Source organism: Tasmannia lanceolata, unplaced genomic scaffold (genome assembly GCF_043159265.1).
Source record: "Tasmannia lanceolata isolate RefF3 unplaced genomic scaffold, GAP_Taslan_0.1 ptg000015l, whole genome shotgun sequence".
Classification (NCBI taxonomy): Eukaryota; Viridiplantae; Streptophyta; class Magnoliopsida; order Canellales; family Winteraceae; genus Tasmannia; species Tasmannia lanceolata.
This window is the reverse complement of record NW_027518692.1, coordinates 28,776,731-28,918,673: the sequence shown is the minus strand read 5'-3', so window position 1 is coordinate 28,918,673 and position 141,943 is coordinate 28,776,731. Positions and strand designations below refer to the sequence as shown.

The 141,943-nt window shown below is 38.6% G+C and overlaps 5 protein-coding genes and 3 long non-coding RNA genes across 9 annotated transcripts in view; 4 read left to right on the top strand and 4 right to left on the bottom strand.

Moving 5' to 3' along the window:
- Nucleotides 1–6,757: 6,757 nt before the first annotated feature.
- LOC143846114 (eukaryotic initiation factor 4A-8-like) lies at nt 6,758–13,173 on the top strand. The gene is made up of 5 exons (XM_077354533.1): nt 6,758–6,907; nt 9,124–9,193; nt 9,316–9,422; nt 9,550–9,980; nt 12,379–13,173. The coding sequence occupies exons 2-5, from the start codon at nt 9,126–9,128 to the stop codon at nt 13,012–13,014; spliced, it is 1,242 nt and encodes a 413-aa protein (XP_077210648.1). The 5' UTR covers nt 6,758–6,907; nt 9,124–9,125; the 3' UTR covers nt 13,015–13,173.
- A 6,406-nt stretch (nt 13,174–19,579) lies between these two features.
- Nucleotides 19,580–20,253, top strand: LOC143845722 (uncharacterized). Its single transcript, XM_077354133.1, has one exon. The coding sequence runs from the start codon at nt 19,721–19,723 to the stop codon at nt 20,057–20,059; it is 339 nt and encodes a 112-aa protein (XP_077210248.1). The 5' UTR covers nt 19,580–19,720; the 3' UTR covers nt 20,060–20,253.
- A 6,999-nt stretch (nt 20,254–27,252) lies between these two features.
- TAG1 (membrane bound O-acyl transferase (MBOAT) family protein) lies at nt 27,253–69,475 on the bottom strand. 2 transcript variants are annotated; one of them, XR_013234652.1, is made up of 17 exons: nt 68,977–69,475; nt 60,683–60,763; nt 60,449–60,522; nt 60,230–60,305; nt 57,304–57,371; nt 54,690–54,813; nt 52,397–52,495; nt 47,548–47,649; nt 47,298–47,434; nt 44,466–44,547; nt 44,300–44,320; nt 39,638–39,700; nt 31,584–31,631; nt 30,730–30,792; nt 30,109–30,210; nt 27,824–27,877; nt 27,545–27,627 (listed from the first exon to the last, which is right to left on the bottom strand). XR_013234652.1 is itself a non-coding variant. In XM_077354532.1 (16 exons), exons 1-16 carry the CDS (start codon nt 69,364–69,366, stop codon nt 27,523–27,525), a joined length of 1,587 nt encoding a protein of 528 aa, XP_077210647.1. In that variant the 5' UTR covers nt 69,367–69,472; the 3' UTR covers nt 27,253–27,522. The 2 variants fall into 2 exon arrangements, 1 of the variants encoding a protein (XP_077210647.1); XM_077354532.1 differs by lacking the exon at nt 30,109–30,210 and having other exon boundaries at nt 27,253–27,627; nt 68,977–69,472.
- A 3,701-nt stretch (nt 69,476–73,176) lies between these two features.
- On the bottom strand, nt 73,177–81,183 carry LOC143846104 (eukaryotic initiation factor 4A-11). The gene is made up of 6 exons (XM_077354520.1): nt 81,030–81,183; nt 76,572–76,641; nt 76,313–76,419; nt 75,802–76,232; nt 73,977–74,411; nt 73,177–73,702 (listed from the first exon to the last, which is right to left on the bottom strand). Exons 2-6 carry the CDS (start codon nt 76,637–76,639, stop codon nt 73,502–73,504), a joined length of 1,242 nt encoding a protein of 413 aa, XP_077210635.1. The 5' UTR covers nt 76,640–76,641; nt 81,030–81,183; the 3' UTR covers nt 73,177–73,501.
- A 16,019-nt stretch (nt 81,184–97,202) lies between these two features.
- On the top strand, nt 97,203–98,532 carry LOC143847468 (uncharacterized). The gene is made up of 4 exons (XR_013235055.1): nt 97,203–97,261; nt 97,346–97,407; nt 97,892–97,980; nt 98,100–98,532. It is a non-coding gene; the product is annotated as an uncharacterized LOC143847468 (long non-coding RNA).
- A 9,674-nt stretch (nt 98,533–108,206) lies between these two features.
- Nucleotides 108,207–109,734, top strand: LOC143846876 (uncharacterized). Its single transcript, XR_013234875.1, has 2 exons — nt 108,207–108,992; nt 109,071–109,734. It is a non-coding gene; the product is annotated as an uncharacterized LOC143846876 (long non-coding RNA).
- Nucleotides 109,735–111,283: 1,549 nt separating this feature from the next.
- LOC143891917 (pathogen-associated molecular patterns-induced protein A70-like) lies at nt 111,284–111,892 on the bottom strand. Its single transcript, XM_077396411.1, has one exon. The coding sequence runs from the start codon at nt 111,890–111,892 to the stop codon at nt 111,284–111,286; it is 609 nt and encodes a 202-aa protein (XP_077252526.1).
- Nucleotides 111,893–141,240: 29,348 nt separating this feature from the next.
- The window catches only part of LOC143892255 (uncharacterized), an 828-nt gene continuing 125 nt past the window's right edge, over nt 141,241–141,943 (bottom strand). The window contains exon 2 of the long non-coding RNA XR_013255463.1: nt 141,241–141,584. This is a non-coding gene — a long non-coding RNA (uncharacterized LOC143892255). The remainder of the gene's footprint in view (nt 141,585–141,943) is intronic.

Below are 141,943 nucleotides of genomic sequence, written 5' to 3'. Positions count from 1 at the left end.
ACATCAGAGTATTATAATTTATTATAAGAGAACCCCATAATTATACAAGTTACCAAATTAGATAGAACAGCTCATTTGGTAAATGTTATTCCTGCACATAACACTGGTGGAGCTTGTGAAAGAACCCATCAAAGTAGGAGTAACTGATGCATTGTTGCATTCCCTCGAATTCCAAATTGTGATATTCGTCATAAAAAAAAAACAAATACATTTGCTTAGTGAAGAACTCGAACATGTAGATTGGGTTCTTTGATATGCGTAGATAGTAGCTTCTCAAACTTTCTTTTGGATGTAACAGGTCAACTTGTAGCATTGTAGCGAATACAGAAGGAGCTGATTCACCTGAGTCTTAAGAGATCAGTTTACCCAATATTACATCCATATATGCAGCAATTTAAATCCTGAGAAATGCTTCTCTTCTTCAAAATGATCCTTTAAGCATGGGGTAGAATTCTTAACAGAGCTCAGCTCAAGGAGTGTTTATTCCCATAAATGTCAGTCCCACCCTGTTGGTGTGGTTTAATGCTGCCAGTGTAGTTATTGGGTTTAGGGGAGGATATACATATACTATGGTTTTATCCGTTAGGATAAATCCTCCAGCTCGATGTACTTGTTACTTTCCATGAAGTTTAGAGAGTTGATATACAATGATTTGACCCACACAGGTACATCATTCCGCTGGTTCTAGGTTAATAGCTACTGTTTGCTTGTCACCCGCATCATATAGAGGTCGTGGTTACGACTTACGTGTGTCAGTCTACTTCTTGATGGTGAAACAGCTATTTCGGGAATACGAAGTACAGACAACCATTGAAACTAGTGATGCTGGTTCTCATGCTTATCATATGTATGAAGAGTGAAGACATTTCCACCTTGCACCAAATCCATTGCAAAAGTGGATGTCCAAGTCAGGTGATGGTTGATCAGTTCAGTTGGTTCAATTTTGCACACGTGCTGTGGAGTGTGGACATTTATCTATCTATACATTATATTATAAAAAGTTATATGGTTCTATCACAGTAAAGGAGGCTGTAGGCAGTTTAGTGCTTACTTTGTGATTGGTTAGAATCTCTAAACGAAGTGTTTGTGTTAGAACTGAAGGTTTGTTTGCATGATAGGAGAAATAACTGATCTTAAGTGTTTGAATGGGTGCTTCTCTTGCCTGGTCACCGTGAGAATTTTGAGGGTGTCATGTACTTAGCCTGCCCGTCAGCTGCTTGAAGTTTGTCCTCTATTTGCTTCCTTTAACACTAGTTCTTGACTTGAACACAGGAACTACTAATGTGCTAGTGGGCTGACAGAATAGGTGTTACTGAGTGTGTTTGTTTTATGGGCAACACCTATTGCCTTTCAATTGGGTTTTAAGAGGCAGTGATTGCCTTTGTAGGATTATATATGCTTTCTTGTAAGGTCAGCGATGTTTTCTTTCTTGGCCCTTAACATTTTTATTTAATATTTTGCTTCCAGATTCCCATTCTCGTGAAGATTCAATCTCTTACACTGGCTTTAGGCTCAATATTCTTTAGAGGAAGAAATTTCAAGCCAGATGTACCCTAATCAGAAGCCCTCATAAAATTCAAGTTGAATTATGTCTCCCCCCGAAAAAGGATTTCCTAAGAGAGACTTTAGAGCCTGTAGGTACACTTATAATTTTAGAAGAGCCTGACTAAATGCTCTAGCATTGAGGAAAATTTCAAGTTGAACAAGTGCACCTCTCAAATTGGGGTACAGCTGGGCTGATGTTTATATCTTATATTTCATGGAAAAACAACAATCTCTTCAAGAGGTAGTGTGCTCCCTCGTTAGTTGTATTTGTCTCCCTTGTGTGGTTTGACACGATTTACTGGCTTGTGTTATGGTCCCGAGGTTCTCTGCTTTTCTTTTCATGTTGCTACGTGCGTGACATGCTTATTTATAGGGCTTGTTGTTCTGAGAGAAGTTCTTGTGTTCTAGTTGCATTGTAAACGACAAATAGGAAATGTAGAAACCAAAAATGTAATAGGATAAGACCAATGCGATGGCCGCTTTCTTTAACGCATTCCTATTTTCACCGTGCAAAGAAATAATTGTTAGACAAATCTAACATAACTATTAAAAAGGAAATAATGGACAATTATCTAACAGTTTTTTTATTTTTTATTTTTTTAAAATCTAACATAACTATTAAAACGAAATAGTTGACAATTATCACGACTTATCAAAAGTAAAAAATAAAATATATTTAGTAATTCTTTTCAACAGCATATTGGGAATTTTTCTATACATAAAACTATAGTAATAATTTATTTTTGGAAGGTGAGCTTAACCCAATGAACGTTAGGATTCAGTGAACATTTGGATTAAAAAACCAGCTGTTCTTAACCCAGCCACTGACATCCCTGCTGAGGAGTACCATGTTGATAGTTTAGACGTCTCGAGTTCAAGGAAGTTTCCAGGGATATGGAGTGTTATGTGATTGAAGATTTGAATTGTTAGCCCTATTAACCATTGCTCGAGTCACCTGGATCATTTGAGCTTAACTAGGGGAGGTTGAAGATGCCGTCTAGCATTGAGTTGAGCTTCATTTATGGCACTCATACCCACCTATCATTTGGACCCGGTAGGTGAAATGAAACTACCACAAAATTTTGCTTTGGGTTTCCTTGTATGCAGGAGGGTTTTACCATTTTAATCTCAAATGAGGACCCCCCCTCTTTGTGTGTGCGTGCGCGTGCGTGCACGTGTGTTTCGGGGGGGTTGTATGAGCTATTTATAGGAGTAAACGTGTGTCTCATGCTTAAGCCAGCAGAATTCTGGTTGAAATATGCTGAGGAAGCTCTCTCCTATAAAGAGGGCGTTCGATATTTCCATGTGAGTGATGGTGTGTAGATGCTGATTATCTTATTTGTGGAGAATTTGTATTGACTTATGGAGCCTTGTTTTTCTTAGCTTTTGCTTTCGCAGAACATGTCGTAGAATTGCTCTATACGAACACCTTTATATTTGGTTTGTCACCATGGTGCATCACTTGAAGCTTTCATAACTACTTGTGTTTTTAGTTTTTACATAAAGTTGTATTGATTTTGGAGAATAAAACATTCTCCAGAAACCTAACATAGGATGTCATGAGTATTGCTTCTCGTGGTATCATGTCCCCTGTCCCACAAGGTAATGACAAAATGTTAATCTCACATGTCCCATGATAAGATGAAGATCTCTCTCTCTCTCTCTCTCTCTCTCTCTCTCTCGGGTGATACTCTATTTATTCTGCTTCGATTACTAAAAGTTGAGGCCCTCTATCATGATACATGATTTATAATTTCATATGGGACTTTTGCTGTACCGAGTATTTGTGACATGCTCCTTAATCTTTGAAGGTTATGTTTAGATTTAAATCATGATATTTGATCAACAAGGGAGAAACATAAGAAAGATCCTCTGTCCTTTTTGTTTACGTTGGCCACTAAAAATATTGGTTATATTCTTACTGAAGTACCGTACATTGGATTCTTGTTGGGTTTGCCTGCTTGTCTGGGCCCCTTGTATATCCCATCTTTACCATGTTGATGATAACATTTTCTTTACAAAATCATCCTTCATTTAAGCTGTTGTGCAGATGCCTTGTATTCTGGCATTATATGCGCAACGCACACGTAGGTCGAGCTACGAGGTTAGCTCCCTAGGAGTGCCGGGGGCAGCATGCCTAGGCCGGGGTTTCCGGGGTAGCGCTCTAGAAGGAAAATTTAATTTTCGAATTTCCGCTAAAGGGTATTTTGGTAAATTTCTTCGTGTAAGCGACATGTTAGGTTACGGTTTTTCTTTGTGTTTCTTGATTAAGAAGAAGAGAGTTTGTAAACCTAGATGGAAATAGAGAAAATCTTCTCCCGTGGACGTAGGCATTGCCGAACCACGTAAATCACTTTGTTTCTTGTGTGATTGTGTTCTTGCATCCTTTTTTGACGTTTTTGCTGCACATCGTGTTTGATCAATATGCGAGAAGGCATTTCTTGTTTTTCTACATAAGCTGCTAGGATAAACATCATTATATCCCCGATTGTGAAAACTACTAGCTGAAGAATCAATATATGTACCATTCAAAAAAGAAAAGAAAGGAAAAGAATCAAAATTTTCTGTATGTGGCATTAATCTTAAGGCTCTGTTCACTTGCCTTCTTGAGAAAGGAAAGGAGAAGAAAGTAAGCCAAATTTTCCTATGATTGGACATGATTTGACATTTTCTGCCGTTCACTTGTTCTCTCGGAAAAGGATAATTACACAGGTGGAAAATATAAATAATGACGTGGAAAATCAACTTTCTTGCACTTTCCCTCTAAATTTTCTCACCAAAAGGGTGAGAAAATCACTTTATTGAGAAAACCACTTTGCCTGCATACTTTCTTTTCCTTTCTCGGCTAAGTGAACAACGGAATTTTCTCACGAAAGAAATTTTCTCATAGTTTCTTTTCATTTCTTTTCCAGTTTTCCACGTTAGATTCTTTTCCTGCAGCTAGAAAACAAGTGAACAGAGCCTTAGAGAAAAGCGTTCCCGAGCAGCTGCGCGGGGAGCTTTCCTGCACTTAAGTGGCTTAAAAAGGCTCCCATTGGTTCGTATAGCGGGTCCACCTTTGCGGGTCCACAAAAAGTGACGAATGGGAGGCTTTATAAGCCACTAAAGCGCAGGGAGCTCCTTGCACTGAAGCGCATGAACACTTTCCTCTTAATCTTAATGCTTCTTTGACTGAGTCAATTGTTGATGTACTTAGATTTAGTTTGTCTTCTCCACCAATTAAATACCTTGGTCTTCCCCAAAAGGATGAGAACCTTACCCCACTTGATCGGGAACCCAATGGTTGAAAGGATTGAGTCTTGTCTTGAATCTTGCAAAGGGAAGTATCTTTGTTCCTGATAGGATTACCCTTCTCTTGGCCTACCTCTCCAATGTTCAGACTTACTGTTTTTCACTCTATAGGATTCCTCGCATCATCATGAACGGAATTGACAAGATCTTAAGAAAGTTTTTATTGAATGATGATACCATTTTAGGAGATCGTTTGTCGTCCTAAGTACGCAACCGGGCTCGAAATTAAGAATATTAGAAGCTCTGACAGATAGAATCCCCTCCTGTAACTGTTTCTGTGAGAATGGTTCACTGCTTGAGGATAAATTCACCCCCTCTTACGTTTTTCATTTCCCATATTAGAATCCAAAATAATCCTATGTTGGCTAAATGGTGGTGGAATAAAAAACAATGGAGGAGAGTTATCGCGTATGGTGATTTACATCAAGAGATCAGGTAAAGGTAAAGACAAAAGTGTTAGGACCTGGTGCTCTTCTAACGAGTTCATTGTCAAGTCATACTGCGATTAACTTGTACCGCCCATTGACCTCACATCTACCCAGAGTGTGGTGCATTCCTGCGCCTCCTAGGTTATGTGCTTTTGGTAAGTTGTCCTTGATAAAATTCAAACGGTGGATCACAAGTGAAACCACAAGATGCTCATCATGAATCATTGTGCATCGTGTGTGGAGGAGGAAGAGATGATGGACCACATGTTTCTCATTTGCAGGCTTGCGAGGTTGGTGTGGGCGGTGTTCAGGAGAGTTGGACTCTTCTCTGGGTCTTCTTGCTTTGGCTTCTAGATCTTTTCGTATGTTGGTCCCTTTGCTCAGTGGTGAAGTAAGGGGAAGATCTTATGGAATTTGGCTTTACTTGCCACTATTTGGGTTTTATGGAAGGAAAGAAATGCACGAATCTTCAAGGCTTGGTCAAAAGTTCACAGTTCATATTCACGAAGAAACGCCTTAACTATCTCTTGGGCTAAGGATAAAATTTGGTTTTGGAGAATTGTTTTCACAAAAAATAAGTTTACCAAACGTTTCAATATTTTCCATGCATCCAAACAGCCCCTTTACTAACAGCAGCATATTCTCTCTTACAATCACGCATGGGAAGCCAATTTTCCTTGGCAGCTTCTTCAAGATTGCAGCAACCATTAAGGGGCCGTTTGGATACGAATTTTAGAATCTAGGTTTTAGCTTGAAAACAGTGTACAAGAGGGTTCATGATCAAGCTATTGTGTACTGTCCTGACAACATTTCTTGGATTTTAAGTAAGAAATCCAGGTTTTTGAAATCTCTCGTGCATCCAGCGATTTCTAATACTTGGAAACATGGGATGATCTGCTGCTCTCTCGCTGACGGAAGAAGGGCAAGAAATAAGAAAACGACGGCGGCTAGTCCGCTTCTCTCTTGTCTCTCATCTAAAATTTTGAAGAAATCCTGGATTCTAAAATCTGCGTATCCAAACAGCCCCTGAGAGAAGGTTAAATAAAGGGAGTGGTGACATTATCAAAACAAGGGACTATGGACTTTATTTCTCTTTCGAGGTATGCCTCACTAGTGTAACAGGCATGCTCAATTGTTCATTGTGCAATAGTGAGTGTTACTTTGATCCAGACAGGGGCCTATCAAATGGACGACTCAGATCAATTAATATGGAACCTACTATGCGTCTCATTGTATTGAAATGACGCTCTTCTAATGCCATCATGGTTTTAAATTTCGATTTCGGCATCCATTTTGGCCTTGGCCGAAACCGGAATTCCGGCCGAAATCTGGTAATAATAAAGAATTATTATTTAATCATTAACCAAATTTCAGCTAAAATTACCAAAATTTCAGTAATTTCGGCCGAAATTTGGTAAAACCAGTATTTCGAATTTCAACTCAAATTAACAAAGTCAGACTCAGTAGTGCCAATATAAATACAAGGTAGTGTTGATATCAAATATACTAATTTTATAGTTGGCGTTTCTTTTGCTACCCTCTTCCTCAGAAAACTCCCCGGCTCAGATCCGAGGAGTTCGAACCCTAACCCTAACCCTAACCAAAATCTCTACAGCGGAATCCTCTTTCTCACGAAAGCACAGGTGATTATTGCATCCTTATTTATTTCGTATCGATTTCTGATAGTGTTTTTTTTTTCTGTTCTCCCTATTTAGACTCTGATTGTAGTGTTTTATCCCTACAGATCAGTTATCTTATTATTCATAATCATATGCCTTTTCAATCGCGTGTTTCTTTCACAATCTAGAATTTTTATTCTTCTTATCAGTTTCTGCTTTATAGTTTGTTTTTAGGGTTAGGTTAGTTGATATTTGTGTCAAATTTTTCATCTGGAAGAGGCTTGATTCAGTTCTCAGAATTCATAACCTTCAATGTCATCTTCAAAGACTTAGTTTTTTCGTGTTTATTCTCTATGATTTGGAGTCTGATTTTCCTGATTTGGTTCAGTAGCATATTAGATGTTTGTTTATTTTTCTATATGGTAGCATTCTTCTTTATTTTGATCTTTTATAGTTTTCATTGCTTTCTCATTGCTGCATGTTCAAATTATTTAGTACTCAATTCGGTTAGGCATTCAGAAGTTTTTAGTGATTTTTTTTTCCTGACTGGATCGATTTTTCTTTGTTTCATCTCCTGTTTTGCCATGGATTTCTCATACTTTATGGCAATTTGCTATTGCATGGAGCACTTTCTAATAAAAAAAATAAAATTCCTCTATGCATAAAACTAAGGGAAATATATGTATAAATCTATACTTTATAAATTATATCCCAGTTAGTCATTGAGAATCATGGTTTAGAAGTAAACTTGTTGACAAAAACTTCTAGTAAATTCTACTTGTGTTTACATATAATAGACACCAATTTTTTGGCTACTGATATAGGTTTGTGATAATGATAATATGAACTCACCTTGTTTTATATGTTTTAACCAGCTGTTGAGAGCTTTTTGGGAATTGTAATGACCTTTGACAGCTGGTTAAGACATATAAAACAAGGAGAGTTTGTCCCATTATCAAAACATGGCTGCACCTATATCAGTCCCTAGTTTTTTATGCCATTTTGTAGTTAAGCACTATGTATCTGGCCAGAACTTATTCTTTATGTTCCTACGAAAATTTAGTCGTTTCTAATATGAAAAGCACTAGGAATATAAAATTATGAGAATAAAATCATGATCTTAGATTCCTTAAAGGGCATTTCATTGACAGAAGTTTGTTGTAGTATTTAGGAATTTTTTCAAAATTTCAACTTTATGGACATTTTGTAATTATTGGGGACGAACTGGGATATGATTTGAAAATCAGGGACTTATAAGTAAAAGAATTTGTGGAAGAATGACGGACATATTTGTTTAGGTGGAGCATGAATGCTTGTTTGACTCTGTCTTCTTTTCTTTCGCTTAGGGTATGTTTGGTTGCCTAAACGCTCGCCACTCATTGGAATTTCAATTGCCAATGAATGCCGATTCCATGTTTGGTTGCCAATATTACATTGAAGTTCCATTTGACTCCCAAACATGTTGTAGACATAATTATTGCTTTTTTGCACACTTGACGCTCATGTGGCACTAAAGTCCCCTCTCCTCATCTTCCAACCAACTTCTACCAAAAAGTTAAGTTTTTGGTAGATGAATGGGGGAAAAGGTTTCTCTTTTCTATCTTTCTCTCTCTCTCTCTCTTCCTTTGCTCTCTCTTCACTCTCTTTTTTTTTTGGTAATGACACCCTACTTTTTTCACTACTCTTCGAGAGAACTGCCGTGCAATCAAACACTACTTACCACTATTCCACCATTCTTCTAGACAAATCAAATGCTTGTGTCCTCCCCTTTGACTTCTTATTCTACTACTATTCGAGCCACCCCCAAGCAACCAAACAGGCCCTTAATCTATTTGTTTCAAGGTTTACAGTTTAGGTCTACTGTACTGAACGAGTTAGAAACTCACTCAATTGACTTGGTTTTTAACTAGATATGTGACCGCCATTGAATGATAGCAGTATTTGGGTTGTTGGTTTGGAGGCATTGTGAGTTTATTTTCTAATGGAGATTAGGTGTTTGTAGAATACATGCATAGTTAAAGAAAATGCATTCTCTTGATTCAAACCCGAGTTGATGCCTCTGCATTCATGACTAATGTTAATTTATAAAAATTGAATGGAGCCTCACTCTTAACTTGCTTCACTAGTACTCTATAGAAACTTTCTGGTCTATATTGCTACAATGTTTATAGGCTATGGAGTTTAGTAAGAGTTTTTTGGCTGCTTGTCGTTGGTAATACATTTTCGTTTCTTGTTCATAGATATGGCAGACTTAACTCCAGAAGGTTCACAGTTTGATGCACGTCAGTATGATGAAAAAATGAATGAATTGTAAGATGTTCATTTATCTGCTTATTTTTTTACGCACCTTTTCATCTTCCTTTTTTTAAAGTATTAAACAGTTTGTGTTAGCTTGTTATGATTTTCTGAGGTATGGTATCTTGTGAAAACAGGCTTGCAGCTGAAGGAAATGATTTCTTTACAGAATCTAATGAGGTCTATGATAGTTTTGATTCAATGGGTTTACAAGAAAACCTTTTGAGAGGCATCTATGCATATGGTAAATCTCTCTATATATTTTGCTGTTTGGATGTTATTTTTCACATATGTTCTGATCACTTGTCATTTTTATATGCTAGGATATGATCCCGTGACTGATATTTGGCATTTTATTTATGTTTTTGAAGGATTTGAGAAGCCCTCTGCAATTCAGCAGAGAGGAATTGTTCCCTTCTGCAAGGGGGTTGATGTAATTCAGCAGGCACAGTCTGGTACAGGCAAAACAGCTACTTTCTGTTCTGGAATTCTTCAGCAGCTGGATTATGGCTTAGTGGAATGCCAAGCTTTGGTCCTTGCTCCTACTAGGGAACTTGCACAACAGATTGAAAAGGTCATGCGAGCCCTTGGTGACTATTTGGGCGTCAAAGTTCATGCGTGTGTTGGGGGAACTAGTGTTCGTGAGGATCAGCGCATCCTTTCTAGTGGGGTTCATGTTGTTGTTGGTACTCCTGGTCGTGTCTTTGACATGTTACGTAGGCAGTCCCTTCGTCCTGATTATATCAAGATGTTTGTTTTGGATGAGGCAGATGAAATGCTTTCAAGAGGCTTCAAGGACCAGGTTGATTCTTTTTACCTTTGGTTCTATGTTCATGTTTATTTGTCATTATGTTGCCAGGGTTTTGTGCTTGTACTCCTGTTCAAGTGTTACATTCCTGTCATTTGGTTGAGGCAAATCGGTGTTTTCTCTGATATATTCCTTGTGAATTTCTACACAACTGAAATTTTATTGCACCAGATGTCGATTTTATTAACAGTATGTTTGTCTCATATAAATGTTCTTGATTAATGGACTCGCTACGATTTTCTTGCCATTGCCAATATCACTTCATGTTTATTTCATTATTTGGTCACCCACCTATTATGAATGTCGTGAATGCATCCTTTTGTTATTTGTTTGCAAATTTCAATATCTCGAGTCTACATAGCCCTCCTAACTTGAGTTACCATGTAGTGTCTGGACATATTGTATCCGAAGGGCTTGTTGAAGTCTTTCTGAAGGAGTTTGTGAAAATCAGTAACAATCTATAAACAAACTATTTGTCTACATAGCCCTCATAGTTCGTGTTACCATGGGCACATTGTATTTGAAGTGCATATTGAATCCTTTCTGATGAAGTTTTTAAAATCATTTATTAAATTCATGAAAAGCCTACTAGTCTACTTTAATGACCATGTGCATTGATGTTTCCTGATACTATTGATGGACCTGCTGTTTTGGCATTTTTTTTTGAATGGTAAAATTGATTAAAAAAAGACCGAGATGGTCAGAGAATACAGATAAGAAATAAACAATACAACTCAAGAAAAAACACCCTCAAGGGGGAAGAAAATCAAATTTCTCCAAAGTCTCCAAATCAACGCCCCTCCTAGCTTGAGAATCCGCCTCTTCATTTGCCGACCTCCTAACATGATTGAACACAACATGAGAATCTCCGATAATATCTAGGATCTCGTTAAAAAAGTCCCGCAAACCTCCACGGAAACTTATGAGAACCCGATAACCATCAGATAACATTAATATCTGGGATAACATTAACATTAATAGAACCCTGCTGTTTTGGCATTACATATCTGTCATTTTATTTGTTTAATGTTGCTGAATTAGATATGAGTCCTGGAACCTTGTACAGTTGTACATACTAAGATCTATAAGTTTTAATTGTTTTTTCTATTTCAACGAGTTTGAAAAGTTTCCATGCAATATTGATTTGACTTTAAATTTCAGTGTATTTTTAGAATGTGATTGTTTTCCAACAGGGATGGAAATTCTTTGTAATTTGAGTAACAAAGGATTGTCCAGTTGGTAAACATTGCGTGTGTAATTATTAATTACTAGAGAAAGCAAAGAGCTATTGAAAAAAAAATTACGGAGTGTAGGTGTATCACTGTATTGAGTCTATTGACACCCAAACATAGGAAATAGTGATTGTTCTTTGGAAATGTAATTTATATGTTTGAAAGAGCATAAGTGTCCAGTATTTTTGTTGAAACTGAATCTTAAACGTGGCACATGGTCCTCATAATAAGCTTCTCGGATTTCTTGGTTGTTTCCAGGAGAAAAGCCAGTAAAGTTGATATTGTTAAGTGCCTAATGATTTTTGTCACTTTTAAGTTATTATGTGAAGATACAAACTTCAAATCAATTAGATTTCCTACAAAGTTTCTATTTGTTGTCTATATTGTTTGAGTTTGCTATCTATCTTGTCTCATAAGGTTTGTAGTGTGGTGTGCAGTGCTTCATTTCTCATTGCTGCATATTCTTCATTGTCAGACTCCTTTTTCTACAACATCTTGCATTTAATTGCTGTAGGCCATGGTGCTAAAGAAACAAAACAATACCTGCATTTTGTGCATCAACAAACCTCTGTATTACTATTCGCGTTTGATGTTATGCTGTTAGTCTGTGCCTCATTTAGTCCATTTCTTGTCACAATTCGGAGTTCGATACTTTCTTTAGCTTTCTTCCTCTCTGCTGACTTTGAACCATCAGCCTCGTACTGGAATATAGGTTACAACCAACAAAACCAAAGGCTTCTAAGGCGCTCACATTTTTCACACACGATCACCCCCCACCACACACACACACACACACACATTTATGTTGCAGTCTCCTATTATGTGAGTAGCTTTGGTACTCCGCTGTCTTTCTTTTAGTATTTTCTGTGGATATCCTTTATGATGTCTTTGGGCAATGTGAACCCACTCTTGTCTTCCTGTATAATTATAGACCTAGGCTTTTCTACATTTTCGGTTCTGATTTTTATGCATCAATTCATGTCAATATGTCGACTTTTGGAACTTATCCTCAATAAGCACTTAAGAAACATATTATTGAAAAAAAAAAACAGTTAATAAACAGATTCTCATTGTCTCTCATTAATTGCTTCATTTATATGAATCTCAGTAAGGATATCTTACAATCTTTTGTTTTTCTTTCTCCTGTTTTTGGGTTTCAGATCTATGATATTTTTCAGCTTCTCCCTGGGAAAGTTCAGGTGGGAGTTTTCTCTGCCACAATGCCTCCTGAGGCCCTTGAGATCACGAGGAAGTTCATGAACAAACCCGTGAGGATTTTGGTGAAGCGAGATGAGCTCACACTTGAGGGAATTAAGCAGTTCTACGTCAATGTCGAGAAGGAAGAGTGGAAGCTTGAGACCCTCTGTGACCTCTATGAGACATTGGCTATCACTCAGAGTGTCATCTTCATAAATACCAGACGCAAGGTTGACTGGCTGACCGACAAGATGCGGAGTCGGGATCACACAGTCTCAGCTACCCATGGAGATATGGATCAGAATACAAGGGACATAATCATGCGTGAGTTCCGGTCTGGGTCATCACGTGTGCTCATCACAACCGATCTCCTTGCTCGTGGTATTGATGTCCAGCAGGTTTCGCTGGTCATAAACTACGATCTCCCAACGCAGCCCGAGAACTATCTCCATCGTATTGGGCGTAGTGGAAGGTTTGGGAGGAAGGGTGTTGCTATCAATTTTGTAACGCGTGATGATGAGAGGATGTTGTTTGACATTCAGAAGTTCTATAATGTGGTGGTTGAGGAGCTTCCTTCGAATGTTGCGGATCTGCTTTGAATAATAGGTGGGAGGTAAGGTGTTTGTTTGTTAATTTGTAATATTATTGAAGTGGGTTTGTAAGTCTTAGTTTTATAAGTAGAGGTATCAAACCAATTAGTTTTGACTTTTGAGTGTGTGATATTGGAATAATCACTCTCACATTTGCTTGTTTTTGGATGGGCATCTGGGTCGATCCCACTATTGCAAATTTTGTAGGGGTTTCCATTTGGTTGCCGGAATTTTTTTGGTTCTTGGGATTTTTGTTCCTTCCTGGGAGATTGTGGGAAAAAAAACTCCCTGGAAGTATCCCGGTAAAATAAAAATCCCATGTTTGGTTGACCGGACTATGGTTGGAAAAAAAAAATGCTTGAACTGTTGGGAAGAAAAAAAATCTTCTGCAAGCTTATTTTTGGTTTCTAGGATTATTTTGGTTCCTGGGAGTATTTTTTTTTTTCCTTCCTGGGGTTTCGTGCGTGGTTATTTTGGTTCCTGGGATTATTTTGGGCCCACCAACCAAACGTGGGTTTCCTGCAGAAATTCCACAAAAGTCCCAAGAATAAAAAAAAATTCTGACAACCAAAGGGAGAGTCATCTTGGCATGATTTTAGTTTTGTTTTTCAGGTATATTTTGACTCGAATTTTATTTTAGTTTTTTTGAGTGCATTATGTGTCGCTTGGTAATGTATAAAACCGTGACCTCGGCCAGTGCTTCTGATAATTGTGGGCTGATGAAGGACCTGGTGTGTGAGAGATCTCAGCGTTGGATTGTTGGATCATCTTGGTAGATTAGGCAAGTGTGCTAGATGAGGTAAGTAGGATAGGTTAGGATTCGAATCTAGTTTAGTGTGATTTGATTCCATGTTTATCATCTCTGTGATTTGATTCTATGTTTTTCTTCATCTTTCCATGTTTATCTCTAAGTGCTCTATATAAGCACTGATTAGGGCTGTGAATGTAATTACGGAAGATTAATGGAAATCACATCCCTTTTCATAAGGGGTAGTAGCTCGTGTCCGTTCTCTTACAAAGATGAATCGAATTACATCAAAGGACCGGGCAAGTAAATTGGAGCTGGTCAAGAAGTGGGCCTTGTCTACTTGGAAAGTTTTACATGCCCAGATGGGTCCCACTCCTTGAGGAATAAATTAGGTTGGATATTATATGTGGAGTTTGGTCTCTCTCTCTCTCTCTCGTTGTTTGGTATAGGTAGAAGTCTTAGAGATAAGGGTTGTCGAGCGGCTGATCTTCCCTTTAAGAAGATCAATCACGTTGTGAACAGATTTAGATTCGCAACAATTGGTATCATATTGGATTATTGGGAGGAGACAATGAGAGAGATCAAAAGGCATGTAGCTTCTATGAATGCTAACTTCAACAAGATGACATTGTCGCTTGGCATGAAGTTAGATGAACCTTTCATGTTTGAAAAAACTAAGCACAAAGACTTGCGCAATGAAAAATAAAAGACGAAATAGAAAAATGAGAGAAAAGAAGAGAGAAAGAAAGCAGATAGAAAAAAAAAATAGAAAAGAAGGGCCTCGATGATTTTTAGCGATTCAATTCCAACAAGGTTGTCGCCAAAAAATTTGATTAAGTGGGATCTTCCACTCACTTTGATTAATTGGATCTTTCACTCACTTGTTTTCCCTCAATTTCTAGCGTAAACTTATTTCTACATTAAACTTCTATTAGAACATCACTAAAAATAAATTAAAATTCCCAATACTTCTCTAAATGTGGAATGAATGGCTTCTTTGAGCTTTGAAGCAAAGAAATCCTTATGCCCCCCCTCTCTTGACACCAATATGCTTTCCTTCCCTTTTCTAGACTGATGTCAGCTGGTTTTCTCATGGGTGGGGTATGTGGGACCACTAAGATTGCATCAGTCATTTTGCAAATTGATGGAGTGAAGTATAGACACTAGAAATCTGCAGTAAGGGGCGGAATATTGATCAATCTAATGGTATACAGAATAAGTGATTGATGGTTTGTTTGGGCAGAGTTCAAAAACAAAACAAAACAAAACAAAAAATGCCTGAGATCCACATAAAAGAAAAATTATCTATTGATCCTAGGGTCAGGATCATCCTAGTGAGAAAACATTTGCAAAACACATCATTATGATAAGGGATATTTACAATTCACAGCGGGTCCTACTAAATGAATATTTTGGATCATTAAGTGGTGTTCCCTCAACCAAATTTCTGTACAATTCTTCTTCAAGAAGAAAAATATTCTGAACTAAGATATTTGAAAGTGCAGATTATGATAAGGGAAATGATATATTCGCCCCCTTTTCTTTACCATTCCACCCCTCTAGAGTAGTGTATTTATGACTACTCTTTTTTACACTACAAGGGGTGGCCCAGGGAAGAAATGGGGGCTAATACATCATGGTCTTCATTACAGAGAATGTTCCTTTCCATCAGTCAAGATAAAAATTTCCTGAATTTGCCCACTTTGAATGCCTCTCTTTTGAAACCCTTTATCTTCACTTTAAACTTCCCAATTTTGCCCAACTTTGAACTTCAAGTGCCTCCCATTTCAAACCCTTTGATCCGTGATTTCATCTTTGACCACTGCCAAGCCCACTTAAAGTGGTTTTATTCTTTTGCTTTGTCGGTGGGCCCAGCTAACCCCATGATTCTAATGACATTCTTCACCATTTAGGTAGGCCATGTTTTGTTTCTAGCTTACTTGCTTATTTAATATTAGTGCAATAGGTTAAAACTGTGTTGATCTCTTTGTTGTCTTGTTTGCTTAATTGTTTTGCTTGCCATAAAAAAGAAAGAGGAATTAGAGTTTGGTCGCTTTTTAATAAGAGGCGAGCTAGTAATGGTGTTCGAATTAGAGGAGAAGGGTAGGGGTGGAAACTACCAGAACAGTGGATGATGACACTTGTTGTGTAGATGTCTTGTATCCTATCAGATTAATGTGCGCAGATTTGCTAGGGTTTATTTATGGGTCCGAAGAAAATTTTAATTTTCCAATTGCTTCTCTAAGAATATTTTGAGAATTCTTGATGCAGTGGTGTACCTATATAGGCTATTGATTTTTCCACTACCATGTTTTATTAAGGGCAGTGATAAATCGACTCCCAAATATCTTAAATCGACTCCCCGAGAGAGATACACACATGGGGAGTCGATTTAAGATATTTGGGAGTCGTTTTATCACTCCCCTTTATTAATTGTACAAACTCAGCTTGTCTTTTTTTCTTCGTAACTGCGTACACAGTACACGCTAAAGTTGAATATTTCCTTCATCATTCTTTGTTTTTTTTCATGAAAAATCTTTATCAAAAAACTTTCAATGGAAAATTTTAATTGGAGTTTTCCCCATGGTGGTTTTTTCACACCTCATGCTTTAACATGGATGGGGCCCACCGTTTTACACCGCATGGTTTTGATAAGGAGACACCCATCATTTTACACCCATGCATGGTATGAGTGAGGGCCACCATTTTACACCTCATGTTTTGATATCGTAGGGTGGCCCCCATTTTATTTGACATTTTTTGGGGTGGGCCACACCATTTTACACCTCACAGTTTGCACCTCACCATTTTACAAGCATGGCCAAGAATGGTAGTATGTATAGAAAAAGATAAAAAGAGAGTTTGTAACTCTAATAATCTAGATATATAGTCAAACTCTCTTCTCCTCCGGAGAACAAACCAAAACTCCATTGACGAATCCAAACAGATTGAGGTTACAACTACATAAGGAAGAGAGTAATTCTGACTTTTCTTCATACCTTCAAATTTCTATCCTACCATAGTTTCTACTCCAACCTGCCAACATACAAATTACAAAGACACTCCTTTCACACGCAAATGACAAAACCGACTCTTGATTCTATATGAAAACAAAAGAGAGACCCACACCTTTGTTTGGCCCATCCACTCTCAAAGGTCAAATAATCAATCAACCTTCAAATGAGAAAAACAAAATGATATCGACACTCCTTTCTTTTTAACACTAATACCCCACCCTTTATTTTATACCCTTTTTTTATTAGTTGTCAACTATTATTATAATTCATATACAGCTATCAACACTAGGGTGTCCATGGAGACAGTCAAATGAACCATCCGAATCACTTAAACGACAGGATCTAGACACACTAGTACGATCCATGGACATAATTCGGATCCCGATCATAGGATCCGAAAAAATCACCGGCTAACACAAGCACTTGGGGTAGTCCTATATCCGATTTTATTATATTATTTTAGGAAATTCAACTCTACTCAACCTAACTCAACAAAGCTTTTGTCCCAAACTAGTTGGGGTCGGCTAACTGAATCCTTTAGAAAAATTTCATGAAGAAGGTGAAAGGAATCTACCCGGCTCTAGTTGGGTTCTTCTAAGTGGATCATTTTCTTCCATTCTATCCTATCTAAGGTCACGTTCTCTGTTATGTTCCTAGCTATCAAGTCTTTCCTTACTGTTTCTACCCAAGTAGTTTTCGGTCTGCCTCTACCTCTTTTTACTCCATCAATTTGGCATGAGTCGCCTCTTTTTACCGGAGCATCCAAAGTATGGGTGTTCAATCGGTTTGGTGTCGGAAACTGAAACCGAACCGAATTTTACGAAAACCGAACCGAAACTGAACCGATTAAAAATTCGGTTATTCGGTTATAACCAAATAGTGATAGAAAAAGACAAAAAAAATCTATTTGGACGGTTTGATTGAAGGGCTATGATCAATCTATCAAAATGGGTTTTTAGGCACAACCTATTGAAGTTGTGATCAATCAAATGGACGGTTTGGATCATCCTACGGAGTGCTCATACACCATTTTTTGAAAAAATAATGTTTATTTTTGGTTAATTTCGGTTATTTGGTTAACCGATTTTTTTTCCCGAGATAACCGAAACTGAAACCGAATAACCGAATTAACCAAAAATAAAAACCGAACCGAATTAGCAAAAACCGAACCAAACCGACCGAATCAATTCGGTTCGGTTTGGTTATTTGGTTACAACCGAATAATAAACACCCATAATCCAAATGTCTATGTTGGATATGTCCAAACCAACTTAAGCGGTGCTCTCTCATCTTCTCCTCAATTGGTGCCACCCCCACCTTTTTACGAATGTCTTCATTTTTAATTCTATCTAACCTTGTGTGGCTGCACATCCATCTAAGTATTCGCATCTCTGCTAAACTCATCTTATGCACATGCTACTTCTTAGTGGCCCAACATTCTAAGCCGTATAGCATGGCTGGCCTCACACATGTCTATAAAACTTTCCCTTCAACTTGGTAGGGATTTTACGGTCGCACAAAACTCCTGAGGCAAGCTTCCATTTCAACCAACATGCTCATATTCTATGGTTAACATCCTCTTCAATCTCTCATTCCTTATATAGAATTGAACCAAGATAGCGAATGATATTCCTCTTAGGTGCCTCCTGTCCAGTCATATTTACTACATCCTCGTCATGCCTCCTTACATTATTAAAGTTGTACCCATATACTCTGTCTTAGTCCTACTCTGTCTAAAACATTTAGATTCCAAAGTAGTTCTCCATAACTCTAACTTAACATTTACTCCTGCTTTGGTTTCGTCGATTAATACTATGTCATTTGCAAATACCATACACCACGACACCTCATCCTGGATACCCTCTGGTATCCATAAGCTCATCCATAACTAGCGTAAAAATATAAGGTCTTAGAGCTGATCCTTGGTGCAATCCTATTGCAATTGGAAACTCACTAGATGTGCCATCCATGGTTCTGACACTAGTTACTGCTCTATCATACATATCCTTAATCACATCAACATATTTAGTATGCACTTTTTTCCTTCCAAGAACTCATGACATAGGACCCACCACATAACACTCATGTGAACTCTATCATACTCTTGCTCCAAATAAATGAAAACAATATGAAGGTCCTTTTTATGTTCTTTAAATCTCTCCATTAACTGCCTAATCAAGAAGATAGCTTCCATAGTCGATCGTCCGGGCATGAAGCCAAATTGATTCTCTGACGCATTAATCTATTTCTTAGTCTATGTTCAATTACCCTCTCCCAAAGCTTCATGGTGTGACTCATTAGCTTAATTCCCCAGTAATTGGTGTAACTCTGAATATCCATTTTATTCTTATAAATAGGTACTAATGTATTCTTCCTCCACTCGTCAGGCATCTTCTTAGTACTAATGTACTAATGACTTATTAGCTTAACTCCGCTTGTGTTTTTCATAGCCTGTCCCAAGCTAGGATAAAAGGAGGGTTGGCAGCTGGCCGTAAAATTTGCCACTCTTCTGTGAAATGATTTTACGAAATTATATTCTAATTTTTATAACATTAGGCATTATTTTAAGCGTATTCTCACTATAAGTAGCACCAAGTAAGATGTCCAATGGACGGTCGGATTTGAAATGGATCGTGACCATGACTTGCACATAGATCCGATCAGAAGTGGATCCATCAGCACCCATAATCAACACCCAATCAGAAAATTATTTAACAAGTGAGGAGTGCCATTAGCAAAATGAGAGTACGTGGTTTTGAATCATCTGACTTTATTCTCTCAGTCCCCACCAAACAGCATTTAACAAAGAGTACACATATCAGCGACCGAACAGTAACAGCTACAAAACTCCCAAAATTAAGATCCCCAAGAACCTATTGAGCTGTTTCCAATTGAGAAATACCCAAATCCAACACCCTTTCTCCTTCAGAATTTTTGTTTTTCTGGTTTCATGGAAGATTTCAGATCAAAGTCATATACTGATGGGAGGATGCAGATTGAGAGTTATGAAGGTATGCCCCCTTCTGGGTATGATCTCAGATGCTATAGTACTTCTTATGCTTCTTCCCAAAATACCTATATGCCCAAAGAGATAAAGATCAAGAAAGGGAAAACAAATGGTGGGTCTTCTTCCAAAAGTTGGAGCCTTAATGACCCTGAACTTCAGAGGAAAAAGAGGGTTGCAAGTTACAAGGTCTATGCTGTGGAGGGGAAGATGAAGGGCTCATTTAGGAAGAGTTTCAGATGGCTTAAGGATAGATACTCACAGATAGTCTATGGATGGTGGTGACTTTTGAGTATTTTTTCTTTATGCATTTATGGTCTTCTTTTTATCTTTATTTGGGTTTCTGTTTGTGTTTGTGATCCATGGAGCCAATCGATGAAAAAATTATGGATTTATGTATCTTCCATGATGTGATGATATGGCTGTTTTATTCCGGACTTATTTGCTTTGTAAATTTAATTACTGAAAGTTCTGCTTAATTTAGGTGTCTCTTTTTTATAGATGTCTTTCTTTCTTTCTTTCTTTCTTTCTAGCTTTTGGGTTTTGTATAGGCTTCATTTTCTCACAAGAAATCTAAGCTTCCTGGGGTTTCCTGATATTGGGTGGTTATTTTGTAGAAACTTTTCTCTTTAGGTTTGGCTATAGCAGCTGTTATGAGTCTGAGTTTTTATTTATTTATTTTTAATTAGGGATTGATTTGTTGGTATGGGCATGGATATCTTTAATTTGAGTATGTTAAGGATTTTCGATTTGAATTTGTTGGATTCAAGGTTGGTTCTTCCCATAGTTTCAAAACTCCTCCGTGTCATCGTGGATTCCCCAAGTTGACTCCCTCTTACCTTGGCCGCGTTCTTGTCCGAGCCTGTGTTTTGCCCTATTAAGTCAATCAAAACTCCTTTGACTCTCTCGAGTTAGGGTTGCATCAATTGAGTGCTCAGCCATGCCAACCAAGTACTTGACCGCGTTGTGCCGAGTTGATTTGGATTTTTTTTAGCCGCATTTTGACCCGTATCCACATTTTAAAACACGGGTTCTTCCTAGATTTTGTTTCCTGATACTGGGGTGGTTATTTTGTAGATGCATTTTCACTTTAGATTTGGCTATTGCTATTGCAGCTGTTTCGCATCTGTGTCTTTTAATTTGAGTTTGTTAAATTATTTCCGATTTGGATTTATCGGATTCAAGGTCAGTCCTTCCTAGATTTTGGATCCTGGGTGCCTTGTCTTCCCTGCGGCTGCTCACGTTGGTCAATTTGTATATCCTTTCCTTGGGTAATGGCAATTAAATTCTCAGGATGGGTTTTGGTGCTAGTTTTTTATTTTTTATCTCTGCTTCTAAAGACCTGTATTACCATTTCTTCTCACAACTTCGAACAAAGTTTCTTCTGGTGCGTTTACAAATACATTTGCTACTCTGATTCCTATGCTTGATATCACGCTCTGATGTTTGATGAATTCTGAGTTAACTTTAAGCCCATTGAAGCATTTTCTTTTCAAGGTGTGCTTTGTCCTTTTGCCATTTCAATGAAAAATTGCTGCAAGAGTAGTTTAAATAGATTGTGTCCTTCCAAGCTCGATGCTTGCTATATTGCCCGGATGTTTGATGAACGCCGAGTTGAGTTTAAGCCCGTAAAAGCATTCTTGTTGCAATTTAGTTCAAACATCATAGTGATTCTGCAAGACTAGTTTGGATAGTTATTCTGTCGTTTAAATCTTGAAACATGTAGTTACATGTATTGTTTTCCATTATTTTGTTCTTGTGCACAAGATGAGTGTAGCGACAATGCAAATGCTTAGATGGATGTGCGTCCACACAAGTTAGATAGAATTAAAAATGAAGACATCTGTGAAAAGGTGGGGGTGGCACCAATTGAGGAGAAGATGAGAGAGCACCGCTTAAGATGGTTTGGGCATATCCAACGTAGGCCTTTAGATGCTCCAGTAAGAAGAAGTGACTCGTGCCAAATTGATGGAGTAAAAAGAGGTAGGGGCAGACCCAAAAGAACTTGGGTAGAAACAATGAGGAAAGACTTGATGGCTAGGAACTTAACAGATAACATGACCTTGGATAGGAGAGAATGGAAGAAAATGATCCATGTAGACAAACAAAACTAGTGTCAGGATTAGACTTAGTCAATTTGAGCCGGGTAGATCCTTTCACCTTCTTCATGAAAATTTTCTAAAGGATTCATTAGCCGACCCCAACTAGTTTGGGACAAAGGCTTAGTTGAGCTGAGTTGAGTTGAGTTGTGTGTGCATGCAATAAAAGATAGATCCGTGTACCAACACACACACACACACACACACACACACACACACACACATATATATATATATATATATGTATGTATGTATGTATGCATCTATATATATGCTGACCTTTAAATGGAGAGAGAGAGAGAGAGAGAGAGAGAGAGAGAGAGAGAGAGAGAGAGAGAGAGAGATGTTGACCTTTAAATGAAGTAAGGATTCTTGCGCGACTATAACGTCTGTGGTGTAATGCGGTTGAATATGGATTTGTTGTATTTCATTGTCAAAAAAGGATTTAGGTCATCTGTGTGGATGCGTGGTTGTGATTCCTTTGTAGCCCAAGCATTTTTGGAATCTCAGAACCACATGTATCTTGAATCATTGATTGGCCAAACAACTTTTGGAGTTTCTCCATTTCCTTCACATCCTTTGTTATACTCCATACAGGATAGACGATATGATACACTAGAGCTATGGGTGACATCAGATAGAGCTTATCATGATGCCTGAATTATATATGCCTTGAAGCCTTCACCTTGATCTGTTCCATTCGGAGAAAATTTATTGGTTGTCTATGGCATCTTTTACAAGCGCTGTTGATATTTATGCCTATGAAGGGTTGCGCCCGCTCCAATGGATTTGTCTTATTTTATTGAACCTGGCAAGCACTCGGGTATGAAGATTGATTGGGTTTATCTGATGAGTTTTGAGCTTATTATATAGAGTTGGCCTTTGTACACTTTTCAAGGTTAAATGTGATCTTTAGCATTTCATTATGAACTGAAATTTAAGCAAAAAGCATTACAAGAAATCGTCATTTTGAGATATTTTATCTTGAATTGGTTCCATTAGTGTGATGAGTCAAATATGCCTTGTGGTTACTAACACAAGGATCTACTTGAGTTACACACGTCAGATAACTGCAATGTCGTTGATGCCATGGCCATGGATTGAGTCATGAATAGGGTAGGATGCCATTTGATGATTGATAAAGCTAGGTGTGCCTGTTCAAGTGGATGTAGAGTAGAGTGATATGGTAGTCTTACATGCATACCATATTACCATGTTCATTTCCATGATGGTACCTGACCTGTTGCATGTGGGGCGCTACTTGGATTAATTACCCTGTAATTAACATTCCAAGGTGAAGCTGTTGGTCCATAATCAATTTGGTCCTAGTTGCTTCTAGTTCTGTAGGAATTATTCTCATCAAGGATCCCGAACCTTTCTTTTCAAAAAATTGATGAATGGTTGATTAGGGAGGTTGAGACATACGCTGTTAAGCCAATGCAAACTTGACTCAAGGGTTGTGACAATCATTTTTCTGTAACTTACCATTGGGAAAGGTAAAGTAGAAGAGCAGGTGATTTCATGCTATATATACTGTTTAATGCTTGTTTTCATTTCCTATCCTTGCATCCATCAATGTCTGTGTATACCATTCATGTTCCAATGCAGTTTGCTTTCAGAAGGTAATGTTATTTTACAGATGTGGCTTCTCTTAGTCATCTCTGAGTTTGACTCAACATATCTAGAGGAACATTTTGTATTCTCTGATTTCTTGTGCATTCTCTTGGCTTAGTAGGGTGATTCATGTCTGTTTTTTTTATTCTTAAATGAACCATTCCTCTTACAATGGTGAAACTGGGTCAGTTTCTATGTGGTGGAAGATTTTTCTAAGAAAGCTTCTGGCTCCACTTGAATAGGGAACTGTAAAGATGGTCCCATAAATGTTCATGATCCTCGTTTCCAGTTGCATCCAAAGTTGAGAATTTGTTCTTTTCTTGGACCCCATGTCTGCAATGAACACGTTGAGTATCATTACCTTCTTCATTATCTTCAGGAGGGTTGATCGACACCCCGATTTTATTCATTTCTGTATCGCACTTTTAACATCCCTGATAAGCATGTAACATTCATTTGCTCTCTTTCTTCTAAATGCGCCTCTCCATTGTGAGGCCATGTTTGTTTTGGATTTTGAAAACAAATTGAGTACATTTTTTCTTTTTGGTAGAAGGTAAGCATATTTTTATTAGTTGTAACAAAAAATACAACAGTTGAGGGGACGAGAGGCGCCTCCTCATATATATATATATATATATATATATATATATATATATATATATATATATATATATATATATATTTTTTTTTTTTTTTTTGAAAGACGACAATTTTATTCCATAAATGCAGAGATTACAAAATGAGCAGCACCAGGGACAAGGTGTCCCTGTGATATACATTTGATACCTACATCAAAGATGACATTGATCTGTCCGATCTGCTCGCCCCCTCCTTCCCCAGGAGATCCGCCGTTGTATAATCATCCCCTGCGTGACGAAATCAGTCTGTGAAGTTAAGCCTGCACTGCTAACTCAGCGCTGGATTAATTTGATTACCCTGTTTCCTACTCATGTTACTCATTGATGACCTCCACAGGATTTTTTTTCACCTCCCATCTTCGCAAGCCGGTCAGCCATGTCGTTTGCCAAGTGTGTCACATGTGAGAAATCCGGGCTTAATGACGTGCAAAGCTCCCGAATTTCAGTGATTATTGCTTGCCCACATAAAGACGTTTGCCAAGTCCCCCTCGAATTTCAGAGATTACTACTTGCCCACATTAAGACGTTCACCGAGACCTCTCGATCATTAATGGTAATTTGTTTACCGAGACCCCCTCGATGATTAATGGTAATTTTGGATCTTTAGTCGCAGGCCCAAAGTAGGGCCCTCACCTCGGTCTCATTGGCATCACATACCCCCGAGTAGGGGAATTTACCACTCTCCTTCCCATATTACTGTTTTCTAGCTTCTCAAAATGTCTACTACAGAATACGTACCTTCAAGTCTTCAACAAGTGTTCAATTCTCCCTAGGAACATATCCAAAAGAAACATTTCAAAAATAACCCTCTTCGGTTCTATTAAGTGCAGATCCATTGGTCTGAAAACATGCCTCCCAACTTTCATTAAAAATCAGAAACAAAATCAGATACATTACCTTCATATGATTTGATAGAAGTAGACCCTAGGCATGCGCCACCATTAGGTAAATATATTGAGAGATTGTGAGTCCAAAATTGATTATTGGACTCAAATTTACGTTGAGGCCCTGTTTGTTTTCGATTTTGAAGACCGATTTGTGAGTCCAAAACTGATTATTGGGCTCAAAATTAAATGTAAACTTGTGTCCAATACTCAGTTTTGGACTCAGTCTGTTCTTAAAATCCAAAACAAACAGGGCCTTAATTTTTAGTCCGATAATCAGTTTTGGACTCTCAATTAGTTCCCACAATCCAAAACAAACAGGACCTTAACACTTTAGCATCTGATTATTCTGGAGACGAAATTAGCTACTCTTTTGATAATTAGCTTTTCTTAATTTCTCTAAAGACAGAACATCTGAATATTGAACTATGCTATCCATTTAGGTGGGTCCCTTCATGGATGAATTATTTGCACAACTGTCTAATTGCTGACTTGAGAACTCGCATGCCACCAATCGAACTGTTAGGATTGTCTGATGAAAGCAAATCGTTAATGGTCCCCACCTAATGTATGGTTCAGGTCAACCTTTGCATGAGGTAGGCAAGTTGGGTTCTCATTTTAAAAGCAGTCATCATATTTCTAACCATACTACTCGGGACACCATCATGTTGGACCCGACCGAAGATTTACGGAGTCCTTACACACGGGATGCGTATTCGGCACAGGACTAAGACTGTTACGATCATAAGTAATTTAAGGGCTTAGCCTAATGCATTATGGGGCTTTTGGCATATTGGTTAGTTACTTAACATTTGGTATTAGAGCTAACATTACATGTTTCAGTGTTGGAGAGTAACGGAAGGTGTGACTTGTAAAAAGGGTTACATAAAGCAATCAAGAGTGAGTATCACGGAAGGGGCAGCTCGTGAAAAAGGCTATTTTGAACAACTAAAGTGAGCTGCATAGAGTCAAGCTGCCGATGAGATCCTATATGGTTTGAGGGCTTAGCCTAATTTGTTCCATCAGTCCTCCAGGGCTTTTTGCTCATTGGTACCAATGTACCTAACAATGTGGTCACCTCTTGATGTTATAGAGGTCTCCTCAATTGAAAACACACTACTCTTTGGATCCAAGACTCGATTGTTCTTTAGTCTTTCTTTATATAAAAAAAGGCACTCCACCGTGCACGCAAAGGAGACAGAACTGACTAAAAAGGCACTCCACATGCACGCGAGAGAGGAGAGATGAGGTGGACCATTGGTTTTGAGTGAAACATGAGTATATGAGACTTATTAAAAGTAAGATTTTAGGCTTTTATTCAAAGATATGAGGTCCACCTCTCCACCCTCAAACTTAGGAAATCAACCTTAATCAACCCTCTCCTCAAAAAGTAGGAGACGGGCTTCGCTTGCTTATACTTAGCTTAGTAATTAGAGGAATGCCTCTTTAGGGGTTATGCAAAAAAAAGTCTTCTACTTTGTTTTATTTGCAAAAAGTTTTTCTTGACAGTTTTCATTGTATCTCTCTGTCTTCGCGGCTTTGGACAATACAATGGCCGATCTCTTATTTAATTAAGACTGGACCTGCAATGGGTGGGGCCCACCATGTTAGCATCTGGACGAATGGGCCCCCATCCGATGCATGGGTTTGAGTTGGGTCGGTGGGTCCCACCAGCATCAAATACGGGTACAAGTGTTAGAATCCAACACGGATAACACTTGTCAGATTCGACAAAGCTCAATGGATTCACAAAAATATTTTAATTAATTCTCAATTTATTTTCACATTCTAACATAGTAATAACAATATATTAAATTTTTTAATAAGTAGGTATAATATTTTATTTTCATTTAAGAAACTTAATTGATGGGTAATTGTAAAATTGCTGTAGTAATCATAAAAAAAATAGATAAAACAGATATACAGACGTGTGAAGTATTGGAATCCGAGACGTGTCCAACACGACTACTTACTTTGCCCATTTAGAAGAATCCATGTAACATGGTCGACATGAAATCATCTTGCTAATTTGCTCCAAGTCCTCTTTCGAAATGGCAAGCATCACTTACAACATGATGTAAATCAAACACATCCATAAGTTTGAAATCTGAGACGGTGCTGCAACCTATTTCCTTTCTAATATTCTAATAATACACATGTATAAGAGGCTGGACAATAAGTTCTTTCCGAATTGTCAAAATTTTCATTTCTTAGATGCATTCTATAAGTTCTTTTGAAGCATGTCAGAAAGGGTCAAGCTTTATGCTGCTTTCCATTAACTTTAGTGTTTTCTACAAAATTTCCCAACCAGGGGAACTGTCCAGAGCTTTTGATACAAAATTCACCAGCAAGGGTCTGGTTCAGTAATACATGGTGTATGCTAGAAAGCCGCCAAGGAAGCAGATTATGAACAAAATACCAATGCATAATCAAGACGATCAATACTAATCTACGCACCTTCAATTACCGAGCTTTCTCCGCCATGGAATCGGATATCCAATGAATTGGTTTGGTTACTCTGTTCTCACTTTCTGATTCATCAAGTCATGGTAGTAAAGGAGAAGACACATGGGCTGACCAAGAATGCTAAAAAAGAACCAGAAGATCATATTCCCCACCTGGAAATTATCAACAAAAGTTAATTTATTTTCCATACTAATGAAGCTGAGTGATGGCATTGCAATATTGAATGGGTAATAGACCGCAAAATGACTGTCATTTCGAAAATTATTTACGCAATACCCATTTTTGTATGCGAAATTGTGTTAGAGAATGATGAACATGGTTGGGGAATTCTTGGAGAGAAAGGCATACCATGGTGTTTCTGAACTTATTTTGCAGGTAATTCGTTAAGATGACCAATGGAACCTGATACAAATAAATAAAAAACACGATGAGATCAAGAAAAAAAAACTTGCAGAGTTCCTATCTGACAGAATAATTTTCAATGAATCACTGCGAAGACAAGTAGAAACTTCCTCTTTAGAATCGAATTACGCATTTTAATAGCCCCACCCCCACCACACAAAAAAATAATATCAACAGTCTCACCCTCTCCTCCTCAATTTTGTTACAGAAGTTCACTTAAAGCACCTTCTTCCAAATGCAATGAGTTGCCACTCAGCCAGCCTATTTTCCCATCTACTGGACTTTCAACCCATTAAATGTCTAACTAAGGCTAGTTAGATTTTACTGCCCATTGTCTAAAACTTTGAAGCACTATTTTGAGTCATGTGGAAGCACCATCTCTAGTAGACCTGGCAAACGGGTGCGCCGGGTCATACGGGCCGGGTAAAAAATGACCCGGAATTTTAGGGGTCACTCACAAAACCAGGGCACAAAACCACCGCTCTTCATTGATGATGATTTCCCAAAATTTTGCACCAATCTTGTGGTTCACCAAACACCACGGCACAAAACCGCCCCTCTTCACCGATGATGATTTGCCAAAATTTTGCACCAATCTGGTGGTTCCTGCACTATGGCCCTGGATGTGAGTTGAAATGGAGAGGAATCGGAGAAGAAAGACAAAACGAGGATGAGAAAACAAAAGAGATCTGAAGCAAATGGGAACAAGAGAGAAGAATTCGGAGAAGAAAATAAAACGAGGTGAGAGGCGACCTTGAAAACGTTGGGGCGGCGAAGACGCCGGCGAGGCCGTCGGGAAACGGCGACGGAGGGTCAGACGTTGGGAGAAACCCTAAGTTCCCAACAAAGGCATGTGAAAGAGAGAACTCAGAGAAGTCAAATAAAAAAATAACCCTAAGTTCCCAACTCACAAATAAAACAAAAAAATTATTCTCTTTTCAATTTTGTTCCTGCGGGCACCCGCGGGTCCACCGGACCGGCCCAGTTTTGACGGGCCGGGTGGACCCACGGGTCATTTTCAAACGGGTCACAAATGAGTGACCCGGACCCGTAAATTACGGGTGGGCCGAGTCAACCCGCAAGTCCGGGTCACATCTTGCTAGGTCTAATCTCTACACCCTTCTAATTGTTTGACAGCTGGTGTTGAGAAATCTAATTGTGACACTTGGAATGAAACCTTGCTTTATCCTTTACGAGATGCCATGATAAAAAAAAGTACCAATTGACAGAATCAGTTACAATTGAAAGTTCTTCCATTTCAATATTCCTTGTGTACTATTTAAATAGTTTTACCAACGATTTTGTCTTACATTTTCATGAACTAATATTTATAGTGTGATAAAATGAAGGACACCTAAAAAAATCTACAAGGGCCTCCGGTCAATCTCCACAAAGTGCATTTATTGTTCCTTTATCAAGCTAAGTAGATTTACTAGTAATCCTAGTAATGTTCATTGGAATGCTATAAATAGGATATTAAAGTATATTAAAGGCACTATAGACTATGGATTATCATATAGTGGGTATCCTGTAGTATTAGAAGGATACACAGATGCCAGTTGGTCTTTAATTTGTCTGGGCCATTTTCGGACTTTTTTGTGCCCTAATAAATGCACTTTGTGGAAATTGACCAATGGGGGCGCCCTTGTAGCTGGGTTTTGCAAGGGCACCCTTCAGTTTATTATTCCTCATATTTATATATGATCATATGGCTTTCAAGGTGTATTATCTTAGTAAGCAACAGATATGTTGATGCAATAGGATTGCCAAAGCTCTTGCATCTAATGAAAACACACTGTGGAGTGCAAAAAACATGGCATTCTCAAAAATGAATTTAGTTTGATGGTGTGTGCTGCACTTAGCTCTATAAATATAAGACCTAATCATTCGATGTTTTATTTATCTAAAAGTATGTCTCCAAGAGGTATTGCATTAGAAAGTGGTTAATAGGGCATAAGAAGAGCACATGTTGGTCCTACTGACAAGAGTCCATCACTCCATTCCCAAAATGAAAGATATGTCTATTAACCAGGCAGGGGAATACTATCATAATAATGTTGAGGCATTCGGATTTAGCATTGTGAAAAAAAAACTAACTTTTTTTTAAAGATTGTATTACTCGAATAGAACAACTAAATTAACTTTCTGTATGATGTAGCAAAATCAACTGTTGACAAAAGCTTATGGTATTAAATTTCCCCAAAATGACCAGAATGTTTCCATTTTCATACCATTCATAAAGAAAGTTTCCATTTCCATCTCCCCATCGAATCTACGTGATTTCCTTTTACGTCAATTTCCCCGAAATTTTGATCGAAATCAACAAAATTCGACTGAAATGGTTGGAATGACAAAAACAATGGAAAGATGTTATTATTTGTATTTCATTTCATTTCATTAATGCATAGAATGATATTTGGTAGGCAACATCATTGAACTGCACAACAAAATAACCATAAGTTATGCATGGGATGTCAGACGGCATGGGACCAATAATACCTTGTAACTCTATGTGGGAGTGACTTAGAGTGACAGAGTTGGGGTCCTTAGAGGGGAGATTGGTCATTGTACTTTCTTATACTTCTTCATTATACTTATTTTTTTACTTTACTGTTCTAGACATGCACGGCAACACATGTCATTAGGTGTTCGATATGATTAAGCCATTATGAAGGGTTTCTAAGCATGTATTTATGCTTATTCTAACATTTCCAAAAGTTGTCTTAAAATTTCATCATTTGCATATGTTTTTTTAAAGATTAAAAATTTCCACCAAAGCGGAAATGTTTCTGTTTCCGTGACGACTGAAACCGAAACCGAAACTGAAATTTAAAACCTTGCAAAAGCTTTACCTGAAGCAGTATTCCTAAGAAAGCCCAAAACTTGAAAATGTGGCAGGGGATACCAATGCATAGCTGCAGCAATAGAATTGAAAAACATTAGCCAATATAAAGATATCATCACACAGTTTGATGAATTCAGTGCACAGAATAATCAAGGATGTGATGTCGATAACTAGAAGGATAGAAATAACTAGTAACAATAAGGAAGTTAAAGCTTTAACAGTTCAGCATGATATGCTTTCTGCATTTAGATCTGCTACCAAACTAAATACGGCCGGTAGATGGAAGAAAACTTAATTGGATGAGAAAAGTGAAAAGCGTGTGGCATTCCAGTCATTTTCAAATGATGAAGGTTTGGTCTTGGATGCCAAATTGCCCAAGAGCGTAGTTAATAACCATTGGAGATATATAATTTACTATGCCCTGCTTTAGATGTCACATAAACAAGGAGTGAAGTTGATGGCCATTGGGGATCTAAGGTCGGTACCACTAGATAAATGGTTAGGTCCACGAAGTTGGGGCCAAGAGATAGGGAGAGAAAGAATTGGAGGGCTTAACGAGGGGGGGGGGGGGGGGGGGTTAAGAGAGAAGGACAAGTCTAATTATGGTTAAAGGAAGAATATTCTATTCAGTATTTATAGAAAGGAGTTGGCCAAAAGTCTAAGGGAATAACTTTTGAGAAGGAATCAAGGATAATACCCATAACTAGAGGGGTATAGATGAAATTTGCAATTACCTCTAACTATAAATTAGTTGTAGGCCTAGAGTCTCAAAATATGATAAAAACAGAGCAATTATTAAGTAGCAATATATGCCTTATATGCCAAAAATTCAAATAGGGGAAAAGTGAAATGCAAAAATACCTCATGGAATATAGCAGAAATGAAGAAGGCAATCACAATGGAAACTCCCTGTGAAGGAATTAAAACAAAAACATCACTGGAAAAATCAAACTTTCATGACAATTGTATAACTCACAACATAAAATCAATTAAAGATTTTGACCCAAGAGTAAAAGAAATTATACTAAATGAATGAGCTTCACAATGTTGATATATAGGGCTTACAGGGTTTATACATGTCTACAGATTTAAAATTTTATTTCCCCTCATTCTGACACTCTTGAAAATATTACATATCATTAATATATAAGAGAAAGCATGGCCAACGGACATGTTCAGTCCCTCTCCCCATGATTTCTCTCATCTCACTTTTCTTCTCTTCCATCTCTCTTCCCCTCCTTCATCCATCACTCCAGGGCTTTAATCAATATTTTCAACTTGGTATCGGAGCACTTTTCCTCCCTGTCAAGCCTCGATCCCACCCCACTAAGTTTGGTGTTTCTTTGGGTTTCTTCCCGTGGTTCAACGCCATTACGTAAGGTGTTGATCCATCAATGAAGGCATACAGTTTGTTGTGGAACCCCTCAGAAGGATCCCACAGATTGTTGGGCAACTCAAACTAATGCTATATATGATGTGTGGTAGTGTTACAATTGAAGGCAGATATTTAGGGTTTTGATTTAACCCGACCTAGTCACCCGATTTGGATAAAATGCTAAACCCTGGAACACTTCCCATGCGTAAAAAACCCTAGAGTTGTGCTCCCAAACCCCAATCCTAGAGGGGAGGGAGGCAATTTCTATTTTGGATTTTTTCCCGATTCTCGGCATGTTGAAAATCGATCATGCGGATTTGTCTTGTTGGCAAGCAATGATCCTTGGATTGCAGCCATTGCTGTTGTAGTTCTACACAAGTTATTAGTGCATGCGACTTGGGGTTTTATGGATTGTTTGGTGCGTAAACAGTCATGTTGGGTGTTTTCTAGGTTCTTGGTGTATACCGAGACCTTAAACTAGTATTGATGCTTGAAGTTATTGTTCATTTGTTGTTGGGGTTGTAAAAAAATATGTTGAACAGCAGTACAACCAGTCCTACTAATACCGACAGTTCCAAAATGATTGTGAATCAAGAAATTGCCATAGGCAGTATGCTGATGCTTATGGTTCCAGTCAAACTGAATAGACCGAACTATTTACAGTGGTCACAAGCAATAAAGATGTTTGCTGGAGGAAGTGGTAAACTTGGATATCTTACACGAAGAGCCACAGAGCCAGAAAAAGATGATCTGTCGCAAAAGACCTCTCAGTAGTGTCCTTCCACATCAGTTCTATGGAGCCGGAAATTAGTAGTGGATTCATGTTTCTACATATGGCAAAAGATATTTGGGATACGACTACTCAAACGTATTCTCAAGTGCAAAAATTTACGAGGATATATCAATTAAGAATGGACATTTCATATCTTCGACATGGAAGTTCCTATCGAGTTACTCTACCACTCTCAAGAGCATGAAGGAAGAGTTGGATTTTTACTACCCTTTTGAGCAAGCATATAATCCAGATGTAGTTGCTTACTGAAGAGGGAAGACGTGTTAAGTGGAACCATATTATTAAATTTCTGGCTTGCCTTAATCTTGAGAATGAGCCGATTGTGTTCAACTTTTCAGTCATGGTAACTTACTAAACCTCCAACAAGTATATGCATGTGTTCTGAGTGAAGAGAGCCCTTAGGATAATGCACTGTACTACAACTCCCCTCAAGTTGAGAAGTCAACTCTCGCCTTTACCATCAGCTTCTAAAGAGGTGATAAATGTGGTGAGAAGAAATCTTCCAGGGACTGGGATAAATGGAAATGTAACTACTTTGGTAAGACAATGCATGATAGGGTACACTGTTAGGATCTTATTGATTGGCCAACACACTTATATGCAAAAGAGACCTTCTACTGCTCACATCGTTTCCAATACAGAGTCCAAGGTTTGAAATTTTCGTTTAGGTGGAGAGTTCGGTGTAAATCTTATAAAAAATTTCGGCCAAAATTAAAAAATTACAGTTTCGGTTTTAAATTTCGGACCAGGCCGAAATCTGAAATTTTGGTATTTCGGCCTAAATTTAAAACCATGACAAAGTCTACACTTCCTGGCTGACTGTCCGTTCTCACCGGGGCACCTTCCACTATTTCTTCTATTCATGAGGTTCTGAATGCATACATCTTCAAGTGTCTAGTTGGAGAGCACATCTACCTTTGCTTATGCCCTGTGCATCACCTTCCAATCTTCCACTTCCCTGTCATGGATCATTGATTCTGGTTCCTCAGACCACATGACAGGTATGTCTTCTATGTTTCTCTCCTATTCTATTTGTTCGGGAAGTGATAAAGTCAAGGTCGCTGTTGGATCCCTCTCCTCTATCGCTGGGAAAGGGGAGGTTCATATCTCTTCCAGTTTTTGTTTTTTTTTTTTTTTTTGAGAAAAGGTGACATTGTATTAATGAAGCCAAAAAAAGTCAGACAATCTCTTCCGGTTTATTGTTATCATAAGTATTACATGTTCCAAGACTTACAACTAATCTGCTATATGTTAGTTCTATTATAAAATCTTTGAAATACAATGTCACATTTTTTCTTCTTAGTTTGTATTTCAGGACATATGGGATTGGCACCAATTGAGGAGAAGATTTGAGAGCACCGCTTAAGATGGTTTGGGCATATCCAACGTAGGCCTTTGGATGCTCCAGTGAGAAGAAGTGACTCGTGCCAAGTTAATGGAGTAAAAAGAGGTAGGGGCAGACCGAAAACAACTTGGGTAGAAACAGTGAGGAAAGACTTGATGGCTAGGAACATAACAGAGAACATTACCTTGGATAGGAGAGAATGGAAAAAAATGATCCATGTAGACGAACCCAACTAGTGTCATGATTAGACTTAGACAATTTGGGGTAGATCCTTTCATCTTCTTCATGAAAATTTTCTAAAGGATTCATTAGCCGACCCCAGCTAGTTTGGGACAAAGGTAGTTGAATTGGGTTGAGTTGTTGTGTATTTCAGGACATGCATTCGAGGACGACGATTGGGAAGGAATGGGAATCTAATGAACTTTATCTGCTCGGGACCTCTTTTCAATTTCCAATGTGTTTCCTTGGGTTATTATGCATCACAGAAAGGGTATCGGTATTACCATCCTCCCTCTTGTCGGCGTCTTGTATCCATGAATGTTACCTTCCATGAATTTGTTCCGTTCTTTGCCTCCAGGAGTCTTCTCTTCAGGAGGTGTTATCCTAATGCTAATGAAGTGTTAAACTCAACCTTTTTTTCATACTCCTGTGTTGCCCTTTTCACTTGACACAAGGGACACAAGAGATAACACTAATTTGCAGGACAATGAGTCTAATCAATTGCAGGTTTAAACGAGGAGAAAGTCAAAAGGAGACCGTTTACCTCTTAAGAATCTATCCTTGGAGGCAGGTATGATTCATCCTAGTCTTCCTCCTACTCTGCATCCTACAAATCTTGTGTCTGTTGATGTATCTCCTACTGACCTTGATCTTCCCATTGTTGTCCGCAAAGGCAAATGTGGTTGTATGCAACATCCTATATCTAATTTTGTTTCATATAGTCACTGGCTAATCCTTACCACTCCTTTCTAGCAAAGTAATGAAGATAATTTTAGTCCACGAATCAATGCAAGAACATGTACCTCAATCGAGGCTTCCATCCTAATTGCACTGGAAAACACCTCATGACCCCTCATGGTGCCTAACAATTCTACCAACCCCTCCAGTTCCGGGTACCAAAGAACAAACCATCAAAATTAAATTTGTGTCATCTGAGGAGAGGATCCATCGATTGAGGAATTGACCCTCTAGCTCAATTGGTCAAGGCTTTGTTATTCAAGCTTGAGGTCGGAGGTTCAATCCCAGCTTACCTACCCAAAAACAAGGCCATCAATTGATGGGACTTATCTTATTAGTGTAAATAAACTTAAGAATCACTAACAATGTTAGACCAAAAACATTAATAAAAAATCTTCTTATTCTTTTTTTTTTTTTTGAAAAATGACAGTTTCTATTTAGATTTCAATCTTTCAAACACCTTTACAGGGGGATTGGGACCAGGAGTCCCAAAAAACAAACAAAAGATACCATGAGGTATGACATCAGAAACCCAAAAATTCCCTCTATTCCAATCCCAATTCCATACCGGCCAGTTTACAACTACTCCATTTGTACGCTACAGAAGCCACCCTTCTTCCACAAAAATCAAGCGGCATCTCAGCACTAAACTGGTCACCTAGGAAGAACACTTCTCCAGCTCCTCCAGAATGTGCTGGATTTGGAAATCCGGCATGTCTGTGAGAAGGTCCTCTGGAACCATTTCCAAGAAACCAGGACTCTTTCTACTAGCAATCCTTTCTTCCACCGCCTTGTTAGCTTCCCACTGCTGCTTCCTCGCAACCCTTTCTTCGTTCAGAATTAATTTGAAGAAAGGATGTTTCTGCAGCGGCAAGTGGGTATCTTTGACCGTGGCTGTCCCACAGGGACTATGGAATGCCAGGGACAATCTTGAGTCTCTAGCTTAAATAATTTCCATTGCTTCATGAGAAGATCTCCCAACATCTCTTTATGGGTTGGGTCATTGATGGATGCCCTCTCTTCATCATAGACCATCGTCCTCATACTGTTATGAATTTTTTCTAAAACCAAGATCTCCATAAACAACCTCTTGTTCTGACCTCAGGAGCATGAAGGCGAATCGTGCTGCGTTCGATTATCCATTCCTGCTTGGTTGAGGATGAGAGCGGATCACCCAAGACTCCAAAGGGATTCCAATGGACTCTCCGTGCCTCTTTATATAAGGATTACCGTCCAATAGTCGTCCTCCAATATCCACTATCGCGTATAGATACTTCCCTTCAAAATACGAGACTATTAATGCCCTCTAACCAAAACCATACCTTTACAACTTCCCTCTCCTTGAGACTAGAGCTATATAAAGTGAAATGTGCTCAACACGTGGAGGCACGACGAGAAAAGGTAACCTAATCCTAGCAGAATGCTTCTTTTCGCACCAAAATGATAGATAGTTAAGGAATGTAGCCTCCTACCGCACACCCAAAAAATAATAATATAAGGGAAACTTCTGTAGTATGCTTTAAACATCTTTAGCCTCAAACCTAATGAAAATACTATAAGATGGGGCCCCCACTCCCCCGAGCCCAAAAACTTCATCTGGGACAGCGACTAGGGGAGGCCATGGTGGCTTATCCATAGACAAAGCCTACCCTGTGCGTATGGGAAAAATGTTTTGAGTGATATTGGAAACCGGCTAAAAGATTTATCCTTTATCTCTACTGAAGTAGATCCCGAAGGTTTCTCCACTTTCCTTTTAAGAAGTTTTCCTTTAGAACTAGCCTTCCTGGCCTTAAATTTTAATGCAAGATGGCTCAAACCAGAAGCTCGAGTTTTAAGAGATTCCTGGAAATTCCTTACTTTTGGAGTATGACAAGATTTTTTGCTCTTCTTGGTGGGATGATCCATCCGGCCAGCTTTTCTTGTAGGGGCAAGAGGGTCATTTGACTTAGAGCCGGGCCCGTCGAAAAAAGGGCAAGTTTGACCAAAACTCTTGTTCCTAGATCCCACCGCATCTTTCTCAGATCCATTCTTGAGCAGCGCGCCATTAGAATTTGGTTGGTCATATTTGACATTTGAATTCAGCGTGGGTCCCAAAAGTTCGCCGGAGAGCCAACCCTACAACTACGGAAGACCTTCAAACGGTGGCACTATCGAATTACCCAAACCAGCGAGACCCGGAGAAGTTTCGACCAAAGAAGGCAACCGCCCCTTAGAGCTGGAAGGCTCGAGATTGGTTGAGCACTCACCTCTTTTCGCTTGAATTTCAATTCCAATGGTATAGTCGTGGTCTATGATTCTGATTTTAATAAAAAACCTGAAAACTTCCATCGGGGAGCTAGGATTTTGGCCGATACAAAGCTCATGTAGTGCTGGTGGTTCCCTTCCATCTTTGTCTCCAGAACCTTACCAAAGAGGCTCCCTATAGCCTCCACTGTTGATATGGCCCAAACATATAATGGGATACCATAGAAATTGACCCAGAGAACTTCCACACCTTGAAGAAAATCCCTACTCCAAGTTGAGAGAGAGAGAGAGAGCAATTGAAGCCTCAGATCCCTTAGTGAGGATCTTTAAGGCCTGCTTTTCTGCTTCAAACATAAAAAGGAACTCATCCTTTGCCATGATCCAGGGGCAATGAAAGGATGGGATATCCCAATGCTTTTGTGACCAAAGTCAAAGATCCTCTAAAGTCCCATTGTGATCACTCTTTTTCCCTATCACTACTCTTCTTATTCTAACTTGACTCTTATTTTTTTGGAAGGCATACTAACTTAAATCTTCAACAGTAATAGTAATTATTCTCATCAAGGCGCTGGGTCTCTAGCTAAATTAGTAAAGACTACGTTCTTTGACCCTGAGGTCGAGTGTTCAATCCCAGCTTACCTACCAAAAAAAAATTATTCTCATCAAAGAGAAAAAATCCTAGGGAAGTTTTGCGGTGAACTTGGAAATCATGCTTCAAATGTGACGAAAAATTGTTAGTGTTTTGCCTCTCTTTTTTTTTTTTTGGTAGTTGTGGTGGAATGTGCGTGCGGGTGGGTGGGTGGGTGGGTGTGTTGGCGAGGGGGGGGGGGGATAAGGTATAGGTCAAATGATATTAGTTCCATAGGTAATTGTGATATATTTCCCTTTTACTGGATTAGCAACTTTCCAGGAGAAAAATCTAACCATCCTCTTAAATGCAGTCCCCCACTCTAGGGAAATAAAAATCTAATCATCCTCTTCCAGGTGACTCAATTTTGAGTTATATGATAGGGATTCTCTACTTCACTTCCATGAAGTTTTGGACCTTGAAGCAATTTTAACGCAAAATACATCTTTCTGGTTTGTTTCCATTGAGATCAACTCATTTTAACTATATGAATTTAAAAAATATGGCAAGGGCCGCAACTTGATGTCATTATTGGGTTTCAGGTTGATTACGTCAATCAGTGTTATAATTTGCTATATTTTTCTCAAGTTAGTACATAGTGTTACCAAACATGCTAGTGGTTACCTTAATTATTTCCATTATTGGGAAATGCATCTGATTAATTTTGATATGAAACCTTCTGGCCTCTTTTTGGCGGGCAAGCTGGGATTGAACCTCCGAACTCAAGGTCAAAGAACAAAGCCTTTTCCCAATTGAGCTAGAGGCTCAACCCCAAACTTCTGGCCTTTCCACCAAAAACTTAGGACTAAGCAGTCCAAGAAGGATCTCTATGATCCTAGGTGATGAACTATACAGTGATTTATATGTATTGCATTTTGAACCATGTTGGCCACTTGGGAGCAAGGTTTCAAATTTCGGTTTCGGAATGGGTTTCGGTCCCCACTGAAACCGAAATTTCGATCGAAATCTCTGAAATTTCGGGATAAGACTAAATAATTATAAAAAATCAAAATTTTTGGGTGAAATCCCTAAAATTCCGGACGGAATTTCGGGATAAACGAAATTTCGAAATTTTGAACGAAATAAACTACAATTTCGGGTTTCATCGATTTCGGTTTCGTTATCGACCGAAACCCAAAATTTCGGATTTCGGTCGAAATTTAAAACCTTGCTTGGGAGACAGGGTACTTTACACTTCCCAACATAGTAACTCCGATGGAGATCAGTCAAAGGTGTAGTTAATTACATTTGACTACCAAAACTGCAGACCCTAAAGTAATAGTGAAGTTGAATCTTGCACAAAAGTTCTACAACTCATTTCACAGGTTTGAGTCGTTTATCATAAACATTTGGTTAACCTCTTTGTAGAGACAATGGAGCACCATCTAAGAAAATCAAATAAGATAAAAAAAGGAAAAAGAAAACTCAAAACTTAGCAATAACCAAAAATGAAATTAAAAGAAGAAAACATTTCTAAGCAATAAAACACAAGAAAACATTTTTTACCAATAAAATAATCTTGATAACAATGCTTAGGTGACTTGGGAAAAGCTAATAAAGAGGATTCAATTACCTTCGGTATGCCATTCCGTAAGCATGGGAAATAAATATGTCGAACCATCCATTTATGAACAGGCTGTAAACAATTATGTTTTCATCAGTTACTGACTTTATACTAATTATTTGATGTCAATTAAATCATGGTAGAGTTGCAGCTGATAAAATATCATGTTTTACAGAGAACAAACAGTATAAAAATAATGGAACTCTAGTCATTTTAGAGGAACATGTGAGGATGCCCTACAGATGAGGCATAAGGAACATGGTAATATAGGTGAAAATACAAACTAATCATGTGTTCCTAGTGTTACTGTCCTTCCGTCTAATGACGAGCTCTGTGCGGCACTTGCCATGTCTCGCGACAATGCAAGTCAGCCAAGCAAGGTTGTAAGAATTAAACCTACAAGCAAGCACAAAAAAGAAAGCTAAGTTCACAAGCACACAAGAACCAATTGGGCACAAAGAAGCAAACAATAATCTTTATTGCTGAATTTCAAGTGGAGTTACAATAGGAAGCTGCCAAAGGCTGACTTCTAAGGGGACCCGGTCACCCGTTCACCAAAATGGAATCCTTGCTAGGATATGCACTAGCAAGCACCACTCAATGGCCAAGCAAGCTCCAAGGTTAAAGGGTTGGAGCAACCACCTAGCTTAGCTAGTAGTGACCTTAAAAAGTACTCTACCGAAATACTCCCCCAATGGTAATACCGACCATGTCCCCACTATTAATATTTACACACATTATACATAAGTTACATCAAGTCACGGGCCATAGGCTATGCGAATAGAGCTGGACGAAATGGCCCCGTGACACTAGGCAGCAGCCTTAGCAACATTGATGATAATTCAGATTTGGAAGGTGAAAAAGTTATCTCTATCAATACATGGAGCCTCTAAAGGGAGGTAGTTCTGGAAAGTATAGACTGATGAACACCTTTGTGGTTCTATAAATAGGAGAACTAACTCAATCCAAGGTAAGCCATCTCTCATAACCTATGTTGCATGGATTCGGATTCGCGTGTTGGGATCCGACACGGATTTGAGGTCTTGGATTCGGCAAGCCCCCAAAAGTAGGATTCGGATTCGGTATTTTTAAATAAAATAAAATTTTTAAAATTAAAAATTTAAATACGTACATATATGCATGTATGTATATGCATATGTTTATATATTCATGAAAAATTTGAGGGTGGAAGGTTGTCGCGAGTTTTGTATTAAGAGAGTCGAAGGAGGAAGGGGGTCGATGTTCGAGGGTCGAGGCACCAGGGTTTTTATTAAAAGAGTACGGGTTGTGCTTTCATATAAAAACAAGTTGAAAGCACATTTAAAGGGAAAATATACAAAATTCGCATTTTAAAAAAGATAACGATGAATCGGATTTGCCCGAAAAAAACAGGATTCGTGCGGAAAAGAGACAACGATGAATCATATTCGCCCCAAAAACAGAATTCGTGAAGGACACGGCTACGACAAGAATCTGGGTGTGTCCCACATGAATCCATGTCCGATTTGCATGTGGAGACGCGTCGACATGGATTCGGCATAGGGGGCAAAGAATCCATGCAACATAGCTCATAACCATAAATCCAAAATCTTCAACAGTCATAACAGAGATTTGTTGGAGCACATGCATGAGTGAGGCATCTTACAAAGTCAAGCATATCATGAATCAATTAGCCATTACTCTTCAATAATAAAACACAGCAGTTGTTTATTGTTAGTTCGATATGCAAGGGACATTTGAATGACTTCGTATATTTATGTTTCAAAATGCGGATGTGGGTCAAAACGTGGCCGGAGAAAATCCTAGTCGACTCGGCATGGCACAGTCAAGTATTCGGTTGATGCGGTCATATAATTTGAGAGAGTCAAAGGAGTATTTATTGACTCTGTAGGGCAAAACGCGGAACATGGCGGCAAAACGCGGAATGCGGCCAAGGTAAAAGGGAGTTGACTCGGGAGAGTCCACGATGACACGAGGGGGTTTAAAACTATGGCTGATAGAAGTGGAAGAGGAAGTAGAAGGAAAAGAAGAAGAGGAAGAGAACAAATTCATGGGGAATAGGGTTATGTCTCCATAGTGGGACATGCCCCCTCTTTTATTCGCTTAAAGTCATACGATAAAAAGGAAAACAATGCCCTAACTTAAGTTACACCAAATAACTTGAAATAAACCTATTTTCAACACTCCACGCTCAACTTGAACTATGAATGTCAAACATGTCCAGCTTGCCAAAAATTCCTTGTAGATGATTTCTAGGAATAAATCTGGTGAGAACATCGGCAAGTTGATCCTCTGATCTCACATATGAACCTATAATGATATTATCCTCGACTTACTCCCTCTCACGAAGTGACAACCAACCTCTATATTTTTTCGTTCTTTCATGGAATACTGGATTATCGGAGGTGTGGATGCCTGCATAGATCTGTACTCTGTCTTAGCACTAGATCTTGCCACTAGAACTTGTTTCTCACTCTTCCACAAGAATAGATGATCCCCCACCAAAAGGTTCAATAGCCACTAGTAGAACTTACTCAATCAGCATCAACATATGCCATTACATTCAAATGACCCATCCTAGCACACAGAATACCTTCGCCTAATGTTTCGTTGAGATACCGTCGAATCCTTTGAATAGCATCAATGTGCGTGGTTTGAGGAGAGAGCATAAATCTGCTAACCATAGAACAAGTCTCTGATAGGCTTCAGGTTCAATGAGAGGCTCCCTCTATCATCCATTATGTGGTTCGGTTCCATGGGTATATGGTTTTAAATTTCCACCGAAACCGACACGAAACGACTGAAACGTTGCACCGTTTCCATCCCCATTGAAACCGAAACCGAAATCTATCGAAATGCATAAACTGAAATCGTAAGTATAATAGTGGTATACTATATTAGTGTGCATTACATAATTATATTTATATGAATTACATGTAAAACGTGGTAAGTATTGAATTATCAGACATGCGCGACAATGCAGGTAATTAGGTGTTCTATGTTATTAAACCATTATGGATGACTGTCTTCTTATATGATGGTTTCTAAGTGTGTACTTGTGCTTATTCTAGCAATTTCTGAAGTTTCATCTTTAAACTCTATCATTTGCATATGTTTCCATATGTTTCCTTGATTTTACAGGATTTCCACCGAAATTTCCAACCGAAATATTTCCGTTTCTATGGCAACCGAAACTGAAATTTAAAACTTTTCATGAAGCAACCGGTTGGCTTTGCTCCCAACTTACCAATATCCTTTGAATACCGTAGAATCCTTGGCTTTCAACAAGTCTAGGATAGATTCCTGATTTGATGAGAGGCTCCCTCTATCATCCATTATGTGGTTCGGTTTGATGGGAGGCTCCCTCTCATTTTTTGTTTCGATTCCACATCTAGTGCAATACTGAGCGTTTCTGCTTACACGGATAGAGAGGTAAGGTCTTTTTTTATGGGAACAGACTGCTATGAACCTTGTTCTTATTGGCATCCTCATTTGTTGTTAATATTTTTCGCTCCGGCCTTGCTAAGGGAGTTTGTTTTTGCTTTTTTTTTTGGCCTTCCAACTCCAGATAAATGTGTAGCTTTTGTATGGATCTTTCCCAGATGTTTTTTGTTATTTAATGTGAGCGTGCTTCCTCTATTCTCGATTTTTGGAGTGACCTTTGGAGTTTCTTTTGGATTGTGGGACTGATTACATCATCTCGGAAGGGCGCAGAGAAACCTACTCGTGGGTGAATCGTCCAGTAGGAAAACCAAATGAGAACTTGATTCTCCATATCATGATTGAGAAGCTAGATGGTAGAAATTACTAGCAATTGTTCAAGTCTGCTAAATGATTTTTAAAGAGAAAAGGAAATGGGGTATGCCATTTTAGAATTAAGGAAACTAAGCCTGAAGATCATTCTTATGAGAAGTGGGAGGTTGAGAATTCCAGCAATGTACCTTCTCTCCTCCATTAGATGATTCCTGCAATCAATAAGAGCTACATTCTTATGGAGACTGCTCAAGAAATTCAGGATGGATTTGCTGTGACATAATCCCAGAAGGGTGATATGGCTCGAACCTATGAGTTGAGGAGAAAGATTCTTTGGAAGAAGCAAGGGGATCAGTCGTGACAGCCTATTACAGGACCCTTCAGGGCCTTTGGAAAGAACTAGACCATCATGATGACTTTCAGGGAGATTGTTCTTCAGTTGTATTCAAGTTTTGGAAGCGAATTGAATAGGAGCGCATCTTTGATTTCTTAGCCGGACTGAATCCATTGTTAAATCAGATTTGCGTTCAGATTGTAGGGCAGTAACCTCCCCCCCAATGGGAGGGTTGAATACCATCAGAAACCCCTAGTTCGGGTAGATGACCCTCATGCACAAAACATACAATGACCCTCCTGTACAAAATATGTCAACACGTAACCTTTTCAATCTAAAAAACGTGTGTGAACTGCGAACTATCAAGCATTGATATGCAAAGGTGCATTAATAATAAAGAAAAAAGAATTATTATTCAGACAATGTCGTTGTTCATGAAGCTAAATAAAATTTCTGAAGCCTCTATGGAGTGCATATGGATGTAGATAAGAACAACATGATACACTCATACACATTCCATTCCCTGGAATACATAGATAATAGGAGTCACAGAAAGCAACTTGAGAGAGGGTAAAGAGATGTACCATGTTCCACATTCTCCAATACTGTGACCACCCAGAACAGGGAAACATGTGCAACAACAAACATAATTTCAGGAAAAATCCAGTGATGTTCTATTAAACCTAATAGTTACAAAAATGTCAAAACTACTTTCAATGACAAGCAAAATTTTCACATAGAAAAACCAACCTCTTCGATTGTTTTGGCATTCCACCAGTCCTTGTAGAATTCACGATCACCAAAACGGAGCAGCTCAGCAAGTATATTCATCCTATATTTTCCACACTCAATGACAGCAGGAAAAATATCAAAATGAAGAGAAATTGATAGAAATAAGAATACTGCAGGCTAACTGTTTAACATCATAAATATGTCATAATAAAAGCCTCCAAGAATTAAATTTAACAATTTCAAAAGAGAAGGGTGTCATTCACACTTTTTGAATTACGTGGTGTGATAATCTTAATACTATTTATTTAAAACTTCAAACTATTAAAGTTTAAAAGTTCAAAATAAGGTGTACAAAATCCTCAAATGCTTTAAAACAAAAGAGACATCTCCACAGTTGAGAAAATTTATGTAAACACGTGTTTCGTGTCTATGAAACCAACGAAACCCGAAGTTAGACGGCATCTTAAAACCTTGCATGCACTCTCAAAAAAACAAAATTGGAAGCAAACATCCAAATGACTAGTTGACAATAGCAGCTAAACCCTGTGTCCAAATGACTAGCTGACAATATATATATATATATATATATATATATATATATATATATATATATATATATATATATATATGAGGAAAAGGATTGTACGCTCGAGCATACCAAGCTTATGGTACGCTCGAGTGCCCCAATCACATGGGTCCCACATTTTTTGTGGTGATCCAAAGCATTCATTTGCAAGGCCCTATCATAGATAGGGTGTGTACCAAAAATCAGCTCCATTGAATCATCCTAACCCCTCCAAAAGTGGAGGGCAAAAATGGGCAGAAGAAAAAAGGAGAGAATTATTTGAATATCTCCCAAAATTCTATGAGAATTACATATCACTTTTTTTACTCTTTTTAACAAAGGCACCCATTCAACCCACATATTTTCAATCCTACCCCCTCCTTTATGCTTTTTAACAAAGGCACCCATTAAAGCCACATAATTTCAATCCTACCCATTTTCAGAATTATTTGAAAAAACAAATCATTATTTGCTAGCCACCTTCTCCAAAGGCTACGTCTCGCCCATCCCTTGCAATTGTATGTGTTCAGAGATTGGTCTTATTAGACGTGGTGAAAAACTGCACGGAAATACTATTTCTTGAAAGGTGGCTAGCAATAATAAGTACCGAAAGAAGCTAGCAATAATAATCATTACGTAGTAAAGTTTTGTAGGGAAATTACGGACAACAACGGGTACCTGTATATGACAATTACAGAAAAAACTACAAACAAGAGGTATCGAAATATGACAATTATGAAAAAACTACTTTTCCTTAGTAATTTTTTGAGGATATTACGAATTCCGCACACCTTTAAAAATATTTACGAATTCCGGGCACCTTAAGAGGAACAACATATTATGAAAACCTCTATAGGTTGGAGGGCTAGGATCAGCCTATGGAAATGATTTTACGAGCACCACATATTGATGTTGTGTTCCATCACATGGACGGTTTGGATCAACCTATGATGTGGTCCGTACAGTTCTTTGTCGGCCCGTGCATCGCACGGGGGTTTTCACTAGTATATATATATAAGGCAGTGATAAATCAACTCCCATATATCTTAAATCGACCCCATATAGGGCAGTGCTTAGAGAGAGAGATAGAGATAGAGAGGAGAGGAGAGAGAGAGAGAGAGAGAGAGAGAGAGAGAGGAGAGAGAGGAGAGAGAGAGAGATGGGGGTCGATTTAAGATATTAGGGGATCAATTTATCACTGCCCTATATACATATATATATATATATATATATATATATATATATATATATATATATATATATATATGCCATAAATCTAAATTAGACCTGTAGTCTACACCTCCCTTCACGATGCTCCAAATGCCTACGTCTCACTTCAAGCCATTAATGTACATTTCCATAAAATCGACAACATTTCTTTGAGATTCAAGCAATTTGGTCTATAGAACCTGGAGAATTGGATTATGAAGAAGTATTTAATGTCTTGGATTCTCATCACAGAGTTTTGGGATAACCACTTTCTTCTACAAGAATTTCATTTTCTTTGGAAATAAAAAATGCATGATGACTTGGAGTGGAACCATAGTTTTAAATTTCCACCAACACTGACACTGAAAATTTTCTGTTTCCATACCCACCGAAATGCATACCGAAACAAAAACCTTAGTATGCTTCATAATTATATTTATATAAATTGCATGTGAAATGTTGTGTATGCAGTATGCATTAAAATAATACGAATAGCATGTGAAATGTGGTGTATGTAGTATGTATTAAAATTAATAGAATTGCATGTGAAATGTGATATGTCTTGAAATATTAGACATGCACGACAAGGCATGTTACTAGGTGTTCGATGTTAAACCATAATTTTTTGAAATTTTCGATGTTAAACCATAATGGATGATTCTTTCACTTATGTAGTGGGGTTTTAGTGTATTTGTGCTTTTTTAGCACTTCCTGACGTTTCATCTTAAATTTCCATTATTTGCATATGTTTCAATACGTATTTGTAATTTACAATATTTCCACCAAATTTTTCATCCGAAACTGACTTCCATTTCCCTCACAACCAAAATGTATACTAAAAACAAAACTTGAAGCCTCTAGTGGAACTCAATAGACTACTCCCACGCAAAAGAGAACCTCACACGCCAAATTGCAATTAAAGTAGTTAAGAACGTATAAACACATTGCATGTGAAAAATTATATAAGTACACCTAGTGGAAGCCTCCACGATGCAGTCACATAGCAACAACAGAATACCATAACTAGTCAATACATCAGAAGAAATAATTTATTGACTTAAGAGAATTGATCATACCAGAGGTGGAAAAAGCAATAGAACATGCAGAGCCACACGTATAAAGTTGGAACGGATAGCTTCAAGACCCTCTCTATAGCATATAAAAAGTTCCCCTTTAAAGGATGTTGAGAATTCTTGACAATTGGATTAATGTACTGCAAAATTATTTCCCCCCAACCATCTTAGGTACATAGGTCTCATGCTAATATTCAAAACTAAGAAAAGTATATTTGAAAGTAACACATGGACATATAAAATGAAAACTTACTTGCTCAACTATAAAGCCCATTACTCCTGTAAATATCACCAATTTAACAACTTGACGTATCACCCAACCCTTTCGAATGCATGTAGTACGAGGATAGCTTGGCTACAAATAATAATAGAGCCGTACGAAGATATATGAAGTCACAATTATTCAAGGCTCATTTAAGGTAGATATTCATGCATAAAAGAAACTAACAAATATATGATTAAACAGGCATCTATATTGCAGAGTAGGTCAAAAGTATAAAGTACAAACATAACCGCTTAGCATAGAAAAGTAACAAAAAGAAAAAGGAATCAGTTGCCACTAAACATATCTTTATAAATCTCTTGAAAGAAGGAAGGCGTGATTCAATAAATAATCACATGAGTTCCTTAAGGCATGTTTCTCTACTTCTAAAATAAGTCCTTTTTTAGACGCAACAAATATCTTTATTAACTATTAACAAAAAAGAAAATTACAAGAACAAGAAAGCAACTGAGATGGCCCAAGAGAAATGAAAAAGATCACAAGGAAAACAAAAGGAACAGTCAACAATCCAAGGGTAACATGCTGAATACACCCCCCCCCCCCCCCTCCCCTGGATAGATTAGAAATAGTTTCAAGACCCAAATCTAAAAGGGAAAAAAGTCAACTCACCTGTTACAATATAAAATTCGAAGAGAAAGGGTCCGATCAAAATCATAACTTCTAAACGGTAAGGTATTTTTCCAATTTTAAAAGTTCATAAATTCTATCATGTCATTAAATCCCTAAAGTCTAGTAAAAAAAACCTCATAATTTGGTCTCTAATAATTAAAAAAAAAATCTCATAATTTGGTCTCTAAAAATTATTCATCTTGTCAGGGACTGGTCAATGCACTACTAGTCAACACATGCATTTCAGCTGATAGTAATTTTCCTTTAAGTAAATGTTGTATCTTTTACATATTTGGTTCATTTAATTGTTTCTTATATTTTTCTACAATTTCTGATTTTTTTATATTCTTATTAACTTCAAGTTTAAGCTTGTAAAATCCAGAATTTTACAAAGGGAAATGATATCAGCACAACCATGGATCAATATTTGAACAGACCCATCTTGTCTTTTCTGTTTTAATTGTCTTGTGAGAACTTTTTCAAAATTGTAATAACCTTTTGATACCTCTTTAAAAGCTAAAAGACAAGAAGCCCTAGTGAAAATATCAAACATGATTGTGTTGATATCACCCTTTTACAATTATCAGCACAAACATATTTTTATGTTTCCACAAACCCATCTATCTTTTCTTCTTTAATTGCCTCCTGAGAGCTTTTTGGTAAATCATAAATGTAATTACCTTTTCACAGCTCTTTTATGTGTTTCATACCTCCATTTTTTTATATATAATATCATTATAATTTTTTCAACTAAATTTCTGTTCTTGTCAAAAACTCTTACGAGTCACGAGTCGAGTCGAGTCACGAGTCAGGAAATTAAGAAATCGAGTCACGAGTCAAGTCACGGGTTGACAACTATGTTTGTGAGGACCAAAGTCCAGACCGAAACTAAAGTTCGATACCTTGCCTTGCTTTCAATGCCACCTTGTACAAGAATCTTCTATCTTGTTAGTGCTCCTTGGGATCATTAGTGCCCCTTAGATCACGGAAACCTCTCCATTTAAACCGCATATTTTAAGAATGATATTAGCCAACCTCCAAGGGACATGGACCCCAAAATAATATCCAAAAATGACCTCTTTATGCTAAAAGATGAACATCAGCATTCAAGTTGCGCATCCAGTACATTTCTCCCATTCAGTCCACTTTGAGTTTTGATGTTGAAACAATGGCGTTAGATGAATTGCCTTCAACCCGTAATATGTTAGAAAGCTCCGGTCGTATAAACAAGGAGACCTATTAAAAGAGCATGTGCTTCCGCTTCATTAGAACCAATAATAGAAAAAGGTAAGAAGCATTAACAACCCCTCCTTTCATTTATAAAAATTCCATCAAGTGGCTCAGATTACCTTTAGAACCACTGCCAAAATACAATTTGGAGGTGATGGAGACCATTTAACCATAATCTTATTTCTATAAGATAGCTCCGCGTTATATCTTTCAATGACATCCCCAAAAATTCCTTTATCACAAGGGCCCAATGAGTAATAGAGAGTCTACCTTCGTATCTGACACGGAGAAAACTCTTTTACTCAGAAAACATCTCATGTCTTTTATTCCATAAGCTCCACACTATCATATAAAGAGTGATCTTCCAAAGTATTATTCTTAACCCCAAACACCCAGATGTCCAGCCCATAAAGAGCTTCAAGATAAATGCAATAAATTCCCAAGAAACACAATACTTTTTAAGAAAAAAGACCTTAAGTTGCTCACCACCTTACAATGAAATAGAAAATGAATAAGACCTCACTTTTTCCTTAAAAAGAGCTCCAACATAAATGCAATGAATTCCCAAGAAACACCAAACTTTTTTTAAAAAAGGACCTTGCGTTGCTCACCACCGTACAATGAATGTTAAGACCTTACTGTTTCCCTACAAAGATGCACGTGTTTGCCAGTCTAAATTTCTTTTGTCTAAAAAAAGGCATCACGTGCGTTTATACTTTCCTCATTTACCATCCATCAAAATGCTTCTGAAAAGTTGGCAAAAGATGTCCTCTTCGAATACATCAGCTTCTCAACCCTTTCAATAGCCAGATTCCAAAAAGTTTTAAAAAGGATCCATCAACCAAGAGGAAGGCCAAGAGACAAAAGGGAATCTTTTCGACTAGACACCCCATAGAAACCACCAAACAAGGTGAATTCTAAATTGATATATTCAGGGTGTGGTTATGCAAACTATAATTACAGCAGCAGTGTGTGCTTGCAGCAACGCTCCATCGCTCACAGAAAATACTGGTATACCTGGAATCCAAATATTTACTTCGAAATTTGACCACATCAGCTGAGAGTAGGATGCGATTTCATCGGAAACATACGAAGCCCCATTCATAGTTCCTGTTTTTTTATCCACAATAGTCTTGTTCCGTCTCCATTGCAACTACTGCAAACAAGCACTTTCACCTGAGCCATGGCTGTTTTGAGATAGGAGACGCAAAAAAATGCTGAAAAGAATATAAAACTGTTTTGAATTCTTGGCATTTGAACATTGGATAACCACGACAATTTAGAAGGATATTGTTCACATTAGAATGTCCAATAACTCTAATGCACATAAAAACAAGAAGAGGAAAGAAGCTAAAAAATGTAATATCAGCTAGGCCGAATTGGCCAAATGTATACATAGTGACTAAGCAGAAACGGAAAATTTTCATTTAGGCTCCATTCCTTTCGACGTAAAATTTGTTTTATGTTGATTTTTACAACATAAAACAAATTTTACATCCATTTTTACGTCGAAAGGAACAGAGCCTTAAGGCCACAATTTCCATCAAATCCATCATGTTCAGTAGTGACTCAAGGAAGACATTTGCACCTACTCTGTCTATTGTTTTCAATGTTCCTGGGATAGAAAAATAATTTGCTTGGGAATGTTACCTCTTGTCTCCAACCAAAAGTATTCCCTAAAAGCCAAGATGGAAGAGCTACATCATTAAAAGATTCCAAGAGTAAACGTACAGAAGCTCAAACACAAGCCACACCTCCCCTATGGATTGGATTTTGATCAACTATTCAGCATAATCCCTTTCAATAATGGTGAAAAAGACCCCCTATCTTAAACAATGCCGCCACCAGTATATAGGAAAGACCTGCTCTTCTATTATACCCTCTAAACCACACATCTTCTCTGGATGGATTTTGGTCAATAGCTTTACACAAACCCTCTTAAAATAATGGTGACTAAGGGTGCATCAGTCTCACTACCTAGGGAAGAAACCATTCTTTCTGACAAACTGTTTAGCCCATGAGATAATAGTTTATCTATACCCATCTACTGTCACGATAGCATGAAAAACCATCCAAAACAACCTTTTCTTTCTTCATTTTTTTGAACCTCATGCAGCAACCTGACGGCTCGTCCAACAGTAACCAAATCACGTCGCTAAGCGTAGAATCCAACATCTACAACACTCTGTCATGAGTTGAAGCCCAATTTTGGATAGAATGGATATAAATCAGTGTAAAATCAGTGAAAAGTGTAACAAGAACAGGACCATACTCGGGTATAGCTTCTTGCTCAATCTTGCTCCAAACTCCATGAGATTTTAATACAATAAATAAACAGCCATATTCTTGTAATATCCTACAACCAATTTTAAGCATGATTCTTTCCTAACCAAATAACTACAAAACTGATCAGTTTCTCTCTAAAAGCCAGCATTGCACTAATATTCAATTAAAAAATGTGGTTAAGCACTGCTATCAAATGAACTTACCATTTCATGATCAGGTATTTATAGTTGGTGTATATTGTTTAGAGTATATACAATATAATATATGAATGTCGATTTTATGAAGAGTTCTAACAGTATATCCAAGCTATATTCAACAAGGATACATCGAATTTCATTTACATCTGGTGTATATTGTTTAGAGTATATACTACATAATATATGAATGTGGATTTTATAGAGTTCTAACAGTATATCCAAGCTACATACAACAAGTATACATCGAATTTCGGTGTAAACTCCTAAGGGTTAACACATGCATTGTTATCATTCCCAGTATGGTACAAAACTATTACACTAATTTCAGACTTAATAAAAATAATCATAAGTAAAAATCCAAACAAATATCACAAACAGAAGAGAAGAGAAGTTCATTTAAACGAGTCACGGGAGAAGGTTAATGTTCTTATGGGAACACAGTAGGAGATAAGTAGCTCAGTTTCTCAAAAATACAGAAATAGCTAGAATACTTGTACCTGGTAACATAATGTGGGTGCCACCATGAAGTATGCCAAACTCTGAAAGCTAATGTTGCGAGAATAATCTTGCTTTAGAGTATCGAGAGACACACTCCCCTAAGATCAGACGAAAGCTATTCATGAGAAAGTTTACAGTTCGAATTGCAATATTATATGATGTAAAAGACTTTTGCAAAATACGAGCAATACTACTTGAACCTAAAAGCATGAAACTGTTACTGCTAGTGAAAAACAAACGCCAAAGAAAAATAGTGTTCGGAAATTATTACAACACCATTCAAAGTGATACATATTTAGAGAATGATATTGACAAAATAATCCATTGTGCTGGTCTTCTAGAAGCCATAGGCGACCAATAAGAAGATAAAAGAATGTGCATGGTTCAATGCTCTGAGCAATAGAGTCACCTTTGCAGTCATTGGTTAAATTAGCTACTAAAGTAAGGAGGCGGGGCAAGGATGTAGTAAATATGACTGGACAAGAGGTACCTAAGAGGGATATCTTTTGCTATCTTGGTTCAATCCTACATAAGGAAGGAGAGATTGAAGAGGATGTTAACCACAGAATAAGAGCAGGTTGGTTGAAGTGGAAGCATGCTTTAGGAGTTTTGTACGACCGTAAAATACCTACCAAGTTGAAAAAGTTTTATAAGATAGTTGTGAGGGCAGCCATGCTGTATGGCTCAGAATGTTAAGCCACCAAGAAGCAGCATGTGCATAAGATGAGTGTAGTAGAGACTAGAGATGTGAATGCTTAGATGGATGTGCGGCCACACAAGGTTAGATCAAATTAAAAATGATGACATTCGTAAAAAGGTGGGGGTGGCACCGATTGAGGAGAAGATGAGAGAGCAACGCGTAAGATGGTTTGGGCATATCCAATGTAGGCCTTTGGATGCTCCAGTGAGAAGAAGTGACTTGTGCCAAGTTGATGGAGTAAAAAGAGGTAGAGGCAAACCGAAAACAACTTGGGTAGAAACACTAAGGAAAGACTTGAGGGTTAGGAACATATCAGAGAACATGACCTTGGATAGGAGAGAATGGAAGAAAATGATCCATGTAGACAACCTAACTAGTGTCAGGATTAGACTTAGTCAATTTGATCTGGGCAGATCCTTTCACCTTCTTCATGAAAAGTTTCTAAAAGATTCATTAGCCGACCCCAACTAGTTTGGCACAAAGGCTTAGTTGAGTTGAGTTGAGTTGTTGATGAAATTTCATTAAAGAAAGGAAAGATTGAGGTGGTCAAATCTTGGTCTGTAATCGGAGTTCAAACTGCAAAGTGAGAAAGAGTTCATGGAGGTCTCAGCTTCTAATTACCAGGAGGAGCTTCTCAGAAACCATCAGTGGACACTAGGAGATTTTTCAAGCATGAATACTGATATTTTGATGTGTAATCAGTGCCCAAACTGCAAAGTGACATACCTTTCCAAAAAAAAAAAAAAAAACTGCAAAGTGACACAGAGTTCATGGAGGTCTCAGCTTCTAAACACGAAGAGATTAAAAAAGAATTCATAAAGTTTTCTTCTTTTTTTCTTTTTTTTTTGAAGAATTCATAAAATTTTAAAATCGAGAAAATCACCTTTTCACAAAAGAGTTCATGTAAAACCTGTTTAGAATATGAAGGAGAAGAGAGCAAACGGAAAGCAACCCAAAACATAGAGCAGGCCTCCAATTCATTCATGCACCAAAAGGGCTTTACTTGATGTGTTCTATAATAAACAAAACTACTGAGAATTATGAGTACAACATTGACGCCGATTCGCCTAATTATAGCAATGCCATCCACATGAATTCCTTAACACTCCCTCTCATGCTAAAATGTTCCTTGGTACATTTTTCGCTTGTTAATCTAGTACTTAGGAAGCTCAGCAGTCAAAACTTCGGCGTGATTCTTGGTTTTTACCGCCATGTGGCTCGATTTCTCAAATTTGATGGTAACAGCATATAATGGGACAAGATAAGTTGATTCATTGTGCAGGCTACAAACATAATCATATCTACTAAGTATAAAAGACCATCCTTTCCCTTGTTGTCACATTGGATTCCATATACATGATCTATGCAAAGGTGTTAGCCTTGTGAAGCTACATCAAATATATATCCTAATGTCCATTGGAGAAACTTTGACATATGAAGTTCCCTGCCAGTGGTAGGAGTTTAGGTAGAAGATACCCTCCGAGTGGAACTATGTCAAAACAACTACCCAATTTATAAATTGGTTATGGTTTGCAACACCACTTTTTCTTGTAAATCTGTGACCATAATAAAAGGACTGAACGTGTGCTTACCTTATCGCTTGACTTGGTGAGAGCTCTTATATCATAATTTGTATGTGCATAGGAAACCAGCTTCAACCAAACAATGCTAGCAAAGAGCATTAATGTAACGCCAGATAGAACAGCAGAATCACACCTATATGATTTTCAAATCAATAGAAGGTAGCATTTTCATCATCACTTTTTCTCACATATAGTACAGCACAAGACTACGAAAAATCATAATTGAAGTACCCTTTAGTATATCATATCATATGTTCATGAGAATTTCTCCATCAATATTTAACACACTCACTTGTTTCAGTAATGGCACTCCTCTCTTTATTTTACACTTTTCTGATTGGTTGTTGCCTTATTAATAGCTCTTTGGAAAATGTAACAGCCTCTTAACAGTCATTCAGAAAATTGTACAAGAGGGAAGAGCCATTATCAAAACAATAGTGCTGATATCATCTCCCAAAAACAGCTATTAAATGCAAATGAACAAAACAACCTTCTTTTTCTTGTAACAAGAATCAATTAGATTTTACTATTTTCTCACATCTAATCATGGTTTTAAATTTCCACCGAAACTGATACGAAACAAACAAAATATTTCCGTTTTCATAGCCACTGAAATGCATAACAAAACCAAAACCAAAACCAAAACTAAAAGTGTATTACTAGTATACTATATCAGTGTGTGTTACATAATTATATTTATATGAATTGCATGTGAAATGTGGTGTATGCATTATGCATAAACATTTATATAAATTACATGTGAAATGTAGTATTACTGAATTATCATACATTTTTTATAGATAACCTGGGGTTAGGCAGGACCCCTACTAGTGTATTAAAATATAAAAAAAGATAATTAAAATCAAGAGTACAAAGCACCACGCCTATCCACCATCACTAAAGAAATAGGTGGAGGGGGGGACAAAGGATATCAGGCAATCCAAATTCTTCAAACTAACACAGGTGACAATAACCAGGGGAAAAACAATGGGTTCCCAAAGATACAATATATGATGTGGATGTAGCTCCATACTCAATGGACAAGTGCTGAGTTACATAATGGTCCAGGCGGCCAGCTTGATGAGTGCATATCCTCATGCACTGTGTATCATATCATTTCCCTTTGATTACACTTGTTTTTCTATGGAATATCTGATATGCTACCAGTTTAAACAAATTTCACAGAAAGGATCCACTTCCCTCAGTCGACCTTCTTCAAATGTTACTGGAGTACAAAGTATCATTCATGAGAGCAGACTAATGTGCAATGTGTCCCTGAAATTTGCTTTATTAATTGGCTAGTTGCCATAAGATGAATCTTAGAACAAATAGGGAAACTCAAGCCAAACCAGTTATGAGAGAGTTGCACTAATAAGGTAACATAGGAAATGCACATATGTTGTGGTGATTGAGGCACAAAAGTTCACAGCTGCAGAAGTGAAGATTTTGAAGATTTTGTCTTGCTCACTAGAAGCTTTAGTGGTGAGCAGAAATTTATTGTAAGAGCCCTGTCCCCTTAAAATGGGGTGATCTTTTCATGTCAGTGATCAGCCAGAAGGTGGGACATACGCACAAGGAACATTGTAACTTATAACACGGGATTCTGGTGTCACCGGTACATTTTGTGCAATGAGGAACACGAATACAAGCTTTGGGAAAAATACTAGCATGGGTGCATCGATCCAACAGCCACAAAATACTAAGGCCCTGTTCGTTTGAGATTATGACAACAGATTGTGAGTGCCAAATAGATTATTGAACTCAAAATTATGTCTAAATTTGAATCCAATAATCGGTTTGTCACTCTTAATCGGTTGTCATAATCTTAAACGGACAGGGCCCAAGTATAAGCAAGTAACAGGTAAGGCCCGCTGGAAGGTATTTATAGTGGCGGGTTAATATGAAATAGCCATTATGTCAATTTCTCAAGGTTTTTCCTATCACCAGGTCCTGGGTTTGGAAAGAACTCAAAGAAGGTTACATATTATTTCCATTTATGTCAATTTTCTGAGGATTTGCTTTGAGATGCTCAAGTCCTGGGTTTGGCCAGAAGATCTGTATACATTCCTTGTAACATGATTTCTCTCTCAAGTCTCATGGGTGTATTTAGTGCAATGAAGAACGATGATACAGATGTAAGTTTTGAACAGAAGAACAAAATGGGTGAGTCGGCCGAAAATTCCAAAATACAGAGTACAAACGTACAAACAGCTGTAAGGCTGATCAGACAAAAGAAGGGTTTGATTAATTTATATCAGTTACTTCAGGGTCTACCACGTAGATCCTCAATTTCTGGCTTCAGCCAAACTGCTTGGGTATTGAAGTTTTAGATTTTCCTTCTAAAATGATTTTTCATTTCATATGCTGTTACTTTATTAGCTGCATTGATGATAATTGAGAATTTCATATATTTCCTATCAAACTATGTGATCATTTGATAGGAGCAGAAATTAATTCTTCACATTTGTAAATTTTTTCAAGTTCTATCTAGTGAACACAAGCAGTAAACAGGCGGTCATGGAATAAGGCAACTGAGATTGAATAATCTTATCAGCAACAAAAGGAAGCCACGAAATCCAGAAGATTGCCAATGCAGTAATCATCACATGAAGATAAAACAGACCTGAGAATTACCAAAACCGGATACAAGATTGCCAATGCAGTAATCATCACATGAAGAGAAACAACAACCTGCAAAAAAGTTGCAGTAAACCTTTCCGTAGCAGATTGAAAACCAATGATCATCTACATACCAATCAATGAAGAACCAAATCATGCAAACTAGGAATTTGAAATCCAAAATAGCATCCTTAGAACCCCACAATATTGGTGCCTATAAAAAAAGGCACTAGTATCTGTATTGTATCAGCCCATATGACGAGTCTAACAGCCGCATTGGCTCATATGGACAACACAGTACCGATAGAAGTGCCTATCAGTTTATCCCCACATGTTTTTTGTGCACATTTGTGTTGCATAAAAATCAAGATTTTAAATTTTGGTTTCGGTCGTCACGGAAATGGAAATATTTCAGTTTTGGTGGAAATCTTGTAAAAACATGGAAACGCATGGAAACATATGCAAAATGATGAAAGTTTTTAATCTTTTAAAAAAGATGTGCAAATGATGAAATTTTAAGATGAAACTTTTGAAAATGCTAAAATAAGTAGGGGTGCAACTTGAGTCGGGCTCAACCCGAACCCGATGGGTTCAACCTGATTTTGGCTCGGGTTGGGTTGGCGTTTCCACGTGTTGGGTTGGGAAAAGCCCACCCGATTTAATTCCGGGTTGGGTTAGGCTTGAAGCCTTGGCGGCCCGACCCGACCACCGTCCTCTATTTTTATCTTGATTTTCTTTAGGTTGTTGTATATTTCTGTTTGGCCCAAGGTGAACTCGAACCCAACTCGACTCAACCCGACCCGATTTTGGGTTAGATGGGTTGGGTTAGGGTTGATAAATTTAGACGCAGGTTGGATTAGGGTCGACCATTCTCAACCTGAGGCTCGGGTTAGGGTTGAGGGAATGCTATCTCGAGTTGGGTTAGGGTTGGCCTCAACCCGATCCAACCCGACCCGAGTTGCACCCCTAAAAATAAGCACAACTACATACATAGAAATCATCACATTGCTCTGTTTGGTTGCTCAAAGGTGGTTGAGAGATTAGTAGAAGAAGAAGAAGTCAAAGGGAAGTAGACAAGCATGGAAGATGGGGAGCAGAATAGTGGAAGAGTAGTAAGTAGTGTTTGGTTGCGCGGAAATCCTCGGGAAGATTAGTGGAAGATGTAGTGGTGTCATTACCAAAATAGAGAGTGAAAGAGAGAGAAAGAGAGAAAAGACAATAAGACAAGAATTTTCTCCTCTTCTTCCACCCAAATTCCACCAAAATGGTGAAAGATGGGGAGAAGATTAGAGGAGGGAACATTGCTGCCACGTAGGCGTCACGTATGAAAAAACGCAATTATGATGTCTAGAAGATGTCTAGGGTCAAAGGGAGTCTAAATGCAAAATGGCAACCAAATATGCGTTGGGTAGATTAGTGGAAGATCATCGGTGTTTCAAACGCCGATGATCTCCTTGCTTTGAGCAACCAAACAGGGCAATAACCAACAAAACCATCCATAATGACTTAATAACATTGCACACCTAGTGACATGTGTTGTTAGGGATGCAACTCGGGTCGGGTTCAACCCGAAAAAAAAGTCGGGTCAGGTCGGTTTGAGTTCGGGTTCGGGTTGAGTTTTCCCAACCCGGGTTGGAAATCGGGTCGAGTCGGGTCGGGTTGAGGGTTTGGGCAACCCGACCAGAGTGAAACCCGACATTTTTAATCAATTTTTTTTGTAAGATTAAAAACTCAGGTTGGGTCGGGTTGAACTCAGGTCGGGTCGGGTTTGGGTTGGGGAAAAGGGTTCCTCAGGTCAGGTCGGTTGGCCTCAACCCGACCCAACCCGACCTGAGTTGAACCCCTATGCGTTGTCGTGCATGTCTAGAACAATAAAGTCAATAAAGAAGTACAATGTAAAGAAGTATAAGAAAGTACAATGACCAGTCTCCCCTCTAAGGACCCCAACTCCATGTCACTACCACAGAGTTATGATGTATTGTTGGTCCCATGCCGATCTGACATCCATGCATAAGATAAGGTTACTTTGCTGTGCAGCTCAATGATGTTGCCTAACAAATATCATTCCCTGTATTAATGAAATGAAATGGAAATAATATCTTTCTATTTTTTGTCGTTCCGACCATTTCGGACAAATTTTGGGAATTTTGATCAAATTTCAAGAATTTCTGTCAAAATTTCGAGGAAATAATGACATGAAAGGAAATCATGTAAATTTCGTTTTGGGGGGATGGAAATGGAAACATTTTGGTCATTTCAAGGAAATTTAAAACCATGATAAGAATGCAATGGGAAAATTACTTTTTACCCTTTCCATATTTCAAAGTGGTTTTGAAGGATTTAGGGTGTTATGACCTATATCAACCAAGATTCAACTCCAAGAAAACATGACTTGTCGCACAAAATAACGGATTGTAGCCAGCTTCAAAACATTAGGGGGATTTTTCAAAAACATATTTCTACTCTTTCTTCATGGATTATTTGCTCTTTTTTTATGGATTACTTATGATACATCATGAGCATGGATCATTCACTGAATATGAGTGTGTTTTAAAAGATTTGAAAAGATTGGAGTGTTATTTGGTCGCATTTTTTTTGCCATTTTTTTGTAATATTGCACCTTTTAATGATAGATATGCTTGTTTATTTTTTCCCCACATATATTAGGCTTGATCTACCATGTTGTTATGCATGATTCTGGTTTATTTCCTCACTTTATTTGTTGTTTTTTTATTTTTGAGTTTTAATTAACGTATCCTATTTTTAATTGTTATAGAGCTATATCTACATTTTTTTATATTTTTAATACACACGAATGACTCTTACGATCTATGTACGATTTACGATCCAATACAATTTGACCCCTATTACGATTTACAATTCGATTCCGATTTTCAAGACATTGGAAGTAGCAGTTTGTAATTACTTACCGGTTCAGAAATGAACTTATGTTGTGCCAACTTTTCAACCATGAAAGCACAAAGAGGGAATATTGGTAGGGTGAGACTGCAAAGTAAAGAAAAATGAGACAGAAGAGTTAATCCATATCAGAGACTAATTAGCACAGAACAGTGAATGCACTGGTACAAGACATATAGCCCAAACTAAATAAAACCACATAAGCAAAAAAAAAGTTCCAATACCATTACCAACACATAAGAAGTGGCCAATCTCTCAGTGATCTTGAACTAAACCAAAATCCAGATCTAATTAATAGGCCATACTGCAAACAGAAAGAAAATAAGTCATGTAGATTTCTGATCCTTAAAATAATATTTCCTCAAGTACCACATCAAGTTGGAATAAATAGCTTATAGGAACACGCACTTAGAATAGACAGCACTGCACAAAGCTAGACAGATTGCTATCTAAAGGGAGCGAACCTTCATTAAATTTTCGATGATAAGTCTGCTGTTCACTGCAACAAGCACAACAATACAGAGATTGAACAGACCTGCATGGCTCTGTCATAAAATGCAAACCAAAAATTAGCCCTTGAATGTGTTTCAGCACCTAGGTTACATAAAGCATAGATAGTGCTACATAGAGCAATGAGTTAAGAAACTGATACTATTTGTCCTACATTAAGTATTAAGACTATCAACTATTTGTACCAAGAACTTCAAACCCCTTGAGCAATTAATTTCCTAAACACACTGCACAGTAGGAATATATCACAAAAGAATAATATCTTTCTTTCTTTAAATGGTGATTTTTTATTAAGTGTGTGTGTAAGAGAGAGAGGGAGAGGGGACAGAGAGAGAACAATAGGACCGAGATGGTCACAAAAGAAAAAACAACAAAAAAGGAAGCCAAAGTTCAAACTATAACTCAAATAGCCGCAACCACAGGGTAAGAATCAGTAGTTATAGCATGCCTAGACAGTAGACAAGCAACCACTCTCCACCCACACACATACACCACATGAAGGCTAGCTCATCCGCAATCTTGTTGGGCAATCACCTAACATACTGGAACAAAACCTTTGACCCACTAATCCAGACCAAGGACTCCTCAATTGCATCTATGTATCTCCACGGAGAGGCCTACATGGCTTGCATCCATCTAATCACATTCCATGAATCTCCCTCCATGATTAAAGGCTCGATCGGTAACAAAGGACAAGAGCCTCAACTTCAATCAAATCCTTTCAACCAATAGAACCCAAATAGACCAATCAGGTCGCACCAAGGTAGTCTCTAACAATGCCACAGCAAGGTCGTCTCTAAAATGCCGCCTACCACAGCCAGACTCAGAGGTAATGAAGACTATAAGGCAATATACATCCCAAGACCTCCTGAGCTCACCCCAAGGCACACCAGCAAAATATCTTATTTGCTAGAGCACACTAAATGATACAATTGAAGCACGAACTGCGAAGGAAACTAACCTATATTGCATCAGTATGGGCGCGAGAGTCGGAATCTGACCCAAGTGTCGAGTGTCAAATTCGGCAAACCTCAAAAAGAACAATTCATGGATTCACCAAAATAGTTTAATCAATTCTCAAATTTTATTTTATTTCAATTAAAGTTATAACAATTAATATATTGCAAATTTTAATAGGGTATGTAGATATAATGTTTTATTTCTATTTATTTAAAAAAAAAAATTTACTGTTAGGAAAAACACAAAACATGTGGCAATTGTAAAGTTGTGGTAGTAGTATTAAAAAAACAACTAAAAGATATTTAGAAGTGACTCGGAGAATCCTGAAGTATTGAAATCCGAGACGTATCTGACACAAGTACTTTGTCCATTTGGAAGAATTCATGTAACATAGGAACTAATGAGCTTGGACTTCCCTTCAAAAACTCTACGATTATGTTCCTTCTAAATCTTCCAAATAATAGCCGGCGAGCACAAATTCCAAAGGAGATTGATTACAATAAGCAGACCAAGAGACAAAGGCCCAATCAGCTTCACTAAAGACTTGGACATAACCCACGGAAATCCAAATAATAATAGAAGGAACTTCCATAACCAAGAAGCAGCCGAAAAGTGAATCAAAAGATGATGAACAAACTTCTAAACAGCACAGCACATGTAGCATCGATTGATGAATAACCCAGATTCCAATGGACTAGATAGTCAACTGTCCAAATCTTGCCTGAATACGTCGTCCGGCAAAGCACAACTATCTGAGGGTGTGTATGTATTTGTGTGTGTGCAGTGTGGTGGTGGAGATGGGTGTGTGCGTGTGTGTGCAGTGTGGTGGTGGAGATGGGTGTGTGCGTGTGTGTGCAGTGTGGTGGTGGTGATGGGTGTGTGCGTGTGTGGTGGGCGTGATGGGGATGGACAACATTGAAAAATCTTCATGCCTAAATAAGTAGACTCCAATCCTATGCATGATCTCCGCCATCATCCCAGACTCTTGCTTGAAGAAAATCATTTAAAAAAGAATAGCCCACGATAAGACCCCATCCCGCACCTCATATGAGTTAGGGATCTGCCACAAACTGATCTTGTCTCCTCTACCAGCACGAAATATGATCCCCTTCGTAAAAAAAACACTCAGAGATGAGAGATATCCCTCATAGTATTGGGCCCCGTGTCACATGAAGCAAGCAGAGTTTAGCCTCTCGCATCCTTTCCATACTTATTGATAGTCACCTCCTGCTAGAGACTGCCTCCTCCTCACCAAAGCACCGCAACCACTTCCCAAAGACTATTCATCATACGAAATCTTCTAATACCAAGGCCGCTTTCTTTCTTGGACTTACAAATCCTCTCCCAACTAGCAAGGTCATACTTCCTATATTCTTACCTATCATTCCAAAAGAAATTCTTGAGCAGGTTCTTGATTCTTTCAACCGTGCTAATCGAGCGTGGGAAAAAATAGGAGTTAAGTAAGCATATTAGCAAGAATTGAGTTTATCAGGGTGATCCTTCCCCTGAGAAAAATAGGCCCATCAATGCCGAAAGCTTCCTTCTAACCCTCTCAATCGTTGATCCCATGAGAATTTGGAGTCCCTAAGAATGCATACTGAAAGACTGTGATAGGAACTAGGCAACTTGGACAGCCCACCCAAATTGATGCTGGAAAATGAATAGAGGGTATCATCCCAATCACCACCAACATCGAAAGTTATAACAACTCAGCATTGCCTTTATTCACCAAACTTGAAGCAACTCCCTCAACTTGGATTCCTTAGTCCATTCCAACTCAAAGCAAAAAGTAAGGAACTGGACCCCAAAAGCCAATCACCAACTTAATCATGATGGGGCAATGATCAAAGATCTGAGTAGGCAATGCATCTTGAAGAGACAAGGTCCAAGAGTAAAATGGACAGTCGGTCATTGCGTAAAGGACTATCAAGTATGCTTGTAATGGGGACACCTTGATGATTGTACCAAGTGAATTATGCACCTGTAAGTGGAAGGTCCACTAGACCATGTTGACTCACGAAATTCGAAAATCCAGAGACATTGTTGGAAATTCGAGCATCACTATTCTTGTCCACAAATCTGATGATATTAAAGTAACCCCCAAGCACCACATATCCTCCCATAGAGACAAAAAAAATCTAATCCCGTCAAGAAAGAGACCCAAGTGCTAGTAACCCCGCTAGGTGTTGATTCAACATAGATTCTACATCTTGGAACCAAGCTAATTTTGAAGGACGAACAACCCAACTTTTACCAACCCTTGAAACATACTACGCATCGAGGTGCCAAACCTTCCCGTTGATGTGAACTCTTGGGTTTAGAAGCAGGAATCTTCCTCATGGGTGCTGCTCCCACGTAGAACTGCAATTCGATGCTCCTTAGGAAAGAAACAACTCCCATGGCACCCTTGAAGAGATGGAAACCACTCCCATGATGCTCCCAACCTGCTTCTATTATTCCATCAATCCCACCATCACCAACTTCCTTGCATTAAACTATTCCAACTCTTCAAAGTACTTTAATGGGGCAAGCACAAAGGCGTCTTCGGCACAAGGAAAGAGGGCATGAAAATGAAGATGGTTAGAAATTACTACTTTTTGATGTACTTAAATTTTGAAAGATAAATATGAAGATGGTTAGAAATTATTATTTTTTGATGTACTTGAATTTTGAAAAACATATAAAGAAAATATTACATAAACGCTCCCATGGTACTCCCAACCTAGCCCTAGGCTTCCCCGCTCCCTGTCCCGCCCCTCACTAACGCCCACGCCCCCGTACCCACTTCATGCTTCTAAGCACTCGGGGGAGATCAACTTGTTATCCCTAGAGTAACTTTTATCTGTTGAGTGCAGGCCCGTTCACTCAGCACCATCGGATCATTAAGAGGACAAAGATAATCTAACTCCCTCCAAAAAAGCCTTCCCACCCCGTCATCACTAGGACCATACATAGAGGTGAAACCCATCTTTGATTCTAGGAAGGTTGGAGAAGAATTCTTCTTGTTGAAGAAATGGATGTGGAGATTACTTTCTAACTTCTGGACTCATTGGGCTAAACTTTTTGGTGAAAATATCACAAGGGCATCGACACCAGAGGGTTGAATATTAGATCGATCCTCCATGTGGAAATCTTGGAAACAAGATCTTATGAAGATATAAGAGGGAGGGTTTGAGTTTCAAAGTAGACAATGGATTCAATACATAATTATGGCTAGACAAGTGGTGAGAGGAGTCTCCTCAGACTGATAGTTTTCTTTATCATTTTAGTAAATTTGTCTCTTAGAATCGTGGTTTCTAAATATTTCTCACAAACAAGACATAAGAAAGTTTTATTCTCTTGTTTGTGAGGATCTATCAATTAGAGCCTCATATGAATGTCCTAATTTATTGGCTATACTGCAAGAAAATTTCAATTTCCAGCGAGGATCATAAAGATGAAACAGTCTAGGACTCTAGGCCTTGTTGACATATCCCAAAAAAAAATCACATTGTAAAAATTAAAATTCATCTTTTAATATGTGGAGCAATTTCTTTTAGCCGTGAAGTAAGAAGAGTGTTTACAAGTGGATCTAACAGTATCGCCATTGATATTCCGAATCAATCATGCACCTTTCTTGATACTTTGAATGATATAAGAAAAAATTTTCTTGAGGACATGGGGTTTTGTTAGCCTAAGGGTTCAACCCTACCTATCTTTTGATGATCCATAAACCCAAATTGATTAAGTGTTACTAATGGCTTTGCAAGATGTTGTGTGCGTGTTGGGTGCGCACCCACGTGTACCTGACACATCCTGCTTCTCCCAGCTGGTGCAAATCCTTCCTGCTTCTTCCCTCTCCTCCCTTGTACTTAGTATTTACATGTAAATCATTTAAGTAAATGGAACATTTACTTAAGATTTACATGTAAATAACGGATTACCCCCCATTTGGATTTATTAAAAATAGTTTCAAGACCCAAATCTAAAAGGAAAAAAAGTCAACTCACCTGTTTAGTACAAAATTCGAAGAAAAATGGTCGGGTCAAAATTTTAACTTTCGTAACTTCCAAACGGTGGGGTATTTTTCAAATTTTAAAAATTCATAAAATCTATCATGTCCAAACATTATTAAATCCCAAAAGTCCGGTATAAAAAATCTTATAATTTGGTCTCTAAAAATTATTCATCTTGTCAGGCCCTGGTCAACACATTGGTGACAGACTTTTTGTCTAATGAATGATGTATTGATGCCTCATGTTATGAAATATGGAACTTAATCACTTATGAAATGAAGAGTAATATTAGAATTTTCCATTTTGGTTATGTTATTGTTATTTGATTGCTGTCTAATTATTTTTTTTAATTTTTATAAATATATAATAAAATATTAAAATATATTATTATATTCGGCGTACCCGAACGTACCCGCACCCGTTTTTTCTTTTGGAAAATCACATACCCCTGTCGTGTCGTACCCACACCCATGCTTCATAGCAGGTTAACATTGAAAATCACAACTTGCTCATAGCCAAAGCTTAGAGATGACCATTGATGGTGACCCACTCATGAATAGGGATGTTCATTATTCGGTTTTAACCGAATAACCGAACTGAACCAAATTGATTCGGTCGGTTCGGTTCGGTTTTTTGCTAATTTGGTTCGGTTTCGGTTTTTATTTTTGGTTAATTCGGTTTATTCGGTTTGTGTTATCTTGGGAAAAAAATTCGGTTAACCGAATAACTGATATTAACCAAAAATAAACATTATTTTTATAAAAAATAGTGTATGGGCACTCCGTAGGATGATCCAAACCGTCCATTTGATTGATCACAACTTCAATAGGTTGTGCCTAAAAAACCGTTTCGATAGATTGATCATAGCCCTCCGATCAAACCGTCCAAATAGATTTTTTTTGTCTCTTCTATCACTATTCGGTTATTCGGTTATAACCGAATTTTTAATCGGTTCGGTTTCGGTTCGGTTTTTGTAAAATTCGGTTCGGTTTCGGTTTCGGTTTCCAAAATTTGATAACCGAAATTATTTTGGTTATCAAATTTCAGTTATTTCGGTTCGGTTATAACCGATTGAACACCCCTAAACCAAAGTGGAGACACTCAAAGATTGGTAGTCACATGGACAAGCTAAAGACAAAGTGTTCATTGAGCAAGCAAAGTCAGAGGAGACCCTTGAAGCCAACACAGTCTAAGGGAGACAAGTATTTTACATTTTTAGATTGTATTGAAGATCACATTCACATGGTTTTGCATTTTTCAAAGTTTTCATCGAAGTTTTTCAAAATCATTTTGAATACCTTAATATTTCAAATCAAATCTTTTCAAAGGTTCTAAAGGCCCCAAACAATGCAAAAGGATAAGGCAGAGGCCCATAGACCAAAGCCCAAAAAGATAAAAAAAATTGAAAATCAAAATTGATTTTTGAACAGGGCCAGTCGACCGAGAAAGTGCTACTGGAAAAATAAAAAGGAACAGTAGCTATTGGGAGCGGCCATCGGGCTGAAAATAAAAAAGAAATAGCAAGCCTCGGGTGGTCGACCAGGACAGGCAAAATTATATCTGTTACAGGCTATAACGGATAGTTTTGTTTTTGAACTTTTTGCATTCAAAAATTCCAAATTACCCTCCAACTGTTATATTTGATATTCGGCTATAAATATGTCATTAATTCTTACATTTAATACTCTCCTTACACTTGGAAATTGAATTTACACTTGCATTTAAGATTTTCCAAGATTTTCATCTTTTCTTGTTCAAAGCACTTTGAACTTGCATTACCTTTGTGAAGATCTCATTAGATTTCAATTGTAATTCTTTTGGAGAGATTTGTGAGTGCTTTCATTGTATTAGAAGCCTCCAAAGAGGCACAAGAGTGTTGTTCATCTTCTCATTTTCAACCATTATAAAAGAAGTGGAAGGGCATCTACGTTAAATCACTTGAGAGTTTCAAGACTCAGATTGTAAAGTAGCTCCGATCCGGCCCGTTGGATCGAGGATCAAGATAGTGGAAAGCCCCAAGGAGACAAACTTGGGAAGAGTGGAGTAGGCCTCCTGGTGGAGGACTGAACCAATATAAATCTTTGTGTTCATCTTCTTCCTCGTGTTTCCTCGAATTAACCTGTCTTCTTCCTCTATTCTTCTTCTTTTTATCTCTTCAATTTTATTCTATAGAGAAGTGCTCTATCAGTCTATAAGAGAGAAAAACAGACCACATTTTTTGGAGAATTCAAATTATCTAGAAATAAACCAATAATTACAAGGAGTCAAGAACCGCAAATTATCACTTTTCCATACAACTCAATTCACTGATCCATGACCTGGCAAAAACTGTATACCATAGCTTTCCAAATTTTAAACACAACTCACAACCAGAGACAAATTAACACAAGAACATTTACGAAGTTTATCTACTATCAAAACTACAACAATCTTAACCACGTCTTTGCAAGCTCCTCATACAAACCACGCTAGACAAAATGAAATTACTCAATTAACTGATCCATGGCCTACCATAGCTTTCCATATTTCCAACATACCTCACAACCAGAGACAAATTAATACAAAAACATTCACAGAGTTATCTCAATTGCGTCCCTGTAACTTCAATCTCTTAAGCCCTGTTCGTTTAAGATTATGACAACCGATTGTGAGTGTCAAACCGATTATTGGACTAAAAATTACGTTCAAAATTGAGCCCAATAATTGGTTTGGCCCTCTAATCAGTTGCCATAATCTTACACAAACAAAGCAATAGTACAACCAAAAACACAACAATCTTAACCACATCTTTACAAACAAAACCAAATTAGTCAATCAGTTTTTCTCTTCGCCGAAAACCGTATATTAGAAAGATAAATAGACCACATTTTCCTGATAATTCAAATTGAGAAAAATCAAAGAATTCATCTACAAAGAAACCAAAATTACAATAATTAAGACCTGCAATTCAAACCTGCCTCAAAATTACGATAATTCAAACCAATTGTGAGTGTCAAACCGATTATTGGACTAAAAATTACATTTAAAATTGAGCCCCATAATCGGTTTAGCCCTCCAATCAGTTGCCATAATCTTAAACGAACAGGGCATTAGTACAACCAAAACCACAATAATCTTAACAACATCTTTACAAACAAACCAAATTACTCGATCAGTTTTCCTCTAGTCCAAAAACATATATAAGAAAGATAAAAAGACCACATTTTCCTGATAATAATTCAAATTGGGAAAAATCAAAGAATTCATCTATACAAAATCCCAAAATTAAAAGAATTCAGAACTGAAATTCAAACCTGCTTGAAAATAGCATCTGAACTGAGAGGACTCTCTTTAACCCTCCGATGCGCCGGAGCAGAAGGCCGATACATAAACCTAACTGGAACGTCTGGTGAAACCCTCCCTTGATGATCTCCACCGTTTTGGACCGTCCGATCATGATCTTCTCCATTCATAATCGAATCCACTTCATCCTCCTTCTGAATTCCATCATCGTTCCTCTCATCTCCATCGGAACTCACCGGATCTTCGTCGGAATTCGAGTTACCAGTTCTCGGCTCATTCGTTTTGGAAAAGGAATCCGGTATGGGAGAGAGATTGGAGGGGTTTGGTCTCCTTCTGAGAGAGATATGTGAAGGGTCTGGTTCTTGCCCTAGGGTTTGTTCTTGAGAATTTGAGATCGCCATGAGAGAGAGAGAGAGAGAGAGAGAGAGAGAGAGAGATGGATTAAAAACGAGGGAATTGGACAAGTTTTAATCGCTTTTTTTTTTTTTTTTGGTAGGTAAGTTTTAATCGCTGTATGGGGAGCTTTGGCGGCTTGGTTATTGGATCGGGGAAATGATATTTCCACTCCCTTTTTTATTAGGTAAATAATAAATTCGCACCCCCTTTAGGATAATTCGCACCCCTGTAGCGTAAAAAAACTAAATCTTAGGGGTGCAACTTGGGTTGGGCTCAACCCGAACCCCAACCCGACGGGTTAACAACCCGATTTTGGCTCAGGTTGGGTTGGCATTTTCTCGGGTTGGGTTGGGTTAGGGTTGGGAAAAGCCAAACCAATTTAATTTCAGGTTAGGTTAGGGTTGAGGCCTTGGCAACCCAACCCGACCCGAACCCCACCTCCGTCATCTAATTTTATCATAAATTTCTTAGGATTATGTTTTTTCCTTGTATTTTTTTGTTCGCCCCTATATCAACCCGAGTCCAACCGCACTCAACCCAAACCCAACCCGACCCAATTTGGAGGTTGGGTTGGGTTAGGGTTGAGGGAATGCTACCTCGGGTTGAGTTAGGGTTGGACCTGACCCGACGCGACCCGACTCGACCTAGTTGCACCCCTATAAAGTCTACCACATCCCTCCTTTAAAGCGGTGCGAATTATCCTCTACCGGGTGCGAATTTGTCATCATCGCCCTTTTAGTATTACACATGCTATGTATGCCTTTTTCCTGAAAATAGCTACCTCTCCACCTCCTTCTCTTTTGTCTTTTCTTGAATATGAAACAAAACTACAAAAGGGTGGAGATGCTGAGCGAACGGAGATGGAAATCATGGAAATTAGATGAAAGGGGTGGAAATATAAATAGCCCCTATTTGTGGAAGTGGTATTTCCAGCTAGGGAAGTTGCTAGGCAATTTCGCGGAGAGCTATTTCGCATCTTACTTTTGCAGGAGAGAAAAGTCACGTATGCTCACTTTTTAACAGATTTTGTCTGATTCACTTGACTCGACTAGATATTAAACATACGTTATGATTACAAATTCCTTCTTAGCGACAAAAAAACGGTACGTGTCATTAGTCATTCCCAACAGATAGCTTTTATGACTAATTTTTTTATTAAGAGGTCAAAAAGAAAGCTAAAGTTTAAAATTGTAAGGTATTTAATGAGTTTTTATATGGTGTCGGCATGGACGTACAAGTACACCAAAAATATAGTGGGGTCCCAAATTATTGGATGATCCAAACCATACATTTATTGGGCCCGGACTTGTCCTCCAAAAATCGACCCCCATGATATGCAGATGGTGAACATCTAAAGATTGGAGGGTCAGGATTAGACTAGGGAGAAATCTTTTGGGGGATGCACTATTTAAGTGTCCAGGCTTACCAAATGAATGATTTGGACCACCCAACAATGTGGGCTCCACAGTATATTTGGGGGACATACTATTTAAAGTTTAGTATTTTTTATAAGTCGATATCGTTGGATCAAATAACACGGGTGGCACCTTTGTCTTGCCCCGTCACACGCACAATTCATGAACACCATATAATTTCAAAATTTTACAACTATAAAGTTTTAAATATCTCGCGTGGCTAAAGAAAATTTTCTTATTTTTAAATTTGGCTACTAATATTGGCACTACCATGTTTTGATAATTGCACTAGCTCAACTAGTCTTTTATTATTTAAACGGTTATTACAATGCCCAAAAAGCTCTCAGAGACCAATTAAAATGCAAAAAGCTGAATTTGTGGAATTGATAGTGCTGATATCAGTGGCCTATGTCTATAATCTTAATAATTTTCTACAAATTTAAAGCCATTTTATTCTGGATTTTTTCAAACATAAGCCTATATTATGCTATATCAGTTGCTAATATATGGGCAAATATTTGATATATCATACAGACTATAGTCCAATGTGACCAAAATATCGGTCTCTTCAAACGTTGCCCATTGCAACTGGTCCAACCTTAATTAGATGATTCTAAAAGTGAGATCAAATAAGGTATCTTTGGATTTGGAGCTCCTCAAAAGAAGTTAAACCATTGATTTTGTCCATGTTGACTTACAAATGGGCTTGCATGTGGCATGTGATCACGGTAGATATAAGCTCATGGGAATCAACCAAATCACGGAAGATAAGCTCACGGGAATCAACCAAATCACGGAAGATAACCCAATGTTGATCACTAAGATTGTATCTTAACAGTGATCATTGAGATAGTGTCTTAATAAAAAATTCCCAACAGCCAATTATAAAATCTTCCTAAAGTGAAGAGTGGTATTAACGACACCAAGGAGTGCGGATATCAATTCCCTCTATTAAAAGGGGTCTAATTCGGAATTATGGGAAACAGAAAACTGAGTAAAAGAAAGGGGTGCTTGTATAAAAATATAGGGGTTGTTGAACCGGCTCTTGTCAGCTTCCTCGGACTTTAATCCTTTTCAATTTGCTTTATATGAGGTTACAGACTAAACCTGGTGAGAAATTTCTTTCCCAGCCTTCATGCTCTTCGTTTATACTTCACTGCGGTTTGTTGTATTATAAGATTTCCAGGACTTTGATTCCTTGGACCTTCATGATATACAAATAATTGACTAGCTTGGGCTTGATTTGTACAAAAGCATGCCCTTTTTTAGTTCCAATTAAAGATTGAAGGGCTTCTGAAACGTGGGCTTTCTATCGTTCCCCCGAATTGTGATTCCATTGGCCCTGTTTGTATCGCTAGGAAAACAATTTCTTGAGATTTTTTTTTCTTTCAATAATTTAGAGGCACATCATATGGTTATGGTTAATTTGGCAGAAATTGAAGGTCCTTCTAAGTAAAAAATGAATAGATTTAGTTGCACCCATTATTTATCGTGTAAAAAAGTTGAATTTTTTTTTAAGGAAAAAATGTTTTGCTCGCAATCCAAACAGGGCAGATAATTTCCCAGACAAGTTAATCCACGCTGACCCTTTTTTTTTTTATATTGAAAACCTTTTTCTCTAAAAAAGGGTTCCCTGAAATTTATTTTTTAACCATGGGAGATAATATTGCTCCACCCTTCATTTACTAACGGTACTTCTCCCTTAATTTTACATTAACTTGTCGCAAGACTCGACCCCAATATCGTCCCACTAGAGTTGACCCTCATCAACCCAAGGTGAGGGTTAAGGGAATGCTACCTTGGGTTGGCTCAGGGTTGGCCTCAACCTGACCCAACCGGCACAGGTTGCACAAGAAGTTGGTGGCTTTACCAGGGGCAAAAACAGAAAAAATATAAAACTCACTAAGGGCACGATTGGCATTTTCATGTCTGTGAGGGAGGCTACCTGGGAGAGGGATTTGTTTTCCGGAATAAAAGAGGGACTGAGTGAGAAGAGGGCAAGAAAAGCCTGAAAAATCAGGAACAAAAACCTCCACTCCAAATGTGATTGATTTTTTCCTAATTTTTAACCCACTTATGACTTAACCCATCCTCAACTCGTTCCTGCCCTCTCAAATCTCTCCTCCCACCTGCCCTACGCCTCTCACACCACATGGAGACACTGATTTATCATGAAAAACAAATTCATGGCTGCCACACATGGCCTAAGATTTTGAATATTGTGATAAAATTAGGACATGTTCGGATTGTCCAAGGCCTCAACCCTAACCCAACCCGAAATTAAATAGGGTTAGCTTTTCCCAACCCAACTCGAGCCCAAAATCCGGTTAAACCCAACAAGTTTGGGTTGAGCTCGGCCCAATAAAGAATCATGTTTCCTTTCAACAAAAAACAGACCTGTTGCCATGAGAAAGATAGAAATACAATAATCAATCAAACTTCCTGCTTACAGGTAATAAAAAAGGCATTAAGATACAAAACATAGCTGCTACAAAATTTGCAATAATGGGATCGCATATAGGCCCCCCCCCTGAAAGGGCACCACCAATGGAACCCAAATTGCAAATGTGCAGGACCCACGCATGGCACTCAGTACTTCTCAGTTTGACAATCTCAATTAAGAGACTAAAACTACAAAAAAGAAAGAAAGAAGAAGACAAACAACAGTAATTACCAAATAAAAAGCAACTTACCTCAATAAACAAAGGAGATAACCAAATCCTCATCACAGTAGGTCGGCGACATTTGACGGCAGCTCCTCGACCACCACATTGTAGAACTTTTGGATGTCAAACAGCATCCTCTCATCATCGCGAGTCACAAAATTGATAGCGACACCCTTCCTCCCAAAACGCCCACTACGTCCAATTCGATGAAGATAGTTCTCTGGTTGTGTTGGAAGATCATAGTTTATGACCAGCGAGACCTGTTGAAGTATAAATTATTAAATAACACCAACTCTAACGGCTTAAGCTTTTGGAGTAATTGGTTGTTTCACATGGTATCAGAGCAATTGCCTCATGGAAGGTTCTGGGCTCAAAATCCAATAACTGCTTGATATTAAAAAAAAAATCTAAATGTAAGGCCAACCCAAAAACAAATAGGGGACACACATGAGGGGGAGTGTTGAAGTATGAATGATTAAATAACACCAACTCTAATGGATTAAGCGTCTGGAGTAATTGGTTGTTTCACAATACCTGCTGGACGTCAATACCACGGGCCAAGAGATCAGTGGTGATAAGGACCCGTGAGGAACCAGAGCGAAATTCACGCATGATAATGTCCCTGGTGTTCTGGTCCATATCACCATGGGTGGCAGAGACGGTGTGGTCCCGACTCCGCATCTTATCGGTCAGCCAGTCAACTTTGCGACGGGTGTTGACAAAGATAACACTCTGGGTGATGGCCAGAGTCTCGTAGAGGTCGCAGAGCGTCTCAAGCTTCCACTCTTCCTTCTCAACATTGACGTAGAACTGCTTGATTCCTTCCAGGGTAAGCTCGTCTCGCTTCACCAAAATCCTCACAGGTTTGTTCATGAACTTGCGTGTAATCTCAAGGGCCTCCGGCGGCATTGTAGCAGAAAAGACCCCCACCTGAACTTTTGAAGGGAGGAGCTGGAAAATATCATAGATCTGAAACAGGAGAGGGAGACCAGTCATTCCAATTTAAAACATGATAAATATCTGGATATAACATGTGTATATTATCTTGGCACAACAGACCACAGAAGTAACAGAGCACACTAGAAAAACCAAGCATAAGAGAACAAACATGCCACCTATGTTAAATACGTCATTCCAATCGGGGAAGAGCCCATGTTGGACATGTGTCACTCCAATACTATAGTACTTTTAGATCTCTTTAATCTATTTCTTTAAATACTAAAACAAATTTAAAATTATCACATGTTTTGAGTTTTACGTATCCAGATAGTAAGTTATTTTTATGGAAATAAACATTAAATTCACTTAACCTACCAAAATTCTCAATATACATCGATATTATCATGTAAAAGAATTAAAATTAGACGAATCTACTAATCCTTTTTCTAGGCTAGCCGAATCCGACACCACTTGATACCCGTGTTGGATTCAATGCTTATATCCTTATATACACAAAGGACATGACCAATAAAATCACACACACCCTAGAGATGAGTTCAAAAGCCAACTATCAAACATGCAGCTACCGAAACATACGAAGAAAAACAAACGTGTAAAAAACAAGGCTAGCAGTATTGCCTCAACAACAAATAAAGTAGTAGGTATACCCCAAATAGTCATCGGTGGAGAACTAATCATTTATGTGCCGGTAAGTTCAAGCATCTCAAGATGGGTGAGAAAATCCTCATTTAATGAGAAAATAGTAGAATCTCAGTACTTTAAAGAGATCTGATTGGTCACGTTTTGGTGCAACCTTAGGGTTCACAGGGTGACTTATGGGAATTTAAGAGCAATAAAAGGATTTTAATTCGATAGAATACACCAATGCGCATTCTCAAAATCAGATTAAACATCCCATAAGATTCGATTACAGACAGTGGAAATATAACAGATCTCAAATCATTCCCATAATCAGATTAAACATCCCATAAGATTCAATTACAGATAGTGGAAATATAACAGATCTCAAAAATGTACGCTATAAAATCAGATATATGAAATAATCTAATCTATGGCCACAGTAAAACCTCAAATTTGATCTCAATGTGTTTTATGTGTTATTCTCTTTTCATGTATGTAAGATTTGCTGCAAATACACATAAATGATGAACTAGATACTCTGCCTTTGCTTCAATAAAATCAAATGATCTAACAAGCCAAGCCTTGAAAAGACACTAGTGATGAAGTTCCACTAATTTACTTCAAGAGCAAATTTTGACACCTCTGGCATATGCTATTCTATATTACTTAGTCAAGGATAGGTTGCAACACCTCAAGGACATGAAATCCTAAAGACAAGAAAGTAGGAAAACAAGCAACATAAATATGAACAATAAAGAGGTATAGAATAAGGACGGACCTGATCCTTGAAACCCCGTGAAAGCATTTCATCAGCCTCATCTAACACAAACATCTTGATATAGTCAGGACGAAGAGATTGTCTTCGCAGCATGTCAAAGACACGACCGGGAGTGCCAACAACAACATGAACACCACTTGAAAGAATGCGCTGATCCTCCCTAACACTGGTACCACCTACACAGGCATGAACCTTCACACCCAGATAATCACCAAGAGCCCGCATAACCTTTTCAATTTGTTGGGCAAGTTCTCGAGTAGGAGCAAGAACCAAGGCTTGGCATTCAACCAGGCCATAATCAAGCTGTTGCAGAATTCCAGAGCAAAAAGTGGCTGTTTTCCCAGTTCCGGACTGTGCTTGTTGAATTACATCAAGTCCCTTGCAGAAAGGTACAATTCCCCTCTGTTGGATAGCTGAGGGCTTTTCAAAACCTTCAAAAGATTTAAAACATCATTCCAAAATCTCCCCTTACAAGGAAAGAAGAGGATAAAAGAGACAGGCATGCATTTACCGTATGCATAGATGCCTCTCAAAAGGTTCTCTTGTAAGCCCATGGAGTCGAAAGTTTCATAAACTTCATCGTATGATGTAAAGAAATCTTGTCCATCAGATGTAAGCCTACAGCCATTCAGGTCAACACAAACATGAGTATTACTATTAGCATGGCAAGCTAGGCACAGTTTTTTAAATCTTAACGGTTTATGCCTAAAGGGGCACACAAAGAAACAAAAAAGACAAAAGAACGATGCAAAATAAAAAAGCAAGCTTACAATTCAGTCATTTTGGCATCATATTGACGAGCATCGAATTGTGATCCTTCTGGTGTCAATCCCGCCATGACTATATACAGCATAATAAGATAACATCACACAAGATTAAGTCTTATAAAAAAAACAATTTGATAATAGATTTGTAACACAAAAAACTCTAAACTAAAGAATAAGATTCCATTTCCCAGATCATAGAAAATAACATTAATTGGATAAACAGAAAAGAAGCAGAAAAAAAAAAGATAATGGAGTAATGGCAATGAAAGGAATGATAATGAGCGAGAAAGAAATGGCATAGATAGAAACACAAAACAAGATCTTAAAAGCGACATGAACTGCTAAAGAGAGAGAGATTACAATGGCAATGAGCTCAAGTTTCAGCATCATATTTCAATCAAATGCTGCCTATAGCTACCAATACCAAGGGCCTACAATCTTACCCTTATATGTATAAATTCAGCTTCTAGCTGCAAAAGAAATTCTATAATTTGGTTTTTTGAGTCTATTGATTTATGTCCCAAAATGGTTGGCATAGCTATCTTATCCGGATAAAGTTGAAATAACAAGTTTGCATGGTTCTAAATGTTAGTCTTTGTTTAAACAAAGGTCAGCCAAAACCGACACAAAACGACCAACCTATGATTTAGCCGACATTTTGAATTTATTGATGGCACACGTGTCTTGCCGTGTCCGACACAACACGCATGTCCACACGTGTCAGCACTCCTTTGGACACTTTTAAATGTACCGCTAGAAGTGTTGGACTCAGTGTGGGCATGTGGACATGTTTTTGTACAGTGTCAAGGGTGGGATTCTTTTTTATTATAGAATATTGTGTTTACCTCTTTTATTATAAACTATTCTTTAACTAATATTTGATGTTCTATGCCCTTCCCTAAACCTAAAACCCTAAACAAACTCTTATTCCAATAATGTATTCATTGTATCATATTGGTCTCCCTTTCTCGTTAAATATTGGAGACCGAAGAGAACTAGATTAAATTGATGAATGTGTTGTTATTTGATTATCTCATGTTTGTTTTAGATTATTGTTGATTAATTCGAAGGTTTATTAGTCTGTTAAATGAATACCATATTTATATTGTTCCAAAGTATGATATTAATCAGTCATTTTATACGTATGTACGCGTCACTATTTCTAGATTTTCAGATGTTGCCATGTCAGACAACTCGTATCCGTGTCAAAACTCGACACACGAATCTGTATCCACAAAGTATGATTGTATATACTTTCTATTCTAGCCGTGTCCCCGTTTCAAAACTTTGGAGGTTTGCCGTGTCCGACACTCCATGTCAGTGTCGACAGGCGACACTAGTGTCCGTGTCCACAAATCATAGCAACCAACATGTTTCTGTTTCTACCCTTATCGAAATGGAATCTTTTAGTTCACATGTGTAGATTTCAGTACCATTTCAGTCGTGTTGAACGTAACTCGACCACTTTAGTATGCAAATTATAGAACTTCAATCGACAGGTCGAAATTTCGACCAAAGTTTTGCGTTTTCACATTTTTGCTTGGCAAGTACTTTTTTATATTTTTTTGCTTGGTTTTTCAATTATGGTGCAAATGCATCAATTGATTGTTGATTTGATATATTTGCATATGGATTAGGGCATGAATTTTCATTTCTTATAAATTTTTGGTTTTGAAAATTGGGAAAAGTATACTTTTTGAATAAAAACCAATCATGTATATGCATTTTAGCTTCTAATTTTATTATATGTGAGTTTTTTCTATAACTACCAATTGACGGAATCAGATTCAAAAAACAATTATTGCATTTTTTACTAGAAAATTCTTTAAAAATAGTAAAAAACTATACTTTCGAAGAAAAAAAACTTATTTGTGAGTTATTCTACCCTGAACTACTGATTATTGGAGTCAGAATTATTTATTTCAAAATTTTATTATTCTATTTATTTTTGCCAGATACCCTTTTAACTTCTTTCATTATTATTTTTTTGTCAAGTTACCCTTTTAACTTCTTTCATTATATTGTACTTTCATTATGAAATTAATGACTATAGTGATTTTTCCTTCATTTTGTGTTTGTTTGAAGCACATGTAAGTTTGGTTGTATACATTTTGAGTTTAGAATGGACCTTACTATTCTACAAAAGTGTGATAATGCATGTCTTTACATGTTCGTCATGTCAAACCATTACGGGTGGTTGTCTTGCGTATGTGATGGTTTACAAGGGTATATTTGTGTGTATTCTAACAGTTTCTAGAGTTTCATCTTAAATTTTCATCATTTTCATGCATTTCCATCAACTTTCGTGATTTAATAGGATTCCCACTTAAATCTGTAACTGAAACTGACATGCATACGGAAACTATCATTTGAAACCTAGCTGAGTTGTTCAGACAGGTAAAATGGTTCAACAAGTGTGGTAACCAACATGCATAGCGAAACAGACATTTAAAACTTTGTCAGTTTGTTCAGACCAGGAAAAATGGTGCAAGAGCATGCTTTGGACTAGAAATGGCAACCCTGCACATGGGCCCATTGATAATAAATATCATACTTTGGTAGTTACTCCTAATATTTTGACTTAGTGATTTGAGAAGTCTCCATCACATTTGAATTTCGGAGAAGCAATAAAGATATTTTGCACTTAAATATTCTATGTAATTCCTCAAGGTTAACAGAGGTTCTGCATAATTTTGTGTTGGTATCTTTTTATTAAAAAAACCTAGCTTTTCCCCTATATCATTTCTTTCATCTTCAAATTCAAGAGATAACCAAGTTTCAAAATTGAAGCCTAAGACAGAGAAATGTATCAATGTCGACAAACATGAAAACCATGAAAGGTTCAAAAATTCTCAAGTACATTAGGGTGATACTATATGAATATTAGTGCATAAAAGCATAAGAAAGAAAAAATTTATCAACCTAAATAGAAATACAATAAGTCCAAGTAGAAAATATATAATAATATACACCCCTACTTTGGAAGCACATCAAATTCAGGGAGATCCCTAACAACACTCCATATTGTGCCACTTAATCAAAACCACATTAATAGTCATGCTCTTACTTTTATAAAATGACAAATTAATCCCTACTTTGGTACAAGTGGCACCATTATGACGGCTGTTTGGGAGTATCCTAAAACAGGAGTGATTTCGTATCATTTTTCCATACTCAAATGTAATGTTTGCAAGAGAACCTTGCCCACAAAGCACAAAGCCTTGAAAGGATTGCCAGGAACTCCCAAGCTCAGCAATCAGTTCAAAAAAATTAAACTCCCAAGCTTAGTATGTGAAAGGACAGACTATTAAAATATAATGTGAATTCTAAAGAAGTACATAACTGCCAAAAAACTAGCACCGCTACAATAACCCATATAGCCACTTGCACAGCAACAAGATTATATTTCTAAATCCAACAAATGACTTCCAATATTGCACAATCATGCAGTCCCTTAATTAGTTTTAGTACGCTCTAAATAAGATGCCCTGTGTAATGTGACAAGAGGTCTACCATAGATACAACAAATAACTTCCAATATTGCACAATCATCTTAATTAGGTTTAGTACGCTCTAAATAAGATGCCTCGTATAATGTGACAAGAAGACTACCACCGCTAAATAAGATGCCTAGAAAATTCTGAATCCGATTGAAAATAATTTCGGATGCTATGATAGGGATCCAAAATGTGTCCATGGATCATGGTAAAGTGTAGACACTGTATGTTTAACTTCGAAGTCAGATGGTCCATCGAACCGTCGGGTTCCATGGACACCCCTAGATGGAAATGATACTCATGAAGCGATCTTGGCCAATCAAATTGAGGCCTCACATGATGGATTATGGCTCAAAATTCATTAAGATTAAGATCAAATGGTAAATCGTAATTAAAGAAAGCTCCTTTTTTGACAGATCATCTACCATCCAAAGCAAACAACACATCTCGTCTGCCTGATTATAAGACTACTAATTGCTTCGGACCTTAAGTTAAATAAGACAAATAAAAAAGCACACACAGAGAACGATCCAAACATAAAACACCTCAACCTACCAAAAAAGCCTGCATATATAAAACCGAAAATCCCACACAAATCCCTAGAATCAATCCAAACATGAAATCCTAACCCCGAACCAAACCAAAACAATGTAAAAAAAAAATAAAACAAAAAATTAAGGCCGGCATCCACACCAACAACAGCAAAATAAGAACCCTAGATCCACTCTTCAACGAAAATCAACTCGTAGACAGATCGATCTAACAATAACAGAGAAATCCCCATCGAAACACAGCAAAATCACGATCCAGAATCGGAAATTAACAAGATGCGAAATTTCTCCATAAAAAACGCAAATCTAGAGAAATAACCAACAGATACGAAGATATAAAACCTAATCGATCCAGAAAAGCGAATCAATGCAGGAAAAAAAAGGAAAATATAAGGCCGATGTAGAGAAATCACCTGTTTGTTATGAATTCGATGAACGATCGAAAGACTGAGAGATGAAAAGAGAGTTAGGGTTTTCCCAACTCCTCGGATCTAAGCCGTGGAGTTGAAAGAATGTGAGTAAGACGAGAGAATATATTGAAGTGGGGGATTTTTTGTAGGGCGATGATGAATTCGCACCTCCTGTAGGATAATTCGCACCGCTTGAAAAGGTGGTTATGTGGCAGACTTGAACGCTTTTAATTGTCAATTTAAGTTACAGGGGTGCGAATTATGCAATATGGGGTGCGAATTTACTATTGCCCTTTTTGTTATCAAACAATACTTTTGGAATTCCGATTTTAACCCTGCTTTGCTTTTTTCCCTCTCCCGAATTTCCTTTATCTGCTGTGCGCGCGTGAAATCAGGATGATCCAAGCCGTTCATTTGTTGGGCCTAAATAGGGCGTGCCACAAAAATTATTTCCGTAGTGTGATCCTGAGAAATTATACGGTGGACGGCCCTCCCAGCACGTACGGCTTGTAAATACAGTGGGGCCCACGTTTTCTGGGTGATCCAAACCGTTCATTTGTTGGGCCTTGATGTAGATAGGGTGTGCCCGGGAAATCTTCTCCATAAGATTATCCTAACCCTCTTATTTGTGGAGGTTTGAAATTGACGGCACAATATAGAAACATCACCAGATCGGAGGGTTAGGATCATCCCATGGAGAAGATCTTTTCAGGCATACCCTATTTATGATAGGACCCAATAAATGAACGGTTTGGATCACCCAAACAATGTGGGCCCCACTGTATTAAATGTGCAAGCTCTCCACCCATGCCCGCCATGCACCATATAAATTCTAGTATGATCCTAATCTTCCCGTCTGTAGAGAGACTCCACATTATAGAAACCTCAATATACCGGATGGTTAGGATCATCCTATGGAGATGACTTACCAATTAATATAGCCTATTTATGTTGTGTCTTGACAAATGAATACTTTGGATCATCCTATAAGTGTGGGGTAAAGTGGGCCCCATTCTTTTTTTTTGAAAAATATGAGACTTCTTGAGGTCACAACATATAAAATATCTCACATCAAATTTGGAGAGAAAAAGGAAGCTCGGTAGACGGGGTGGGAAAGTGATGCCTTTGACGTAGGCCGGAGCCCACGTGGGATGGCTAAGATCAAAATGATCTCAACCAATAGGAAATGATAGTTCCAGGAATCCTCAACAGGAGGCAACAAACATCACTCAACGTTGCTAATCGCGGAAGTCACTCGACGCGACCAAGCCACAAGCTTGATTCGTAGGAGGAATCACTCTACTCCAAAGCAAGGAAAGTTGCATAGAATATTTTTACAGCAATTAAAAGTCCCTTTCTCTCAATTCTCATTCATGCTTATAGAGATTACAGCAAAAGACTTGTAGTCCAAGACTCCATAAATTCATAAACACATTTCCTAGACACACGCAAGTTACTAGCTAGTCAAAGCACTCTTTCAAGGCAATTAAAACACAAAGTCCCCATCGTCGGCCTTTAGTAAAACGCTAATATCTCCTTGTAGAAAACTCCGATTTACAATCTGTTTGTTGCGTAGGAAAGTAGACTCGCCGAACTTTCCGTTGGTATATGGATTGCTTAGATCGGACACCGATAACCCCTTCAAAAACAGCACAAAACAGACCTCAACTTTCTGGACTGCAAAATTCTGGATTGTGAACAAAGTGCCTCCGGTTGAGGATTCCTGGAACTATCATTTCCTATTGGTTGAGATCATTTTGATCTTAGCCATCCCACATGGGCTCCGGCCTACGTCAAAGTGGTATCAGAGCTACAAGAACCTGTGGCGCACTTTGTTCACAATCCAGAATTTTACAGTCCAGAAAGTTGGGGTCTGTTTCGTGCTATTTTTGAAGGGGTTATCGGCGTCCGATCTAAGCAAGCCATATACCAACGGAAAGTTCGTCAAGTCTACTTTCCAACGCAACAAACGGATCGAAAATCAGAGTTTTCTAAAAGGAGATATTAGCGTTTTACTAAAGGCCAACGGAGAGAATTGCAAATCCAAATTTCCTTCATTTTTCAAGCTTATAAAATGCGGCGTGGACGATGAGCTCGTGGACGGCCTATTACTGAAATTTACGATGATGATGTGCGAGCTGAACTTGCCGAACTCCATCAATCTAATCAAGAGCTTCGACAAATGGTGAATGAATTTTTAGAACGAGCGTCGGCACCCTCTTCTCCCCGAAGTAGGAGGAGTGCATCATTTGGTCGTGAAAGGATGAATATGAATGAAGACAGTGACTCATCTAGTTCCGTTGAAACTTCAGCAACCCCACAAAATGATCGATGGAATATGGAACGCATGGCTAGAGCTCTTGAAGGATCGAATAGAAGCATTCGAGTTAATGTTTCTGATTTTGAAGGAAAACTCAATCCGATGAGTATTGTGATTGGATCGCCTCTTTGGAAGCATTTTTTGAGTGGAAGGATCTCTCAGATGAGAGGAAGGTGCAATTCGTGGCTACAAAGTTGAAGGGACATGCTCTTGTTTGGTGGCAACAATACCAACGAAATCGAGATTGACGAGGTGTTCTAGGGATTAGGTCATGGGCAGAAATGAAATTGAAGTAGATGAGAAGTTTCTTCCGCTGGACTACCCTCAAACACTTTACAGTAAGTTTCATCAATTGCATCAGCTTAATGATCAATCGGTAGCCGATTATACAGAGCAGTTCTACAAGTTAATTAGTCGAATCAATTTGAATGAAAGTGATGACCAACTTGTTGCTCGATATAGAAGTGGTTTGAAATTTAGTCTTCGTGGTGAACTAATGTTGCACTCTATTCAATCTCTTGAAGAGACATATCAAATGGCACTCAAAGCAGAAGATAAGTGTAAATGGAGCTCCTTTAGAAGAGGTGAAAATTCTAAAGTTTTAAAAGAAAAGGTGGTTGCGCAAGGAAAGAGGAATTCTGCACCTACTTTTGAACGTCCAAACCCACGTGATGGGGGAGGAAACAAGGATCGTGGTAAAGGTGTCTCTTCCTCAAACAAATATTGTAGATGTGGAGAACCGGGCCATCAATCTTATGAATGTCCAACGAAGAGGGCTGAAGTGAAACTTGCCGAAGAGGGATTTCTGGAAGAGGAGAAAGAACCAATTTATGATGAGGAACCCGATGGAGAAGTAGAAGAGGAGTATTGTGAACCAGATTGTGATGCTGAAAGTCTTGTAATTCGTCGGGTGATGACGGTTCAAGAAGATGACCAATGGCTAAGGCATAATATTTTCCGAACTTATTGCTTGTCTTATGGGAAGAAATGCATTTTGATGATTGATTCTGGAAGTTATGAAAACATGGCGTCAAAGACTATGATTGATAGGTTGAAGCTCAAATGTGAACGTCACCCCAAGCCCTAGAAAGCGTCATGGTTCAAGAGGGGAGGTGAAATTATGACATCACAAAGGTACCGAATCAAGTTTTCAATCGGAAAGTATGAAGATGAGATCTACTTTGATGGTCTTCCTATGGATGCTTGTCATCTACTTCTTGGGAGGCCGTGGCAATTTGATCGGAATGCTCAACATGATGGAAGGAAGAACACCTACTCTCTTGTTAAGCATGGGGTAAAGTATATGTTGAATCCGTTGAAAGATATTCCTACCACTGTGCAATCTGAAAATAAAGTAAGCTTGATGTCTTATAAAGCTTTTGAGCATGCTTTTATGAAAGAAGATGTTGCTTATGCTTTGGTGGCTGTGGGAGAGAGCCAAGACGATGTTAAAGTGATTCCGGAAGAAGTTTCAAAGTTGATGGACAGGTTTAAAGGCTTGGCTCCTGAAGAACTACCGGCTAGTTTGCCTCAACTCCTTGATATTCAACACCACATTGACCTCATTCTAGGTGCTACACTTCCTAAGTTGCCTCATTATAGAACGTCTCTTAAAGAACATGCTGAATTACAAAGACAAGTTGAGGAATTGCTTAACAAGGGACTTATTAGAGAGTCACTTAGTCCCTGTGCAGTTCCAGCTCTCTTAACTCCTAAGAAAGACAGAACTTGGAGGATGTGCATTGACAGTAGGGCAGTGAATAAAATAACTGTGAAGTATAGGTTTCCAATCCTTCGCCTTGATGATATGTTTGATATGCTTGCCGGTGCAAAAGTTTTTTCTAAAATTGACCTACGTAGTGGCTACAATCAAATTCGGGTCCGAATGGGTGATGAGTGGAAAACAGCCTTTAAAACAAAAGAAGGCCTCTATGAATGGCTTCTTATGCCATTTGGGTTGTCCAATGCCCCAAGTACTTTCATGAGGCTTATGACACAAGTCTTGAAGAAGTTTATGGGCAAATTTGTTGTTGCCTATTTTGACGACATCTTGATTTACAGTGAGGACAAAATTCAACACTTAGAGCATTTGGCGAATGTGTTTCAAGTCTTTCATGAGAACCAGCTATATGTCAACCTTAAAAAGTGTTGTTTTATGGTTGACAAAATTGTGTTTTTAGGCTATGTTGTGACTACAGGAGGAATTCAAATGGATGAAGAGAAAGTTCAAGCAATTCTTGATTGGCCTACACCTAAAAGTCTTACTAATGTGCGAAGCTTTCATGGCCTAGCTTCATTTTATCGTCGGTTCATCAAAAGTTTCAGCACTATTATCGCTCCCATGATGGATGTTTTGAAAATAAAGGAGTTCCATTGGACTGATGAAGCGGAAAAGAGTTTCCAACTTCTCAAATCAAAGCTTGTTAAAGCTTCAGTGTTAGCCTTGCCAGATTTCACAAAAACATTTCAAGTGGAATGTGATGCTTCTAATGTGGGCATAGGTGTCGTCCTAATGCAAGATGGAAGGCCGATTGCTTATTTTAGTGAGAAGCAAAGTGATGCCAAGCTGAAATATTCAACTTATGACAAGGAGTTGTATGCGGTGGTGCAAGCTTTGAAGCATTGGGAACATTACCTCATTGGAGTGGAGTTTGTTCTTTATTCTGACCATGAAGCATTACGGTTTCTTAATGCACAAAAGAAACTGAATTCTCGTCACGCGTGCTGGGTATCCTACTTTCAAAGGTTTAGTTTTGTTTTAAATCATAAAGCTGATTCTTCTAACATGGTTGCTGATGCACTAAGCCGAAAGCACAATTTATTGGTCACTTTATCTTATGAGATTGTTGGGTTTGATCTCTTAGCAAAACATTATGCTGCAGATCCATTCTTTTCTAAAGTTTTGCAGGGGTTGAATGAAGGGAACAACAGTGATTTCATGATCATTAGTGGCTATCTTTTTAAAGGGAACCAGTTGTGCCTACCAGAAGGTTCACTAGGGTTGTTTGTCATTAATGAGTTGCATGGTAGTGGGCTCAGTGGACATTTTGAGAGGGATAAGACAGAAGCACTTGTAAAGGAGCGTTACTTTTGGCCTACCTTGAAGCGTGATGTTGCTCGGTTTGTGCAAAGGTGTTTTGTTTGTCAAAAGGCCAAGGGAAGTTCTCAAAATATAGGTTTATATCAGCCCCTTCCTACTCCAGAAGCACCTTGGGAAGATATATCTATGGATTTTGTCCTTGGTTTATCGAAGACACAGTATGGGAATGATTGCATTTTTGTTGTTGTTGATCGATTCTCAAAGATGGCACACTTTATACCATGCAAGAACTCCATGGATGCCTCTCATACAGCTACTTTATTCTTCCGTGAAGTGGTTCGCTTACATGGAGTTCCAAGGTCCATTACTTCGGATCGTGATGTGCAGTTTATGAATCATTTTTGGAGAACACTTTGGAAGCTTTTGGGAACTCGATTGCAATTTTCTAGTGCCTACCATCCACAAACTGATGGCCAAACAGAAGTTGTGAATAGATCACTTGGTAATTTGTTGCGAAGTTTGGTTGGTGAGAATCCAAAGAGATGGGAATTTGTCATCCCTCAAGCTGAATTTGCCTATAACAATTCTCTTCACCGATCTACTAAGAAGTCTCCATTTGAAGTTACTTATGGTAGAAATCCTCATCAAGTATTGGACTTATTGCCATTGCCAAATCAGTCCTGAGTGAGCATGGATGCTGAAGAACTTGCTGCCCACATTAAAGCTATTCACAACCAGGTTCGTGAGCACTTAAAACAATCTTCTCAACTCTATAAATCAAGTGCTGATGTTCATAGGAGAAATAAGGAGTTTCAAGAAGGTGATCTTGTCATGGTTTATCTTCGGAAAGAAAGATTTCCTGCTGGAACTTATAACAAGCTTAAGCAAAGGAAGTTTGGGCCGTGTCGAATACTCAAGAAATTGGGACCAAATGCTTATCGTATAGAGCTGCCAGATGGGTTATCAATCAGTCCTGTTTTTAATGTGAGTGATTTATATTCATATCATGGTGATTTGGACAGAACTTCACTGGAAGTTGATGATTTTTTTGCTACACCTGTGAATCCTTCACGTGAAACAATTGATGTTTTGGATACACGTTCCATAACTACTCGCCGTGGGACTTATACTCAATATTTAGTTCATTGAAAGGGAAAACTAAGCACGGAGGACGCATGGGTCTCAGTTGAAGAATTAAAGAAGATGGATGGGCAACTTTGGCAGGACTTGACTTCAAACTCGATGTCGAGTTTTTCTCAAGCAAAGGAGAATGATGCAGGAGCATAAAGTTACATGCAGCCACATTTATTATTTTGGCATTTGTCTTTAATACTAGTCTTTGGTCTTGGTCTTTAATACTAGTCTTTGGTCTTTAATATTTAGTTTTTGGAAAGTTGTAGTTTTCTTAGTAAGTTGTGGTTTGTTTTAATTGCCTTGAAAGAGTGCTTTGACTAGCTAGTAACTTGTGTGTGTCTAGAAAATGTGTCTATGCATTTATGGAGTCTTGGACTACAAGTCTTTTGCTGTAATCTCTATAAGCATGAATGAGAATGGAGGGAAAGGGACTTTTGATTGCTGTAAAAATATTCTATGCAACTTTCCTTGCTTTGGAATAGAGTGATTCCTCCTACGAATCAAGCTTGTGGCTTGGTAGCGTCGAGTGACTTCCGCGATTAGCAACGTTGAGTGACGTCCGTTGCCTCCGGTTGAGGATTCTCGGAACTATCATTTCCTATTAGTCGAGATCATTTTGATCTTAGCCATCCCACGTGGGCTCCGGCCTGCGTCAGAAAGGAAGCTAGATTGGGACGTTTTGGATCTAGGACGTCCTCTGAAGCTCTGCCATGAGTCTCTATCTTGCCATCTGGTCTGTTATCTAGGGTTTGCCGACTTAGCTCCTAACAACCTTGTTGCTTGTTGCGCACGGGATGGCCGAGCAGATCTGCTAACAGCCAAACTAAACTCGGTTGACAAGTTGAAAGCTTCGCTTTTCAGTCTGTTCTTGACACTCTGCCTTTTCAAAATCACTCTCTCATTTTCTTCTCGATCAGTGGATTCACTAACTCTATCTTTCGCACTCGGCACAAGGAATTGTACTTAGCCTTGACATATGATCAAGGTCAGATTTCAAGGGGAAACCTGATGCCTTGATCTATGAGCAATTTTAGATCCGGATTCCTCTGTTTGATACGATGATACTCGTCAGTGAATAGCATCCCAAAGGCTAAGCAAAAGAGGCTCACCTCGACAGTTAGCCGGTCGGAGGTACACTAAAGGGGTAGCCCGAGCCCCGAGGAAGAAAAGGAGTGAATATATCATTTCCTTCAAAGTTGAACACAATTCCTTTGACAGAGATAGGGGTGTCAACATATCAATTTCGGGTCGGATCCACCTATGTCTTGCGATCCATTCAAACCCCTTTATTGGTCAAATTGGATTTGGAGTCTTCTTCGAATCTAAATCATGTATTTCCTGTGTCTCTAGGTAACGATCTATTGCAAATTGGAACATCCATCAGAGAATCCTAGTAAGTCCTACTTTAAAAATTCTTACAAAAGGACAAGGATGCATGCAAGGGTGAACACAAGTGTGAGGAAGAGTGGTGGCTGCGTGATGGTTAGAGAATTAGGGGTCGTTTGGATATGCGGATTTTAGAATCCAGGTTTTTAGTTTGGAAACAGTGTAAAAGAGGGTTCATGGTCAAGCTGTTGTATGCTGTCCTGATAGCATTTCTTGGATTTTAAGTGAGAAATCCAAGTTTTAGAAATCTCTCCCGCATCCTGAGATTTCTAAACCCTGGAAACATGGGATGATCTGTTACTCTCTTGCTGACGGAAAGAAGGGCGAGATGTTAGAAAACGACGGCTGGTCCGCTTCTTCTCTTGTCTCTCATCTATGATTTTGAAAAAATCCAGGATTCTAAAATCCACGTAAGGGTCCGTTTAGATACGCGGATTTTAGAATCTTGGATTTCTTAAAAAATTGCAGCTGGGAGACAAGAGAAGAAGCAGACCGTCCAATTTGCTTCTCTTTAGAATCTCGGATTTTAAGTAAGAAATTCAGGTTTTAGAAATCTCTCTCCCATCTTGAGATTTCTGTAACCCGGAAACATGGGATGATCTCCTCTCTTGCTGATGGAAAGAAGGGCGAGAAATCTGAATATGAAGGCCGTTCTGCTTCTTCCCTTGCCTAAAGGGCAGCCCAGTGCACGAGGCTCTCACCATAGCAGGGTCTGGGTAAGGGCAGATTTAGGCAGTCTGTTTAACTTCAAATTCTGATAGGCTGTGCTTTGGATCTGTCATGGCTGATTAGGAATGTAAACAGATCATAAGATCCAAATACAATTTATTGAACAAGGTCTTATTGGCCCATAGAGTATTCCAAGATGTTATCTTTGTTGTTCTGGACTTGGATAACTTCTAAGTGGGGCTCACTCAGGCTTGGATCCCTCATTTTTTGTCAATGTTAGACCTTGTTCAGGCTCATAAGAACCTTAAAATTTAGGGCCCAAGCTTCAGCTTATAAAAGCCTATCCTCATCATGAGATACGCGTTTGGCCAAACTTATTCAAAATTTTTATGAGCAGTAAAACTTAAATAAGAGCAGTAAAATATTCAGCCCGGGAAAACATTTAAGAGGAATAATAATTTTATGAGGAAAGTGATTGTGTGCTCTATCACATATAAGCTTATATGCGCTCAAGTGCCCAACCACATGGGTCCCACATTTTTTGTGGTGATCCAAACCATTCATTTGCAAGGGCCCATCATAGATAGTGTGTGTACCAAAAATCAGGTACATTGGATCATCCTAAACCCTCTAAAAGTGGAGGGAAAAACTGGGCAGATTTTGTTGGAATATGTAGGATCCAACGGTTGGATTTGGTTAAGATCTCACCGTTGGATCATCTTGGAGGTAGATTGGGTAAGTGGCTAAATGAAGCAACTAGATAAATTAGGCAAGTGGATTAGAAGAGGCAAGCGAGAGAGATTAGGAAAGTAGATTTGATTAGGATTATTTCTTTCTATAATTATCCTGATTCCATTCCATGTTTATCATGTAAGTGCTCTATATAAGCACACATTGATCCTCTTGTAAATGCATCTAAGAATAATAGAAATTCTCTCAAATTATACAGATTTGTTGACATTTAGTTTCTGTCCATTTTGCCCTCCACTTTTGGATGGGTTAGGATGATCCTATGGACTTGATTTTTGGTACACATCCTATCTATGATGGGGCCTTGCAAATTAATGCATTCGATCACCCCTCCAAATGTGGGACCCATGTGTTTTGGGCACTCGAGAGCACAATCACTTTCCTCTAATTTTACACCGGCAAAACTTATACATGTTTTTTAAGAGCAGTAAAATTAAAATGAGGGAGATAAAAAATTCGGAGCGGTAGATTTAACCGGCAAAACTTATTTAAATTTTAAAGAGCGGTAATATATTTAGAATGATATATTTAATTTATATCAATTTTTTCTCATTCTTCTTAATGTTCTTAATTTCTATTCTTCCTCTTCTCCTACTGACGTCATATTACTTTTTAGGTTTTTTCCTTTTGTTTCTACTTTCCTTCACGCCATATTTCTTTCTCTGAAAACTTAAGCCATTGTACTTCATAAGAAACAGAGGAAGAAGAGAAAGAGAGAAGAAGATAATGAGGAAGCAGAAAATGAGAGAGAGAGAGAGAGATTACTTTATCAAAATAATAACTAGGGGTGTCATTATAAAAAAAAAGCACTATTTTGTGGTAGTTTTTCTTGCATTTCTTTTTTGTATTTTATGTTCTCTTCATGAAAAAAAAAAAATGCAAAACACAAATATTTAGGAAATCAAAACCTTTTGAGGACTTGAAAGTATACTATAACAAAAAAAATAAAAAAAACTTGTCCACTGTCTAATTTCCATGGAAAGTAAGGCCACAAGACACAACCTTCGTTATTGTTTCCCTAGGAAAGTGAGGCAACCAAACTCGGCTTTACGTTATTGCACCCAAAACTTTCTTTCTTTCTTTTCCCTAAAAAGGTGAGATGTGGACAAAGTTTTGGTTATATTTCATGAGATGTTTCACCTTTGTCGCAACTAAGTGCATTGCCCAAAATCAGTCCATTCACTTTTCATGAATGGCTGGACCAATCTAACCGAAAAACGGATTTTTTAATCTCGGCCATTCACAAAAGAATGAATAGGATGATTAGAGAGCAAGGTGAAATCCATTCATATTTCATTTGGATTTGATTACAACCATGTGACAAATTTCTATGAGAAATGATACCCCCCCCCCCCCCCCCCCTCTTAATGGTTTATGTGAGAATGGTTCACTGCTTCAGGATAAATTAACCCCCTTTAACGTTTTTCTTTGCCTTTAAAACTTAACAAATAACGTTAAAGAGGGGGGGATATCATTCCCCATTTCTATTCTCCTCACTAAAAGACTTATTGATCTGACAAAATGGCACAAAAAGATCTAAGGGCATGTTTGGCAACAATGAAAGATTTTTCCATGGAACATTGTTTATCAAGTGGTGGGAGAAGGCAATTTATTTATACCATTAACAAACAAGAGACCTAATCCTATAAAACACTTAAAAATATAACCACTAGCCCTTATCCAAAGAGTCCTACTAAATCTAAAAACTAACCTAAATATCTAATCATATGTACATAACATTCTACCTCCCTTGAAATCAACCTTGTCCTTTAGGTTGGAGATTAAGCCAATATGTGAAAAATGAAATCTTCCTGTGTAGGCCATTCCAAAATTCTTTTCTCTCTTCTTTTTCTTTTTTCTTTGTGCTCATTTTATTCTCTTCGTCTTGCGAGTAGTCATCATGATCTCATCGTGCCGTTGATCGAAGCTCCTTAATTGTACTCTTTTGAAGTAATTTATATTTTGATGGACGGATGGTTGTGATTGATAATCTTTTCGATTGCATTGTACAGATTGAGAGGAAGAGGAATGGTAGACTTTTCGGCGGTGAGTTTTCTTTTGTGCTTTCTTCTCCTTTTCTTCTATCTGCTTTCCTTCTCTCTTCTTTTGTCTATTTTTTCTGTTTCTTCTTTTCTTTTTCACCACACAAGCCTTCTCGACGATCCACACATTGAAGTCTTCATTTAACTTCTTCAAACATGGGGCTCTTCTATCTTCACGCCAAGCGAGAGTGCGATCTTGTTGAATTTGCCATTCATGGAAGCTAGATGCCTTTTGATCTCTCTTATCGTCTCATTTCATGGATCTATTGTTCCTTCGATTTTCTTTTCCACGGTACCAGATCGTGATGCTCTGCGGATCGGTTTGTAACGGATTTGATCTTCTCAGAGGGGAGATCAGCCTCTTGATCCACTTCGAGGGAAGGATCAGTCCTCCTCTGTGTACAAAGACACGTCTTGGAATAAGTTTCTTCATTAATTTGAAAATAGCTGATTACAATTTATTTATACTAGTAACAAAAAGAGACATAATCCTATAAAACACTTGAAAATATAACCACTAGCCCTTATCCAAAGAGCCCTACTAGATCTAAAAACTAACCCAAATATCTAATCCTATGTACAATCCTATGTACGTAACAGTTACATAGGATTTACAAGGAGGGTGGGAAGAGGGGAGAAGTGGCTGAAAAATAAGGAAAACATGAACACTATTCAAATAGAGTTTTATTTTTCTGCCATTTCTCATCATCATCTCCTCACTCATGCCCAATAAATTATCTCCCTCCACTTTCAAAACCCTTCTCTCAACATTTGATAAAACTAATATTCCATGAAATTAAAATTTCATGGGTTCCAACTTCCAAGCACGGCTTAGGCCATCGATTTTTGTATATTTTTTAATACACTATTACACTGGATGGAACGTTGTCACATGCCCCATGCTCTCTTGTAGGAATAAAAAATTACCTTCTAAACATTATTCCTAGAAGTTACTTTTTGCGTGCTTGTTCTCTTTCTTTTATTTTTCATTTACTTTTCAATTTAAGTAATAGAGGCCCAATTGAGAGGCATATTCCACACCCTAGCTTAGGTAAGGTGCAAGGTATCGAAACAAGGCAGGCTGAGAAACAGCGTCACCTCTCATGTGGAAGGATAAATCTACTAGAGTTGAATCTTATTTTCTTTCTAGGGAAATGATACCAGCACCACCATATTTTGATAATGTCACCACTTACTTTGTTTTATAGTTTTTTCAAGGGAAATGACAACAGCACTGTAATGTTTTGATATTCTGCGATCTTAGCTTGTCTTTTAGTGTTTAAAGAGCTTTTTGGGAACTTTAACAACCTTTTGACAGCCCTTTAAATACTAAGCTCCACGGAAATAACAAAACATTGCAGTGCCAATATCATTTCCCTTTTTTAAATTGGATGCATGGTTTAAGAAAAAGGGACGAAGGTCCATTGTCATGCGTCGTACTCAGATTTCTTCAATGCTTCTATTTCTCCCTTTTTCAAAGCGGTAGAGGAACAACATTTCATGGAGAGATTCCGCTTCGTTTCCAAACAATTGTGCCGTTAGTGGCATCTCTAGGGAGACATGGAGAAACGGGTGGATTGGGCTGGGGTCTTTTTTCTTTTCTTTTTGTTTTTCTCATTCCCCCGCTGAGAAAAAAGCAAAGAAATGCACCAAATAATGGCTAAAGAACACCCCCTTAATTTTAAAAGAAATGTTTTATAACATGAGAAGTGCGGATATTAATACCTTTTTTTTTTAATGCAAGACATGTGCAGGACAAGACCAAAAAGGAGTACAGTACGGGTACGAAGATGGTCAGAAGATAAAATCAAGAGTGATGCCATACAAGGTTTTAAATTTCAGTTTTAGTTTTGGTTTCCCTTGGCAAAAATATTTCCTGTAGAATTTTTTTGTCAAAATTTTGTAAAATCACGAAAACATTTCAGTATGAAATCATGGCCGGTAAGATTCTTCATCCTAGGCCATCCTTTTGATAGGCCCCACATTCGATCTCCAATGGCAAATAAAAATGCCAATCAGACATGTTTAATAGGATGTTAGAATCATCCAATTAGCATGGCCGTCGGAGATCAAACATTGGGCCTACAAGATGGACGGTCCAGAACTCTAGATTAATCAAAGATGGGTACCCCTGTATAATAGGCGACCATAATAAAACAAACCACTCATGCTCCATTTGGTTGCTCGGGGTGGCTCGGATAGTGGAGTATGAAGTCAAACGGGAGGAGACAAGCATTTTGATTTGTCTAGAATTACCTCGGAGAATAGTGAAGCAGTGTTTGGTTGCATGGCATATCCTCGGAAAGTAGGAGGATAAGTAGGGGTATCATTACCAATATAAGGATAGAGGGAAGAGAGAGAAAGAGAGAGCATCATTTCTTAGAAAATTCAACCAAAATTCTTTAGTTTTGGAAGGATTTGCTTTTAGAGGGGACAAGTAATCCACATCATGACTTAGTCACCTCTCAAGCTATCTGACGATAAGCTTGGTCATGCTAATCGGAGAGAAAAAAAATAGGAAACCAAAAACGTTTGGGTTTGGGTCATTGCATTACTTTAGTCATTGACGAGGAGAAGGACTTTAGGAAATAGAAAGAACTCCACGTTTCCAGCTAAGATTAGAACTTGATATTGGTTGTTAGTAGTATAGGGATTTAATCACTGCCATTGGATTAATTCAATGGCTGAGATGGAGTTTTTATTAGAGTAGGAAGTTAGTTCTTCTATAAAACCCTACGTGCAAGGGTTGTTTGCTCGCTTTTTTACTATTGAATAATTTTTATTTTACAGAATAGTAAAGGAAGAAGTTGTTTCTTCTTAGTTCTACTTTTGTTCTTCGTGGATTCGAAGGTTTATTCCGATTGGAGGTAGGGGTGCAACTCGGGTCGGGTCGGGTCCAACCCGAACCCAACCCGAGGAACCATATACACAACCCTAACCCGACCCAACCTGAGTTTTAACCCGATGAGGTTCAACCCAACCCAACCCAACCCGAGGAACCATTTCATCAACCCGAACCCGACCCGATTTTGGTCTTGTGCGGTGCATAGGGGTGGCAACGGGGCGGGTCGGGGCCGGATGTTGGGGTCCCCTTCCCCTTCCCCTCTGCGGGGAATTTTCCCCCTCCCCTTCCCCTTCCCCTCTGCGGGGATGGTGGGGAATCCCCCTCCCCTCCCCGCGGGGAATATCTAATCCCCTTCCCCTTCCCCTCCCCGCATCCTTCGGGGACAAAATCCCCGCCCCGCCCCTTCTTTGGAACCCAACCAAACCAGCAAACAGAGCTTCTTTCTTCTACGTCCATTACAGACAATATTGTGATGAATGCTATGATTCTATTCATGTGATCAACAAACAGATAGACAAAATAAGAAATGCATGGATGAGACAACAAACATAAATAACAACAGGACCTCATCTTTCAGCAATTTTCTGCATAAATTATGGAATGATAAATAGGAAATGAGCACCAGGATTACCTTCATTAACAGGCAGCCAATGTGCAAAAAGTAACTATTTCAGTAGTCACAATGAACTTTAAAAGTCCATAAGTGGGCGCTCACACACGCAAAATAATGTTCATTAGTTCATTCTGTATAGCATGTTAACCCTCAGATGAGCATGAGAAATGAGAATGGAGAAGAGAACAAAATCAACAAATGACTTATTTCTTTAACTGCAATTCAGTCTAGTGCTGACATGAAACAAATTTCTAGTAGCTAAATTTTTCTTGTTGAAAATTAAAACCTGCAATCCAACCCTAAAATTCTGTTGGCACTACGATTTTTTGATAATTGCATACACTCAGCGTCTCAGGCTCTCAGCTTGTCTTTATTATTTCAACATCTGTGAAAAGGTTATTATAGTTCCCAAAATGCTCTCAAAAGCTAATTAAAAGGAAAAGACAAGCTAAGTTTATGTTTGGGGGAATCTTGTAGCCGATCCATAGAGCTTCTAGTAGTTTTCCTTAAAAAAAACACTTAAAAATTTACAAAAAATGGCATTGATTAGCGGGGCGGGGCGGGGCGGGGACAACTCCATCCCCTTCCCCTTCCCCTCCCCGCACCGGGGAATTTTTATATTCCCCTTCCCCTTCCCCTTCCCCTTTCAAATCGGGGAATCCCCTCCCCAAACGGGGCGGGGCGGGGCGGATCCCCGCTTTTTCGGGTGAAATTGCCAGCCCTAGCGGTGCATTTTGAGATCCTCCAGCAAAAACTACTGTTTTTTCTTGCCTGCGGCACTACCCCCTTCAAGGGCCGCCGCACACGCTCGAGCCTCCTTCCATGGAGAAATATTCCGCTGGTTTAAATAAATTTTTCCCGTTTCTAAAATGTTGTGGAGAAGACGAAAGGAAATAAGCCAAAAATAATAAAAAGGACATGTGTTGCTTCTAAAAGAGGTAATAATAAAAATAAGGGCAGTGATAAATCGACTCCCCATGTGTCTATCTCTCTCCTCTTTCTCTCTCTAACCTAGAGGAGAGAGAAATACACATGGGGAGTCAATTTATCATTTTGGGGACAAAGAGACTGTCTTTAGAGGAGTAATAAATAAATCCTTTCTATTCTAAAAGCCTAAACCACTGAAATTTCGTCAACCATCTTTTGAGGAAATTCTATACCCTTGTTTTCTTAAATTTTCCCACTCTATCCAATTTTGGCAGGGTATATTCGCCATTTCGCATCGTAAAGATATCGGTAAATATCCTGCCACTTGTAATCTTCACCATGCCACGCGTTTTCATCTGCGCTTGTCATCTCCGTTGGTTTGTCCGCTAATAGAATACGTGTTATATGCGGGTTTTAGCGAAACCTTCCCCCTCTTCTCTCTGCCTGGATTTCTTCTTCTCGAGCTCGCTTCCATCTCCATCGCCAACACCACTATACCAAGAATCTTGGTAATTTCTTGATTAAAGCTCTCACCACTGGCTGTTTTTCTACTTTTTATATTTTAAGGTTTTTTCCTTTTAGTTTTTTTGTAGGGTTTTTGAATGTTTCGTGGTTGATGCAGATGTTAAAGAATTTTACCAGCAATGCGATCCAAGTTAGGATTTCTCCTTATTTAATTTAATTTTTTTTCTTTGTCATTGTGTTCTCTTATTTTTCCTGCATGTCTGGTTTCTTGTAGGTTTTTTGATACATAGATTGAATGTTTTGTATTCTTTTTTTTTTTTCCAAAATTTTCTTCATGTCATTGTGTTCTCTTATTTTTTCTCCATTTCTATTTTCCTATAGGGTTTTTGATATATAGATGGAATGTTTTTATTTTGTTCTTTTCTTTCGTTTGTGTATTTTATTTTTTATATTATTGGAGGTTTGATTGTGCTATTTTTTCATATTAGAACTTCTTTGTGGTAACATTTTGTTTTTTTTCATGGATCCGAGAGACGAGACCAGCTTCTTTCACTTATTGCATCTTCAGTTGAATCTACTAACTGAAAATATGCATTTCTTGTGGGTGGAATTTTAGTATGGTAATACACAAACACACACTGAGTTTTTAACTTCTCAGTCTCTATCTCTTTCAGTTAGGCATGACTTTCCTTGGAGAGAATCTCATGAACTTTCCTGAAGGTAAGCTCCTATTTCTAGGGTGGATTAGAGAAACATTCGATCGGTAAGTACTATTTTTGGATTTCCTTAGTCATTTTGTATTTTAGGAATATGATAAAATCCGTTTTACTTGTTTGATTTTTATTTTATGCCTTCTCATTTTTTTATAAACTTCTTTTGTAGTCTACATTCAGTTGATTCTGCTTTTGGTTCATTGTCCATGCATATGGGGATTTCAAATGTGGTCTTCTTTGCTAGTACTCCGTCATGCAGTCACAAGTTACTGGGAGGAAGCCCTTTGACATGAATCACACAGGTACTGGGGCATCTATTCAGAATAGAACTGCTTCTTTCTCTAGCAATGAGCCTGTAGACCTGCATGATCTTCCTGGCAAGCATTGCACCACAAGGGAAGGGGGAGCGTTGCACACATTGATGATTTTAAGTACTTAAGCTTGCTAATCCATTGGTTTTTTACTGTTTATGAATTCTATTCATGGCAAAGCTCTGCTTGTAATTTCCTTGCAAAATATTTCGAGTAATTAAAAATTCTTGAAGAAAAACTATGTTTGTTTTGTGTTTATATGATTCCTTTTTTGGAAAATGGGTCTTTTAATTTTTGTGGTCTTGTGTATTTTTCATGGTTAGTGGGATCGCAAGAGTAGTTTGGGCTAAATTTGGTTTTTATCTTCAATTATCTCTGACTGGATGCTTATGGTTTCTCTCTTCTGTTGGTTATTTGGTAACTGAGTTAACTGGTACTCATGTGGAGTTTTGTCAGTTTCATATCATTGAGATTTGAGTCTTGCTTTCAAAATAATGTACCCAAAAGAAAATACAGCTACACATTAATACCAAATGCAACACTAGAACGAAAGAAGAGTTTTTTCACTTCAAAACATATTCAAACTAAATTATTCAATTAATAAGATATAAGAGAGGAGAAGAATTACTAGAATACAGTTCCCTCAAGCAATCTTCATTGAGTCGGTGTATAAATTGAGAATCCAACAGTAAGGTAAAATTTGCATCTGATTGTGCCTTAGGCTTTCCCAAGTGGACACCGGCAGATCACGAGCCTTTTTTGTTATCCAATGGGGCTTATGTGAATGTCAATCAGTAAACATGCTGCTTGAGAACCAATAGTGGGCTTCCACAAATGACACTGAGAGTTTGAGACATGCAAATGGAGAATCCACTTATTTTAGACAACACATTGACAACCAAGTCCACTTCTCTCCCCTTCAACAAGATAGCTGGGTTTTTATGAACATAATTCATAGATGAAATTGGGAGACAAATTGTTCATGTTAACCAAGTGGTAAAGGCTTTCTGCACATTAAATAGACCAATACTTTCCTTCAACAATATTTCCAAAAAGAGTTTTTTACATCATTAAATAGATCAGTACATTCCTTCCGGACTGTAGCCTTCCCTAATCATGGTTTATGGCCTTCCTGTGAGATCTTCTATTGTTAAGCCTGAATGGTTTATTCCTGAATGGCTCTTTATTGTTTTCTTATGTATGTTATGTTTAATTGTGTTAAGACCCTTTATGTGATTTAACTGGTCGGCACTTTTACTCATTGTTCAGAAACCAGTCAATGTAATCACGTTGTATTTTGTATCTTTGTGTCAAACTTCACCTTATTTTAAAATGATATATGATGCATTGCATATGATCTTTTCTATTCCTTATCTACAACACTAAATCAAGTGATTTTTTAGGACTACTGGCTCAAATTTGTTTAGGTTCTATTTCTATAGATTTTGGGAATCCTTTACCAAGTTCTTTTTGCTAGATAAACTCTCACATGTAGCACATTAGCCATTAGAGGTATGCAAGGCTGCCAATAGTCATCCCAATATATGGAGGACTCTACATTGATCAACAGGCCTTAAAACTGGCTGATTTTTTTTAATGATTTCCGGATCTATGTTACCATCATTGTAACTAAGTTTTGCAATGTTTGTTTTATGAATCTGAGAGGGAAGTTGATGAGTCTGTGCATAATCTTGCACTACCCAATCAATTGTTTGCCAATGCAGTGGATGCTAGGCAGGTTGTCACTTTTGCTTTTACTTGGTGGCCGCTGATGATGGGTTTGTCAGACCAAAAATCAGGATAGGGGCAATAGCTAGATGTACGCTCCATCTTTTCCTGCTTTCTTTTATGACATGCCATGGATCCTACGTCCTAGGTTGAAAAGGAGTTGCCAATTTGCATGCAGCAACACATATCGTGTGTGATCTATGCAACATAATAGAGGACTAGTGTTATTTGCTTCTGCAAATATGTGAAATTCATGTATAAAATAGGTGTATGTAGATCTGGATATGCACTTAATTTTCAGCAAAATGTGCCTTCTCATTTAGTTTATGTTTTATATTTTGATTATTGAATCCAAAAAGAGTTACTTTCTAAATAATTTATGCATTTCTTTTTTGTCTTTGTTCTTCAATTTCTCATGTCGAAAAGGCAGAGAATGCTTCAAGAATGTTGTCATTTTTTAATTCTAATAGATAACTACTCCTATTTGGATTTTGTTTTATTGTATCTTCTTCAACATTTAAATTGAATCAGATGTGCCTTTATTTTATGGACTTTAATACCTTATCTTCTTATTTATCGCAGTTTTGAGGTGATTTTTTTTTTTGCACGAAAAATATTAATGTGCAAGTTGTGTGTATTGTTGGTAACTATGAATACGTATGTGATTAGGCCTTCATTATATTTCATTATCATTTAATGTGGTATGTAGGGGTAGAAGACAAACACATTTGCATTAGAAATTATAGCTTCACTTTGCCATCATTGCAAAAGGAAGTAGGTAGCTTTTCTCTTAGTTTCAACATTTTCTGTAGGATGAAGGACCGTCTCTGACATGACAGCTACAATTAAAGAGAAAGCCACACAACATTACACACATGAGCTTTCACACCCTCTTTTTTATGCTCTACTCTTCTTAAGTCCATGACCTTATCTTCTTTTGTCTCATTTACTCGTGTTTTGAGGTGATTTTGATTACTATGAAAAAATTTAATGCCCTGTCTGTAATTCAACGCCTAAACGTAAATTTGAGTCCATCACATGAAACAAACATCTTCAAAGATTATCTAATGGTCTTTATGGAAATAAGCCAATTCTCTCAATTTTTTTAGGTTATTTTTCGATGAACTTTGGGAAGCCTTTAGAGGTTAGAGTTCCCTTTTTTCACTAAAATCACTGATTTTGGGCTATAAAGTCTCTAGATCTATGGGCAGGGAATATGACCAAGGGGTGAACTTGCACATGAAAAGTATATATTTTGGTGAAAACCCAAAACATGGGCCCCTCTTATCAAATTAAAAAATTTCATTAGAATTCCTTTATTTTAACCAAGAATACAGATTTTGGGCTGCATGGTCCTTGTAGTTAGGTAGGCCATACAAACATGGGTAAACTTGGACGATGGAAAACATGAAACTTGGACATGAACAAGCTTAGACATGAAAAGTATGAAATTTTATGGAATTTTGAAAAAAACGGGTCCCTTTTTTTAAAAAAGAAAGGGGCGGCCCAGTGCACAAGGCTCCCACCATTGTGGGTTCTAGGGAGGGCTAGATGTACACAGCCTTACCCCTGCTTTTGCAGAGAGGCTGTTTTCGTGACTCGAACCCGTGACCACCAGGTCACAATGGAGCAACCTTACTGTTGTGCCAAGGCTCGCCCTCTTATTAAATGAAATTTTTTTATCAGAGTTCTGTGGACCCCGATCCTGAGAGGACGAGTGCCGAGGGACGCGAGATCCCACCCACAATCCTCTAAGATCTCCACAATGGAAGAGAGAGCTCTGCCAAGGAACTCTCGAAACAGGTGCCACCCTCACAGCATAGCATGAGTGGCGATACAAAACGAATGAGATACATCCTGATCCGGAGCCAGGGCTCGAAACCAAGATATATCTGAAAATAACTCAGAGTCGCCATCCATGGATGCGCCATGGAACCAAAACAAATGCTCTGTTTGCAATGGATAACCAGAGATACAAAAGGTCCGTGCCTGATGACGAATGGAGAAGGTCCGAAGAGCGCCCCCAATTCACCCGAGTGCGAACACTTGGTCTCTTATGCCATTTATTATTAACCTCGAAGAGTTTTGGGCAAAAATCATGTGAAATGGGAACAATCCTCAGAAGTCGTCTACCTAAGCATGCATTTCCTGAGGATAAAGATAATAAACACCCATAAAATAAAATGAAAGATGTGCCACCTAAATATTGCTAGGTTATGAGTGACATACCTAACTGGTGTCTAAGTTCTGGTGGACGAACACATGCATGCTACAACTACAGGTATAAGGTCTGCACAAGAAAGTAAGAAAACACAACAAAGTATAAAATATACAATATAACACGACAAATCCTAATACTCTAAACGATTTAGCCCGAGTCTTCGGATGGTCTGATGTTCATCCAAAGAAGCCTACGTATCCCCGCCTCCACGAGAATCAAGGCAACGTAGTTCTTCGCGCCTATTCTAAGCTAGGATGCCTAAGACACCTAGACCTCTATCTTAGACTCGATCTAAAAGACCGGACTAGTTATTAAAGCTTCTTGAACGATTATTTAAATTCCAGTGAATTGTAGATTTTAGGACACCCTATATGCCCTAACTAAATGTTAGTTAGCCCTAAGCTAATGCAGGTGGTTCCTACAACCTATGTGTAACTAGGCTGTGCGTCCTAAGGAAAACAATGGGATCACTAACGCATCTTAGACCTAGTCATCAGTCGGCGATGTGAATCGCCAACTAACCGGACGGAGGCGCTCCTAGCTAGGACAAACTCCTAACTCTAACACAAACACACAACAAGCACACAACAAAAGACAAACTCCTAACTCTAACACAAACACACAACAAGCACACAACAAAAGACAAACTCCTAACTCTAAAACCCTCTATCTAGGACAAAACTCCTAACTCTAAAACCCTCTATCTAGGACAAAACTCTTAACTCTAGAGAAAGATTTTTGTTAAAAACAAGGTTTTAAAGTTGAAGGGTTAAAACATTTTATTTACAAAAAAGTTTGGCTGGACTTGGGATGTAAATCCCAAGCTGCACTACGTACCTCGTGAAAGAGGATCAAGCCAACGTAGTTCGAAACGAACTCTCAAACTACGCTTCTAAAAGAAACACTCACACTTCAGATTTTTTAAGGTTTTTTATATTTCCAAATATTTTTGATATTTTTAAAGTTTTCAAATGTTTTTGAGTTTTAAATTTCTAATGTTTTTTAGATTTTAAAGCTTTTCCAATGCTCTGGACCTTAAAATATTTTCTATCTTAAAGGGAACACGCAAGTAATACCACAAACTAGGGCAAAGCCCTAAAGCAAAAGGGGAAACCCCGAATAAGCAACTAGCGTCTCAAAGAGACAAACCACAACAAGAAAGATAGTGCCCCAAGAATAGAGAAAACAATCTAAGATCCCAAGCAGGGAAAGCTCTATATGACTGAGTTAGTCTCTAATGGAAAAACTCCTAACTAATAACACTAGGGAGGGAGAACAAATGAGTCAGAGACTCTCTAATAACACTACCGAGTCAAAGACTTTCTCTAAAAGAGGAGGCCACTCTAACATGAGGCTAGGTAAGCCTCCTAAAGGGGAAACTCTCTACATGAGACAAGGCTTGTCTCCGAGACACAAATGACGTAAAAAGGAATAAGAGACCCTGTGCATATTTGGCAAAGGTAAAACACTCAGCCGGGCCGGACAGCTACCTAGCCCTAGGGTGCAACAAATGTGCAACCCAATACCCATAAGGGTAGGGGTATGCTGCCAAGCCGAGTAGGGTGTTCTCCCAAAACCAAACGACGCACAAAGAGGATGTTTAGCAAGAGAATGAGACTGGGCAAGTCTCCTATATACAAAGAGGGGTATGCTACTTGGACTGAGCAAGTCTCCTAAGGATGGGCTTGGGCTAGCGCCTTCATCGCCCAATCGACAAAGTGTTCCCAAAATCGTGAGAATCCCAAAACTCGAAAATGATCCCGAGGAACGTGTGGAAAGTAGAACCCGAAGAAGGGAGTACCCTTAGACCCTATAAGTAAGAAATGACCTGGGGAAGATGGAATCCCTAACCTTGTGAAGATCGTAAGACATGAGAAGCGACAAGAGAAAAAAGAATGACCCTAAAAGGAAGGAACCCCCAACCCTGCGGAGGCCCTAGGACAGAAAACCAGACAAGAAGGGGAGGGGTTGGCTTAAGAAGCATTCCGTCATAGGGACCACGAGATAAAGTACCCCAAAAGTTGATGGAATCTCGAGACTCGAAGATGATCCATAGGAACGTGCAAATAATAATCTCGGAGAATTGAATCCAGTTGCGAAACGCGGAGAGGGTCCCGAAATCCTCTAAGAAACCAAGAGCCTGAGAAGATCACCCGAACTTTACGTAGATCTTGGGTGTCGAGGTGAGATTCAAAGGTTTCCCACACATTTAAAGCACCCTCACCCAAGGCGGTTAAACCAACACAAAGCAGGAACTCACGAATAAATCCTATCACTTCAACCCTGAAGTATACACATTATTAATGGGTCATGATGAAATGGGACCTAGAAGGCAGTTGGAAAGAATTTCATAAATGGAAAAGCCTATTCGCACCAGCCAAGACACTCAAATTTTGCACAAGCATCAAAATCTAGTAGTGTTAACACCGACATTCAACATCTGATATCGACATTACTTTGTACCATTGTTCAGTACTTTAGGACAGTAGAGGGTTAATCACAAACATGGAATTTTGCACTAGGCAGTCTTGCACTCAACAACTATGGCCAAAGTAAATGGGTGCTGACATGTATACTGGTCATCATTTCCTAAGAATCATTTGGAAAGGGTTCGGTTCATGAGTGAAGTCAAGGTATTCACACCATACAGTTCATGAGTTTTGATCATCACCCAAAGACAAAGATCAACTGGAAGCTAAGATGATCGACATGCCTATGAATTATGGTAATATAGGTAATTGTCTAAGATAGCAACTGAAATGCATCTCCTGGAATTCAACAAAAATGCAAGGAACTATCAAAGGACAAGCTGGGTAATACCAATTAGAAGATACTAAATGACAATAAGCATGAATGACATCGATTAGAAGCTTTGGATACATCTGAATTACGATGCAAGATAATCTAAAATGCAAGTCATATATTGGAACTAGAAGCAGAAAAAGAAGATGAGATCAGTAAGTCCTTTCCTGCAACTCCGTGAAGTCAGTCTTACAAATGAATAGGAGACAGGGAAGAGACATCATGATCTTATGCAATCATCAAGATCGGGTGAAGCTACTGTCCATTGCTTAATGAGACGCATTTACATAGGGGCCTCATTGTTCTAATGATTACCCGAAACTCATTTGGTTCCTCATTACTCGAATGTTTGTGAGGGGCAAACTAAGCTCACGCAATCAATAAAACATGACAACCTTGAAATTGAATCATAAAGGGGACAAGAGGAAGGAAGTCCCTGCTATTTCAAGAATTCCGCCCATGGGGATTCTCCCAGGAATTTGCAAAAATCCAACATTTAAAGCCACTAATCATGAAAGAAATACACATACAGCTCACTGGATTATCGAACCCATTAGCAATCACAAGTCTGCTAACCACTAGCAATGAGATGTTTATGATATAACAAGGAAGATAAAAGATTCATAAAAGACAATTATAAAAATTGGAGCACAAATCCATAAAAGCTATATGTGAATGTAAATCATGACAGCAAAACATTTGGAGTTTTTGCACCATAACACAAAGTTGAAAATCAGATGAAGGTGCCATGTCAGAACACACAAGCGTGATTAGTAACTAGGGAATCATAAATCAAGTTAAAAAAAATCAAAATATCAGTGAAGAAGAATCGGCCATTACTAATTCACTACAGGAAGAGAGACACTGAGAAGAATTTGTATACCTGTAGTTTTCAGCTTGGAGTGTCTAGGATCCACGAGATCGCAGCCGGGTCAGATGGATGCCATTGGAGGTACAAGTGATGGCAATCTAGCACGACGATTCGCCGGAGTTCATGATAATGATGGAAATTGCCAGAAAATGGAAATGATGGTGGTACTTGGAGGTTGAAGACGAGGAAAGAAACTCGCTGGAGATCAGACGTGATGGGGTTTGAGGTGAAAATAGAAAGGGGTTTTCGAGGTTGGGATCTTGCCCAAAGAAACAAGGTTACGGCTAGGAATTTGGGGTTGAGGCAATGGGTGGATCTAAGCTTTAAAATGATGGTGGATTGATGGAGGTAGGGGTAAAGAGGTTTGATGATGGGGTTTGCACAGGTGGTGATTGTGATGGATGTTGGTGGTTGGGTTTAGGTGAAATGAGAGAAATGGCAGAGGAGAATGCAGAGAAGGGTTTGATCGGATTCCGGCAAAGTTGCCGGAATCAATGGAGATGGTGATGGGTCCAAATGTGAGAAAATCGAAGTGGGTTTAATGGATTTTGAAGTGAGTGGAAATAAAAAATGGGTTTGGGTCGGTGGCTGTGGTGCGGCTGATGGTGTTAGGGTGGTAGCAGAGGTGGCTGAGGGTGGAGGAGATGGGGTCGTGAAAAAATAAAATGGGTTCAAGGGATAGGGATGATCGCTGCTGCGATGGTTTTGCCGGATTCCGGCAAACCCACCGGAGAAGATGGGGTTGGATCGAAAGGGGTTTGAGGATGGGGTTGATGAGGCCGGATTCCGGTGAGACAACCACCGGAGAAGATGGGTAAAGAGAATCGGATTCCTCTTCTTCTCTCTGCTTTTCCCCGACGAGAATGGGTTTCTCCTCCCTTCTCTCTACTGTGATTTTTTTTTAAAATGGAGAAGAGGGGTGGGGTTTCTGAGATGGGGAAGCGATGGTGGTCGATGGGGGGCGGAATGGTCGGAGAAGATGGATCGGCCGGCCGGAGATGATGGAGATGATGGGAGTTCTTCCCTCTCTTCCTTGCGGCTGCAGAAATCGAGCCTCCTCCCCAAACCCTAACTCGTTGGGATTTTTATAAATGGAAATGTCAAAATTCTAACCCCCTCCTAGTTCTATGGACAGCCCCCATTATACTACTTCACACCACTCTGCTCATAGAGAGATGCTATTAGAACTACAATATTTTGATATTCGCACACTTTGCCTGGATAATCTACCCTCCCTTTATATAAGAAATGAAACATTCAAGCCCATTTTCCCTTCGGGACAGCCACCTTTTAGCAGTGTATATGAAACCCAAATTTGTAAGAGAGTGGTTCTGGTAAGAAAGGGGCCACTATAAAAATGAAATGCTTTCCCAACTCCTTTTCTACTAACAGATTCCCTCCATGTAGTAGGTGGTGGGCCCACGAAAATGAGAAGCACTGAAGAACAAGAGCTGGTCCACCATTCACTACTCCTTATTATTATCCATGCATGGCCGAATAGATGCCAGCTCCTTCAATAGTTTAGAACTTCACAAGGGAAACCAATACCGACACTTGACACTACCATGCTTCAATGATGCACCACCCTTTTCTTTACTTAACACTTGCGACCTTACATACATGTTTCGATTAACACACTCACTCGCCCTGACTATTTCCATCAATTTTTCTGAGATTATCCAAAACTTTACTTGGAATCCTAAACTACTCTAGCGCATAGATTGGGACTCTAGATCACTACCCTGGTAGGGTTTATTAAAACCGAGCCGATTAGGGTATGGTCAAAATGGGGTGTCTACAAGTTCCTTTATTTTCTACCGAAAAAATACAAGTGTTAGACTACAAAATCTCTATAGTCAGGTGTTAGGAAGGGGATATGAACAAGGGGTGAACTTGGACAATGGAATCATGGTCCCTTTTCTTAAATTAAAACATTTCAATAGAGTTCCTTTATTTTCTACCAAAAAATACATATCTTGGGCTGCAACGATGTGCGTTTGTCCTCCAAGAATTGCATTCTTTTGTTGCCTGTACCCACAATCCAACTTGATTTCACCCACCCAAACTAGCCCTAAGTTTCTATCTATGATTGCATTTTCCTCTTGTTAAAGTTGCAGGTTCTCCTTGTTGTGTTCTCTTTCTTGGTTTTGTTTGGTCATGGCTTTTGTTCATATTTTTTCTTAGAAATGCTAGATATGGTTTGAAATTGGTACGTTTATCACTTGGGATGTTGTTTATTAGATTTTCTACTCAAGGATTTTGATAGATTACTGGTATTAATTTTTTCTTTTATTTCCGGTTCTGATAGGCATGAACTAAATTGCTGTCATATTTTATGATTTCCTTATGAAACATGGCCAGGCCAACAATTCAACACAGATAAAATTCTTTGGGAGTATTCTAATTGTACATCCATATTCTTGGTTGGCTAAAATTTGTGTACACCCTCATGTTTGTGGGGGATATGTTTGCTTTGGATTGGCCCGAGAATGTTTGTGAGGTCACAGAAAATTGAGGCATTGGCTTCGGAAGTAAATAACATTCTTTGTTCTAAGACAATCAAATGAGGGATTAGTTCCAAGTTTAAACTAATGTAGTTGATCCTGAATTTATATTAACCTTAATGTGACGGATAGAGTTCGATTAAAGATGCTAGATGTATAGTCTATGCAAGTGGTGTGAAACATTAATGCACACGGTTTTCAGCTATGTTATATACATAGTATTAATTATCCTTCAAAATGTACCATTCAAAAACAAAAAACCTTCAAAGTGCATGATGCCCCTTGTTATAAATGCAGACCAATGCAGACCTTTGTTACCACTTGGAGGGCCATGGATGATGGGTTTGGCAGACCAAAATCAGGATAGGGGAATTAGCTACAACATGCATGTATATGCACACATTTTTCAACTAAAGTTCACACATGTAGGGTAGCTAAACTCTGACATACAATGTGCTACATTGGATGGTGGGTCAAAGCCAAGAGAAATGGCTTTGACTTTTAGTTCCTATTTTACTCTATTCACTCTTTTCTAGCAGAAATCTTCACTCCTTATCTCCGGGGTATCTGTTCTTTTTTTAATCTATTCAAGCTTGGAGAGGGTGGATTTGGGCTTGTTTACAAGGTAATTTTTCATCTTATAATCCACATATTATTATTGCATCATGAATTTTGGTTGACAATATATAGGGAAAACTAGCAGATTGCCAACAAATAGTAATGAAGAGGCTTTCTAAGGTAATTCCCAACAGGGCCCAAACAAGTTCATGAAGGGGCCCAAGCAATACACGAATCTTGTTTGGCTTCTTAGTTGGTGTATACAGAGGGAAGCGCCGATGTTGATCTATGAGTACATGCAGAACTGAAGTCTCGATCCATAATTTTTGGTTTAGCCCTAAGTCTTTCATAGTTTCACTTTAACGGAATTGCATTCCTTATATATCTCTTTCTAGATTGTGTGCAAATAAAGGGTTTTGCATAATCATTATCAGAGTTTTTTCTAAGAGACTTGTGAGACATGATGTTTGGGTTAATTGCATGATATCAGCATGATTGGAGTGGTTAAAATTGTGGGCTCTATCATGAAGATGAAATAGCACATAAACTACACATCATATGATCCAAACCATTCCAATTAGACTTGAAGTGCAAGTGTGCTGTAAAATCTCTTATTGTATGAGCTTCCCTCAACTATTATGGGCCATTGTCCGAGCCTCTGAGGTAAGTAGGTAACTCAAGCATTATATGCTCGAGAAAGAGAGCCCGTGAAGAGCATTGGGTGCCAGGTAGACCCAGGTTCTATTAGGAATTTTTTCATGTAAGCCGAAGAAAGAAATTGAATAAGATTGTGTTTTTTTCTCCTTCCACACAGCTTTATTTCGTCTGCCTTGGTTGGTTGGAATTTGATTTGGATAATGTTTTAATGACCGCCTGCCTTTTCATTCATCTTTTTTGGGTTTTCTTTTGAGAAGGTTTGCATGTTTTCGGAAAAAAAAAATGATAAATACCAAATTGTGTTGTAAATGCCTTAGTGTTGCACGTGCACTTTTACTAGTAATACAAAAGGATAAAGAGACTGTTGCTATTGAAGAGATGATGTATCATAAAATATTTGTAGTGATAGTCACAGTTGTCTTGAAAGAAGCAAAAATAATAACTCTTTAATGGAGAAAGAAAGATATGATAGCTGGATAGATTTTGAATTTTGAAAAAGAAAAGAGACTGCGCCATTGCTTTTGGGATTAATTTTCAAAATATGTTACTTTTATAACCTTACCTTCCAGAAAAATCGGGTTTCGGTTTGGTTTGGGTTGGGTACGGTTGTTCCATGCCTCAGCCCTAACCCAACCCAACCAGAAATTACCTCGGGTTCACTTTTCCCAACCCCAACCGCAACCCCAACCCGACCCCGACCAAAGAGAGTGGCAACCCAACCCAACCCGGGAAAAAAGTCGGGTTCGGGTTGAGCCCGCCCGAGTTGCACCCCTAATCGGAGGTCAACGTCTATCAACCCCAACTCGTTCTTCGGGCTTCTGGTTATGCCACATCATCACACATGTAATTATTACATGAGAGACATCCAAGGAATGAATGGTATGCAACCAAACATGGTCTGGAATGCCAGATCCAAACCAAATTTCGACGAAACATCATTGAATTCAAACTGAATCGGGTAAAAATCTTGGTCGCTTGCATTCATTATACACCGAGTTCCAGTAAAAATCTTGGTCACTCGAACGTTAGGTAATAGCTTGTACACCGAGCTCCAGCGTCTCACAACTAAAGGCTAATGTTGACTGGGTATCTTCATCACCTCCATTTCCTGACAGAGTGAGTGACAGAGATACGCTTCCGTACACAGCCACAGACTACACGATAGAGATGGTTATACACAACAACTTAGTGTATAGTCTTCCACAATTCTCTAGATTCAGAGACCATTTCCTCCGCTAAAAGAAATACATATGTATAAACACCACACCACTACACCAGGACCAATCATTTCTGCAACAATGGGGAAAATGATATTCGCAGCCCCTTTTTTTCTGATAATGTTACTATTCCAGACTTTGTTAATCATTCAAAGGTTCGTTTTTGGGAATTTTAACAGCCTGTGATAGTTAATTACAGATGTCTAATGAAGATGAGAGTGTGGATATAAATTCACACAATTATGACAGGAGAAATCACATATTACAGAGAGAAAAAAAGGGCAGATAATTAGAAAACTAGAGATTAGGTGGGTCTTATATCATGCAAGAAAATTACAGAAAAAAAGAACAAAGAAAAAGATAATTCCACCCTCTAAAACAAACCCAGAAATCCCCTTAAAATGCAGCAAAACCCCCAAAACACCGAACCCTATTTAAAAACTCCCCCAAACATAAACACACACACAAAAACCCATCAAAACCCTCACTTTCCTCTGTTAAGCATCTCCTTATACCTGATAATCGAATCAAGCCTCTGCAATTTAAGGTGCTGCTTAAATCTATTAATAAAATCATCAGCCTTAGCATCCACCTCCTCATCATCACCGAAAGTCTTCCTTTCCCTCGTAGTCTTCGGTCTCTCCACAATCTCTTCTCTCTCAAAATGCCCAAACACCGATTTCGCACTCGCCGATTTCTTCATCTTCTCCCGCAACTTCACCGGCCTTTCTCCGGCCGTCGGATGTGTGTCCGACACACTCCTCCCAAAATGCGGGTCGGCCTCCTCTACTAGGGTTTCCGAATTTTCTAGGGATTGGAGATTTTCTACGGTTTGGTGGGTAGAAGGGTTTTCGAGTAACGTGGTAATGGGGGGGATTTCTTCAGTTTTTTGACGGTAGAGATTGAAGGATTTCAGCCTTTCTAAGACAGAACCCGCACGTGTGAGTTGGGATTTGTTCTCTGGGTTCTCTTGTTTTTTGGATGAGAAAGCTATTAGGGTTCCGATTACTATGTTGATTAGGATGAAGAGAACTGTGGGGTTGAAAAAACTATACATGGAGAACCAGATTGAAGGAAAGATTTTTTCAAGCATTTTTTCCGGATCTTGTTTTTTTTTCTGATGAGAGATTGTGAGGGTTATGGGGGAGATAAAGAAGATTCTAAGCTTCTGGTTGGAGGTGAGAGAGATGATGGGGGTGAGTAATCTATGTTGCTGGATTTTCTTCTTCTTTTCTAATTTTTGGATTTTGTGTCGTGATACACGTGCTTGGTAGAAACGGACAAGAGAAGGACAGGTGCGTGGGTGAGTATTAATGGAAGGATTTTCGTCGAAACCATTTATTTAAGGGGACTCATAAATTCACTCCTTAGAATACATTTATTTAAAGGGTAGTGATAAATTCGCCCCTTTTAAAGAAGAATACACCCCTATGTAGAGGGGTGCAACTTGGGCGAGCTCAACCCGAAAAAAAAAGTCGGGTTGGGTTGAGTTCAGGTCGGGTTTGGGTTGGGTTTTCTCAACCCGGGTTGAGTTCGAGTTCGGGGTGACGGCTTGGGCAACCTGACTCGAGTGAAGCTCGACATTTTTAATAATATTTTTTTATGCTTTAAACCTTGGGTTGGGTCAGATCGGGATGAACTCAGGTTGGGTTGGCAAAAAGGGTTCCTCAGGTCGGGTCGGGTCAGGTCGAACCTCGTTTGGTTGGAACTAGGGTCGGGTTGTTTCGGGTTCGGATAAAGGATTGCTCGGGTCGGGTTGGCCTCAACCCAACCAAGCACCCCTACTGGCTTTAACAAAAATACGGGGGGTGTGTTCTTCATTTAAGGGGGTGACTTTATCACTGCCCTTATTTATTGGTCTACATACTAGGCATGGTTTAAAATTTCGACCGAAACCGAAATTTTTCGAAATTCAATTTTTTGCCATTTACCAAATTTTGGACCGAAATTTCGATGACATTATTTATTAAAAAAAAAGTGTTACAAAATTTTGATCCTAAATTTTGGAATTTGGGTCTAGAATTTGGAACCAAATTACCAAATTTCGGACCGAAATTTAGGCGAAATCCAAAATTTCGGTTGTTGGTGGGGTCCGAAACGGTTACTGAAACCGAAATTTTAAACCATGATACTAGGTAGGGTTGTTGGGTCGTCTCTGTAGCAAAGTTTTAAATTTTGGTTTCGGTACCTATTTCGGACCCCACCGAAATCCGAAAATTCGGTCTGAAATTTGGGACTGAAATTACGAAATTTCGGACTGGGTCTGAATTTCAGAAATTTCAGCCGAAATTTGGTATTTCCCAAAATATCAAATTTTGGTTTCGGTCCCACCGAAATCTGAAAATTTGGTCGAAATTTAAAACCATGCTCTTTAGAAGGGTTAAAAATTTTGTGCGGTGCAAAATGAACGGTTCAGAAAAGTTATGCACTAGTACTATTTTCGAAATTAATTCAAGGGGATTGATATCCACAATACTGTATTTTGATAATGGCACCACTAACTTTGTTTTAAACTTTAAGGCTACTAATTTGGCAGTACTATGTTTTTATAATTACACTAACTCATCTCATCTTTTCTTTTTTAATCTTTAATTGGCTTCAGGAAATAGTAATAACGTCTGACGGTTGTTTAGATAAAAAACACAAGCCAGTGCAATTATCAAAATATGGTAGTGCCATTATCCTTTAGATGTTTGATATCAGCAATACAATATTTTGATAATGGCACTATTGACTTTATTATACACTTTTTAAATTAGTGGTTTTCTTCAGGGGACTGATATCAGCAATGCCATATTTTGGTAATGGCCTCATTCACTTTGTTTTACACTTTTCATAATTAGCGGTTTTTTATGGCACTAATATATGGGCACTACTGAGCAAGGTTTAAAATTTCGGTTTCGGACCATGGAATTTCGAAATTTCGGTCGAAATCTATACATAACCCGAAACAAATATTTTATTTAATATTAAATTTCGACCGAAATTACCGAAATTTTAGTAAATTATTAAATTAATATAAAAAAAAACAGTTTTTTAGGGTCAAATTTCGGAAAAACCGAAATTTCGGCCTAAATAAATGACCGTTTCGGTTTTGGTCCATTTTGGTGTCGGTCGGATTTCGGTCGAAATTTAAAATGCTACTGAGTACTGACTTTGTTTTTCACTTTTCTGAGGGCAGTGCTGAGTGAGAGAGAGAGAGAGAGAGAGAGAGATCGCGATCGATTTAAGATATTAGTGGGTATAATAAAATAATCATTGAGTTATCAGCAATATTAAAATAAGTAGAAAATAATATTTAATATGTATAGAAGTCGTAAAACCTACCAAGAAAAGGTTATTTTAATTTCTTAAAATAATTTAAGCTTAACTAATCCATAAAAATGAGTTAGCCAAATGCTGAAAGACTAACTTTTCAACGAAGCATTTATTCAAGAACTTTTTTTTTCTCTACCTATTCAAACAACCCTTTCATATATGTCTCGAACTCATTAAGTAGCCCTTTGCTTTTGTTTTGTTTTACTTCAGTTGGGTCACCTAACTTGTAAGCACATGATTCACATGTCCCCACCACCTTCATAGGGTTTGGACTCATCCCAAAGTATTATTTTACTGAGAAAATTAAACAAGACAATCCCATAAGATGGTACTTAAATCAGACTACAACTAACATGAGGAAGTCAACTACATAATTGTTTGCATTTCTCAAAGACTTGTAAAGTTTCTTTTTCTAATCATGTCTTTTGCCAGTGAAGCACAGCATTTCTTCATAGGTGGAAAGAAGGGATTAGAACAAAATAAAATGATGTAGACATTGAACCATATACTCAGCACTAATCTCATCTTGGTTTGGCCACCAGGAAACTTAATATATTTGCCCCTTTTTCTTTCCTATGCCACCCCCTCTAGTGTATTTTTTTTTTTGATGGGTTCCTCTTGTGTATTTTATGAGCAATGAGCAATCCTTTTACACTACAAAGGGTGTCCTAGGGAAGAAAAGTGATCGAATAAATCATTCTCCGCTACATTTACTGTCATTGTCTTCTTTTCATTGTAGTGATTGCTTCCCTTTCCTTGGAAAATCTTTTCCTTCAACTATCATCCCTACAACAATTCATTACGGCCATGTCTGGCCACCATGAAAAAAATATTCCATTGGAATATTCATGGGGCCAGTTGTGAGAGTGGAGATGATTTTAAACCCGTCCATTTTAAAACTCTACAAATCGAAGGGTTAGGATAATCCCATGGAGATGGGGACACCATATCTATGCTAGGGCCTATCAAATGAAAGGTTTACATCACCCAAACAACGTGCGTCCCACTCTATTTCTGGTTGATGGTCCAGATAAGTTATCTGGCCGTTCGAGCATAAACACTTTTTCGAAACCAAGAAAATAAAATATAAATTTTAAATAGGTATTTGTGTTTTCACTAATTTTAGAGATTTTTTTACGCTATCTTCTCTCCCACAGTCCCACCCACTCAATTGTCTCCCTCTCCCTCTTCCGCCCCTTCTCATACAACTAGGCCCACGAACATTCCATGGAATATTTTTTCATGATCATAGAACACAGCTTACATTATTCTCTATTACAATGACATATATCATCAACGACATAGACAGGGCATCCGATGGGGAAGAATCGAGATTGTCCTCTCCTACCAGTTTACATTTGATCCTCTAAATTTACATCCTTCCGCAGGTATTTCATCAATGAAACAAAACAAGTTGGCCTATGAAAGGCCAAAACAACTGATAGTATAAGATGCTGTCATTGTCAACCTGATTGCTCTCCTATTTGGGATGTGGTTGGTAAAACTTCGTTTTAAAAGATGTCTTTTTTGAAAAAAAAAAAAAAACGCGTTTTGTAGGCTCCCCGTTTCGTTTAAAACTTTTACGGCGGAAAAAAAAAACTCCATTTCCTTGAAGGAAAACCTGTGGAAAACTTCAAAAAATACGTAAGACGTTTTTTGGGGTAAATTCCCAACTTTATCAACTATATTTTGTAAATGATAAAATTCTAATTAAGGGATTTGCTATGGATTTTCGCTAAGGGTGTCAATTTTGGCTCGGGCTCAGAAGCTCGCTCGAGCTTGGCTCGGAAAAAGCTCGGCTCGAATCCTTAACGAGCCGAGCCGAGCCGGCTGGCCAGGGTCGTTAAGCTTAATGAGCCGAGCCCGAGCTAGGCCAGGCTCGGCTCGTTAAGGCTCAATAAGAATTATATATATATATATATATATATATATATATATATATATATATATATATATATATATATATATATATGAGGAAAAGGATTGTACACTCGACCGTACCTAAAGTTAGGTACGGTAGAGTGCCAAATCACATGGGTCCCCCATTTTTGGTGGGCATCTAAACCATTCATTTGCAAGGCCCCATCATAGATAGGGTGCATACCAAAAATCAGCACCATTGAATCATCCTAACCCCTCCAAAACTGGAGGCCAAAATGGGCAGATTTGTGGACAAACACTGTCTGTCCATTTTGGCCTCCACAAATGGATGGGTTAGGATGATCCTATGGAGCTGATTTTTGGTATGCACCCTATCTATGATGGGGCCTTGCAAATGAATGGTTTAGATGCCCACCAAAAATGGGGGACCCATGTGATTTGGCACTCTACCGTACCTAACTTTAGGTACGGTCGAGCGTACAATCTTATTCCTCTATATATATATATATATATATATATATATATATATATATATACACACACACACACAAACACTAAAAGGGTTGTCCAGGGAGTGAAAGGGGGAGGCAAAATATGTCACTTCTTTTTTGGAACCCCATTTGTTACTTGGACCACCCCCCGTAGTGTAAAAAGTGTAGTCAAATTACACTTGATAGGGCTGTCCGGGAAGATGAGGGGTGTGAACTTAATATAACCCGAGCTCGATAAGGCTAGCGAGCCTGGCCGAGCCGAGTCGAGCCGAGCTTGGTTCGAGCCCAAGCCAAGCCTGAGCCGAGCTTTTGAGCTTAACGAGCCGAGCCTAGCCAAGCTTGGCTCGTTTACACCCCTAATTTTCGCTGAATGCATTTTGTGGGCCGGCTATTCCGTGAGAGTGAGGCCACCTCAAATGAATTAAATGGATAAGACAAAATTTGTTGAAAAGTGAGCCTACATGGTTGCTCTCTCATGCAACAGCTGGCCCGTGAAATTCCTTCTTTGATGGCACTAGCAAATCCCCAAAAAAAACATTTATTTTTCGTGCTTTTCATATATTATTTTTACTATGTATTTTTGAACCAATACGGTATTAAACGTGAATTTTTTCTGTTCCCCTTTTTTTGCTAGATCACGTTTTGCTAATTACAGTTAGAACATGTACTTTCACCATTTTCATATCGTCTCCACAAATGTTGTTTTATTGGGGGCTGATTCCAATCACTTAAATCTAAGAGCTCATGTTAAGAAGAATTTATGTAATCACATTATTCCACGAGCACAAATATAAAGTGGTCACGTAAGCGTAACTAGCACAACCATCGTGTCTAGTTACCACCATTGAGTTTGGAACCTGAACAGATGGTCAGTGATGGTAAGCCAGATGAAGGTGAGGTTGATGTCAAGTCATCATGCCCCTTGTCCTGACCCTAATGCTCTGGGCCCATGTGCTTCAATGGCCAGGAATGGCCAGGACAAAACAACTATAAGACAATATCATTGTCAACTTGATTACTTTGCTATTTAGGAGTTGATTCAATCATTTCATTCTAGAGCTTATGTTAAGAGGAATTATATGATATTAGGACATACTTTTCCATAAATAAATACTACTTACGAGCAAAAATACAAAGTTGTCTTTCAAGGAGCTCGTGTTTAGCCGTTAACATCGACTTTGAAACCCTGATCAACAGACGTTCGATGATAAACAATATGATAAACCGAAGGTGAGGATGATGTCAAGTCATCGTGCCCTCCGCGGGGTGATCTAACTCCCCAAAACCCACTTCAATTCGAATTGCAGGCTGCAACTCGCCTTGTGACCCAAACCATTCATCTGCTAAGCCCTACAAGGAATGAATCACAGACCAAAAATATCCTGCACCAGACAATCTTTACCTCCAATTTATGAAGATTTTTGTCTCATAGCTTAAAAAAAAAAAAAAAATCCCGGCCATCCATTTTACGCACTACTTTATGAATGATTAAGACAATCCAACATCGAATATTTTTAGAGCACGACATATCTATGACGGGGACCAACAAGTGAATGATTTAGAACCAACGTGTAGTTGTACCAATCCTTAAATTTATTTGAAAAGATAAAGCTTGACAATTTACAATTTCTCTTTTTGAATGCCGATACTATGATTTTTGGCCCATGGTTTCAAATTTCATCATGCATATCATTTCGGGCATGTTTGGCAACTATGGAAAAACATTCCTTCGAGTATTAGTGAGTCCAGTTGACAGAGATGTGCGGAGAGGGAGAGACTTGACAGTAAGGGTGTCAATTTTGGCTCAGGCTCTCGCTCGGCTCGGCTCGTTAAGCTGAGCCGGCTGTCCAGGCTCGTTAAGCTTAACGAGCCGAGCCCAAGATAGGCCATGCTCGGCTCGGCTCGTTAAGGCTCGTTAAGCATTTAATATATTTAAATATATATGTTATATATTAATATATACACTAAAAGGGTTGTCCGGGGGGAAAGGGAGAGGCAAAATATGTCACTTCTTTTTTAGAACCCCATTTGTTACTTGGACCACCTCCCGAAGTGTAAAAAGAGTAGTCGAATTACACTAGATAGGGCTGTCCAGGGAAGATGAGGGGTGTGAACTTAATATAACAAAAGCTCGTTAAGGCTCGCGAGCCTGACCGAGCCAAGCTGAGCCCGAGCCTGGTTCGAGCCCGAGCCGAGCTTTAGAGCTTAACGAGCCGAGCCGAGCTTTAGAGCTTAACGAGCCGAGCCGAGCCTGGCCAAGCTCGGCTCGGCTCGGCTCATTTACACCCGTACTTCACAGGATGGGCGTGAAGGGAGCATGAAAGGTCCCTGAAAAACACGAAAAAAAAAAACCCAATTTGAAGTAGTGTATTATTTTTCACTATTTTTTACGGATTTCTCATGTGCTGGCCATGCTCTCATGTTCTCTCAGGTTGTGCCACACCAAGTCTCTTCCCCCTCAGCTTCAATTTTACAATGGGCCCATAATATTTGATGGAATAATTTTTCATGGCTGCCAAACATGCACTTCAGGTGTCGTAAGATCCTAGCAAGTCAAGAAGGCACTCAATAAAGAAAGGGTATGAGGAATCTTCCAAACGAAAATTGTGGTGCTGCTTCTTTGTGTCCAAGACTCCAAGGACCACATATTAGTATGTCACTTTTGTGGATGTGAATGGATTTTGTACAAAAAGTTGACACCATTTTGTTTCTAACTTTCTCCACATGGTTGAAATTAAAGAGATGGGTGTTTGTTTCCTACATTTATTTCCCCAAGAGTTAAAGCCTTTGAAAAATAAAAGAAGTAAGTTAACTATATTGCTAGTAAAAAACAAAAAATCATTGAATTTTTGTGAAAAAAGGGAGGTGACATCAGCTTTACCTTGGAAGTCTCCCATGTAATTTTTTAGGGAATGATGCTCTCTTTCTCTCTCTCTACTCATAATGACACCCTTATCTAATAAATGCTTGTCCCCTCTCTTGTCTCCTCTCTTTTTTCACAAAAATCCAATGAAATTTTTTTTTCACGAGCAACCAGACCAAAGAGAATTTTTTATTTACATACACCTCTCCTGGGAAGGTTAGTTTGAACATGTTGATGTCCTTTTTTGTTTTTTTTCATCTATTTCAAGTGGGCTGCTGTCTAGGTGGGGCCCATGTACATGCAATTAATATAACAGGCCATGGTAGTGGAAAACAGCTGATCACATGTGGAGAGTGCAAATCGGACCCCAATCAGGTCCAATGGATCTCATTGCATGTCCACGACTGTATGCTCGGCATGATTGTCCAACATCTGAATAGAATTTATATATGTACATAGCTACTCTCTATTTCATATGCACAGCCAAATAATGAGTGGCATTTTTGGTATTTCATATAGAAATAAGTTTAACAAAATAAGTAAAAAGTCTACCTCATATAAAAAGTAAATTTTTTTTTTTAATTTTTTTTTGACAATTAGGATGGTTCGATTCGAAATGGATCATGACCGAAACCAAGTGGGATCTGACTAATTCTCGACTTAGGTTATGAAAGGATTATAACCTAGACATAGGTGGTCTGATCCAAATTGGGTTCATTGACAGGCCTAAATGTGTATGGGCCCATCCTATAATATATACTATATACTCTTGTTGGATATCTAACAAAAATAAAGATTGTTGGATGTTGGGATTGGATGATTTGCATGATTCTCAGGTCATAAGAGATCCTAGAAAAGCCTATTAAGCAAAACGAAGATCAATCAAAGGTGGTTCTCTTCCTTTTACACATGTAAAGACTTCAAAGCGACGTGGTTTGTCATTTAAAAATTAAAAAAATTTGACCATCTTTGTTGCCAATACCGATGTGGTGGATCACCCCTCTTGTCCTGGGAGATCAAGTGCTCTAAGTCTCTTTAGGTCCTGTTTGAAATTTTAGGCCCTTTTGTTTTGAATTTTGAGAATTGATTGAGAGTCCAAAACTGAATTTTTGGACTCAATATACATATAGGGCTTGGTAGTTTGAGATCATGCCAACCGATTTTGAGTCCAAAACCAATTATTGGACTCAAAATTAAACATAAATTTGAGTCCAATAATTGATTTTGGACTTACAATTAATCCGCTGGCACAATCTTAAATGAACATGATAATAATTTTGAGTCAACGGGATTTGCTAGGTTTTTTTCCTACAATTCCTAAGATTCAAGCCAAAATCTAGGGGTGTCATTACCAAATATGGGAAGGGAGGAGAGAGAGGGAAGAGAGAGAAAGAGAGAGGACATCATTCCCTAGGAAAGAAAAAGAGGGGACAAGGAGTCCATGTCATACTCATAAGCAATCATTACAAGAGTGGGATTAAAAAAATTCTAGTGCTAAAAGGCAACCAAACATGGGATGGGACGAAAATTTTACTAAAAACTTCCTAGGTTTTAAATTATATTGGCAACCAAATAGACCATTAGTGAACAATCCATTTTTGATTCCTTCAGATTCCTGCACATGGGATGTAGTCAGTCTGACTTGGGTGGGCTGCTTTAAGGGTACTCAATACACTTTCCTTTCCAAAACTGATTATATGACTCAAAATGGAGTTTGATATATTCGCCCCTTTTCCTTCGGCGGGTCATCCCCCTTTACCAATACAAATCTCCCCCACGAGGAGATAGTCATTCACCCATTACGATAGGAGGAGATTCCCACTGCTTGTTTCGATATTGGCACTCCTACTATATAGTATGAAAGTGGCTTTAGCAGTCCATTCGTCTCCTCACATGCCCCATTTTTATTTTATTTTTTTATATTGGCACCCTCCCAACATAATTTATCTTTCTTGACCGATGGACGGAGTGTTAAAGTATAAAAGATTAAATACTGCCTTCTCCAACAGCTTAATCTTTTGGAGTAAACTGGTAGTTTCACATGGTATCAGAGAAAATGCCTGGATTCAAACCTCCTAGATAGCAAAAATCCACATGCAATGGCTAAAACCGCCACATGTGCGCCACGTGTAAGCCAACCCTAGAAAAAGGGGCCACACGTGAGGGGGAGTGTTAAAGTATAAAAGATTAAATACTGCCATCTCCAACAGCTTAAGCTTTTGGAGTAAACTGGTAGTTTTACACGGAGAACCGAAATCATCCATGCCGTGTTCATATGGATTTCTTTAATTCCCCGGCGAGTGATTGTTACTAGACAAGCAAGCGTGCTACAAAATTTTCTTCAATTTCCGGTTGGGACAAAACCTGCCTTCGTCTTGTGACTATTTTGGCAATGCCATTGGAATGATATTTGAGATGATGATGATGTGGCTAGGTGGAAGATCAAATACAATGTGGCTATGTGGGTTAGTTGTCCTCAAGATTTTGAGGTTACTCCATTGAGTGCATTATTAGGAATTGGAAGATGATCTTATCAGGCACCGTTGCGAAGAGAAGAAGACATCGGCTTTGTGGAAACCTTCTTCCTCCAATACTCTTAAACTCGATGTTGATGGTTGCTCCCTTGGAAAGCCCGGCAAAGCAGGAATTAGGGGACTCTTCAGAGATAGCATTGGCGTCATCATTCTTGTGTTTTCAGGTCCGATTGGCTTAACAGACTCCACAAAGGCCGAGGTTCGGGCTATCCACCTCGGCATGAGCATAATTAGGGAGCAGATGGATGGTAAAATAGAAGTGGAAAGTGATTCGTATAATCTTATTTCTTGGGTTCAGGATATAAAACTACAACTAAAAAAAGAGGAACTCTTAACTGAAGGGAGCCCTGCAAAAAAGAGGTGAAAGGGCTCCCACATTTGCTGCACATCACCATCATGGTTGACTTTTCAGTCGTTATTAATGCATGATGGTGATGTGTGTAGACACCCCATTTTGACTGTGCCCTAAATCTCTCTTGATTGAGCAAAATCCTATCAAACCAATGCTTTAGGATCCCAAATTTCGCCACAAGGTAGGTTAGGGTCCCAGCTAGGTCCCCATAAAATTTTGTCGAAATCGGAATGTGTTTGCCTAGCGAACGAACCGCGAGAAGACCGTATTGTAAACCGCAAAAGGGGGGTGGATTATCCTGGAGAGGGCCGTGCATGGCCGAATAAGACACGATTCTTCCGCGCGCTTATCAAAATTTCCGCCCATCCGCGCGCTCATCAAAAGTGGTAGTGTCAATATTGACACTCGAAAATACCTATAAATTTTGTTTTATCCTCTCATTTGATGGATCAGATTTTTTCCCCAAATTAGCGAGAATTAGAGAAGAGAGAGAACGAGAGCTTTCTCCAAATCCCAAACCCTAATTCCCATTTCTTTCTTTCCGATCGATCTCCGGCTTAGCTCCGGCCAGATTCTGATCGTGAGATTTCTATTGTTCTTCTTCTTATTTTTCTTTGGATCTGTTGATTTCTCTGTGTATTCACTTTAGAAACCCTAGTTTTCACAAAAACTTTAGATCTGTTCATCTCATACCTTAGATCTACTTAGATCCGGTCATTTTGTTGCAGATCTTGTCAATTCTTCTTCATTTTCTCCGCCATCTTCTTCTCCGGCAACATTCTAATTCTGGTCGACCTCCGTCAAAGCTCCGATCAGCTTCTCCTCATCTCTGTATAGATCTGACCACACACCTTAGATCTAGCTTCATCTCCATCTTTTCCGTCCATTCTTGCCGGAATCCGGCGATTCCTCTTTAAACACTACCTCAATCTCAGATCTATTATAATTTCGTCTCCATCTCGTTTCTTTTCTTCGCAACAATTTCTTGAGATCGAGGAAAATAAAGATAGAGAGAGGAGCTCGTGGACCTAAAGGTGTTCAGAATTTTCTAAAAAAACAAGAAGGGGAAAAGTTTCTTCAGGCTTTAATCTCTTCTAACAGGTATGTACATCCTCTCAAATTTTGTTTATGCTGTGAAATGATTAGCTAAAATAGTGTAGATGTGATAATTGATTTGCTTTGTTTAGCGGTGCTGTCTTACACTGATCCAATGATGATTTGTATGATGAATTTAGGCTATATATTTAATTTTGATTTGATAAATGTACAATAAAAATTAGCAAATGAAATAAATCTTAATTTGTTCATATTTTTGTACTCAAATTGTATTACTATTTGTTAAATTTAATTCTGTTTGTGTTGTGATCTATCTTATAAATTGAATTTTGTTTCTGTTAGTGTTGTGTTAGGATAAAAAAATAAAATAAAATAAAATAAGTGATGATATGTTTAGCATTAAAAATTGAGATTTGTTGGATACTTGATTCATCAAGTAACTCTATTGTTTTTATTTCAAGGCAAAGAGTAATTTTATTTTTATATAGCAGAATAAAGGTATTTTCTTATGTTCTGATTTTTTATTAACCTATCTGTATGAACTTCTTTGACATGATTATGCGCTTTAATATAAAATCATATTTTGAGATTTAATCTCAGAAAGATATATATATATATATATATATATATATATATATATATATTTATTTATTTATCATTTCCAAAGTGAAAATCAGATTTATGTTGTGATGATTTGTCTGATTTCATGTTTAATTAATATGTTTAACATATAAGTTTGCCATGAAAGAAATAGACTTTACACTAAATTCCCTTTGATTTTAGATCATATGTCATGTCTTAAAATAGTCCATTTGTCTATTTACGTAACTCACAAAAACTGAATGCCTGTAGTGCAGGTTTTGTATCTATTTCTTTGAATGGATTGATTTCTAGTGGCGTACAATCCCAGACCCTTCTTTGTTGTAGCATTATAGGATTGTCTATAGCAGTCCATTTTTTTTTATAATAGTTTTTCTTTTTCATTATTGAGTCAGAAAATGTCTGTAGCAACCCTTTTATTCTTATTTTTTGTATAACAGCCCCTCATCTATCTATAGAAGAAATGAGATTTTCTAGATTTTTTTTATTATTACTAATCGTGTTTGCTTGTTGGCTAATGGGGCTAGCCACATGGATGCATGGGAGTTACACATGATATGATCCCTTTTTGTTTCAAATGATACCATGCCTTGCGTCAAATATATGAGTTCTTATCCTTGTTTCAAATCATCACCAGCCATCATTATTGCACACACAAGAGAAGGAAAAGTTGTGTGATTTGGTTATTATATTCCACGTATTTTCACACAACACAGTTTGTTTCAGATTACACATTTGTAATTCTTATTGAATTTCTTTAACAGATTGAGGTAATTCTATTTCCCTTTCATTTCTCAAGATTGTATGGCTGTGTCATGTACTGATAGGGTGTCTTGAACATTTTAGCTCACTAAGTAGGACTGTAGAGGTATTATTTGCGTGAGTCAATCAAGACAGGGGCAGCCCTTACCCAAACAGGATCAAATGTTGGTTTATACCTAAAGCCATGAAAAAGGAGTGTGAAGTTGTTGTTTGGGTAACACTAGTGCAGAACTATTATATAGATTCATGCATTTCATTGATCTCTGAAAATACAAGCCTAAGTAGAAATGGTACCCACTCATGCAATTCTGAATTAGTGAGGCTATAGTAAGAGGATATAGAGTTTTGTATTAAAATTTATCTTGTTCTACTGAATTTGGGGATTCACTTGAATAAGTATTTTGAATTTCCAATCCCCATATTGGTTTCAGAATTCATAAGAATCAGAGGTGATTATTTCTTATATCTTTTATATATTTGTATCTCATCATAGTCATTTTCTGTCTCATTTGGTTCGTCATTTTGATACTAAAGGAGGGGTTTGAGTCGAGATGATTTTATGAAGGCATTGAAATTTGCAAATATCATTGAAGCTCATGTGAACTATCAAGGTTAATTAGCACCCTGTTCTATGTTATTTTCTTGGGCCTAATTAGCTTCGTAAAATACATCAATTGATTACACAACTGTACAAAGTTAGTCTTTGTTTCATTTATTTTTATCTAGTGTTGATAAGGAATTAAGGATGTTCTTCTTTTAAGAGCTTGTATCTATACCATTGTGTTGTGAAACTACACTTCCCCTTTGCAGCCCATAAAAGCATAATGTCAAGGACACCTACTTATGTCCTTTGGTATATCCAAATTCATGTCCAGGTTCATGAATATTAGTTTCCAATGTAGTGTAATTATTGGAATAAGATGTCAATAGGTGTTGATATTGACATTGTTATTGTCTAGATATTTGTGGTTTAAATTGCCCCTGTATAATTGATGTTGACAGCGTAGTCTTTCTTTGATATATTCAATGGTTATAAGTTTAATGATTTAGACAGGTTATATTTGATGAGTTCAGTTGGTTAGTTTTGCTAGTTAGGAGTCTTGATAGTTTTGAGCGATCATGCCTGAAAGGTAAAGCATTTATGTTCAGGTCCTTAAAGGATGAGACTAAATTTGTGCCTAACTTAAGGCTTACAGATTATATTCATAGTGATATTGTTTAGGAGTCCCTAGTCCCCAGTCCGCTATCCGAAGTCCGCTATCCGGCTAGTCGCAAGTCGGAAGTCGGAAGGCAAGTCGTCCCTAGATTTGTTTCGTAGAAGCACCTTCTTCCTATGTATGTATCTATCTTTACTCGCAGAGACAGTCCTCACCGGACGCTCTACTCCAACAACCATAACGGTCAGGACTACGCGACTCGATCCCTTCTGCACGAACCTTTTATTTCAAGAAAATGGTCTTAGTTAAAAGAGAAGAACTGGTAATTAAAAACCCCTAGGATCGGGTTGACACTCCCTCCATAGGCTAGGCGCCGTTAAGCCCTAGAAAGAAATTCTAATGCCGGAGTGGAGTCTTTCTTATGCGACGATTGGTACCATCATTGTAGTGCATTGGATCTTTCGGCTGCCTTTTTGAAGGACCTCCCTCCCTTTTAGGAGACCTTTCCATATCGCCGACGAACTCCTCCTCTGCGCCGCTTCCAGGAAGCCACCGTTCGGAAAAGACTTGGCTTTTCGCCACCACACCGCGTTGTCTTCATGCAGGGACCTCCACCCAACTTTCGCCAGCAACCCGAGCTCGATCCAGATCAAGGTGGAGGTCTAAGTCTAGAGGAAGAGCCCAACAATACCACCCCCAGGATCAAGGTGCTCAACGGCAATGGCAAAGGGGTGACTTTCAAGGCAACTACCAGAAAGGATGGCAAAGTAGAACAGGAGGCCATCAGGAAAGAAACTAGCCCCCCCGCCCGTTTGAGTCGTCGCGAGCCCCATTCCTTGTGTGTACCACTAGTGCCACAAAGGCTTTTGGTAGTCTTATTGGCGCATACCACGGTGGGGTCTTCGACTGGGGGTTCAGCCAGAAGGTGAACCCGCCTAAGCAACAACAGTAACTCTCCTCTAATAGCAGAAAGCTTCCATGCCTCGTTCTCTGGTCTTTGAAAGAGCCGGAACGGGCTTTAGAAAGCTATTTAACGGGGGTTTAGCCGTTCAATTACTTGTCTGCGGCTGTTTGACCAGCCATTTTTTGCCGGCAGCGCTTTGGGAGAACAGAACCACGCCCCTAAGTCATAAAGACAACCCAACCCGGCATTAACTACCTAGCCCAATTAATGTTGACGTGCCCAATCTTAAGCCCCAACCTACAGATACCCTACCTGAGCTGATAGAGCTACCCGGCCCTTACAAATAGGGGCCCCTCTCACGCCTGACTCATAGGGCGCGCAACGGCTTGACTTAACTAATAGGGCGTTGCTTCAAAACTCCATAATAGGAAAAGCTTTATCCCAGCGAATAGAAGATGCTCAGCTCCGCACAACATAGGGATTGGCACGCTTTCGTGGACTAAACGGCCACTGCCTGAAAGGACTATGTCCAGGGGACCGCCGCCCCCCACAAGGTACATCTCGCGCCTATGGGCCGCTATAACTATCCAAGAAGACACTCGAAACTGGAAGGATAAACAAACCAACCCGGTGGACTGCCGCCGAACTCTTATTAGAAGTGAACTATCTTTCTCGTCACTCCATTTCCTTTTCTACTACCTTCTGGTCTCATCCAGACCTTATTCTTTCTACCAATGAAATGTGTCACAACTCCGCAATGTATACCTTTCCGGTGGCTAAGAAGGCTCAATTGCTGGGCTCTCGAGACAGTTTCCCCGTACCCAATATTCCAAGGCCATGACCAAAAGCGGCAGACGAATTCAAAGCGCGAAAGAGGAAATAGAAAAAGGCCTAGCGTTGAGGCCATCTGGCTTCGTTAACTAGTAAGCTTAATAGCTCCCGCTAGCCCTTACTCTCGCCCTTATGCGCATACTCGCTCCCTTATAAGCACTATAGCTCCCGCCCACCTTTCAAAGCATCGAAGGAAATCGAAATCAACGATTCCCAGTCCTCTTTAGAACCTTGGTTAGAGTACTGCCTGCGCCCGTCGTCCGTCGTCGTCAAGTAGTCCCCGCGAAGCTTTCGGGAAGAGGGGTAGTCTTGTGCGTAAGCATAGCATTTCTGGTCGAACCCGAAGACCAGTGGCTTGTTAGACCTCTTTCCATTGAAGAAATAGAGGCTGTAGCACGTGAATCGACCTCTGAATCGAATTACCTAATAGCGGCATGAATGAACAAGCCTTTCCTCATCAAGTAAGGCTGGGACCTTTTACAGCTCACGCCTGTGCGGGTCACCATTACTTGACTTAGAAAGGCGAAGATCTGGGCAAGAGGGCAGTTATAAAATGTGAGATTATGAATATATCTTTGTTTTCGTTATTTTCTTATTAGTTCATCTGTGATGAAATGTTAATTAGTGCTATTCCTCACATGATCATAAATCACATCTTATGGATTTTTTATTTTTTATTTTTTTTACTGAGGAGCATGGATTGTTATATTGATTCCTGTTTACATAGAATATGGATGTGCTTACTTAGTTTAAAAGTATACATATACTCTTCTTGGACTTTTAATAACTTTTATTAATCCTGATACAGCCAACCCAAGTTTCATGTTTATTTTATTGTTGTTTGTATTATTATAGTGTGGCAAGGGCATAGAGAAAGATAAAATTTTATTTCAAAAAAAAAAAATGTAGTTTTGTTTCTTTAAATTTTAAATACACACAGGATATAGCATGTGTTTACTTTTTGATTGCTCACCATGATCAGTAAAGTGCAATTTGGTTGAATGGATGAGAATAATATAATTGTTTGGATATGGCAGAATAAGAAAATCCTATTCACAAGTTAAGTGCTGAATTGTATCACCTTTATTATGTTGTATTGCCACAGTTTTAATATATGCATAGTTCATTCTCTATTATGATACCAATATTTTTGTTGTTGTTAATTATTACAGACTTTTATTTGTTATGATCCGACAGCTTACAGACATGTCATGACCCACAGCTACCTTTGTTTAGTACTTGTTGACATATTCATCATATCTTTACACGTATGAACCTTATTTTAATAGGTTTCAGGGATCCATTTTGTGCATCACATTTGTACTTTATCAATAAATCCTTTTATTAGTAATATTGATCATCTCTTTTGTCGTAAGACTAGCCAGTCTTTTAGACAAGAACCTTGAAACCATTAGACATTAGGTCTTCTCTTCATTGCAAGGGCGATGAAGGCGCTAGCCCAAGCCCATCCTTAGGGGACTTGCTCAGTCCAAGTAGCACTCCCCTCTTTAATTTGAAAGACTTGCCAAGTCTTTTAGATATATATCCCTTAAGACCTTAGGTTCCCCTATTCATTGCAAGGGCAATGAAAGAGTTACCTAGAGCCCTTTTAGAGAGACAAGCTGTGTCTCAACAGAAAAATCAAATCCTTCTGGAGACAGGCTTCGTCTCTTTGGTTATAGTGTTCTCTCTTCTAGAAAACTTTTCTAGTCTCACTAGCACACTTCTTTATCTCCATTTCTTTTAGGAGACTAACCTAGTCTCATTAGCATTCCCCTCTTAGGGTTGTGCACTAGGAGTCAGTACTTTCGTACATGAGTCAGTCTTTAGCTAGAGAGTCTGTTTTTAGTTAGAGAGTCAATATTTCAGGAGTTTGTCCTATCATCCTAGGGGTTAGGGTTCTGTCCAACCTCTCATCAAATCATATGATTTTTATCCGCTCCTGCAAGGTATAGGATGCTGTCCAACTCTTGCAGAGTTGTGATTCTGTTCAATTCTCCCGCAAAGCATAGGATGCTGTCCAACCTTTGCGGGATATCAGGAGTCTGTTCTACCTTTGCGGGATATCAGGAGCTTGGGATCCACATCCCAGGTCCAGCCAAACATTTAAAAATAAACATTTCAAACCTCCCAAAAATATAAAACTTCTTCAAAATCAAAAAGATCTTCCTCTAGAGTCAGGAGTCTTTCCTAGATATTTGGGGTAATTTAGAGTTAGGAGGATGTCCTGATTTGTATTGATATGGTGTATCCTGTCGTGTGAGTGTCCCTAGAGTTAGGCGGCCTCGAGTCGATCGGTTAGACATTTAGTTGAACCGATGGCTAGACTAGGAAGCATATAGTCAGCCCATGGTTTTCATTAGGTTGCACAACCTAGTTACACATAGGATGTAGGACCCACCTGCATTAGCTTAAGGCTAATCAACTTGCATTAGTTAGGGCATATAGAGAGTCCTAAAAATTACAATTCACTTGAACTTAATTAAATCGTGCAAAAACTTAAAAATCAGTCGAGTCTAGTGGATCGAGTCTAAGATAGCGGTTCTAGATGGTTAGGCATCATAATTTAGAATAGGTCATCAAACTACGTTGACTCCAATTCTTCCCGAGGCCGGGATACGTAGAGCAGCTGGGATGGACGACCATCTTGGTCCGAGTCAAGTCCTGCATTAGAGTTTTAGGATTTACCTTGTCGAGTCGTGTTTAGAATTGATTTGTGTTGTGTGTTTTGCTGTGTTTTCTTACTTTCATGTATAGATCATATACCTTTAGCGGTAGCATGCATGTGTTTGCATATCAGAACTCAGACACCAATTAGGTATGACACTCATAACTTAGCTCTTTAGGCTTGTCACTCAGAATCTAGCTACTCCTAGGCGACACTACTTTCATTTATTTTGTGTGTGCTTATTAATCATCTCCGAGACTTGCATGATTAGATAGACGTCTTCTCGGAGATATTCGTTCCCATTTCATATGACTTTTGCTCAAAACTCTTCAAAATCAATAATAAATGGCATAAGAGACCAGGTGCTTGCACTTGGGCGGACGAGGTGCTCTTCGGACCTTTCAAATTCGTAACCAGGCACGAACCTTTCTTTTATAATCTCTGGTTATCCGTTGCAACAGAGCAAAGTATGGGATCCGGGGCTCACTTCCTTGGATGACGACTCTGCTTTGTTTAAGGTACGTCTCGAATCTGGGCTAGTTCTCGAATCGAGAGGTATCTCACCTTTTATCGCCACTCATGCTCTGAGAGGCACTTCTTTCGAGAGTTCCTTGGTAGAGCTCTCCATTCACGTGGATGATCCTGAGACTCACGTGTGGGGCCCGTCCCCCGCCTCTCTCGGATCGGGGTCCACAATGTGTAGCCAAAAGGAGAGCCTTTTCACCTCTTTTTTGCAAGGGCTCCCTTCAGTCTAAAATTCCTCCTAAAAAAATGTTTTGTGTTATTTTACTATTGAAGCCATACACCAGCCCTTTTTTTCGTTTTGGATTAAGTTCCGCCGGAAAAAACCAGCCAAGATCCTATACAGTTTTACAAAGAGAAAACGGTTCCTACACACGTGTAGATAAGTTATCTACACACTAGCTTAAAGTACAGTGGAGGCCACATTATTTGGTTGATCTAGACCATTCATTTTTAAGGCCCTCACATAGATAGGGTGTCCACAAAAAATCAGATCCATAGGATCATCCTAACCAATTGAACTGTGGAGGCAAAAAATGGACTAATTTGTGAAGGTTTAAAGACATCCATTTTACCTCCACAAATTGTAGGGTTAGGATGATCCTATGGATCTGATTTTTTGTAGACACCCTATCTATGTAAGGGCCTTTAAAAATGGATGGCTTGGATCACCCAAACAATGTGGGCCCCTACTGTATTTTAAGCTAGTGTGTAGAGAACTCTCTACACATATGTGTAGGAGCCGTTTTCTCTTTTACAAAACCCACTAAACTAGGTCTCTTAATAGAAGAGTCCTATATAATCCCGCCTTTAAATACAAGGCAACCGTAAAAGAACGGACTAGGTCCTCATATAAAAATTACATGTGTCACCGATTATGTCCTCCCTCACCTTCGACATAGAAACTGTTTCTAAAATGCCGGAAAAAGAAGCTTCCCTCAGAAATCTCAAAAGAAAATCAACTCTCAGTTTTTAGGCGTTTAGACCAACAGAGAATAGATTTAGTGAAAATTGATATAAAAAAAGAAAGAAGATGTTGATTTTCAGAATATGAGAATGGTAGATTGCATACCTTATATGTTGAAGTATAAGTAATTAAATTACACCATCTCTAATTATCAGCTTAAGCTCCGTCGCGCGTCGCTGCAGGTCATAGGTTCAAAAGCCAACAACTCCTTGATATTTAGTATTCCCATATACGGACATCAACCTCTTTACAAGTGAGAGGGAGTGTTGAAGTATAAATAATTAAATAACACCATCTCTATCAGCTTAACCTTATTGGAATAATTGGTTGTTTCACATTATGAATGAATTTTCTGTTCCAAAGCTAAAAGGAAAAAAGCGATGGAAAGGGAGATAATGAGGGAGAAAAGAGTTTTGAAAAACATAAAAACTTATCACAGAATTATGGGAAACATTCCATATTTCTGTGGGGGAGGCAATTGCTCCTCCTCCATTTTTAGGGCGGGGCCCCATTATCTTACAGCATGTTTTGATAGGGTTGGTCCCACCAACTCTACTCAAACCCATGCATTGGATGGGATTCACAATTTAACCTCTCGTTTTGATGGGTCCCGGAATATCTATCAAGCAGTGCACACAGTGGGGCCCACCATTTTTACACCTCATGTATAATCCCACCGCCACGTGGCAAACAAAAGTTCCCATGTCAAAATTACTATTAGGCCCACTTCCTCTCTCTTCTCTTATTACAATACCGAATTTCTCCCTCGCCTAGGCTCCCTTTCTTTCTACATAAAGATGGACACGCGTACAATGTTTTATGCTTATACGAAAATGCCTCACGACCTCTAAGAACCTCACTTTTAGTTAAAATTCATTCAAAATTGGCATAAATACCCTTGAAGTTGTGCCTGAAGTTTTTTTTTTCGACCCCTCAATTATAACCCTAAAGTTACATGTATTAAGACTATTAACCCTTATAACCAAACAAGTATACGCCCGTATAAAATAAATGAGGAATTGAGACTAAAAATAGTTTCAATGAATCCCTCGAGATTACGCAAATATATTATCATTTAATATTTATTTTACAATTAGAAAATGAAAGCGCGTAGAGATTAACTTCTTCCATATTTGAAATAAAATCCCAATGTGCATACCAAATTCTGCTAAATACAATTCCTTATCTTGTATAGGTTGGCAAATTCATCGATACATTGCACGTAGCAAACTGTAACAGTCGTAATTAATAATTTTGGTTAAAATTAGCACACGACAGCGTGGCTAAACATACAGATAAGAAACAATGAATGTTGGCCGAGTGGCGGCAGTTTGGTATACAATATTGTAACCCGCGCGGCATCGAAAATCTTCTAGGAGGATAGGCCTAGGAGATGCTCAGAGTAAAACTCAACTTGGTAAAACGGGATTGGCATTATTTAATTACAAAATGACAAAAAAAGACAAAAATAAAAATAAAAATCACTTTTGAATAAAGGTATGGTAAGAAAGGCAAATGGATGTAAAGCAGTTGCAAACGAGAGCAGTGTGTCAAGACACAGATGCAGGTCAAAACTCGGCCACAGTAAATCTTAGTTGACTTGGTACGATATGGTAGTGTACTTGATTGACGTAGCTAAGTACTCGGTTGATGCAATCATAACTCGGGAGAGTTAAAGGTGTTTTGATTGGCTTTATACGACAAACCACCGACTAAGACAAGAATACGGTCGTAGTAAAAGGGAGTTGACTCGAAAGAGTCCACGATGACGTAGGAGCAGGGGCGGAGCCAGGAATTTACACCTACGGGGCCGGACTAACTTACATTTACCGGCAATGCCCCCCTCATGCTATATGTGCCTCCGCCCCTGCGTGGGAGAGTTTTGAAACTATGAAAATTTGTTTAATTTTATTTATTTCGCGCACGACAATGTGAGTTATTGTTATTATCAAAACATGGTAGTGCAAATATGAGTAGCCTTTTTATTTACTACAAGTAAACATTTATGGAAAGTAGGGGTAAAAAGGAGCTAAAAAAGGAAAATTAGGAAGATGGCTTTTAACCTAGAGTGAGATCCTACGTGGCAGAACCTGCTAAGCCACGGTCTCTCTCCCTATATATTCACCACCTTTTTTGTACTTGGCTCTCATTCTTGGCTACCTCTCTCTCTCTCTCTCTCTCTCTCTCTCTCTCTCTCTCTCTCGTTCATGGAGGAAATGGGAGAGGAATGTAGTCGGAAGCGTCTGACGTCTGAGCATGTGGGTGTGGAGGCTGAAAAGAGGCCGAAGATTCCCTCTTCATCGGATATCAACGTATGGGACTATCCGATAAATGATATTATACTGAGAGAAGAAGTGAAGAAACCGGAGGAAGAGATTAACACTGGAGATCTTCTCCCAAATCTCGTTTTGGAGCCTTCATCTGTTAACAACAACGATAAGAACACTGAGGCTTCATCGGCTTTAGTTTCCATTAACGGAAACAATAAGAGCAGTGAGGCCTCCGAAGACTCTGATTTGGCCGTGGAGGCTAAGGTCGATGTTGGCTGGGCCGATATTTCGTTCTTGATGGAGCCCACTGCCACCGATACCACCAACCCATTGGCTCTAGCAGATCTTCCGCTGCATATCGATATCGACGAGGAACTATACTTGCCGCCGGTGGAGGATATTCCCGGAGGAGTGGCGGCTGATGAGAATGAGGAGGATGATTGGATAACGTTTGTCCTTAGCAGCCCCCCCTTTGGGCTTTAGGTTTTTTATGTCTTCGGGTTGTTTTGTTTTAAAGCTGTATTTGGAGAAGAAGGTGGTGGGGATAATATGATAATAATTCGCATATACAGGGATCTCTTTGGAGAGGGGTGTTTTAGTCTATTTACTGTTGTCTTGCTTCTTCTAGTTTTTGTTTATTGTTTCCAAGTATTTCTCTCTTTTTTGTGCCGTTTTTTTATATATTTATTATTTGGGATTTGCCACTGACTTTCCCAGAAAGGCTAAATGGCTACGCTCACTTTTCAGCAGATTTTGTCTTATTCATTTTTTAGTCATCTGTGGTGGCTGTTATTAGGTTATTAGTGAAATCTCACACAAATCTGAAGGGTCGTTTTTGTAATTTCATTAAGGGCGTAGCGTACGGATTCTGCATGGTAACGTAGGAGAACTTCCATATTTGCTCGTGCTGCTTATATTTGGCAGCCAAGAAATCCACACTCCAACTTCACTTTATTTGTCATTTATTTTTTGTTTGACCTTTATACCCTCCAATGCAGATGGAAATTACCTAACCCCGTCGTCTTTTCTGGGTGTGGATCGGTCCCATTCAATCCATAAAAGGCAAACCTAGCATAGGTGGACACTTCATGTGGCTGATCTGGACCGTCCACCTAGTGGCTAGAGGATGCATAATGGATCAAGGGCATAGGATCATCCAATCAAAGTGTTCTCAACATCATTTAGATGGGTGTACGTCATGACTAATTTTGTGGATGTCCATCCTTGTCTCTTTATTTTTATTATTACTCGTGATGGATCCTAAGGGTCTAAATGTTATTGGACATGATTTGGGCACAACGACTGGATCTGGACCGAACAGTCACAAAAGGGCCAAGAGATCCGAATGGAGGGCATCAATGTACAAAAATAAGGGATAACCCCCCCCCCCCCCCCCCCCCCCCCCCCCCGCGAACGTTATTCCTTAAGTTTTAAAGGCAAAGAAAAACATTAAAGGGGGTGAATTTATCCTCAAGCAGTGAAACATTCTCACAGAAACCGCCGTTAGAGGGGGGATTTTATCCGTTTACGCGGGGGAGGGGGGGTATCATTTCCCTATTTTTGTTTATTTATGTCTATTCAAGATTTATAAGGGTTGGCAGTTTAAATTTAGAGATCCTATTTAAAATAGAATTCCAAGAGTGGGACGTCCAACTGGTTAACATTAGGCTAGATATTCTCTTAATTTCTTGTTAAGATTAGGCTAGATATTCTCTTTATTTTGATTGGCTTTGCTAAGAAGTATACGTGTGTGTGTGTGTGTGTGTGTGAGAGAGAGAGAGAGAGAGAGAGAGAGAGGTTTTAGGGGCTGTTTCGATTTTGAAATATCTATCCAACTCATATCTAATTAAGATTCCTATTTGGGTAATTTTAAATTGAATAAATAGCCCAAACCGAGTGTCTTGTCATGCTAGTGGAGAAACTTATCTGTAGGTGAATAAGGGTGCTGCTATTGACACCTTAGAGTGTAACCTAACAAATCATCACATGCCACATGTGAGGGGTAGTTTTGCCATTTACGGGGAGAAAATAGTAAAAAATAATGTGTTAACCGGCTATTTGTCCGATTCCACTCTTGGTCTCTGGTTACCATATCACTATTCTTAGAAATAACGAATCTTAGTCTCAGGGCATTACTAGTATTCACGCCCATGCTGTGTTGGGAAAGTTGCCTTATTTCCCATGCCGATGAAAGGCAAAAATAGAAATTTGTTTCTTGGGTTTTAAGAAAGTAAGAAACAGAATATAAAAGACAGGCTTCTTTTTCTTGTAGGTGGCTATAGTCTTGGGGTGTGTTCTGCTGCCTCAAGGTGACTGAGTGAGAGAGAAAGCGAGAAGGAAAGAGAGGTAAGAAGAAGAAGAAGAAGAAGAAAGAGACGAGGGTCTTCTTGTGGGTTTCTTTTCGGGGTTTTTTATTGGGTTTTTCCTCAGGCTATTCTCTTCTATGGTTGGTCTTGGGTTGAGAGAAGCGAGGAAAGGAATGAGGGTTTTGGGTTAAATCCATTCTAAACCTTGTATATTGTTTTTTTCATAGTAGAAGATCGTGTTTCTCGCCCAGGCTTGGCCGAACCACATAAATCTTCATGGGTACCTTCCCTCATACGCAATGCTTAATGAGATTAGTGAGAGACAATTGTGCATATACATAGTCTCAAGCTTTTTCCACAATCCAACAATCTTAGTCTCTTCTGCATCAAATCATCTGTCTCCTAATCAAATAATTTCTCTGACAACACCTTTTTTCTTTAGTGCCTTTAACAGCCTTTTACTAGTAGGGTACACATGTTCATCGTCCATATACTAAAGCTACCCTTTCCATCTAACTTCTCGACGTCAGGCTTTGCACCACCTGCCATGGCAAAAACCCAAACCGCAAACCAGAGGTAAATCGACACAGTCTAGTCAAAGAGCAAGACACCTGAGGCTCTGATACGAATTTGTTTTGAAAAACCCCTCTTCTTACACGATCTCCGATCTCAATGGCAAAACAAAACGAAACAACAAATACAAGCATACGCACAAAAGACACAAAGATTTCGATTTCGTCGCTACTACTTATAGCCTTCGCTCCGGTACTTGTTACCTTCTCCTTCGTCGTCCCTCCTTCTCCCTTCGTTACCTAAATCCCTATAAAAAGAGTTAGCTCCCTCACGGTGAGCCCTACACAGACTTAGGGGAAACTTCTATTCCATATTTTTGTGGGGGAGGCAATTGCCCCGCCTCCATCTTTGGGGTGGGGTGTTGGGACCCTGGTAGAACTCACCCTCAAAAGCTAGCCATTGAGGGGAGGGTGTCCGAATCCTTATAAGCCCATCCACATCCTCTCACTCATTCGATGTGGGATATTTGCTTTCATGTGGAACCCCAACACGGGACCATTATCTTAAGGTGGGTCCCCCAGTGGTTCCCACCAACTCTACTTAAACCCATGCATTGGATGGGGGTCACCATTTTGCCTCTTGTTTTGATGGGTGTCATTTTTTATATCCTTTGTAAACCCGAGCAAGACCCGCAGCCATGGAAATGCCCTCCTCGTCTATGGACAAGTTGGAACTAAATGACTTTCGACACATGTCACGCTCCCATTACCCGTAACAGTACGGCAAAGTATAAACTCCTCGTCCGTACGTTAAATCACACCGCCACGTGGCAAACAAAAAGTTCCCATAGCAAAATTACTATTAGGCCCACTTCCTCTCGCTTCTCTTATTACAATACCGAATTTCTCCCTCGCCTATAGGCTCCCTTTCTTTCTCCGTAAAGATGGTTGTAAAATGTCCTGTGCTATTAAGAAAGAGCAATTATATGGTGTAAGGGCTTACAAGAATAAGGCCTTTGTACGGTGGAAGTACCACCCTTGACATTTGATCCAACATCAGCTCAAATTTAGTTAAAATTCATTCAAAATTGGCATAAATACCATGGAGGTTGTGCCTGAAGATTTCTTTTTCTTGAAAAATTTTCAACTTCTCAATTATAACCCTAAAGTCACATGTATTAACCCTTATAACCAAACAAGTATACGCCGTATAAAATAAATGAGGAATTGAGACTAAAAATAGTTTCGATGAATCCCTCGAGATTACGCGAATATGTTATCAATTAATATTTATTTTATAATTAGAAAATGAAAGCGCGTATAGATTAACTTCTTCCAAACATAGTCATAAAATCCCAACGCGCGTACACATTTTAGTTAAATACAATGCCTTATCTTGTATAGGTTGGCAAATTCATCGAGACATTGCACGTAGCAAAGTGAAACAGTCGTAATTAATAATTTTGGTTAAAATTAGCACACGACAGCGTGGCCATACCTACAGATAAGAAACAATGAATGTTGGCCGAGTGGTGGCAGTTTGGTATACAATATTTAACCCGTGCTGCATCGAAAATCTTCTAGGAGGAAAGGCCTAGGAGATGCTCAGAGTAAAATACAACTTAGTAAAACACGATTGGCATTATTTTCTTACAAATGACAAAAAAAAAGCCAAAAATAAAAATAAAAATAAAAATCACTTTTGAATAAAGGTATGGTTAGAAAGGCAAAAATGGAAGTAAAGCAGTTGTAAACGAGCAGTGTTTCAAAACATGGATGCAGGTCAAAACCTGGAAACAGTAAATCTTAGTTGACTAGGTATGACATGGTAGCCTACTCGATTGACGCAGCTAAGTACTCGGTTGACGCAATCATAACTCGGGATAGTTAAAGGTGTTTTGATCGGCTTTATAAGACAAACCACCGACTTAGACAAGAATACAGCCGTAGTAAAAGGGAGTTGACTTTGGGGAGTCCACGATGATATGGGACGGTTTTGAAACAATGATTTAAAAAAAAAAAAAATTTAGCGGACGACAATGTGATTTATTGTTATTATCAAAACATGGCAGTGCCAATATGAGTAGCCTTTATTTATTATAAGTAAATATTTATTTACTATAAGTAAACATTTATTTACTACAAGTAAACATTTATGGAAAGTAGGGGTAAAAAGGAGCTAAAAAGGAAAATTAGGAAGATGACTTTTAACCAGAGTGAGATCCTACGTGGAGTGGAAGAACCTGGTAAGCCACGCTGGTAGTCTCTCTCCCTATATATTATTCACCACCTTTTGTGTAATTGGTTCTCATTCTTGGCTACTTCTCTCTCTCTCTCTCTCTCTCTCTCTCTCTCTCTCTCTCTCTCTCTCTCTCTCTCTCTCTCTCTCTCTCTCTCTCTCTCTTCTTTCTCGTTCATGGAGGAAATGGGAGAGGAATGTTGTCGGAAGCGTTCGACGTCTGATCATGTTGGTGGGGAGGCAGAAAAGAGGGCAAAGATTTCCTCTGTGTCGGATATCAACGTATGTGATTTTCCGATTCATGAGAATATACTGAGAGAAGAAGTGAAGACGGATCTTCTCCCAAATCTCGTTTCCATGCCTTCATCAGCTTTAGTTTCTGATAACAACAACGATAAGAACGATGAGGCTTCAACGGCTTTAGTTTCTGGTAACGGAAACGATAAGAGCGGTGAGGCGTCCGAAGAATCTGCTTCGGCCGTGGCGCCTAAGGTGGATACTGACAGGGCCAATAATTCTTTCTTGATGGGGTCCACTGCCACCGATACCTTCGATCCACTGGCTCTAGCAAACCTTCCCTTGCATGTTGATCTTGACGAGGAACTACGCTTGCCGCCGGTGGAGGATATTCTCGGCGGCGTGGTTGCTGATGAGAATGAGGACGACGATTGGGTGACTCGTGTCCTTAGTAGCCCCCCCTTTGGGTTTTAAGTTTTTTTATGTTTTCTGGTTGTTTTGTTTTAAAGCTGTGTTTGGAGAAGAAGGTGGTGGGGATATGCAAATTCGCATATATATAGGGATCTCTTTGGAGATGGGTGTTTTAGTCTTTTTACTGTTTATGTGTCTCTATAGAAAAGGAAATATGCTATAGACAATTTCTTTTTTTCTTGGGCGCATGCGTTGTGTATTTGTAATAAATGTTTTCTCTTTTTCTGCCTTTTTCTATGTATTTATTATGGGATTTGGTAGGGACTTTCACTTTAGGGTCACTTTTCCACAGATTTTGTCTTATTCATTTAAGTCATCTGACGTGGCTGCCAACAGGTAAATCTCACAAAAATCTGAAGGGCTTGTGTTGGATTTTGGCATTAAAGAAAAAGTAAGGGAAGTTTAGGTAATTTCACCAAGGTGGCAGAAGAACGTACCGATTCTGCACGGTACGTAGGAACTTCCATTTTTGCTCGGGCGATGTTAAAATCGCGCCCACTATAGGATGATTCGCTCCCTTGAAATTCAATTTTACTTCAAAAAAGCGTCAACATACGTCAGACATTACGCATTTTGATGTCAATTCACATTCCAGGGTGCGAATCACCCTACAGTGGGTGCGAATTTATCATCTCCCTTTTGCTCCTGCTGCTTCTATTTGGCGTGTTTGGCAGCCAAGAAATTAAGAAAACCACACCCATCGATATTTATTTTTTGTTTGACTTAAATACCCTCCGATGCAATGGTAAATTACCTAACCTTGTTTCTGCTGTTTTTCTTTTATTTTTTGTTAATTCCGTAACTTCACTTTATTTGTTATTTATTTTTTGTTTGACTTAAATACCCTCCAATGCAATTATAAATTACCTAACCCCGATATCTTGTTTCTGCTGTTTTTATTTTATGAGTGTGGATTGGTCCCATTCAATCCAGAAAGGGCAAACCTAGCATTGGTGGGACTAGCAGTGGCAACGGTTCCGTTATGATTCGGTTTGACTCCAAACTCCAAACCGAACCGAATTTTCGGTTCAGTTTCGGTTCAATTGGGCCAATTTTGCCACCCCTTACTCGTAATTAGACCTGGCAAACGGGTGGGCCAGGCCGGGTCAACCCGCGGGTCATGCGGGTGCGGGTCAACGGGTCGGGTTATCAAATGACCCGCATTTTTGCGGGTCAGAAATCTCGTGACCCGCGCGGCCCGCGGGTGGGCCGGGTCAACCCGCGGGTCACCCGCAAATTCAAACAGTGGTTAATTTAAATGATTTTTTTTATTTGGGAAAATGTTAAAACTTAAAAGTAGGGTATGGCCCGCACCGTGGGATGATCCAAACCGTCTATTAGATGGCCCACAGCCTAAATAGGTTGTGCCCCAAAAATCATTTCAATAGGTTGATCCCAACCCTCCGATCTATAGAGGGTTAGGATCAAGTGATCAACCCTCTAACATTCAGATAGGAGGGTTGGGATCAAATACAGGTCTTTCAAACATGTAGTTAAAAATTAAAATCAAAAGTTAGAAATTTTCACTATGAAGTATGTGTTGTTACCCAAGGAATACACAATGGAACAATCTCTCTCTCTTGGGTTCAAACATTCTTGACCCCACCACAGTACCAATAACAACAGCAAGCACATTCATCATCACATGCAAGCAGCACTACCAGTAGCAGCAGTTCTTCCTCTTTTTGAGTACCTTTGAACCATACGCAAGTTTGGAGACTTGGTTTTTGTTGTTTGTTGATGACCTGACCGATCCTCAACTTTCCATGAATGAGCATAGCAACAGAAAGTGCTGGAGGCACCATTGTCCCTCTCATTTGTTTCACTGCCTTCTCTTCTTCCATCTGCAAAACATAGACAAATGAATCAAAACCCCTTTAAGAAAACATAGATCTAATCGGCTAATCCACACAAACTAATTGATTCATTTGTCTTGGTTTTCTTAAAATACCACTTTAAGAAAACCAAGACAAATGAATCAAAACCCCCAAAAAAAAAAAAAAAAATTGGTAACCACAACTCAAGTCCACAATGATCTAATCGGCTAATCCACACAAACCAATCGATTCATTTGTCTTGGTTTTCTTAAAATACCACTTTAAGAAAACCAAGACAAATGAATCAAAACCCCAAAAAAAAAAAAAAATTTGGTAACCAATGATATTTGGGTTTGGGAAAAACCGAAAATAAAATTGGTAACCAA

Coding starts and splice junctions, on each gene's coding strand:
- LOC143846114 (XM_077354533.1), top strand. CDS start 9,126: ATGGCAGACTTAACTCCAGAAGGTTCACAGTTTGATGCACGTCAGTAT. Junction 9,194..9,315: donor GATGAAAAAATGAATGAATT/GTAAGATGTTCA, acceptor TTGTGAAAACAG/GCTTGCAGCTGAAGGAAATG. Junction 9,423..9,549: donor GAGAGGCATCTATGCATATG/GTAAATCTCTCT, acceptor ATGTTTTTGAAG/GATTTGAGAAGCCCTCTGCA.
- LOC143845722 (XM_077354133.1), top strand. CDS start 19,721: ATGGAAGATTTCAGATCAAAGTCATATACTGATGGGAGGATGCAGATT.
- TAG1 (XM_077354532.1), bottom strand. CDS start 69,366: ATGGCGATCTCAAATTCTCAAGAACAAACCCTAGGGCAAGAACCAGAC. Junction 60,764..68,976: donor CAGATGCTATTTTCAAGCAG/GTTTGAATTTCA, acceptor ATTTTATGACAG/AGCCATGCAGGTCTGTTCAA. Junction 60,306..60,448: donor TGGCCACTTCTTATGTGTTG/GTAATGGTATTG, acceptor TTTACTTTGCAG/TCTCACCCTACCAATATTCC.
- LOC143846104 (XM_077354520.1), bottom strand. CDS start 76,639: ATGGCGGGATTGACACCAGAAGGATCACAATTCGATGCTCGTCAATAT. Junction 76,420..76,571: donor GATGCCAAAATGACTGAATT/GTAAGCTTGCTT, acceptor GAATGGCTGTAG/GCTTACATCTGATGGACAAG. Junction 73,703..73,976: donor GTGGTATTGACGTCCAGCAG/GTATTGTGAAAC, acceptor ATACTTCAACAG/GTCTCGCTGGTCATAAACTA.
- LOC143891917 (XM_077396411.1), bottom strand. CDS start 111,892: ATGCTTGAAAAAATCTTTCCTTCAATCTGGTTCTCCATGTATAGTTTT.